This window comes from Osmerus mordax, chromosome 2 (genome assembly GCF_038355195.1).
Source record: "Osmerus mordax isolate fOsmMor3 chromosome 2, fOsmMor3.pri, whole genome shotgun sequence".
Classification (NCBI taxonomy): Eukaryota; Metazoa; Chordata; class Actinopteri; order Osmeriformes; family Osmeridae; genus Osmerus; species Osmerus mordax.
In genome coordinates this window covers 9,933,312-10,077,490 of record NC_090051.1, presented here as the reverse complement: position 1 = coordinate 10,077,490, position 144,179 = coordinate 9,933,312, and the positions used below count along the sequence as shown (strand labels likewise).

Here is a 144,179-nt window from a genome sequence, read left to right as displayed (position 1 = left end):
AAGAACAAAATAACTTTGATTAGAGCGAGTATTATTAATAGTGGGGTCGAAACTGACATCAGTAGATTCTGCAACATAACCATGAGCACATTTACCTGTATCACACTTAGTGAACTTTCCAAAATTGTCAGCGAATCTAACTCCACAACCTCAGATATTGATCCTATACCCACAACATTCTTTAAGCGAGTGTTTGATAGTGTCTCAGGTCCGGTGCTAGAGATTATAAACACATCCCTTAGAACTGGCGTCTTCCCAGATGCCTTCAAAACAGCTGTTGTAAAGCCCCTATTAAAGAAACCCAAATTGGATAACAGTCTACTTGCAAATTACAGACCAATATCAAACCTCCCATTTATTAGTAAAGTACTGGAAAAGATAGTTTTAGTCCAATTAAATTCTTTTCTTGAAGAAAATAACATCCTGGAAGTCTCGCAGTCAGGTTTCAGGAAATATCACAGTACTGAAACTGCTCTCACCAAAATAATTAGCGACCTCAGACTAAACTCTGATGCAAATAAAGTCTCTATCCTTATCCTGTTAGATCTCAGTGCAGCATTTGATACAATTGATCACGACATCCTAATCAATAGACTGGAAAAGCTTATTGGGTTCACGGATAGTGTATTGAACTGGCTGAAATCATATATCACAGGAAGGAAGTTTTATGTTAGTTTAGGTGACCATAGGTCCAAGAAACATCAGAACTGCTACGGGGTTGCTCAAGGAAGCTGCTTAGGTCCATTACTTTTTTCTCTTTATATGTTACCACTCGGCGACATAATCAGAGAACATAACATAGATTTCCATAGCTATGCGGATGACACACAACTATATATATCCACTGAACCCAACGATGCAACGGCCATCAATTCCATTACAAACTGCCTGTTGGCAATAAACAAATGGATGAATGATAACTTTCTTAAATTAAATGAAGACAAAACCGAAGTCCTACTATGTGGCCCCAAATCCAAAAGAGAGATGCTTATTAAGAATCTTGGAGGCTTAACCCCCTGTCTTAAACCAGAGGTGACGAGTCTCTGCGTAATCCTGGACTCAGATTTGAATTTCAACTCTCACATTAATAAAGTGACCAAAACAGCTTTCTTTCACCTGAGGAATATAGCAAAGGTACGACCATTCATAAACCAAAATGATGCAGAGAAGTTAATTCATGCTTTTATATCCAGCCGGCTGGACTACTGTAACGCACTTTTCACTGGTCTTCCCAAGAAAACCACTGAAAGACTACAGCTCATTCAAAATTCTGCAGCTAGATTATTAACCAAAACTAAAAGGAGAAAACACATTAGTCCTGTCCTAGCTACTTACACTGGCTCCCTGTTACCTTCAGAATTGACTTTAAGGTCCTTTTTCTCACATACAAAGCTCTACACGGACAAGGACCTAGCTACATTGCTAACTCCTTTATAAACTACACACCAGCTAGAACACTGCGATCATCAAATGCAGGCCTATTAGAGGTCACCAGAAGCAGTCATAAGAAGATTGGTGATTCGGCCTTTGTCAATTACGCCCCAAAACTATGGAACAAATTACCCATAAATATTAGGGAAGCTAACACTCTAGACATTTTTAAAAGACAGCTTAAAACCTACCTTTTTACCGAAGCATTTAAGTAATTTTATCTCAAAAGGGTTTTCCTACTTTTTAAAGTTGTTTTCTCTCTTGAACAGAGATCTTATTGGGATTTTTATTATTGTTTGAATTATTTATCACTTGTATTATTGTTTTTATTGATTTTATGTAAAGCACCTTGAGCTACAATTCTTGTATGAAATGTGCTATATAAATAAAGTCTTACTTACTTACTTACTATCAATGTTTCAGGATTTTGAGAACATTTTCTAAAATGCATTACCATCAAGATCCACAAGGGCCTTCACTTCAAGCCAAGGAATGAGTGGGGGCTTGGTCAGCCCACAATTGCCTGAAATGTTGTGTATGCGTCTCGCCAAGCCCGCGCGTGTGTAAAGGGAAAGGCTGAGTGTGTGAGAATGTGGAGCACGCGCGCGCTGAAGAGCAGGGGAGACATTTCATTGAAAATTTCGTTAGCAATTAGCCAAGCATGCATGTTTCAAATATTCACATAAAATCGACTTTTCATGTTACAGTCAACTTTTCCTCAGATTTGTGTACTAAACATTCTCAAGAGTCTTCATATGAACTTGTGATTGAATCAAAGTATCAGTTTTTGACCGGCGGATGTGTAAAGCATTATTTTAGCGTTAGCGATAAATTCGATTTGCTTTATATCAATCATTTTTTGAGATATGAAGTTGCCTTTGCACATGGTATCATGTTGTAGTGTCGTCCACCGATATACCAAGTTACGTGTTGATATCTCAAAGATTTGCTGAGATTTGACCCAAGTTCCTGTTTGGTTACTTTTTTGCTGATTTTGATTGGCTGTGCCGGACAAACGGTTTAGAAAATCAAAACGCCATGGGATAACTTTTGTGAGGCTTGGTCTGAAGATCATCTCTGGTCATTTTGAAGAAGATATAACAAAAATTGTAGGAGGAGTAGGCTTTCAAAGGTTTTTGATACAACCGGAAATAGCGGAAAATCTATATAACCGGAAATTGACGTCATAGGGTGCGTTGAACTCGTCTTGATCCAGGGAATCCAATGGTACCTCATTTTTGAAAATCAGTCATACGGTTCAAAAGTTGCGTGTGTAAACACAAGTCCAACTTTGACCCATTGGTGGCGCTAGAGTGGTCTGATGGGATACATGAAACTTGGTGTAGGTATAGAAGGAACTGTCCTTAATGAGTGTGCCAAATTTAACAAAAAGTTATCCAAGGGTTCTAGGGGCTGCCATTGACTCCCATGGAACTAGAATAATAATAATAATAATAAAACTAACAATAACAATAGGTTTCCTCCTTACGGAGGAATCCTAATAATAATAATAATAATAAAACTAACAATAACAATAGGTTTCCTCCTTACGGAGGAATCCTAATAATAATAAAACTAACAATAACAATAGGTTTCCTCCTTACGGAGGAATCCTAATAAATATAACTGCAAGCAGCAATGGCGGATTCCTCCAAACATTGCAAACCACTGAAAAATGTATATTCTTTACAAATTGTCACTGTAAAATTCCATGCTGCAGACTTACCAATGGGATACCAAATCTGAAATGCAATACCATCAAGATCCACAAGGGCTTTTATTTCAAGCCAAGGAGTGAAGGGAGGGGGCTTGGTGAGCCTACCCATTCCAGAAAGCCTTGTATCTTTGTGTATCAGGGCGTGGCCTGTAGCGTCACTTATGGGTGATATTGGGCCATTTGTGGTGTGGTAGTTACTCTTGGCCTATACTATCAATGTTTCAGGATTTGGAGAACTTTTTACCATTGCATCCAAAATCGGAAATGCAATACCATGAAGATCCACATGGGCCTTTGCTAAAGACCAAGGAATGAGTGGGGGCTTGGTCAGCCCACAATAGGCTCTGTGCACAATCGTACTGACGAACTTCCGCCGTAGCCCAAATTCGGCAAATCAGTTTCCGGTTTACTTCCTGTCCTCATCCGAATTAGTGAACGAACAACAAGATGAGTGGTGCAGTTGTACGGAAAAAAGAAAGTAAAAAGAAATATAATGTACGTGATACATTCAAGTTCCAAGGTACTGTGCGTGGGTCTAAGGAACACTGTTGTGTGCCACTTTGCTCGGTTTCAGGCCGTTATAACAACCATTTGAGCTTCCACTGCTTCCCGAAGGACACCTGCCTTCGTGCGCGGTGGCTGCACAAAATAAGGAGGGTGGAATATTCGGTGACCCAACACACCAAGGTTTGCAGTCGACTTTTCGAAGACCATGATATCGTCACTACTGCTAAGGGTAGACGGGTTTTGGCAGCAGGCTCTGTTCCTTCTTTATTTGAGTGGAACAAATACACCAGTAAGTCACGGGCTGGTGTTTGGGAGCGCCGATCTCGACCACCAAGTCCGGAACCTGACCCGGCGGAGCCAGAGGCAGACAGCGAGCAACCCGCCATGGTCCCGATGGTCGTGGACCACGACTATGGGGCCAGCGGTACCGTATGTGTGGACAGGGAGCAGTATGGAGATATGTTGAGGGAACTCGAGGCGCTGAGAGAGCAGGTCCAAACGTATCATCTTTCCAACTTTGGACTGAAACGGTTTGCTTCGTCTCCCGAAGACATCAGATTTTACACCAGGTAAGCTAGTTATTAGATCAACATCTTCTCTTAACTTGATTATTTCCTCTTTTTTTCTTAAAGGTCTCATGACATGAAATGTTCACTTTAGGAGGTTATTTAACATTAATGAGTTCCAAGGCTGAATTTCGGGAAAGAGACTTCAGATATTAGGGGACCATTAAGGCCTATATAAAAGCATACAAAAACAGCATGTCATGGGATATTTAATGTTATTCTTAAGCTTGTATGACAAGACAAGTGATTTCAATTGTAATACTGTATTTTAGATTCCCCTCATACGAGCATCTGATGGCGTTTTGGAACCTGATCGAACAGCCAAAATAATTAGGGTCACCAGAGCAAAGAAAACCTACGCCACTAGCACAACAACTGAAAGCCCTTTAACCAGACCAACTGTAAGTACCCATTCCCCCAAAAAACACACAGACACAGAACCCTAAGCATTAAAAGGGTGGTTTTGAACTAACACTCATTAAACACTTCTCCCCACAGAAACTGCTGCCAATAGATGAGCTCTTCCTGACATACCTGTCCACTGGCTGTACCCAGAGGGAGTTGGGTCATAGATTTAACATCCACCGAGCAACCGTCAGCCGAATCATCGTGACCTGGGCCAACTTCCTCTACAGCTTACTGGGCTCAGTCTGTATATGGATGTCTCCAGCAGCTGTGAAGGCCCATGTTCCACGCGACTTTGATGGCAGCTACAGTGACACACAGGTGGTCCTCGACTGTACAGAGCTACGGTGTCAAACACCGTCATCCATGCTCCTTCAGAGCGAAGTTTTCTCGACCTACAAGTCCCACTGCACCTTTAAGGCCATGGTGGGCATGTCCCCTCACGGAGCCCTGAGTTTTGTTTCAGCACTCTTTGAGGGTTCCATGAGTGACTGGAGGTGTTTCGTCAGTCAGGGATTGCACCACTCTTAACGCCTGACATGGCCATCATGGTTGACAAGGGATTCTTGGTGGATGACCTTGTACCTGGGACTGTTCATCGTCCTGCCTTCCTCTCCAAGAGGGCCCAAATGCCAGAGGTGGATGTTCTGAAGACGCAGTCCATCGCCCGTTTGAGGGTGCATGTCGAGAGGATGATCAGAAGAGTTAAAGAAAATAAACTCTTTGATACCACCATCCCTCTCTCCATTGCAGGGAGCATAAACCAACTCTTCACTGTCGCTTGTCTCCTCTCAAATTACCAAAATGGACCTCTTGTCAAGAAATGGAGATATGAAGTTTGATATTGTAGCTTAATCTTTTTCTGAGGAATTTGATAACTATTGTTCTGTTAAACATACAGAATTCATGAAATGAAATCATTTTAATTGCCTTTAATATCAAGATAATAAATATTTCTTGGCGTGCTCACAGCACACACACATTTTATTGTGTTTACTTTTTGGGAAGGCAAGGTTAATCATGGAAAACATCTGCCATTGAAAGTTAAAGATGCACAAACATTAACATAAAATAATCTCAATCATAAAACGTACCATTAAAAGTGAAAATTAAAGAACAGATCTTAGAATATTTTATCTCAATCCTGAAGCATTACACATTTCTGCAAGTAGACATAAAAATAAAACCTGTCTACTTTCTCTCTGATTATATCCAAAACATCATTGTCTCTGTAAATTCTTTGGATGAGTACATCTTCCTCAGCTGAGACTACAAAATCACACCAACTCATTCCCGTTATTAGCATCTGCCCCTGTACTTGCCAGTAGTAAGCATGCTTTTCTTTTAGCTCCAATTTGCCTGACTTCATTTTGAGATACGGGCAGTCCACATAGCTTTTAACATTTGGGCACTTCATCTCAATCAGCCCAAACTGACATGGCTCTGAAGGGTCAAAGATTAACCCGTCTGGAGACGCCCCCAGCCAAGGAGCGTCAGGGTGAATTACCAATCCACAGGGGTAGTGGTTGACCCTTTTCATTTGGCAATATTCCCAAATAGCATCTGCTTCTAATTCGAGCCCCCTCTTCATAGCTGCCGTCTGACGTGTCCCTTGCAGTATCCGGTTAGCCAGACCTTCTTCAGAGTTCTCTCCAACCTGGCAGATCTCCCTGAAACGTGACGCCGTCAATCTATGCCTCTTTAGCTGATGCCATTCAGTACATGAACTTTGTGCTCTGGTAGCACATTCAAATTTGTGCACCATGTCCCAGGTGACCTCCAGACTCCTATGGTGTAGCTGTTGTGGTTCAGTACAGACAAACATGCAACTTGATGGCTGTAGGCAGTAATTCTGAAGAGGCATAGATGGACGTGGTGGGGCAGCATGGAAGGACAGATCTCTCTTTGCTGTTGCTGGTTGTTGGTAGGACAATGGACTTCCGGCTTGAACCTTGCCACGGGCAGAGTCAACCAGGGGAATTTCACAGCTAATGCCCATGCTGCAGATCATCGGCGCCTCCGCTGTAGAAAAATCTTTATACGCCTCTGTCACCTAGGGATGTAATAATATAATGATTAGCAATATCAAACAAAATGATTATACCATACATTTTCATGGCCACAATATGTTGCGCATCATGCACAACGCCAGACACCATTACAAATAAGTTCATAATAAAGAACCATTGTGTAAACATTTATTTTGTTTCAGTTCAATCAATTCTTTCTTCAAAAGCAGAATACTTGTTTGTATAATTGATGGGTCATAGTACATTTAATCAAAAGGAGAGGAAAAAGAAAATCATGAAATACTAGTATATTGTTTGATATGAAATCCCTACTAACCCGAAGGACAGTAAGATCAGGCAATTCCCCACTGAGGCCTTTGTAGAGTGTGCTCCTGTGTGGAACATAACACTTTCATGAGTGGAAAGTGGCATATCCACACAGGTATTTTAATTCAAACAGGCAACATATTGGAATACATCGACAATATTCAGGTTTTACCTTACACCATCTTTGGTTGCTCTACACTTTGGTTTAGCAGAAAGCACAGCCATCTTATCCACAGGGCCTGGCTTTACACCCTATCAAGTTAAGCACAATACAGTTAGAAGTTAAATATAGTTAGAAAATATATCCAACAGCTCTGTAATTACAGTGCAAACTTACCAACGTTCTGGGCTTGTGCCACTGCTGTTCTCCTTCAGTACAGCTTAGCACAGGAGGGACCACTGGCACCTTCAGCTGAGAGTAATGTGCTGACTGGAACAGCAAAGCGACACAGTGGTTGCATAAAGCTGCTCCAGCAACACATGTGCAGCTGTGATGAAGCAGCTCCACAGGACTGGAATCTTTCAGTACCACCTGCATAAGTAAAATGTCATAGTAAATACTTATCTTAGCTTGGTCACTGTTTAACCATTCTTTTAGGACACAATCTTGTTTTTACAATATTTTCTATATCTAATATTCTAGAATCACAGATCAAATGTCATGTATTTCTATATATTGGATTAGAGTATGTTGTATAATATGCCAACTGCATTAAATCAACATCCATAATCGTTTTTCTTTGAAACATGATAGCCTAATACCTTAAACACAAGATTGCATCTTAAATGAATGACAGTTGGGGGAAACTTGAATAAGAACACATTTAACAGTCAACTTTTTCTGAGATTTGTGTACTAAACATTCTCAAGAGTCTTCATGATTTTGTGATTGAATTAGAGTATCAGTTTTTGACTGGCGGATGTGTAAAGCATTATTTTAGCATTAGAAATAAATGAGATTTCCTTTATTTCAATCATTTTTTAAGACATTAATTTGCCTTCTCACATGGGAACATGATGTAGTGTCTTTCACGTGACACACCAAGTTTGGTGGTGATATTTCAAAGATTTGCTGAGATTTGATCCAACTTCCTGTTTGGTTGCTTTGTTGCAGATTTTGATTGGCTCTACCGGACAAACGGTTTTTAAAATCAGAAATCCCTACGATAACTTTTGTGAGGCTCAGTCTGGAGATCATCTATGGAAATTTTGAAGAAAATTAGACCAAAAATGTGGGAGGAGTAGGGAAAAAACGTGTTTCCTTAATCTTTATTGTACAGAAAAATCCAATATGGCGGCTGTTATAGGTTATTGAGGCTTTTTTGTTCCTCATGAGAAATAAGGCATATCTAATGAATTTCAGAATTTTGGGACAAATGGGATGCGAATGGCATCACTTTGTAAATGGAAAATTGGGGCTTGGCCGTAGCGCCACCTATGGATAATGGTGCGTCATTTGTGGTGTGGTAGTTACTCCTGGCCTATACTATCAATGTTTCAGGATTTTGAGAACTTTTTCTAAAATGCATTACCATCAAGATCCACAAGGGCCTTCACTTCAAGCCAAGGAATGAGTGGGGGCTTGGTCAGCCCACAATTGCCTGAAATGTTGTGTATGCGTCTCGCCAAGCCCGCGCGTGTGTCAAGGGAAAGGCTGAGTGTGTGAGAATGTGGAGCACGCGCGCGCTGAAGAGCAGGGGATACATTTCATTGAAAATTTCGTTAGCAATTAGCCAAGCATGCATGTTTCAAATATTCACATAAAATCAGCTTTTCATGTTACAGTCAACTTTTCCTCAGATTTGTGTACTAAACATTCTCAAGAGTCTTCATATGAACTTGTGATTGAATCAAAGTATCAGTTTTTGACCGGCGGATGTGTAAAGCATTATTTTAGCGTTAGCGATAAATTCGATTTGCTTTATATCAAGAATTTTTTGAGATATGAAGTTGCCTTTGCACATGGTAACATGTTGTAGTGTCGTCCACCGATATACCAAGTTTAGTGTTGATATCTCAAAGATTTGCTGAGATTTGACCCAAGTTCCTGTTTGGTTACTTTTTTGCTGATTTTGATTGGCTGTGCCGGACAAACGGTTTAGAAAATCAAAACGCCATGGGATAACTTTTGTGAGGCTTGGTCTGAAGATCATCTCTGGTCATTTTGAAGAAGATATGACAAAAATTGTAGAAGGAGTAGGCTTTCAAAGGTTTTTGATACATCCGGAAATAGCGGAAAATCTATATAACCGGAAATTGACGTCATAGGTTGCGTTGAACTCGTCTTGATTCAGGGAATCCAATGGTACCTCATTTTTGAAAATCAGTCATACTGTTCAAAAGTTGCGTGTGTAAACACAAGTCCAACTTTGACCCATTGGTGGCGCTGGAGTGGTCTGATGGGATACATGAAACTTGGTGTAGGTATAGAAGGAACTGTCCTTAATGAGTGTGCCAAATTTAACAAAAAGTTATCCAAGGGTTCTAGGGGCTGCCATTGACTCCCATGGAACTAGAATAATAATAACTAGAGAGGATACAATTTCTGGGGAAATTGTAGGGTGTGCTTGTTTGCGTCGGTTGCACAGGGGTCTGTATATTTTATATAAAAATGCATCGGGCGTACTTATTATTTATAAAGATTACATAGATTTAAAAGCATCTTTTTTTTGCTGCTCATTTACAACTCAAAATACGAGTGAAGTGTAGAATGAAATATGATGTCTTCTCATTTCCCCTGCAAGAGGCAGCTGACGGGCTGAATCAAAACGAATACATTTGGCAGACCGGTGTAAAAATGGACTTAATCTCTATGACTTAAACGTCCTTTTAAGTTGTCCCTTCTCGTGATATTTTCAGGCATTTAGCCTACTCATATTGCATTCATTCATTAATAAAGAACCCCCTTTGAAGATTATTCTACGACTTTACCGGCAGAAGATAGAATCGCGATTCAAACAGTACCATCTGCTAACTGAAAATATGCCCCCAAAAACGTACATAAGCTTGACATTTATTTAGTGGAAAATCGCTCATTCATAAAAAGCTCACTGGTAGCGATCATTGTCAGTAACAACGCAAAATGCAATATAGCCCTGTGTGGAGAAGCTGCCCCGGTAAATTGTACTACTACGGTACAGTACTAGACTACTGCTGTGTTCGTCTTGGTAGCGATTGCGTTGGTTGAATTGGATTTAACGTTCCGTTGTACGGTTTAGGCTGAAATTAATTATTTTCATGAACAGATTGACAAAGTTTAGGCTGTGGCAATGAAGTTCAGGTTAGTAGTCAGATTGTTTAAACTATTGAAAGACTTTTGAGTAAGGGGAGTGCCGAACATGTTCTGTCGCCGTTTGACTTGAACAGCTGAGGAGTTTTTGTTAGCTACTCACACTAGTGTCTCGGGTAGGCTACAGCGTTGCAGTGAGCTACACTGGTTTGAAACCACAGGTAATGGTAATTTCACCAACAAATCGTTTACTAATGTCAGAATAAATCCTACAACGAAAATGTATATGTGAGGAATGTTTATTTTAACGATTGAAAACAGATACATCATAGACCACGTAGTACGTGTTGCCCGGGCAACACAGGCTAATGTCATGATGCTAATACTTCAGTGAAATAGTAGACTACTGTTTCCGAAAGTAGATGTACTTCCTTAATAATATCAGCTTATATTGTACATTACACATCACAATTGTGTGTCATATCACAAAGTAAAATGAGTAAATAGTTAACATCCTGGCCTCTTTTCTTGTGGCGTTTCTGCAGCTGCCTTGCAGTAAAGCTATAGTTAGCCTAGCTATCCCCCAAGTTAACAGATGCGAAACGAATGTTCTGCCAAAGGTAGTCACGCGTGTTTACGTGACGTTAGTGACGCAGTGACGTTAGTAACGTCAGTGACTGTGGCTAGCAAATTAGCCACCGTTAGCTTCACTTTTCGCCACAAAAACTTAACCTAATTCTAAACCATGCAACGGAACGTAAATTCCAATAGAAGCAACTCAATCACTACCAAGACGAAACTTTTGACACCTACGTTGTCTATGTAGGCCAAATATTGACTGAGTTTTAGGGGGGCAAAAAGAACTAGAGAGGATACAATTTCTGGGGAAATTGTAGGGTGTGCTTGCTTGCGTCGGTTGCACAGGGGTCTGTATATTTTATATAAAAATGCATCGGGCCTACTTATTATTTATAAAGATTACATAGATTTAAAAGCATCTTTTTTTTGCTGCTCATTTACAACTCAAAATACGAGTGAAGTGTAGAATGAAATATGATGTCTTCTCATTTCCCCTGCAAGAGGCAGCTGACAGGCTGAATCAAAACGAATACATTTGGCAGACCGGTGTAAAAATTGACCTAATCTCTATGACTTAAACGTCCTTTTAAGTTGTCCCTTCTCGTGATATTTTCAGGCATTTAGCCTACTCATATTGCATTCATTCATTAATAAAGAACCCCCTTTGAAGATTATTCTACGACTTTACCGACAGAAGATAGAATCGCGATTCAAACAGTACCATCTGCTAACTGAAAATATGCCCCCAAAAACGTAAATAAGCTTGACATTTATTTAGTGGAAAATCGCTCATTCATAAAAAGCTCACTGGTAGCAATCATTGTCAGTAACAACGCAAAATGCGATATAGCCCTGTGTGGAGAAGCTGCCCCGGTAAATTGTACTACTACAGTACAGTACTAGACTACTGCTATGTTCGTCTTGGTAGCGATTGCGTTGGTTGAATTCGATTTAACGTTCCGTTGTACGGTTTAGGCTGAAATTAATTATTTTCATGAACAGATTGACAAAGTTTAGGCTGTGGCAATGAAGTTCAGGTTAGTAGTCAGATTGTTTCAACTATTGAAAGACTTTTGAGTAAGGGGAGTGCCGAACATGTTCTGTCACCGTTTGACTTGAACAGCTGAGGAGTTTTTGTTAGCTACTCACACTAGTGTCTCGGGTAGGCTACAGCGTTGCAGTGAGCTACACTGGTTTGAAACCACAGGTAATGGTAATTTCACCAACAAATCGTTTACTAATGTCAGAATAAATCATATAACGAAAATGTATATGTGAGGAATGTTTATTTTAACGATTGAAAACAGATACATCATAGACCACTGTAGTATGTGTTGCCCGGGCAACACAGGCTAATGTCATGATGCTAATACTTCAGTGAAATAGTAGACTACCGTTTCCGAAAGTAGATGTACTTCCTTAATAATATCAGCTTATATTGTACATTACACATCACAATTGTGTGTCATATCACAAAGTAAAATGAGTAAATAGTTATCACCCTGGCCTCTTTTCTTGTGGCGTTTCTGCAGCTGCCTTGCAGTAAAGCTATAGTTAGCCTAGCTATCCCCCAAGTTAACAGATGCGAAACGAATGTTCTGCCAAAGGTAGTCACGCGTGTTTTCGTGACATTATTGCAGACCGGTGTAAAAATTGACCTAATCTCTATGATTTAAACGTCATTTTAAGTTTTTCTCTTTTCATGATATTTTCAGGCATTTAGCCTACTCATATTGCATTCATTCATGAATAAACAACCCCTTTGAAGATTATTCTACGACGTTACCCGGCAGTAGAAGATGGAATCGCGATTCAAACGGTACCATCTGCTAACTGAAAATATGCCCCCGAAAACGTAAATAAGCTTGACATTTATTTAGTGGAAAATTGCTCATTCATAAAAAGCTCACTGGTAGCGATCATGGTCAGTAACAACGCAAAATGCGATATAGCCCTGTGTGGAGAAGCTGCCCCGGTAAATTGTACTACTACGGTACAGTACTAGACTACTGCTGTGTTCGTCTTGGTAGCGATTGCGTTGGTTGAATTGGATTTAACATTCCGTTGTACGGTTTAGGCTGAAATTAATTATTTTCATGAACAGATTGACAACGTTTAGGCTGTGGCAATGAAGTTCAGGTTAGTAGTTAGATAGACTTTTGATTTAAGTAAGGGGAGTGCCGAACATTTTCTGTCGCCGTTTGACTTCCTAAACAGCTGTGTACTGTAGCTAGATGTTTTTGTAGTGTGTCTTGCGTAAGCTACAGCGTTGCAGTGAGCTACACTGGTTTGAAACCACAGGTAATGGTAATTTCACCAACAAATCGTTTTCTAATGTCATAATAAATCCTACAACGAAAATGTATATGTGAGGAATGTTTATTTTAACGATTGAAAACAGATAACGCTACATCATAGACCACTGTAGTATGTGTTGCCCGGGCAACACAGGCTAATGTCATGATGCTAATACTTCAGTGAAATAGTAGACTACTGTTTCCGAAAGTAGATGTACTTCCTTAATAATATCAGCTTATATTGTACATTACACATCACAATTGTGTGTCATATCACAAAGTAAAATGAGTAAATAGTTATCACCCTGGCCTCTTCTCTTGTGGCGTTTCTGCAGCTGCCTTGCAGTAAAGCTATAGTTAGCTTAGCTATCCCCCAAGTTAACAGATGCTAAACGAATGTTCTGGCAAAGGTAGTCACGCGTGTTTTTTGTGACGTTAGTGACGCAGTGACGTTAGTAACGTCAGTGACTGTGGCTAGCAAATTAGCCACCGTTAGCTTCACTTTTCGCCACAAAAACTTAACTTACGCTTAAACCATGCAACGGAACGTAAATTCCAATAGAAGCAACTCAATCGCTACCAAGACGAAACTTTTGACACCTACGTTGTCTATGTAGGCCAAATATTGACTGAGTTTTAGGGGGGCAAAAAGAAATAAAAATAATAATATATATGTGAGAGAACAAAGGTTGTGCTCTCGCCGAAGGCTTGAGCACACCCAATAATAATAATAATAATATATATATGAGAGAACAAAGGTTGTGCCCTTGCCGAAGGCAAAGCACACCCAATAATAATAATAATAATAATAAAACTAACAATAACAATAGGTTTCCTCCTTACGGAGGAATCCTAAATATAGCTGCAGGCAGCAATATGAGGGGGTTCCTCCTCAGCATTGCAAACCATTACAAAATTGACATGACACAGACATGTATTTCATACATGTACACAACATTTCAAGACAATTGGATCAATGGCTGATTTGAAGTCATTTTTTGAAATTCTTCACAAATTGTCACTGTAGAGAAATATCCATGCTGCCAACATTATGGTTTCTTGAGACTTCTTTGTTCCCCATTGGCAATATGGGAGTCAGGTGGCTGAGCGGTTAGGGAAGCAGGCTTGTAATCAGAAGGTTGCCAGTTCGATTCCCGGCCGTGCCAGATGACGTTGTGTCCTTGGGCAAGGCACTTCACCCTACTTGCCTCGGGGAGAATGTCCCTGTACTTACTGTAAGTCGCTCTGGATAAGAGCGTCTGCTAAATGTAAATATGGCATGCGTACCAACTTTTAGACATTTTGGACTGACAGGGTTAAAATGCCACCCTTTTGAAAGTGACAACTTTGAAGCGTGTTCTGTCAGGCCACCTGTGCTCTGGTCAGGCCCATCATGCTGAGATCCATTCTTTAAAAGCTTTGATTACAACAATAACTTTATGAAAGTCAGAATACACTTTAGTAAAGGATGTGTGTAGTTTATGTACTACTACTGCTTGCTCTGCCCACACACTTTCCCCATCCATGCCGTTTCCCTCTTTCCCAGTGCATGTGGTGCGGTGGCCGCATGAGGTTTAGGTGTAGTCCAAAAGTTGCCTCCCACAATCAAAACATATTAACCGCAACATTGTTTTCAAATTTTCTCAAAGATGGCTTGAAAACCACAGATATTGACTCTCTTCTTGAGTAGATCTCTTTCCAGAATCTCAGTCAATCCAGAATCAAGATTAGCCTCATAGGCAATTGGTCTGGTCTAGGGCACAGCCCACGTTCAGCTCCTTGCAAGTATAGCCTGTGATAGTAAAATGGCCGACTCTCTGTTCCCATTAAACTACACAGCATGCACACTCAAGGTGACCAACAAGATTATATTAACTAACAAACAATAACATTACAAACATCTAACTGAACGAACACAACAACTGAAATCCCTTGCGTAGCTGTTGTTTTTTTAAATGCCGCACTGCATGCTGGGTACCCAAGAGCGCTGACGCTGATTATCTAGCTGTGCTCCAACTGCGTGATATGACGAGATGCTAGTGGCGCGCTGAGGTCTCAGAGTCTCCTGCCCAAGTTCAAGTTCTGCCCGATTAGCAAGCTATTTTTACTAATGTTTTGTTAGCAATTGAATGGTAATGCAAGCTAGCTAAAATCAAAGTTAGATAGCTTGGCTAAACTGGTTTTCATAGCAACAGAAATCAACAAATCAGATTAGTCGAACTTCATTCAGAAATGGGGGGATGGCGGGAACATTAAAGGTGTAGGTACAGTAAAAGTGAAATGGAACGCGTCTTTCTGCCTTGAAGCTGCGTGCGCATCAACAAGACCCCATCTATAGACAAGTTTACGCGCCAAATCCCAGGGGGCCGCCATAACTCTACACAAATGCATTTCATTTCCGCCGGAAGTGGTTTGCAAAGCGTCTGCCGGTGTAAACACAGCGATGTTGATGCTAGCTTGGGATCACGGTTCTACTACTTTGACATACTTGTCGTTTGACATTTACTACGGGATAAGTTGCCAACGTCGTCGCCATACTTTGAAGTACATTTTAGAGTAGTTTTATAGTTATAAAGCTTTTGCCAGTCCATCATTTTGTAGCTTTTAACGTGGAGAAAGGGCAATGTCAGAAGATGACTTTAGTCGGTGATTCATTAGAACATTTTTGTGTAGCTCTTCAATCTCTCAGCAAAATGTAGGCTAATTATTTGGCTAAAGGATGCCACACGTATCAGACAGAAGTTGTTCTATAAATTCGTAGCCCGGCATTAAAAACATTTATAGTCGGTTGACTGATCGCGTTGTTGTACCCAGTCAAAGGAATAAACACACAGGAACATCATGAACATTCAATGGTCTTGCCAGTTATCCTGGCAAAACATGTAGCATATTGTTTCTTTATTTATTGCCAGGACACGGTCCAAGTAGCGTAGGTATACATAACATTGAAAGCTAATTTGTTTGGAATTTCTAGGCTATTGATGTTACATGTTGATGTTCAGCCTATTAACAACTTCAGAAGGACAAGACAGGCAGTACACTGTTATCCTTATTTAAGTGGCTTGTCACTGCCTGAAGTGCCTACTTATCTATCTATTCTTCCTATGAACCCGGTTATGACTGCTTTAAACAAGCACCGGTTGGCTACACACCTCATGCCGGGCTTTTACAGATGTGTGTATTGGCACTTTGAAAGGTTTGAATTATTATATCCACATATCAATGTATAATTATTAAATCCACTACAAAGGAACACCAACAAAATGTGAATAGCCTACAAACAATAACCATACTACTGTAGTATAACTGTAACAGGCTAGAGGCGATTCTAGGTTTTAAAACTGGTGGTCGTAGCACTCTATCTAACCACTCGTTCAGGTGCTTTCTCGAGTGTTTGCAACCAACTACCGCACACGTCGTTCCCGAACCACTTTTCTTCATGTTGTAAATTGTATATCCTCTTTGTCACTGCGATATCAGTGCTTTGTCGGCACAACGGAGCTAGCTAGCAAAACAAACCCAGCTCGCCAGAACGGAAGTGAATTGCATCGAAGGGAGGAGTTTAGGAAGTAGAGCGGAAACGGCTCATAAACTTGTCTATATGTAAAGATAACATCCAAGCTAACAATTTCGCCAAATCTGACTGCAGCTTTGTATACCATATGTACCGTGTTATGGTTGTTTGAGTTAAACAACTCGCTAAATGAATTAAATGTCTGTTAAATGTCAAATCCAACTATAAATGTATAAAAGAGAGAGTTCCAATCAAATCTGAATTTGTTTTAAACCTAGAGGTTTAAAAGGCTACCTTTGCCTAAACTGACATGCACCAACTCAGAGAACTGAGTTTCAACAGCCATTTACACATTTAGTCTCTATTTGTTACTCTACTCTTAAGGCATGTTTAACTTAATGTCTGCACCTCTCTGTCACCAACTGTCTCTGGAGTGGGGGGTGGGGGCTTCACAGGGTGTCTACAGGTATAAACAAGTTAAATGTAAGACCTTTTAATACCACTTCCAAATGAAATTAAAGACCAAACTTACGATGGAAATACAAATCAAAAGTGGAAATATACAGTCATCTTTCCAAGTAAACACTGATGTCTGTTCAATATGAACAGTATGGTAAAATGACAATAATCGGTTGAGTTTAAGAACATTGACTAAATGTGTGTAATGCGAAAGGATAACACAAAAATGTAATTGCTGTCCTAAATTATACTTATTATTACACTAGGGTGGAAATGGTGGAGCAGAAACGAACAATTCCATGAATCCCATGGAAACAAAGGCAAATGTGTGAGATGTACTGATGTGGAGCACAAATGATCCAAGAAGCAGTACTTCTCTTGAGTGGTTTTTATTCAGATGAATAATCATTGGATTCAGGTCAAAAGTCTATCACTTGAACTAGTTTCATCACTTAAGACACAAAGTCAGCAGCTTGGCATACTGGCACATGGAAAGGATTAAACATTTAGACTTTCATCAAAGTAATGCTGGCTTGTCCTTTTTCATCAATGTCCTCAAAAAAGCAGGCTGCAGAGCTACTGTGTCTGTGGGGTGACTGTCTCTGGAGGGTTGGCAGGCAGGGGCCTGCAGGCAGGCAGGCAGGCCAGCTGGATGAAGCTGTCCTGGGGTCAGGGCTGAAGAGAAGCTGTCCAGCTAGAGAGGGGTAGTCCAGCAAGGGGTCTGTGTGGATCTCACCATCCTCGAGTCTGTTTGCTTCCTCTGTTGAACTCTGTTGAGCAGGCCTCTGCATGACCCTCCAGACCTGTCAAAAGTGAAGAAAGGGTCCATGTCAGTTGTGAAAAATGAAGCTTTTCCCATCTACACTTGATACAGACTTCAGTTTTGACTGTGAAATGCAGTGTCATTACTTGAACTTGAATCCAAATGTGTTGACCTCATGGAGACCCATGCAGTCACTCAAAACACGGGTTCGATTCCAGGCTCTGGCAAGAGTATTTACCTCTAAACTGGTCAATATATACACATCTGACAAAAGACCAGCTCGACCTTTGCTTGTAAACAGTGATTCTGACTGTCAGAGACCTTTAAATAGCCTGACTTACCGAAATTGGCTAAACTAGCCTGGCTAACGTAGGTCGCTTTCTCAGGGCATATGACGAATGAAACAGGCTCGCCTTGAAAAATCAGATATACTGACTATCTTTAGCAGGCCCTTGTCTACAAAAAGCAGTCCTCCCTGACGTTTTTGGAGTAGAATTGAGTGAAATACAAAATTGTTTACACACTGCCAGTGGGCGAGCCGAGCCTGACTCTGAGGCTAACGTGGAAGCAGTATCACTCCAATTGCAAGTCCACAAAACACAAAAATAATCGGAGCATCTGGCTAAAAGCACAATTCCCACATCTCCTAAAGGCTTCCCTCCTCGACCTTTTTCGTGTAGACGTAACTGTAAAATGGTGAACTTATGAACATGACGCGACGAAAGCAAGGCTGCCGCCTAAGCGCCTATGCGGTCTCCCTGCCGCATAGGCTTATTACAAAGACTTTCACGCCCCAAATCACAATTATGAGCCGACAGGTCTGTGGGGAATTGCTTTTTCTCCTAAAGGCTGCTCTCCTTGACCTTTTTGATGAACAATTCGCCGAGATGCTAAATGACTCACTAATTAAAAACACAGAGGAAAAAACCTAGAGCTACAATAGCTACTTTTCGAGTTCGGTTTTCCGTCACTTCAGAATCACGATCTAAAAGGTATAACAGTGCTAAACCTTCACCATAATTCAAGAGTAGTGTACTTTCACAAACCCAATCATTAGTTCTAGCTTAAAATGTGTAAAAACAGGACTTACCGAAAGTGGCTGCCTCCAACACAGCTATCACGGGACTCCAGTTGAAAACAACAATGGCCGCCGAAAAAGAATTTATATTCGTTAAGGCGAGCTGTGATTGGAAGCGAAATGAAACAGGGGCTAAAAAACGAGGGTGGGGGCTTGGTCAGCACACAATTTCAAGAAAGCATGCGTGTGTCAAGGGAAGGCTGAGTGTGTGAGAATTTGGAGCAGGCGAGGGGAGCAATTAGCCAAGCATGCATGTTTCTTGGAAGTCGCTTTGGATAAAAGCGTCTGCTGAGTGTGTGAGAATTTGGAGCAGGCGAGGGGAGCAATTAGCCAAGCATGCATGTTTCTTGGAAGTCGCTTTGGATAAAAGCGTCTGCTAAATGAATAAATGTTTCAAATATTCACTAAAAATCGACTTTTCATCTTACAGTCAACTTTTTCTCAGATTTGTATACTAAACATTCTCAAGAGTCTTCATATGAACTTGTGATTGGATCAGAGTATAAGTTTTTGGCCGGCGGATGTGTAATGCATTATTTTAGCATTAGCGATAAATTCGATTTGCTTTATATCAATCATTTTTAGAGGTATGAAGTTGCCTTTGCACATGGTAACATGTTGTAGTGTCTTCCACGTGACATACCAAGTTTGGTGTTGATATCTCAAAGATTTGCTGAGATTTGACCAAACGTCCTGTTTGGTTGCTTTGTTGCAGATTTTGATTGGCTCTACCGGACAAACGGTTTTGAAAATCAGAAATCCCTACGATAAATTTTGTGAGGCTCAGTCTGGAGATCATCTATGGCAATTTTGAAGAAAATTCGACCAAAAATGTAGGAGGAGTAGCGAAAAAAGGTGTTTCCTTAATCTTTATTGTACAGAAAAATCCAATATGGCGGCCGTTATAGCTTCCAGAGGCTTTTTTGTTCCTCATGAGAAATAAGGCATATGTAATGAATTTCAGAATTTTGGGCCTTATGGCCTGCAAATGGCATCAATTTGAAAATTGACATATTGGGGCGTGGCCTGTAGCGCCACCTATTGTCTCACATGGCCCATGTTTGGTATGGTAGTTACTAATGGTCTGCAGTTTCAACATGCCAAATTTCACAACTTTTTACGGTACTGGTCTAGGGGCTGCCATTGACTCCCATGGGTAAAAAATAATAATAATAATAATAATACCACCAATAACAATAGGTTTCCTCCTACCGGAGGAACCCTAATAAAACTAACAATAACAATAGGTTTCCTCCTTACGGAGGAATCCTAATAATAATAAAACTAACAATAACAATAGGTTTCCTCCTTACGGAGGAATCCTAATAAAACTAACAATAACAATAGGTTTCCTCCTTACGGAGGAATCCTAATAACTAGAAAGGGTACAATTTCTGGTGAAATTTTAGGGTGTGCTTGCTTGCGTCGGTTGCACAGGGGTCCGTTTTTGAATGACATTTTTACAACTGATATTTCTGTATATTTTATATAAAAATGCATACTTATTATTTATAAAGATGACATAGATTTAAAAGCATTTTTTTTGCTGCTCATTTACAACTGAAAATAGTGAAGTGTAGAATGAAATAGATGTCTTCTCATTTCCCCTGCAAGAGGCAGCCTCATCGTTGAAACAAAACGAATAAATTTGGCAGACCGGTGTAAAAATTGACCTAATCTCTATGATTTAAACGTCATTTTAAGTTTTTCCCTTCTCATGATATTTTCAGGCATTTAGCCTACTCATTGCATTCATTCATTAATAAAGAACCCCCTTTGAAGATTATTCTACGACGTTACCCGGCAGTAGAAGATGGAATCGCAAACAGTACCATCTGCTAACTGAAAATATTCCCCCCAAAACGTAAATAAGCTTGACATTTATTTAGTGGAAAATCGCTCATTCATAAAAAGCTCACTGGTAGCGATCATTGTCAGTAACAACGCAAAATGCGATATAGCCCTGTGTGGAGAAGCTGCCCCAGTAAATTGTACTACTACGGTACAGTACTAGACTACTGCTGTGTTCGTCTTGGTAGCGATTGCGTTGGTTGAATTGGATCTAACGTTCCGTTGTACGGTTTAGGCTGAAATTAATTATTTTCATGAACAGATTGACAACATTTAGGCTGTGGCAATGAAGTTCAGGTTAGTAGTTAGATAGACTTTTGATTTAAGTAAGGGGAGTGTTTGACTTCCTAAACAGCTGTGTACTGTAGATGTTTTTGTAGTGTGTCTCGCGTAAGCTACAGCGTTGCAGTGAGCTACACTGGTTTGAAACCACAGGTAATGGTAATTTAACCAACAAATCGTTTACTAATGTCAGAATAAATCCTACAACGAAAATGTATATGTGAGGAATGTTTATTTTAACGATTGAAAACAGATACATCATAGACCACTGTAGTATGTGTTGCCCGGGCAACACAGGCTAATGTCATGATGCTAATACTTCAGTGAAATAGTAGACTACTGTTTCCGAAAGTAGATGTACTTCCTTAATAATATCAGCTTATACTGTACATTACACATCACAATTGTGTGTCATATCACAAAGTAAAATGAGTAAATAGTTATCACCCTAGCCTCTTTGCTTGTGGCGTTTCCGTTTCCTTACGGAGGAATCCTAATAAAACTAACAATAACAATAGGTTTCCTCCTTACGGAGGAATCCTAATAAAACTAACAATAACAATAGGTTTCCTCCTTACGGAGGAATCCTAATAATAAAACTAACAATAACAATAGGTTTCCTCCTTACGGAGGAATCCTAATAATAATAAAACTAACAATAACAATAGGTTTCCTCCTTACGGAAGAATCCTAATAAATATAACTGCAAGCAGCAATGGCGGATTCCTCCAAACATTGCAAACCACTGAAAAATGTATATTCTTTACAAATTGTCACTGTAAAATTCCATGCTGCAGACTTACCAATGGGATACCAAATCTGAAATGCAATACCATCAAGATCCACAAGGGCTTTTATTTCAAGCCAAGGAGTGAAGGGAGGGGGCTTGGTGAGCCTACCCATTCCAGAAAGCCTTGTATCTTTGTGTATCAGGGCGTGGCCTGTAGCGTCACTTATGGGTGATATTGGGCCATTTGTGGTGTGGTAGTTACTCTTGGCCTATACTATCAATGTTTCAAGATTTTGAGAACTTTTTACCATTGCATACAAAATCGGAAATGCAATAACATCAAGATCCACATGGGCCTTTGCTAAAGACCAAGCAATGAGTGGGGGCTTGGTCAGCCCACAATTGCCTGAAATGTTGTGTATGCGTCTCGTCAAGCTTGCGCGTGTGTCAAGGGAAAGGCTGAGTGTGTGAGAATGTGGAGCGCGCGCGCTGAGGAGCAGAGGGAGACATGACATTGGAAATTTCATTAGCAATTAGCCAAGCATGCATGTTTCAAATATTCACCAAAAATCTACTTTTCATCTACATTTAGTCATTTAGTCATTTACATCTCACAGTCAACCTTTTCTCAGATTTGTGTACTAAACATTCTCAAGAGATTCTCAACATTTTAAAGTTTAAATGGTGTCTCTAGCTGAAAGATTGAGGAAGAAGAAGGATTTGGAAGTTGAAGAAGGATTTGGAAGTTGAAGAAGTTTAAAGAAGTTTGAGAGGATTTGAAAGAAAACTCCATTGGAAACCCATGTTAAATATATTATTTCAAGCATGAGAGGTACAAAGCTGAAAAGTCATAGCACTCATGGCCTGAAACTGCTGAATTTTTTGATAGCTGAACGGTTTTAATAGCTGAAGATTTGAAGGAGCTGAAAGGTGCCACGGAAGAAATAGAAGATAAATAATAAAAATAATAAGTTGAAATGGCCTGTATCAGATTCAAGACCCTGGTACTGACCTTCCGAGCAGTGAACGGGACTGCACCCGTCTACATCAAGTCTCTCCTGCAGCCTTACACCCCCACCCGTCACCTACGGTCTTCTTCAGACAACCGCCTGGTGGTTCCACCGCTCAAGACCGCCCGGTCCCAACACAAGCTCTTCTCCTGTCTGGCCCCCCAGTGGTGGAATCAACTCCCCACCTCCATCAGAGACACTGACTGTCTCTCCACCTTCAAGAAAAGGCTCAAGACGCACTTGTTCCGGGAGTACAACGGTACTTAGGAATGGTTCGCTTGACCCGATGTTAGTTTCCTCAAGGATCACAATGACTCTTGCTTAGAGACTTGTTGCTCTTGTGGTTAGTGGTAACTGATTAAAAAAAAAATGTACTCGCTGTGATATGTTTTTATTATTGTTGCTTGTTTTTTTTTACACAGGTACACTTGCACTTATAGAGGTTCATGTTGTTCAATTGTAACTTGTTTAACTACATGCTCTTATGGTTATTCCCTTTGGCACTTACTTTGGTTGTTCACAATGTGTGCTTCATGTTTTGGCTACTCGCAATGTTTTTGTGGCTATCTTGTTGTTATGATCAGTGACCTATGCACTTTGTAAAGCTCTCTCTTGGAAGTCGCTTTGGATAAAAGCGTCTGCTAAATGAATAAATGTAAATGTAACATAAGGCCATAAAACACAAAACTTCACACTTTTCTTTAACTTCTCACTTCCCAAGTCTGTCTTACTTCATACAATATAGAATACCCCTTTTTTCTAGGCCTATATTATTCGCTAGCCAGAAAGAAACTCAAATTCTACATCTGCACAGGACACTCCCCATCAAAGATTTGCTTCTACGCATATCTCAGTTCTGGTTAGTCAGGTCGTAACCCGTCCTTTTGGTTATGATTTAATAACAAATGTTTTCATACACTTGTCTACCATCAAACTCAGATTCAACAAAACAAACACATCTCAGCAGCAATAAACTCACATATGCAGAACTCTAACCTTAATGGGACTCAATATGCACACAGCACGGTCTATAAACGTTCAACTTCTCAGCCAACATACTCATGATATTAGCTTACATAGTTAGCACATAAACATGTGAACCCTGACCCTTCAGACAAGACTTTAAATCCAAACAAAAACTTTAACCAACTTCTCAAATCTAAATTTAAGGACCAAAACCAAAACAATTCAAATAAAATATTTTAATATTTGTCATTTGTATATGGTTTTTAATGTAACACCATTCTCACTTTAAATAATTACTATTACTATATTCACTCAAAGAACAACTCAAATAAAACTAATAATCGCGCACGTTTAAACTCAAACCTTTGAACTGAAATTCCATCTTAATTACTCCGTGTCCCTCGGGGGCTCATGTGGGGGGTGCTCCGGGAGTACGGGGTACCGGACTCCCTGATCGGGGATGTTCGGTCCCTGTACGACCGGTGCCAGAGTTTGGTCCGCATTGCCGGTAGTAAGTCGAACTTGTTCCCGGTGAGGGTTGGACTCCGCCAGGGCTGCCCTTTGTCACCGATTCTGTTCATAACTTATATGGACAGAATTTCTAGGCGCAGCCAGGGCGTTGAGGGGGTCCGGTTTGGGGACCTCAGGATCGGGTCGCTGCTTTTTGCGGATGATGTGGTCCTGTTGGCTTCATCGGGCCGTGACCTCCAGCTCTCACTGGAGCGGTTCGCAACCGAATGCGAAGCGGCTGGGATGGGAATCAGCACCTCCAAATCTGAGGCCATGGTTATCGACCGGAAAAAGGTGGAGTGCAATCTCCGGGTCGGGGAGGAGATCTTGTCCCAAGCGGAGGAGTTCAAGTATCTCGGGGTCTTGTTCACGAGTGAGGGAAGGATGGAGCGCGAGATCGACAGGCGGATCGGTGCGGCGTCCGCAGTGATGCGGGCTCTGCATCGGTCCGTTGCGGTGAAGAAGGAGCTGAGTCGAAAGGCGAAGCTCTCTATTTACCAGTCGATCTACGTTCCTACCCTCACCTATGGTCACGAACTGTGGGTAGTGACCGAAAGAACGAGATCGCGAATACAAGCGGCCGAAATGAGTTTTCTCCGCAGGATGTCCGGGCTCTCCCTTAGAGATAGGGTGAGAAGCTTGGTCATCCGGGAGGGGCTCAGAGTAGAACCGCTGCTCCTCCGCGTCGAGAGGGGCCAGTTGAGGTGGCTCGGGCATCTGATAAGGATGCCTCCTGGACGCCTCCCTGGTGAGGTGTTCTGGGCACGTCCCACTGGGAAGAGGCCCCGGGGAAGACCCAGGACACGCTGGAGGGACTATGTCTCTCGGCTGGCCTGGGAACGCCTCGGGGTCCCCCAGGAAGAGCTGGTGGAAGTGGCCGGGGAGAGGAAAGTCTGGGCCTCCCTGCTTAGGTTGCTGCCCCCGCGACCCGACCCCCGGACAAGCGGAAGATGATGGATGGATGGATGGATTACTCCATTACTTTTTTTTTACAACGAAGCTGGTTTCCACAATCTATTCACTTATTTAATTCACTTCTTACTTAATTTAATCCACTTTTTCCCTTAATTTAATCCACTTCCACTTTTTATCTGTATTTGTCAATACTCCACTTCCTCTGATGCATCTTACTCCTCAAACTCCTTCGTACGACTTTAACGTAACAGGCCTTTAATCTCCTAATAAGTATTAATCAGTAATTATATATGACTTCGACCTAAATAGCCTATATAACACCCCCAAACTATCGGCAAACAATTCAAACACACAGTGACCGTCAAAGAAATTCTCACCGTTCGTTGCGATTCCTGCGTCAACCACAGACGTCAGACCAGTGCTTTCTGACACCGCGTTCTCACCCACAATTGTGAAGGGAGGGAAAGGCCGCCATGCTGGATGATCAGTTGCCAGGGAGACACACGGTTTTCTGTCGTAGTTGAACGAGGAATCCCACCGCTGCCACCAATCTGTTGTGGAAAATCTGAAGAAACTGTGTGCTCAAATAATCAGGATGCCGGATTAATACAAATGATTTATTCCATACCGTAAAGAACTAAACAGAGCGCTCTGTGATCGATCCACTGGAGGACACATAACGCAAATGTCGTTCAGCCGAGTGATGACGACTCCAAAACACATCAGGTCTTATATAGACTCACAAAATCTGGTAATTCTAAACAACTGTTAACCAATACAAACAATGAACACATTCTTCTCCATAATGGATTGTACATAACAAAAGGTGTCAACAGCAAAAGGTCAAACAGCTGCTTCATTAACACATACTGTAAGTCTCCAACTGACCCTTTCAAGAACTTCCCCCTTAGGTCAAACGAATCCCCATTGTATCAACAATCTTAGGTAGAAGGCCGTAAAAGATGCCCCACCCATCCCCCAGGGTCTACTGTCCCACAGGGTGGTGAGAAGCCTCAGGACAAACAAACATTCCCTTACATCCTGCACCTGTTGCCCAAACTCCTTTTCTGAAAACTGTAAACTAGTCTCAGGATGTTCCTAAAGGCCCCGTCACACCATAACGTTCTGGTCAACGTTCTATGACGTTAGAGGAAACGTTGGTAATCGTCCATGGTCGCTGGTATAGCGCTGGTATAGCGCCAGAAGAGCGTTTTGTGGACGCTGGTGACGCTGGTAATCGTCGGTAATTGTCGGTAATCGTCGGTGATCGTCGGAGAACGCTGGTCCAAAAAAAAAGTTTTGAACATGCACAAAAGTTCTCATGGAGACCAGCGTTCTTCAACGTTTAATTTTAAACGCTGGATAACGCTGAAGAACGTTTGTGGACGTTTGACTATCGTTGCACACGTTTGGCACAACACAGCATGTGTGTTTAACAATAAACATAAAAACCATTGTAAGTCAAATTACTCTCGAACCCACATAAATTATTTCACACTTGTCTCCTTTGTAAGCCATTTTTGAGAGCTTTATGGCAGGAATTCCATTGTGTGCAGCATACACCAAGTAATACACCTTGCAGATGAGTATAAGCTTTTTGACCTCTGGATAATGTGTGTGGTTTTTCTTTCGAGAAGTATTTAGCCACATTAACCATTGCAAAAAGTAGTGAAAAGAATATCTGAAATCCCATGTATGCAGATGCCAGTCCCATTCAAAGACTGCAGTTTACATAGCCTCCATTTTGATGGACCATTACCCCCTCAGTTTAGCTCAGCTGAAAACTATAGAAAGGTTACTACATATAAATATACATTATCCACAAAGGAAGGAGATAACTGCATACAGGTTGGAGATGCAATTGCTCTTGTTAAGAACAAATATTTGTACAATATCCAATCTTCAGACATCAGGAGTCCTGCTTTTCATATCCCTGCATGTCTTCATTCATAGCGTGTTCCAAGGTCTGGCAGATGCATGACAATTATGGTTCAAGCAGATTGGCAACATTCAAAATAAATGTGTCCTCTACCCTGATAAAAAGGGCTTCATTGCCATGCCTATGCATTATATGAAGGGAGGTAGAGGTTTATTGTTGCTGTCCTGTTAGTAATACATAATGGCCCAGTTTCCCAGACCTGGATTAAGCCTAGTCCCGGACTAAAATCCTTTTCAATGGAGATCTTCATTGAATTTATATCTTACTTTAGGACTAGGCTTAATCCATGTCTGGAAAACTGGGCCAATAAGTTTAGTCATTTGTGTTTATTGGCCTTGGAGGGATTCATGTGGGAAATTTACCATGGTGGACATTTTAAGATTAACAAGGTTTAACATGAACCATATTTTCCAAAAGTGCTATCCATGTACTGAGTAAAAACAATCGTGTTGTGATTAACATTTTCTTGGTAAAATGGTGAATGGGGTGGATGGGTTGGACAGTATCCGAATGGAAATTAAGAAAGAGCAATGGTGCATTGTTCATCTTAAAAATTGTGTAACTGAAATATTCCCCCACAACTGGCTTCAAAGTGACAAATTGTCATGCTTCTTTGGAATTCTTCATACGTATATGAAAGCATTCAAGATATAGTTGCGAAAAAAACAACAACATTCATATTTGCCCCCTGCTACTACTACTACTACTGAATTAAAGGTACTGTTGTTGAGAAGCACTTTTTGTAATACAGGGTATATGCACGAATCCTGAAGTTAATTTCAATACCTTTTTAAGACTTTGTTAAGACCTTCTCAAAATATTTTAAAACCTCAACGCCACTTCAAGTTCTAATCTGCAACAAACCTTTAACTTAATAAAAAGTTGTAGTTTGCAAATAAATCTAGAGTAAAACCATACAACATAACTCAGATAAGCTTGGAAGAAACAAAGCTCAAAATAATAAATTAAAGCAAAGGCAAGGTTTATTAAAATATACATTAATGAACAAAGATCAACACTCATTCACCAACTTGGTGAATAATATACCGAATCAAACTCCTGACACGTGCCTCAGTTCATTTGATGTTCAGCGTTCAATTCATTTGCCTCAGTTCAGCATTGATGCCCATCGAGGCTACGCTTATCTTCTTTTTACAATATGCCTCACGGTTGTTTTCAGCGACAGGCTTCAGCCATTGTATAAACTCATCCCTCTCCAACAAGGAGTCCACAAATGTACATTTCCCCATTTCGGAGTCTGTTTTGCAACATGTGGTGGGCGACACATCACCAACACATTTCGCAAAATAATGACGACACAGCTGTTTTCAGGCGTGGCCAGGCTCACACACGACAACTTGTCAACACGTGTTTTGCATTTATTCTGACACCTTCAGAATCCGGACCAAACAGTTTAATTTAATTTGTTTAAGAAAGGGTTTTAGTCCGCCTCTTCATTAACGGAAAGACTAAGTTTAATTATAAATAAAGTAAAGTAAGCAAACAGCGCTTGATCGGCCATGACTGACGTCAACGCAGCAAACCACGCGAAGCTGGAATGTCCGACTTCACAGAGTCGTTTTTAACTCCTCCCCGACTGCAAGCGGCTACTCTCGCCGTTCGTTTCATGCAGCCGCCGTCCATGTCGAACGCACCTAAAGAGTAGACGCCGCATTGGCTGCTGGCCGCGAGAAATGCGGCTGCCATCTTGGACAGGGCAAATTCCTAGTTGCGTAGCATCAGAATAAACAAGATGCCAGCACTGTGCAGAATATTCCTGCTCAAATCGGCGGACAATCACAAACAGGGGTCGGGGGATTACTTTTCACAAGTAAGATTTTACATTACCATACTATTGGTTGTATTTTGTGAAAAGAATAACCATGTCCTGTATCATAACTACATGTATGACCTTTGCAGCAAAGCAAACCGTGTGAAAATCACTTCGGTATTCAGTTTGGTATGATTAATTAAATGCGCTGACTGCTCATTGCCCCAGCCAAACAGACTACACCAGGGGTGCTCAATACGTCGATCGCGATCTACCAGTCGATCGCAAAGGTACTGTGGGTAGATCGCATGACATAAAAAAATAGACGTCAGCCTATCATCCATCCCATCACTTGACTGATATACAGGGCAGCCAGTCAGATAACATTTGACTTTCTGAGACTTACAGTGCCTTGCGAAAGTATTCGGCCCCCTTGAATTTTTCGACCTTTTGCCACATTTCAGGCTTCAAACAAAGATATAAAAATTAATTTTTTTGTGAAAAAACAACAACAAGTGGGACACAATCATGAAGTGGAACGAAATGTATTGGATATTTCAAACTTTTTTAACAAATCAAAAACTGAAAAATTGGGCGTGCAAAATTATTCGGCCCCCTTAACTTAATACTTTGTAGCGCCACCTTTTGCTGCGATTACAGCTGTAAGTTGCTTGGGGTATGTCTATCAGTTGTGTACATTGAGAGACTGAAACTTTTGCCCATTCCTCCTGTATTTGGCTCCATCCATCTTCCCATAAATTTTAACCATCTTCCCTGTCCCTGCTGAAGAAAAGCAGGCCCAAACCATGATGCTGCCACCACCATGTTTGACAGTGGGGATGGTGTGTTCAGGGTGATGAGCTGTGTTGCTTTTACGCCAAACATAAAGTTTTGCATTGTTGCCAAAAAGTTCGATTTCAGATTCATCTGACCAGAGCACCTTCTTCCACATGTTTGGTGTGTCTCCCAGGTGGCTTGTGGCAAACTTTAAACGACACTTTTTATGGATATCTTTAAGAAATGGCATTCTTCTTGCCACTCTTCCATAAAGGCCAGATTTGTGCAGTATATGACTGATTGTTGTCCTATGGACAGAGTCTCCCACCTCAGCTGTAGATCTCTGCAGTTCATCCAGAGTGATCATGGGCCTCTTGGCTGCATCTCTGATCAGTCTTCTCCTTGCTGACAGTTTAGAGGGACGGCCGGGTCTTGGTAGATTTGCAGTGGTCTGATACGCTTGCACAGTGCTCCTTGGGATGTTTAAAGCTTGGTAAATCTTTTTGTATCCAAATCCGGCTTTAAACTTCTCCACAACAGTATCTCATACCTGCCTGGTGTGTTCCTTGTTCTTCATGATGTTCTCTGCGCTTTAAACGGAAATCTGACACTATCACAGAGCAGGTGCATTTATACGGAGACTTAATTACACACAGGTGGATTCTATTTATCATCATTAGTCATTTAGGTCAACATTCAGAGATCCTCACTGAACTTCTGGAGAGTGTTTGCTGCACTGAAAGTAAAGGGGCTGAATACTTTTGCACGCCAAATTTTTCAGTTTTGGATTTGTTAAAATTGAAATATCTAATAAATTTCGTTCCACTTCATGATTGTGTCCCACTTGTTGTTGATTTTTCATAAAAAAATTAATTTTTATATCTTTATGTTTGAAGCCTGAAATGTGGCAAAAGGTCGAAAAATTCAAGGGTGCCGAATACTTTCGCAAGGCACTGTATGTCACTGCGCATGCACTTATGCAAACGGCGCTAAGTGCAGCAAAACTAACAAGCTAGCTAGCGAGTTACCTCCAACTTTTAGCCCTCGGTTTTTTCTCTTAATCTTAAGAAAGGGTATAAAAATGAGTGGGGAAGCTGGACCAAGTAAGACAACAAAAACTTCTCACTTTCATACGGAATGGGAGGAGGACTTTTTTTTCCCAATGACATTTTTGAAGTGCGTTTGCCTCATCTGCCAGTCTACCATCGCAATACCAAAGAAGGGAAATGTGGAGCAACATTTTCGGACTGTTCATAGAAAATACGACACCGACTTCCCGCCGAAAAGCGAGCTGAGAAAGAGAAAAGTGAAGGAACTTAAATGCCAGTTGTCCGGACAGCAGTCACTTTTCTCACAACATACTTCAAAAGCAAAAGCCGCTGTCAGGCCAAATAGTGTCCTAGGGCCAAATAGTGTCCTACCTGACGTCACAATGCCGTTCCGAAGCAAGGACGCGTCCGTCGCTATGCCGACCTTAAATTCCTGAGATATCTACGCGTGCTAGCAGGAAAGTCTGTTAAAATTGATGTTAAATAAGTAATTTTTTCTATGAAAACAACTAGCTAGCTAGCACTAGCTATCGAAGGAGTGAAAACTTTAAATCGTCCAGTAGAATAAACTGGTTTAAATAAGCCTAAATACAAAACTTCCTACCTAGTAACCAGTATAGCAACCATGACAATTTCCTGCTAGCACACGTAGATATCTCAGGAATTTAAGGTCGGCATAGCGACGGACGCGTCCTTGCTTCGGAACGGCATCGTGACGTCAGGTAGGACACTATTTGGCCCTAGGACACTATTTGGCCTGACACATACTTACATGGTAAAAGAGGCGTTTGTTGGAGCAGCTGACTCATTGTTCCGAGACTTTAAAAACAAGGCAGAAATATTATCTTCGATCAAAGCTCTCCAGCTGTCAAGATGTACAGTTACACGTCAAAGTGAAGCCATGGCCGAGGATTTCACCCAGCAACTTTGGAAGGACATCGCAGATTGCGAGTGTTTCTCACTGAGTGGAGCAGTTCCCCGTTCCAAGATGGCGGCCCCACGGCTCGTCAGCACCAGTAGGCAGTAGTGGTCAATGCGGCGTCTACTCTTTATTAAGTCTATGGTTCTCCCCTATTAAACATTCTCTGCCCCAGAGTTCAAGAGGCGTTGCCGTTGCCATTGTTGTCGACACCAGCCAAGCAGCCACGACTTGACTTTCAACAGCAGGTTACCAAAGCAGAGATAAACAGGCTTGTAGCAGCATACATAGTAGAGGAAATGTTGCCATTTAAAGTTTTAAGCATTATTTTATTTTGAGACATTTTGCTTACTGCCAGTCATGGACAGATTAAGAAACCACGGGCCCCTGGGCCAAAAAACAAACAAATCGCTCGCTCGATATTGATATTGTTGTTAAAAAACGCGAAAGTACTCGAGTAATCAACGAAATAAACAACGTTTATATTCAAAAAATATTCGATAGTTGTAACCCTAGAGTGTACATTTGTAGCCCACACAACCCTCTTTCTTGAAAAATGACCATCATAGGCTTAACAATATTATATCTTCAATAAATTGGGCATCACCTGATTTTTGATAAGCTGTTCAAAATAGTTTTTTTAGGTTCATGTAAGGAATCTCACTTGTCCCAGTTAAGGCAGTACAACATATTTAAAGGAGCATACAGTGAAATGTTAAAATGTCTTATGATTGAGGGGCTCCATTCAGACAGATCAGGGGTAGATAACATCATAATGGAGAACAACTTTACAGAAATGCCACATAAACAGCGCATTTGTGTGTGTTGGGGGTGGGGGTGCTTAGACAGAGCTCTAATGCTATTGTTTTGCACTTGCTTTTTGAATTTCTCCCTTCAGAGTTGAAGGGCCCATATTGCATGGAATACTCAGCCCCTATAAAGTCCTATAGATAAACTGAGGGGATAAACACTCACTTGAAAGGTATCATGATGGTTTCTTTCTTGTGACATCTTCAAAGTGAGTGTTTAGGCTATTCTTTAGTTTTTCAGTAGGACTTTTGGGGCCCTGTTAATGACATGAATGACTTAAGCCTAGCATATATGGCTACGGCGCATTGTGTCATATCATATCAATACAAAGTTAATAACAGAGACTTCACGCAAAGGCTCTGGTTTAGGGGCCCCTTGAGCTCATGGGCCCCTGGTGCCGGTAGGCCCGTTCGGTAATCCATCCCTGAGTAGGACTATTGGGGCTGTTTACTGACATGAATGACTTAAGCCTAGAACATACCAGCTATGGCGCATGGTGTCATATATCAATACAAAGTTAATAACAGCAATGTCACGCAGAGGCTCTGGCTTAGGGGCCCCCTGAGCTCATGGGCCCGTTCATTAATCCATCCATGCTGCCAGTACTGTAGCCTTGTTATGCTTGAAAACTTTTAGGTTGATGTTCACAACGTTTTTGTCAGCTTTGTGGTATTAAAAAGCATAAGAGAGATATTGTGTATATCCTCATTATAATAAGATTTTTTATTGATTTGGGCAAATATATGGTACATATATTGTTATTTGGCTAGTGCATCTCCGGTGATGTTACTGTGTAATCCAAAAGTAATGTAACTAGTAGTGTAACTAGTTACTTTCAGCAGTGAGTAATCTAGTAAAGTAAAGCATTACTAAAAAGTAACTAGTAATGTGTAATCTAATACTTTTTTTGAGTAACTACCCCAACACTGGCCGAAAGTAACTTCACGTCTTGATAGTAACCAATATATCTAAAATTTTGACGGTAATATGAAATCATTCCGACATCTGTGGGTGTTGCAATACTGTAATAAACACAACCAATCATTAAGGGGTACCCTGACTATTGATTGGACGGGCTACCTCTCTGTCTACCTACCTACCTACCTGGGCGCACTCTGCCCCTCCACTCAATGCTCGTCACTGTCGTTTTGTGGGAGTGGCTTTGAAGGGAGAAGGTGGGATATTTGGGTTTAAATCGTGTCAAAAAGAAGCTAAAATGGCTCACTTTGCGCAACTTGCCTTTAAGTACTTTAACCCCTTGTACTACTACTACTTCTAATACTACTTCAAACACTTCTTTAAGTAATACTTTGAGTACTACAATTACTAACATTGCTGGTAATACTAGTTCAACTCAAAAAGGTTTGCAAACCTAGCAATTTTGGCTTGAGTTTGAAAGGTTTCAAACCAAAATATCCCACCCCCTCCCTTCAAAGCCACTCCCCTAAAACATGAACTGTGCCTGACTACTGTTGGGAGGTAGACAGACAGACAGGCAAGTAGCCCGTCCAATCAGTGCATATGTCCGAATGCCGTCCAATCATTAAGTTTGTTCCGAACTAAATGGTTGATCATTTTTATTAGTCCTGCAACTCCTACAGATGTCGGATTTATTATAATTTACTGTCAAATCTTTTGATTTATTGGTTGCTAACCGGATGGGAAGTTTATTTCAGCAAATATGGGATAGGGTTAAGTGCGAATCAACAGCATTACCGACCCTGCCTTTAATGTTGCATACAAGTTTAATCCTGTCAATTTTGGTGAGCTTCCTTCTAGAGCCACTGACACACTGTGTGGGTGCCATACCAAGTGCCATATCTAAAGAACTGTGGTAGCTAGGGATGTTAATCAAAGTCCTATTAGGGGGTTGAGTTACAGTGTATGCTCAGTGAATTTAAAGTGCTCCAAAGTTTATGTGACCTAAGGAAGTACCTGGAGGGCTTGAGACCTTCTGTATCCGCCCAGTAGCTAGAGTTACAGAGAGTAGTTATTATAGAACAACTACAACAATAGTGGTAAAACTACCTGAAACAGTTGTAAATGACTAAATGTAATTGGGTAATAACAGATTGAGTGGTAATAACAGTACAGTAGAAATATATTGTCAGATCTAACAGGTGATCTATGATCTATTTGAATGTTGTCAATGAAAGGTATACTATTTTTTCAAAAGTATTTGTTTTTGATTGTTCATAAGAGGAAATTATTTATTTGCCAACTTAGAAATAAAGTAATTGTTAAGAGGTGATGCCATTTTAAATCATTTGACATTAAGTGATATTGCACAGTGGTGTACTTCTTCTGTATACTGTATTTACACAAAATTCAATGGTTATATGTATACAACCATGGAGTTACTAAAAATGTAGGCCAAAAACATTGTAAGTTGAGACTCAAGGCCACTACTTTACTTCATGGTAAAATTGAGGTTAATTGGCAACGTTACCAAATAGCTACTGAAATGACAGGTAGGAAACCGACGCTTAGGAGACTGACACTGAGGGAAAATATATATTTTATATTGACTGATCCCCCCCCCCCCCAAAAATAAAAATAAAATACATACACCAGAAAGGCACACAGTATTTCAAGTACAACCACTGGGGACATTCTTACAACATTGAAAATAAAAGACAAAATACAAAGTAAAGGCTACCACCATTAGAAAATATGTGTATTTTGTCCATTGTACTCCCACACAACAATGAGTATAAACAAACTCACACATCCCATGAGTTTTTAAGAGTTGGGAACAATTTGGTCTTGCTATTTTTCAACATTGCACATTCTTGGTTAGCTTAAAATGTCCCCCTTATCATTTGAGGTTGGTCAAGTAATTTAAAGTTAAGCATTACATTCATAGCCTTCAAGTTCCCAACAGTGACAGGTCAAAAACATTCCCCATTTTTTGTGTGGTATCAGTTACATTTAGTCATTTAGCAGATTGCAGTTGCTTTATATAGTTCATAACAGGACAAAATACCAACACGCAACAGACAATGTAATTTTTTTGATTTAGTATTAGTGACAATTATTACATTTACTTTCCCTAAATCTTTGGTGGGATAAGGCAAAGGAGAGAGTGAATATTCTTTAAAAAAAGTTCTGAGATATGCAGATCACGTCAGAAAGGTTGTGGTGTTGTGTACAGTGAGGATTGTATTGCTCCTCCCAAGCTCCATCATTCAACTAAGTATCTAAGCCCTGCATACGCCAAAGCCCTTTATTGAGGACGGGTGGGACCATTCTGGATGGTAGCATGCAGACTGGTCCAGTAGAGTTGCTGTCTGTGTACGATGAGGTCCACGGCCTATTTTAAAGGTTCAGGCCAGGTTTGCAAAAGTGGTTTCACAAGCACACAACTCCTTTACTTGGAGTTTATGCAAAATGCTCAGTGTTCCTTCAACCTGTAGAGGGAAAACAATTATCAAAGAGCAGTAATGAAAAATACAATGAATACAATGTGAAGTAATCAAGAGATGATCTGATTGACATATACATTAAATAATGCATGAATTAATACACATAATTTACAAAACCCTATTCCACTGACAAAACACTGCTGAGTCATTGGTCTAAAAGAGTTGACTTAAACCAATGCCAGACATTGCTTGGCTTCTGAACAAGAAATGAGACACTGTACTCGTCTTCTTTTGAGCCACGCTAGCACCAATTAATTCCATAATGGAATGGCTGATAATCATTTTTTTGGTCATGTTGACATTATGTGTCAACATCATCGTAATGCAAACAGCAGCCATTGTAAGTTGTGTTCCCATGAAGTACATGGGTTTGGGTTAATTTGTTTGTGTTGTAGTTGTGTTTGAAATCTAGTTAATGTGCAGCCTTCCTCCAGAAGGTAAAGGGTCACACTGCCCCTGAACCTGTGGCAAGGGAGATCAAACAGTTGTGATGGGCCCAAATTTGTAAAAGGGAGTGAGAAGGAGAATGGCAAGAGAAAATGGCAGACTCCAAGTAGAGCACTCCCTTTACTTTGTTCATGATTTTAAAAGTTGTAACCATTTGTTTTTCAAGTTGTGAACCTATTGTCCAATAAATGGTAGTAGCTGCCTGCAAGAACTTGCATTAAAATATATTTAAGAACCAGACCTGGTCTGTTTGAAGTTTATCAGTAATATTGACGCACACCTATTCAAACCTACAGAACATGGGTCGGGCCAGGACACAAACCCTGGTCGCCGTTGTATTCGTAATTTCAGTACAGCAATGTATGATGAAAAAGCGGAGATGATTGGACAAAACTCACTCCACAGCAGTGCTAGGGAGAGGTTTGCTATGGGTCATCTCCTTCATCACCAGCCGCAGCAACAGCTTCACAAAACACACATTTAAAAAAGTTAATGATGCCACATGTTACAACAAAATCTTGACTTTCAACAATTAAGCTTAAATTTGATTCTGAGCTTCACAGAACCTACCAGCAGAGCTATGAAGTCTGCTGTCATCAGCATGTAGAAGACCCTGTTCCAGCCTCCCTCAGACAGCAGTCCTGCCAACAGGGGCCCCAGTGCTGCACCTGGATAGAAAACAAACATACATACACACACACACACACACACACACACACACACACACACAGTTAAGGTCACTACAGTCAGCCACATCCAAATATTCGCTAAATGGCGGTACAGATACCAAACATTAGCATTGTAAATAAGGGGATAGACAATTCAAGTCATAGCACAGTACCCACATACATATACAACCTTGCCCTGTGGTATAAAAGATACCTATTAGCAAAACAATTGGTGGATAGGCACTGGTTGCTGACCTACGGATCCTGTTCCATCGATGATGGCTGTAACCGTGGACAGGGCCCTGGCATTGCCCTTCAGGCTCTTGTGTGTTCCCTTAGGGTGGGAGTACAGCAGAGTAGGACATGAGCTTAATACATACAAGAATTTCTGTAGCACTTCTTATGGACCATTTCAGAAACCATTGTAGGATTTTTGTTAAGTACTGCACACTTACATTTAGTCATTTAGCAGACGCTCTTATCCAGAGCGACTTACAGTAAGTACCGAGGCAAGTAGGGTGAAGTGCCTTGCCCAAGGACACAACGTCATTTGGCACAGCCGAGAATCGAACTGGCAACCTTCAGATTACTAGCCCGATTCCCTAACCGTTCACCCATCTGACACTTGTTAAACAACATAAACTTGTGTGGTGTGCTTACGTTGGTTGCAGATGGGTAAGTTTCCAGGCTGTGAATATCAACACCCTGTGTTTTTGTACGCCCTTCGACTGGTTAGCTCCTGCGATTCCCACACAGCAGAAGTCTAGTAGTTAACTAGCTGTACAATTTACCGGGGCTAGGTCTGAATCTAGGAGCAAAACGAGCACAGCTGCCAGCTATAGCTAGGTATATGCAGACAGCACAATGGTGTTCACTTCACTTATGTACTGAACCAGAGTATTTTACTTACTGTAATATAATATCTAAACCGTGCAACGATACAGCGACGCATCACACAAGCTTGAGTTCAAATACATTATTTAATGTGACATTACGTACTGTACATTCAAGTCTTCAATTGCTGAGCAACAGCACAAACACAGGTAGGGATACAGTAGCAATGCTAGTTCTAAATAACTATTTAGCTGGTCGGCTCTATGACGCTGGGTAAGTAGGGCTCGTGAGACTGCTCACCAAAAGAACAAAGGGGAACCCACTTGTCTAGCAGATTAAGACATGTTCGTAGGTACCTAGCGAAAAGTAGCCTCAACTTTCCTAGACTTTTATCTACGGTACTGAGGGCTCGCTGATATCGCTGTCTGTGTTATTAGAACGGCATATCTATGCGTCGTTGCTAACGTGTGCTGACGTTGTGACGTTAGGCTAGCACTGACAGTACGTGTCCACTACAGCGGAGCGGGCAGCGCGGGGCGTCGGCTTCCAATTCATTTTCAATGAACCCAGGCGTTGACGCTCGCGTAGGGCATTGTGGGAAGGCGAGCGGAGCAGAGTGTTGCAAGTTGGATTTTCTCAACTTTATCAGAGAATGTCTACAACAGAGAGAACTGCCACTCTCGGGAAACTTCCGGGTTCTGAACTGGTTGCAGTTCCACTCTAGTTCCATATGAGGGCGCTAACGGTCGAGTGCAGAATGAATGGAGGACTATGGAGCTATACCCCTCAAAATCCACTTTTCTCAGGATATAATTTTTTGTCTAGTAATTTGAATTCAGAATTCGAAAGGGGAGGCAAAAAAAAATACACACCGCTGGGTGATAGATTTTTTTAAAGTCGCCTTTCTGTTCTAAAAAGCCTTTTAAAATGTCATTGACGTCATACACATTGTACGGCCTGAGATACTGCTTGATGGGAAGCTCTGGTTACTTCCACTTTTCTCTCGAGGAATCGACAACACAGCTGACAGGTTAGGCTCTCCCTGTCAATACACATGCTAGAAAGAGTTTTGGTTTGCTAATGTTGTTGCTAATGCTCTGACATTCTGGTTCTGCTTCGAATGCCATCAAGTGGGATCTCTGGTCGTAGTCAGTCCTTCACTAACCAATCAGCATTCGTTAGCAGAATGCTAGCGTGTTATGAGCAACAACGACTTTCCCTGTAAGAAATCGAAAGGACATAAGTACTCGTTCATTCAACTTTCGACCTGTAATCCATGTTGAACATGCAAAAACTACAATTAAATCTGAGATTTCTCAACAACAATCAGGTGAAAGAGACAAATTTAGCCGTTTAGTTCCAGAGACTCCCATTCATTCTGCACTCGACCGCAATCACTCCCAGGGGAACTCTGGTGGAACTGCAACAAGATTCGGTACAATGGGGCTTAACAGGGAGTGGCCAGGCTCTCCTTAAACAGGCTCTGACTTTATGTAAATGAGGAGCGTGAAAATGCTAGCGTTGGCCAATCGGATTGCTTTCTTGTTTCTTGTAACGTAGCAACTGTTGATCATGGTAAACATTTCTAGGTTTTACAATTTCAAGATGGAGGAGAAACTTATCGTATGTGTCTGCACACCCAGTTCTGTTCAGAACAAAGTTACGTAATGTGACAAGCCTGAATTTAAAGATTACATTAAACTACTAATGCATGTTGCAGGGTTGCCGACGTTGTCAGTGTCCCTAGTGTGTTTTTATACTTTTAAATTCAGTCTCGTCACATTACGTGACTGTTCTGTGCCACTGCTAGCTTGCTAGCCCACAAACGACTGGTTGAGTGACCGGTGGCGTAACATGTATTCTACTGTAATCTTGCACAGAGTAAAAATTCTGTATTTTTACACAAATGTTGTGTAAAAGTGGTATTTTGATCGATATTGTGAGTACATGAACCCAAGTCTGCACGCTTGGCCATGACTACAACAGTGACCTTAGAGAACTACGACTCTGTATTAACTTTTCTAACACCCCCCCCGAGCGTGGTGTACTGTGGGAAGGCAAGCGGTGCAGAGCGTTAAAAAACGCTGTAGTGGACACGTACCGTGAGGCAAAGAACTTATATTGACAAGAAGTGAAAGCCAATAGAACGCTCCATTGTAACACCAGTGCCCAGTAGCAGCGCTACGTTTCCCCCATTTTGGAGTGAAAGCGACTCGGCAGTAGATTGCTGTCACTTTCGGCAATATCAGCTGCTTTGTTAAAAAAAAAACAGAATGATGACAACACAGAATAACGTAATCACTACACTAGTGATCATCAAATCCCTTTTAACAGTTTATTTCACAGACAAGTCTTCCACTTTTTTTCCACCAAAAAAGTTTTGTTTGAAATTCTTTGAAGCGCATTTTCTATTGCGCTGAATTGGCTGTGAGATTCACTGATTTTGGGTGTCCAAGATATGATGGATTCTGATCTGTATCAAGAGTCTAGCCATGTACAGGGCTCGACATTAGCCTGTCCGGGACAAGTGGATTTTTTTGTAGGGCAAGTCTGGAAGAGAAATGTACTTGCCCCACTTTATGTGCCACTCATTACGTCTATTTTATTTTTCTGAATTCTGCATTAACAAAATACAAAAAAGTGGCTTTGTCTCTACAAACTGTGCAGCTAATTTAATGCTCAACACTTCAACGGGGGCTTATTACTTGAAAGAGGAATTATTTACTGTGTTGTCTCAGTTACACTATCAGGAGATACTGTGACTTAGCCTGGTCCTAACCAGACCCTCGTACATTTCATTTGTACAGAGGGTCTGGGATCGCTCCATTGACAAGCATTAACTTCCTTGAAGGCGGATACTCTGATGAAGTTTAAAACTATTGGATCTGCCCAGAGCCACTCTGATCTGCCATAACCGATCGCTAGCGTTCGCCTTAGCCAACTCCTTCACCATTACTGTAACGGAGCTAGCTGCCGTAGCTGGAAAATCTGACTTTTCCCGAACCCCGTAGGGAGGAGGGCCACAACATCATGGCCACCAACAAAACTTAGCAAAGATTGTTCTTGCTCCAGCTTTAACTTTTGGATATTCGGCAGCATTGCCACAACGGACCGAATGAATGGCTTCGCTCGCATCTTTCTTCGCTGCCATTACTGAACTACAACTCAAACTAGTGCACAACATCAACGTCATCGTTCTCAGCCACTCCCTCTGTTCGCTGATTGGACCGGTAAAAAGTTTACCGGAGACATCTGACCAATATACAGTACTGTGCATAAGTCTTGGGCACCCAAGATTCTTTACACAAATAATGTCATACTATATTTCTTCAATTAAATGCTACAGCTTTTCTTGAATTACATGTTTCGATGAGGGCGGTGTGTACACGAGGGCAGCTTTTATTATTATTATTTAATTCGTAATTAAGAACAACACAGGAATTGCGCAAAGCAGTTTATTAATTAGTAGGCGACATCTCTGGTGTCTCGTCAGTGAGGAGGCAGATGAGGATACTAATAGTGATGCAGAAAGTTTTGTACCGTACCTATTTGTAGTAAAAATTAATTAAAATTATAGTAAATCTAAATTTAATGTTGCTGCATTTTTTCATTTAAGTGTATCAGATTTGGATGCAACGTTTAATCAAAGAAATATATGTAATATATTTTTTTTATTTGTGCAGCAGTATAAAACTGCAATTTTGCTAAACCTTTAGTTAAATTGTTTAATTTCATTATTTCTTAAAGCATTTTTCCTTAACCTTTTTTATTTTTATTGTGCCTAAGACTTTTGCACAGTACTGTACCTCAAGCCCAGACGCAGTACAGAAGTACAATGAAAATAGAGCGGAGGTACGTAAGAGGGCAGAGCCAGGCTAGGACAAATCAACCTCAAAAAATTAATTTAAAACACATTTTAGCCTATAAAAACCACAGTCTACGATTGAAGCATTTCGTCATAGAAATCCACGCATCTCCACAGTCAGATCCTGTCACATATCTCCACACTCAGATCCTGTCACCCCTCCCCCACAAGAGGTTGCACTGGGACAGGAGAGAGTGCAGTCTATAGCCAAACGGTGCGTGTCCACTACAGAGGAGCCATGACGGTACATAAAAGCTGAGGGAGCTTCAGCTTATCGTCGATGAAGGCCAGCACAGTTGGACGCTGCTAAGTGCAGATACCAAGTTAAAGAAAAAAGTAGGCTATGTACAAATATTCTATAAATTGTTTTTGAATTTTAAATGACCTATTTACAGTAGACAACCAAGCTTACGTTGTTTAGCTATTGTAGTTAGTCTAATTAGCTAGTGCTAAATAAATTAGGTATTTTGGGAGGGCAGACTGTCTTACCTTGCTAGCTAGTTTAGACAAACTGTAGTATATGGGGCGGCGTTATGTTCTGACAGCCAATCACGTTGGACTAGGAAGTTTGGGTCCACTGCTGTAGCTTTCATACATGTGGTAATCAGTTGCTACTGTACTCTATTAGTTAAGCTAATGATTTGCCTCTAAGCCATTATGTATTCATTTAATGTGGCACGGAACACGATATGGTGTCAGAAGTAAGTAAGTAAGTAAGTAAGACTATTTATATAGCACATTTCATACAAGAATTGTAGCTCAAGGTGCTTTACATAAAATCAATAAAAACAATAATACAAGTGATAAACAATTCAAACAAAAATAAAAAATCCCAATAAGATCTCTGTTCAAGAGAGAAAACAACTTTAAAAGTAGGAAAACCCTTTTGAGATAAAATTACTTAAATGATTCAGTAAAAAGGTAGGTTTTAAGCTGTCTTTTAAAAATGTCTAGAGTGTTTGCTTCCCTAATATTTATGGGTAATTTGTTCCATAGTTTTGGGGCGTAATTGACAAAGGCCGAATCACCAATCTTCTTATGACTGCTTCTGGTGACCTCTAATAGGCCTGCATTTGATGATCGCAGTGTTCTAGCTGGTGTGTAGTTTATAAAGGAGTTAGCAATGTAGCTAGGTCCTTGTCCGTGTAGAGCTTTGTATGTGAAGAAAAGGACCTTAAAGTCAATTCTGAAGGTAACAGGGAGCCAGTGTAAAGTAGCTAGGACAGGACTAATGTGTTCTCTCCTTTTAGTTTTGGTTAATAATCTAGCTGCAGAATTTTGAATGAGCTGTAGTCTTTCAGTGGTTTTCTTGGGAAGACCAGTGAAAAGTGCGTTACAGTAGTCCAGCCGGCTGGATATAAAAGCATGAATGAACTTCTCTGCATCATTTTGGTTTATGAATGGTCTTACCTTTGCTATATTCCTCAGGTGAAAGAAAGCTGTTTTGGTCACTTTATTAATGTGAGAGTTGAAATTCAAATCTGAGTCCAGGATTACACCGAGACTCGTCATCTCGGTGTAATGTTCTCTGATTATGTCGCCGAGTGGTAAAAAGTGAGAAAAAAGTAATGGACCTAAGCAGCTTCCTTGAGCAACCCCGTAGCAGTTCTCATGTTTCTTGGACCTACGGTCACCTAAACTAACATAAAACTTCCTTCCTGTGATATATGATTTCAGCCAGTTCAATACACTATCCGTGAACCCAATAAGCTTTTCCAGTCTATTGATTAGGATGTCGTGATCAATTGTATCAAATGCTGCACTGAGATCTAACAGGATAAGGATAGAGACTTTATTTGCATCAGAGTTTAGTCTGAGGTCGCTAATTATTTTGGTGAGAGCAGTTTCAGTACTGTGATATTTCCTGAAACCTGACTGCGAGACTTCCAGGATGTTATTTTCTTCAAGAAAATAATTTAATTGGACTAAAACTATCTTTTCTAGTACTTTACTAATAAATGGAAGGTTTGATATTGGTCTGTAATTTGCAAGTAGACTGTTATCCAATTTGGGTTTCTTTAATAGGGGCTTTACAACAGCTGTTTTGAAGGCATCTGGGAAGACGCCAGTTCTAAGGGATGTGTTTATAATCTCTAGCACCGGACCTGAGACACTATCAAACACTCGCTTAAAGAATGTTGTGGGTATAGGATCAATATCTGAGGTTGTGGAGTTAGATTCGCTGACAATTTTGGAAAGTTCACAAAGTGTGATACAGGTAAATGTGCTCATGGTTATGTTGCAGAATCTACTGATGTCAGTTTCGACCCCACTATTAATAATACTCGCTCTGATCAGAGTTATTTTGTTCTTGAAGAACAAAGCAAGCTCTTCACATTTAACTGCTGAGGATGGAGGTGGGGCAGGGACAGTGTTTAGCAGCTGGTCAATGGTGGAGAAAAGAACTCTGGAATTTCTGGCATTTTCTGTAATAATGTTGGAGAATCATTCTCTCCTTGCTAGACGGATGGTTTTGTAATAGGTGGTTAGTGTATCTTTGTAGATATTGTAGTGGATAGTGATCTTTGTTTTCCTCCATTTTCTCTCTGCTACACGGCATTTTTTTCTCGTTTCACTAAAAAATTTATTTCTCAGCCATGGGGAGGTTCTGCTTGTGCACTTCTTTTTGGTTTTCAGTGGTGCAACAGAGTCTAACACAGATAATAATGCATCATTGAGGTTCTCTACCATTTCATTCAGAGAGCAATCATGGTTAGTCGGCTCATATAGAGCAAATTGTTCAGAAAATGTCATCATAGCTGTATCGTCTAAATATCTTCTATGGACTACGAATTCTTTTTTGTTTTTTGTTAGGATAATTTCCACATTAAAAAGTATATAATGATGGTCTGAGAGGGGTAGATCAGTTATTGAAATATTATTGATATTTAGTCCAGTTGTTATCACTAGATCTAGTGTGTTTCCGTGCCGGTGTGTTGGGTCAGTTATGTGTTGAGTTAGGACACATCAGTTCCTCGACAGATGTGTTGCTAAGACAAATATTTTCTGTCTTTGCCAGTTTAACATGTGCTGTCATGGCATCTCCAATCAAGATAGTGGCCATATGTGGTGTTGTGTTTGCATTTCTAACGTTTGCCTTATCAGTAGCTGCGGGGGCCAAGTAGCGAACCGCTGAACATTTTCGCCTGGTGTGAGGGTGAATTGCCTCTGGATAGCCTGCTTGGACAGCTGGTCTACAGCCAATGTTGCTAGCACGCGCTAACGCTACAGTGAGTACGAGGACAGACTGTTTTAACGATGCAATCATTCACTCCGCCGTCACCGTTGCCCCTGACGGGAAACCTTGCAGAAAATTGATGAAAAAGGGAGCAAAGATTGCACCTCTATCTCTTGGCTAGTGGACTTAATGATAAAGCAGAAGGTCGGAAAATAGCCGTGCTGCTACACTGCATTGGTGAGGATGCGTTGGAGATCTACAACATGCTGGAAATTACCTATGAAGATGCCGACAACAAAACAATGGACGGGGTAATAAAAGCCTTACTTAATTACTGTGCACCACGTAAGAACACTGTTTTTGAAAGGCACCAATTCGGGGCACATCAGTGTTGTCATGATATTTAATAAATGAGTCACCTATTGCCACCCAGAAGCATAAATATAATGTTGGGGCTACGGGGGTGGGACCAGCAGGAGATAAAACGACCTGGCTGAAACTAAGATCATGTCTCGTGTCTTCTCCATACAACACATCAAAACAAGTGTCATGAACATACTGGTATTGACAAGTTTGTCACGGAATTGAGACAGAGAGCATGCACTTGTGAGTTCAAAGAGACTGAGGACTTAATGCTCAGGGACAAAATTGTGTTCAGTGTTTCGGATGCTTGCTCAGGGAGAAAACTGTTAACTTTCTCAGACTTATCTCTAACCAAATCTAGTCCCGCATTGACAATGCGGTAAGAGAAACCATTTTGCAGCCGTGTGACGATTAGCACCTGATGTTGCACCCATTGATACAGAAAGCATAGGTGTGGATGCACTGGATGCGGTCACACGAGCACAGACTTGCTCTAAAGACACTGGGTGGAGCACAGCGCTCCGAGTCGGTAGCCAAACGGTCAACTTCAAGCTTGACACAGGGGCTGAAGCCAACGTGCTGCCACAATCAATAGCAAATACAATGCCCTAGCAACATAAAACTGAAGAAGACAAACACTGTACTTGTAGCCTATGGCAGCACTCAAGCCCAACGGTATACTCATGTTGCATGTGAACTCCCAACACAAGCAGGCCCTCCTACACTTCTATGTGACTGACACATCTGACATGCCACTGCTTGGCAGAGATGCTTGTGTCAGATTTGATCTTGTCAGAAAAGTTGAGACATTAAGACAGCGAACTCCACCCCGGACCAAAGAGGAGCTGCTCCAGCGCTATCCCGACGTGTTCCAGGGACTGAGTGAATTTCCAGGCATACATCACATCCATGCCGATCCATGCCCCTGTTGTCCATGGGTGCAGGAATATCCCATTTGCAGTGCTGGATAGGCTAAAAGACACACTGGCCATTCAAGAACAGAGAGGTGTGTTTCGCAAGGTAACAAAGCCAACACCATGGGTGAGCAGCCTCGTTATAACTGAAAAGAAAAATGGTACCCTACGGGTGTGATTGGACCCGAGGGACCTCAACAAAGCAGTGCTTCGCCAACACTACTCCATACCCATACCCGAGGATGTATGCCAGTTAGCAGGAAAGACCGTGTTCAAAATTCTTGATGAAAAGGATGGGTATTGGCAAAGAAAGCTTGATGATGAGTCAGCTGACCGGTGCACGTTCAACACCCCCTGGGGGCGGTACCTGTTTACATTTATCAGACGCTCTTATCCAGAGCGACTTACAGTAAGTACAGGGACATTCCCCCCGAGGCAAGTAGGGTGAAGTGCCTTGCCCAAGGACACAACGTCAGTTGGCATGACCGGTAATCGAACTGGTAACCTTCGGATAACTAGCCCGATTCTCTAACCGCTCAGCCACCTGACTCCCTTTACGTGCCTGCCGTTTGGTATTAAAAGTCCAAGTGAGGTGTTTCAGCAAACTAATACAGAAAGTTTTGATGACATTGCTGGAGTCCACATTATTGCAGATGACATGATAATAGCAGCAGCCACAAAGGAAGAACATGATAACATCTTACAACAGGTGATGGACAGAGCCGTCAAGCTAGGGGTGGAACGGTACACTGAAGTCACAGTTCGGTTCATACCGCAGTTCAGACATCACGGTTCGGTACGACTTCGGTACAACGGAGGGAAAAGCAAAACAAACCAGGTTCCTCTACGAGTGAATACGGCGCATTGAAGATGACATGTAAATTCCGATTGCGTCAGTAATTTTTTTGGCCCTATTTGTATGTGTATCTAATGGCTGGTTAAGCACTGTAGGGAGGAGAAGTTGAACAGTTTTTTTGGTCTCGTTCCAGTGATTGGCACACCTGGGTGATGGCGTCGGATATTTTTAGTCATTTAGCTAGCACACCCCAGATGCGTTATATGCGTTAGCATGTTGTATTTCCACTCACATACCCCACAACCAGTGACGTGCAGTGATGTCAGTAAGAGGCTAGGCACTTGAATGGGAAAATGTGTCCAAACTTTTTACTGGTACTGTACATGTTGAAGAATACAGGAAGTAAGTGCGCAAGTGAGATTTTCGCTTGTCGTCCGCAGTGAACGGACAGTAAAAGCACTGCTTATTCTACAATTTTTTTTTTATTTGATTATGCGTAACTGGTACATTCATCATCGTAACGTCTAAACAATTGGAATAACACACATATTGCATGTATAAATCACAACAATAAACAGTAAAAATACAAATACAAGTTTATTAAATAAAATGATTTAATAAAAGAAATTACGTTTGAATTTTGGCAGGGTAAGCAGTGCCGAAGTTTTCCTAAACTTGCAATCTTAAAAATGCCGGCGGGTCCTCTATCTCTCGCGGGTCGCCACCACTCGCCATACTTGTCCTTAGTGCTGCTAGCTATCCTCACGGCGGCGCCAATCAGAGCTTCAGAGCTACAGATTAGATGTCCCTAAAGTACACGAGTATCTAACAGTAGTTCCGCATTACATTGATTAATTTGCACACAAGTTTTATTTATTTTTATACTGTGTATTCTCCGTGTAATTTCATGCACCGAACCGTGACGCCCGTACCGTACGGTTCGGTACGAATACATGTACCATTCCACCCCTACGTCAAGCTGAATGTGAAGTTCAATGCTGACAAAATCCAGTACATGGTGAATGAAGTGAAATACATGGGGCAAATCATCAGCGCAGAGGGAGTCAGACCAGATAACTCCAAATTGGCAGCAATCACAGCAATGCCTCCACCTGGAGACAAAAAGGGTCTACAGAGGTTGTTGGGCATGACACAATATCTTGCCCAGTATATCCTGCACGAAGCCACTCTGACTGCTCCGCTCAGAATGCTGCTCAGAAAAGATATGATGTGGCAATGGCACCCAGAACACCAAGCAGCACTTAACAGACTGAAAGCAGCCATCTCCAACACATCACTGCTAAAGTTTTTCAACCCACAAGAGGAAGTTGAATTACAAGCCGACTCGTCCAAAGACGACCTGTGAGGAGTACTAATGCAGGGTAAGCATCCTGTAGCTTTTGCATCCAGAGCTCTCTCTACAGCTGAGCAGAACTATGCTCAGATTGAGAAAGAACTCCTGGCTATAGTGTTTGCGCTGAAAAAAAATCACCAATATGTCAACGGCGTCACGGTCAAAGTCCAGTCTGATCACAAGCCCTTGGAAGCTATAGTCACCAAGCCCATCGGCAAAGCACCCGCCCGCCTCCAAAGAATGCTACTCCAGATACAAAAGTATGACATTCACATCACCTACACCCCTGGCAAATACATGGCGGTAGCTGACACGCTCTCCACAGCTGTCCCACCACATGCCAAGCAAGAAGACTGTGAGATGGGGGACGAAAGGGTTGTATATGACATCGGTGCAATGACTCCTGTAGATGGGTTTGTCATGGAGCAACTCAGAGCAGCGACAGAGACAGACCGCGAGATGCAGACGTTGGTGAGTCTTCACAAGCGAGGGTTGCCAGACAGGAAGAAGTGCCTTCCACTAGCAGCACAGCCATATTGGCATGCTAAGAATGACATCTACATTGCAGATGGCTTGCTAATGGTCAACCTCCGCATGATAATCCCCAGAGGCCTCAGGGCTGAGATGCTGAGGCGGCTGTAAACTGCACACCAGGGCATCCAGCGCTCCCTGGCGCACGCCAGAGCTGTGATGTATTGGCCTGGCCTCACAGAGGATATCAGAATGATGGTTGAATCATGCCCCTCATGCCAAGAGAAGCTGCTTTACTTTGGCAGGAGAGCCTACCTAGGCAGCCATTTTCGGCGCCAACTACAAAGTTACAGCATAACATGAGGAGAGAGGAGGAGAGAAAAAGGCAACACCCAGACAATGCTCCTAGAGGAGTACAGTGTGGGAACAGACAAAAACCTCAGCACATAAGCACAACAACATTTACAAAAACACGTGACTTGCAACGGGGAGTGGGGGGGGGGTAGACAAGCAGCATCTGGACCTGCAGCCATGGTAGGCGCTGGACACAGACCCGCCAGCCACCCTGGGGAAACAAGCAGACGAAGGCGTTGGATGGGGGTGGGGGGGTGGTGATATCTGTAGTAGGTGAAAGTTAATGTGTGAGTAGGTCTGGGTTGGCGCCCTCGACCTAGGCCACAATCAGTCCGATTCTCCCTATGCAGATTGTGTTGGCCAGGAGACATCCTTGGTCATGACCCGGGAAGAGACCAAACCACAGATGTCGGTGGGGGGGGGGGGAAGGGAGGAGCAAGATAGTCTCGCTTCAGCGCTCTCCAGGGGAGTTGTTTTCCAGCGACGACCTTGGCCAGGGCCTGTGCTGGTTACGGGGCCGAAAGTGGATAAGATTGGGGTAGTTGTTTTGACGAGTAGCCGCAACTCAATTTTCACGTCCACCCTTCAGGAAGGTCTCCATGTCCTCCATCTTCCTTTGCAGAGCCGCAAACTTATCCCTGTTGTAATCAATGCTGCGTTGTAAGTTCACAGTCTGAGCTCCAACAACTCTGCCCACCGCATCAATCATATCGGGCAGCCTAACGGGGCTTTTGATGGCTGCAGCCGTTTCCTTGATTTTCCGATATACAAAGCCAGCGCCTATTCCAAACAGCAGAAAGCCTGTAATCATGGTTCCGAATATGAAGATGTCTTCAACGTCCTCCACGGAAAGCGCCGCGAGACACACGACACGCCAATTCTCCCACGCGTCCATCGTGTAGCCAGCTGCGAACGTCCCGTCCGGACAGTTGGGTTCCCCCGCACCCGAGCTTCTCTTCGAGAAGATGGTGTCAACAGCATTGAGAGACCAGCTAATTAATTCCATGCTTCTAGTTTCGGAGAGTGATGATGAGAGAGTATGTTGAGACAAGACAAGACACAGCCAAGCAGGGAAGGTCAGGGAGGGGAGGAGACCCACAGTCAAATGGCTTGGCTGAAAGGACCATTCAGTCAGTGAAGAACATGTTGAAAGCCACAACACAGATGGGTATTGACCCTCACATGGCTCTCCTGCATTTCAGAAACACGCCGATCACGGGATTGAAATACTCACCTGCTGATGGGGCGTGTTCGTTCGTTCCAGTATCCCTGCCAGCAAGGCAGCCCTGGCACCTGCAATACCAGAGAATGTCCAGCAAAGTCTCAGACGACAACAGCTTTGCCAAAAGCACAGCTATGACAAGGCTGCATCACCGCTTCCTCCCTTTACGGAGGGTGAAAGAGTGTGCATGAAGACAACAAAAGGATGGCAGCCAGCGACAGTAGAGAGAATCAGGGATGACCCGAGATCCTATGACATCATCACACCAACAGGAGCACGATACAGGAGAAACCGCAGGCATCTCAGGCCTGACCGAGTTTCTGTGCATGGAGACAATTATGAAACCGCAGGCCCACACTCTGATTCCGACCATGAGAGTGAGCAAGGGCAGAATGGGACACGATGAGCCAGGACCAAGGCCTGACACAGAGATTGGCACAGGCCAGACAACCAGAGCAGGAAGCAACTTGAAACTGCCAACTCAACTGCAGGATTACATACTTTAGTACAGCTTGGCTGAGTAATATACGGCGATGTTGTCAGCTGTATGATTTCATGATGTATTTGCAGTCACTGTGTTAAATAATGTATTCAATGTTTACTTGAGGATAGGAATACTACATGAAATATGTTTTTGTACTTATGTTTAGCTAAGAGGGGGGATGTAGTATATGGGGCAGCGTTATGTTCTGACAGCCAATCACGTTGGACTAGGAAGTTTGGGTCCACTGTTGTAGCTTTCATAAATGTGGTAATCAGTTGCTACTGTACTCTATTAGTAAAGCTAATGATTTGCCTCTAAGCCATTGTGTATTCATTTCGTGCGGCACGGAACACGATACAAACGAAAGGTTACTTCAGTCTAGAGAGTAGCCTATTACTAACTTAGGCAATTCGGGCTGATCACACCGAGAGCGTATTTTTTAAACATTGCACTTAAAACCCCATTGTTTGCCATGATACGTCAGTACAGCTCTGTTAAATTCCATATGCGCTTTTTGTCTAGGCTTTTTTGAGGCAGACGCTTTTCTAAATTATTGTTATGCGTTTTTATTTAGGTGTGCCACCCCAAGATTTTCCATCTGGCCACCCCTTTGAAAAATTTGTGGAGCACGACTGGGTAAGACATCATCCCCAGGCTTCATGAATTTGCGCTCCATGCTTTTACCGACAACACTAACGTGACGTATGGATCTCATTCACACTGTGTTGCCAGGACCCGTCCTGCTCTGCTTCTGATAGGCTTGTAACGTTAGTTATAGCTGCATTCCTCTCATATAGGGGAAGGGGAAATCAATTGACTCTAAAATATTAAGCCGCATGCAAGTTCCCCCCCAAAAAATTCTCATGGCGACCCGCCGGATATCCGGCACGGTGCCGGAATACTTTAAGCCCTGCAGATGCAGTAGACTATCGCAGGACGCAGCCTATGAGGTTTATCCGAGTCACAATTATAAGTAGATGAAATCTCTCTCTCTTACAAATAATGGTTTGAGCATTTTCGGGTTCCATCATCTCTTTTCACGTAACTGACAGCTGCAATAGGTTAAAAACATAGACTGTATGTCTATGGTTAAAACTCGCTCAGACCCATGCGCCCAAATACTTTTCCATGCTCGCACACATATATTTTTACTTGCATATGCGAGTAAAATGGGCGCATTGTAGAGCCCTGATAAGAACATATCTCTACTTATGTTCAAGTTCTGTTAAGTAGCCAACTAGTGTAAAAAAACATGACGCAGTGGGTCGGTTTTCCTCCTGTCCTCCCCAATTTCATACCGCCACAGGGGCTGGTATAAATAGGCTAACAGGGCTAAGCCCTCCCTCTTTTACAATAAAGTAAAATAATTATTGTTAAAAAACCTTACTACAGATTGTAAAAAATGTTGGTGGCAACTAGAACAGCAACACCAAATAGTCACACAAAAAACTAAGATATTAGCTACCATTCATCTTCATACTGTGTGTGACAGGTTAAGGCACGCCCTCTTGATTTACTGCGAGTTTGGGCTGAATTAATTAATTAAGCACTGACGTTTGACCAATGACAGCCGGGGATGCTACTGTACAAGAGTGGGAACTTGTGAGTGACAGGTGTCCGGCACGCCCTCTTGATTTGTTGCCCATTTTGTCCAAATTCATTCATCCCACAAAGGCTGTAGACTTTTTGGATCAATGACAGCGGAAGTATGACAGTACAGTCAGGTGCTTGTGGCTACTGTGTTTAATAAAGTGGGAAATGTGATTGTTGACATGGCTGATGTTAGCAACATTTTTAATGAGGTAGATTATTGGGTGTGCTTTGCCTTCGGCAAGGGCGCAACCTTTGTTCTCTCACATATATATTTATTATTATTATTTATTTTCGCTCCCCTAAGGATCAGTCAATATTTGGACTACATACACAACGGCGGTGTCAAGAGGTTCGTCTTGGTAGCGATTGCGTTGGTTGTATTTTTATTTACGTACCGTTGCATGGTTTAAGTAGAAATTGCGTTTTTGTGGTGAAAAGTGAAGCTAACGGTGGCTAATTTGCTAGCCACAGTCACTGACGTTACTAACGTCACTACGTCACTAACGTCACGAAAACACGCGTGACTACCTGTAGCAGAACAATCTGTTAACTTGGGGGATAGCTAGGCTAACTATAGCTTTACTGCAAGGCAGCTGCAGGAACGCCACAAGCAAAGAGGCCAGGGTGATAACTATTTACTCATTTTACTTTGTGATGTGAAACACAATTATGAAATGTAATGTACAATATTAGCTGATATTATTAAGGAAGTAGGCCCACATCTACTTTCGGAAACGGTAGTCTACTATTTCACTGAAGCATTAGCATCATGACATTAGCCTCTGTTGCCCGGGCAACACATACTACAGTGGTCTATGATGCATCTGTTTTCAATCTTTAAAATAAACATTCCCCACAAATACATTTTCGTTGTAGGATTTATTATGACATTACATTACAAGTAAACGATTTGTGGGTGAAATTATCATTACCTGTGGTTTCAAACCAGTGTTGCTCACTGCAACGCTGTAGCCTACGCGAGACACTAGAAAAACATCTACACAGCTGTAGGAAGTCAAACGGCGACAGAAAATGTTCGGCACTCCCCTTACTTAAATCAAAAGTCTATCTAACTGCTAACCTTAACTTCATTGCCACAGCCTAAACTTTGTCAATCTGTTCATGAAAATAATTAATTTCAGCCTAAACCGTACAACGGAACGTTAAATCCAATTCAACCAACGCAATCGCTACCAAGACGAACACAGCAGTAGTCTAGTACTGTACCGTAGTAGTACAATTTACCGGGGCAGCTTCTCCACACAGGGATAGCGCACTTTGCGTGTTACTGTTGTTACTTAATGATCGCTACCAGTGAGCTTTTCATGAAAGCGATTTTCCACTAAATAAATGTCAAGCTTATTTACGTTTTTGGGGGCATATTTTCAGTTAGAAGATGGTACTGTTTGAATCGCGATTCAATCTTCTACTGCCGGTAACGTCGTAGAATAATCTTCAAAGGGGGTTCTTTATTCATGAATGAATGCAATGAGTAGGCTAAATGCATGAAAATATCACGAGAAGGGAAAAACTTAAAAGGACGTTTACCTCATAGAGATTAGGTCAATTTTTACACCGGTCTGCCAAATTTATTCGTTTTGATTCAACGATGAGGATGCCTTTTGCATGGGAAATGAGAAGATCCATTTCATTCTACACTTCACTCGTATTTTCAGTTGTAAATGAGCAGCAAAAAAAAATGCTTTTAAATCTATGTAATCTTTATAAATAATAAGTATGCATTTTTATATAAAATATACAGAAATATCAGTTTTAAAAATGTCATTCAAAAACGGACCCCTGTGCAACCGACGCAAGCAAGCACACACTACAATTTCCCCAGAAATTGTACCCTCTCTAGTTGGGTGTGCTTTGCCTTCGGCAAGGGCACAACCTTTGTTCTCTCACATATATATTATTATTATTTTTATTATTCTTTTTGCCCCCCTAAAACTCAGTCAATATTTGGCCTACATAGACAACCTAGGTGTCAAAAGTTTCGTCTTGGTAGCGATTGAGTTGCTTCTATTGGGATTTACGTTCCGTTGCATGGTTTAAGTGGAAATTAAGTTTTTGTGGCGAAAAGTGAAGCTAACGGTGGCTAACTTGCTAGCCACAGTCAATGACGCTACTTACGTCACTAACGTCATGAAAACTCGCGTGACTACCTCTAGCAAAACATTAGTTTAGCAGCTAGTTAACTTCTGGGAGATAGCTAAGCTAACTGCTTTACTGCAAGGCAGCTGCAGAAACGCCACAAGCAAAGGCTGCCTCTTGCAGGTGAAATAAGACATCTATTTTATTCTACACTTCACTCGTATTTTCAGTTGTAAATGAGCATCAAAAAAAAAATGCTTTTAAATCTATATAATCTTCATAAATAATAAGTATGCATTTTTATATAAAGTATACAGAAATATCAGTTGTAAAAATGTCATTCAAAAACGGACCCCTGTGCAACCGACGCAAGCAAGCACACCCTACAATTTCCCCAGAAATTGTACCCTCTCTAGTTATTATTATTTTTATTTTTTTATTTTTGCCCCCCTAAAACTCAGTCAATATTTGGCCTACATAGACAACGTAGGTGTCAAAAGTTTCGTCTTGGTAGCGATTGAGTTGCTTCTATTGGAATTTACGTTCCGTTGCATGGTTTAGGCTCAAGTTAAGTTTTTGTGGCGAAAAGTGAAGCTAACGGTGGCTAATTTGCTAGCCACAGTCACTAACGTTACTAACGTTACTAACGTCACTACGTCACTAACGTCACGAAAACACGCGTGACTACCTTTGGCAGAACATTCGTTTCGCATCTGTTAACTTGGGGGATAGCTAGGCTAACTATAGCTTTACTGCAAGGCAGCTGCAGAAACGCCACAAGCAAAGAGGCCAGGGTGATAACTATTTACTCATTTTACTTTGTGATATGACACACAATTGTGATGTGTAATGTACAGTATAAGCTGATATTATTAAGGAAGTACATCTACTTTTGGAAACAGTAGTCTACTATTTCACTGCAGTATTAGCATCATGACATTAGCCTGTGTTGCCCGGGCAACACATACTACAGTGGTCTATGATGCATCTGTTTTCAATCTTTAAAATAAACATTCCTCACATATACATTTTCGTTGTAGGATTTATTCTGACATTAGTAAACGATTTGTTGGTGAAATTACCATTACCTGTGGTTTCAAACCAGTGTAGCTCACTGCAACGCTGTAGCTTACGCGAGACACACTACAAAAACATCTACACTACACAGCTGTTTAGGAAGTCAAACGGCGACAGAACATGTTCGGTACTCCCCTTACTTAAATCAAAAGTCTATCTAACTACTAACCTGAACTTCATTGCCACAGCCTAAACGTTGTCAATCTGTTCATGAAAATAATTAATTTCAGTTTAAACCGTACAACGGAACGTTAAATCCAATTCAACCAACGCAATCGCTACCAAGACGAACAGTAGTCTAGTACTTTACCGTAGTAGTACAATTTACCGGGGCAGCTTCTCCACACAGGGCTATATCGCATTTTGCGTTGTCACTGACAATGATCGCTACCAGTGAGCTTTTTATGAATGAGTGATTTTCCACTAAATAAATGTCAAGCTTATTTACGTTTTGGGGGGAATATTTTCAGTTAGCAGATGGTACTGTCGCGATTCCATCTTCTACTGCCGGGTAACGTCGTAGAATAATCTCCAAAGGGGGTTCTTTATTAATGAATGAATGCAATGAGTAGGCTAAATGCCTGAAAATATCTTGAGAAGGGAAAAACTTAAAAGGACTTTTAAGTCATAGAGATTAGGTCAATTTTTACACCGGTCTGCCAAATGTATTCGTTTTGATTCAACGTTGAGGCTGCCTCTTGCAGGGGAAATGAGAAGACATCTATTTCATTCTACACTTAACTCGTATTTTCAGTTGTAAATGAGCAGCAAAAAAAAATGCTTTTAAATCTATGTAATCTTTATAAATAATAAGTATTCATTTTTATATAAAATATACAGAAATATCAGTTGTAAAAATGTCATTCAAAAACGGATCCCTGTGCAACCGACGCAAGCAAGCACACCCTACAATTTCCCCAGAAATTGTACCCTCTCTAGTTTACTTTATCCTCCGTTTTCTTAGTTTTCGTTGTAAGAACATTTTTAAGTAACGTGACTTGGGACACACCGTCCAAACGACTGAAAACACAAAAGGGAGGCAAGAGCTAATTTCTCATAGACTACATTATCGTGTTCAAGTAACATAGCTCAATAATTAGTATGAATTACACTGTGAAAGCTACATAACAAGCAAATTCACAAAAAATGACATTTGTATGCACAAACACTCACATACCAGGTCAGCAGAAACTGCAGTTGTGATAAGGGCATATGGTCCATTCACCAGTCCTCCACACACTACTAGCATACCTTGAAGAAGAAAATGTTATTATGTTGACATGATTTACTTACTGAGGCAGCTTTTCGATTAAGTAATTCAAAATATGTGGTATCCATACCATGAATAACTATATTAACTGAAGGAAGAAAAAAAACATTGAATTACCAATAGTGGGTCCCAGGCCAAACTCACTGATCATTGAGAAGCCGTAAAGCTGAAGTAAACACAAAGCGGCAGTATTCATTTAGACCAGAGGGTATACCATCCAGGAGGAATGGGAGGTGTGCAAGATGGAAAGAGACAGAGTCACTTACTGTGGGAGCAGCCAGGAATAACATTACTGCACAGGTGGTGGCTCTCTTACCCATCTTATCAGAGATAACCCCAGCCAAGATTCCACCTGTGAACACACATGTGGTACCCCAAAAAAGAAAGACACTACTTTAGCGGAGTTAAAGTGTTTATGTATTGTTATTATAGTATATAACTACACAAATCAAAGCAATATAGTATTCAACACTAGAAGCGCCAAGCTATTTTCCCCTACTTATAGCGCTGTTAGGGGTCAAATTGGCCCGTGAGTCTACAGACAAGGACGTTGTTACTGACACTTGCTTACATTTACATTTAGCAGATGCTCTTATCCAGAGCGACTTACAGTAAAGTACATGGACATTCCCCCGAGGCAAGTAGGGTGAAGTGCCTTGCCCAAGGACACAACGTCATTTGTCACGGCCAGGAATCGAACCGGCGACCTTCTGATTACTAGCCCGATTCCCTAACCGCTCAGCCACCTGACTCCCTGCTTCACGCTTGCTCTCCTGTTTATCCTGCCCTCAAATGTTTAGCATTTGTCTAGCATACTTTCTGCACCATTTCGTGTTGATGTAAACACACAAGCCACAGTCCAATTTATTGTTAAGGGAGCAAAAATTGGAGAGCAGGATAAACAGGAGAGCAAGCAGAGATTGTAGCTTCTTAGAAGTTCCAAACTAATACACTTCTCTCCTTTTTGAATACATGCTATACACACACACACACATATTAGGTATATTTATACATTAACTTTGTCTGAATAACAGAAGACTTGTATACGGGAGCCCTTGCGACATCTGCTGACAGAAAAGAGAATCGCAACCTTGGAATGCAGGAAAAAAAATAGCAGAACGCGCACCTGGGAGCAATTTAAAAGTAAACAGGAGTTAAATAGCCTTTAATTAGCTTCTCCGGTGTGATTAAAAATAAAATACAAATACTGGATGATAAGACACAAATATCTAGGAAAAGTGAAGAAAGCAGGGTCCTGGAGTGCAGAGATACACATTTTTTCTCTCTTCACTGGGCCCAAATGACGCTTCTTGGCACTTCTAGTGTTAAGTACAGTAAAAGCTTAAGGAGAATGAAAGGGGGAAACATACCAACAATTCCTCCCACGTCAAACAGAGTGGACAGATTCCCGGCCTTCTTGGCATCCAAGTGAGCTGACAGACAGATTAACTCGTTTTACTCTGTGGACACTTAGTGACTAATCTCTGGTTTAGCAAGTGTGACAACATACCACAATAAGGACATTCCAATATCGTCAACAAAGGCAAGCCAAAGCACATGGAAGGCATCCAACTGTGTCACATAAAACATTTGGTTGATGGTAGATAGTTTGCCTCAGTTAGTTACTTAGTGTGAACTGTCCATACCCGTTTTGGTGATATAAAGAGGCAGCCAAAAAAGGAAGGTGTAGCTGACTAGTTTGGCAAACAGCAAACAGAGGGAGAACTCAATCACTCCCTGGTGAGACAAAGGAGAGTTAATAAATTTTTCATATAGTAATTGCACCACATGACCCAATGGCTATTGAAGCATTAAGTAGTAAGAGCAATTAGCACATTTATAGCAATTGTTTTGTAGGAGGCGTGTGGGCACGTGACTAACCGGTATGCGTAGGGCTCCCATGAAACTGATTGCAGAGGGCTCTGACTCACTCTTCACTACCACCACTTGTTGAACAGGAACGTAAACCCTCCCATTGTCTGGGGGGAGAAGCAGTTCTGCGTTCTCCCAGCTCTGAACCAAAGAGGCAGAGAATGGTTACACACACACACACACACACACAGTGTTGCACGGTATACCGAAATGGTGGTACTTTCTTATACTTTTTTTGTAAAAAACAGTTCGATATTGGAATTTCCCAATGTTCGGTACTTAGGTCAAACGGGCTTCCAATGTCTACTGTGGGACTACTTTGCCTACAGAGCCGACGCTGACAAACCCACAAACATTACGAAGAATTAGAATTATTTAGACTTTTCTACTTTTTACATTTAAGATTCAGTGTTTCCTCTATGTTGATTTTGCCTTGGCGGCCCGTGCTAAATTGCACGTCTGTTGATTCGATAGCGATTGCTGCCCTTGCTCAGGTATTTTAGGTGCATTATTATGCTGAAGTAGTTTTAATTAATAAATAGTGGGTTTATTGTTATTATTTGCTACAGAATGCTTAGCCTATCAAGATCAAATGAAGCAGACAGTGTACATGCTTCTGAGTGGCCTACCTTAATCGATAGGCTACTGACCATTTACAATAAGTTGTTACGTCAATTATTAATTGGCAGCATTAATGCCATTTAGAACATACTTTATTGTGTAAGGTGTCTTTAAGTAGCCAACTTTATTGCTTTAGGGGAAATAAGACGAAAACGTGCAATATTACATTAGCTATTAGACTATTACATTAACCTGCTCCGAAATAGGATTAGAACTAGTGATGGGTCGTTCGCGAATGATCCGGCTCTAAGAGCCGGCTCTTGAAGGTGAACGTCGGGAGCTGGCTCGCATATCTGAAGAGCCGACTTTATTTTTAATAGATTAATACAGCCTATAAAAACTAAATGTATTATGAAATAATGAATTTTAATTGTATTTAAAATAATTGACTAATTCAAAGAACAACAAAAAAATACTTGTAGGCTTAAAGGCGCACACGATCATCCTCACATTCTGTTCCTGTCAATCCTGCATGAGGGAGGGCCGAGCCAATTCACACACAGTCAGAGTAGTCAAAACTCGGAGGAGAGCCATGACAAATCAATGCATTTTTAAAGATATGTGGTTACGGTCGAGTATGATTTCATTTCATAATTTAATTCAAATTGTTTTTACACCCATCATAGTCAAATTCATAGTTAAAACATGTATTTTTTAAAGAGCCGTTCGGGAGCCAAAAGAGCCGGCTCTTTTTGGTGAGCTGAGCCATACGAGCCGGCTCATGAAAAAGAGCCGGAATGCCCATCACTAATTAGAACTTTGATTCGTATGTGTTTATCGTATGAACCTTCTTGCTGGCGATAGGTGAATTGCTGACCTTTGCTAACAAGAAACACATATTTAGATATTTATTTAAAGGGCGCTGAAATAATCGCCACAAACAAAGAGTTAGAGTATACGTATACAAGTGATTTTGCAACTGTAGGGTCTACTTTACGCTATTGAAAATTAATGACTCCAGACCAGACTTCAGCCGTTCTCAAATTCTGTCAGATATCCTCTCCAAAATAATTTTGAGAGGAGAACTTCAGTGGAAAAAATAAAAATAAAAGAGTTTGGCTCAGATCAACCTGACATCAAAATTACACAACAGGCGAGCGAAAAGGGTAGAGCTACAACAGAAAGGCCTGGCTAGCTGAATGCAGTCATGTCAATGCCTTATTTTGCTTCCCGTGCTTGCTTTTTATAACATTTGGAACAGATAGAGCATGGACTGTTACAGGAGTTAAGGACATTAAACATTTTTTCTGAGAAAACAAAACAAGTGCACAAAGGTACACATGGAGAATACAATCAAGCTAGCCATGCTAGGCAGAGACAATATCGCTATGCAACTGGACGAAGGTCACCGGATTGGGGTGAGGAAACACAACGAAGAAGTGGATAAGAACAGGCATGTTCTATCAAAGATAATTGATTGTGTTAAATTCATCTATAAATCCTTAATATTTAGTTTTACAGTAATAGTTGTGTTGTGTTTCCTAATAATACCAGGGAGAGTGGCTCAAGTGCTCAGATGTCCGTTGTTTTCAATATTTCAGAACTGAGTGTAATGATATTTATAGTCCACAAATGTGGACATTTGCCTATAGCTGTGTGCATTAATTAAATAATTACTATTTCACAGAGAACTTGTATCATGCAGTTTGTGTTCAATTGTATTATGATGGTTACTGAATTGACTGAATATTTCACCAGCCGCCACTGGTTGCTGGAGTAACGTTGAAGTGGAAATGGCTTGTTGGTAGAATCATTGTCTTTTTGGCTGTCATTTGAAAATGTGATCAACCCTTGTGGACTTTCTGTTTGTGATATATTGGTAACAAGCATCGAATCAGTATAGTTTCAGTTTCAAGTATGGTTTCAGTATAGAGTATCATGATACTAAACTTGGTATTGGTATCGAAGTCAAAATGTTGGTATTGTGACAACACTACACACACCCCGTACACACCATGTACACCTTATGAGAGATACAGTACATAGCATCCCTAAATATCCTACGCACATGCACCAATGCAAACACACACACCTGATCTTTGCCTCCCTTGTAGTTGTACAGTTCCTTGTGTCCATTCATCCCTTTCCAGGTCTTTTTTGGCTTATGCTGAAAGGGAATCAATATATTACCATCGCATTACAGCCTATGGATATGTACATGAAAAACCAGCAAATTTGCCACAGGTACAGTTGGAGAAGTCAAAATAGCATTAATGCAAAAAAATATTTATGTTTCCTGGAGGAAGGGAACAAGGTACAACCACAGCAATGGGGGATTGAATCTTCACAAGATCCACCTGAAGAATCTTCAATAACGCCAGAATAGGCCAGAGGAAACAGGGATAAAAGGTGACCCAGCCCTCCTATAAATACTAAATCACCTGGTAAATGCAAAATTAAGTTTCATCCAGGTAACAAACACATAACAAACTAGAGAGGGTACAATTTCTGGGGAAATTGTGGGGTGTGCTTGCGTAGGTTGCAGATGGGTGGGTTTAAATTGGGTGCAGGGTTTTTCCTGCATAGAGAACATTTTGGCGCACGCCAAAGCCTTTTTCCCAAGCGCCAATGACAAATCCCGAGCGCCAAAGGCAAAAAAAGTCTGCGATAAAAAAACCTGTTCATCACGCGTGCAATGCATGTCAGCGAGTATGTTTCAAGTAGGCTACAGCCGAACCCTTGTTCTGTTTTGATCAATAGTAATCGAGTTGATAATCGTGTCTTCTTGTCTGATCAATACGCAACTGTGAGGTGTGCGACTAAATAGTGATGGGAAGTTCGGATCATTTTACTGATTTGGTTCTTTGAATCTCATTCAGTAAAATGAACGAATCTTTTTTCGAGTCATTCGTTCGGGGGGGGGGGGGGGGGGCTATCCGTCCACTGCAAACACGTATCATATTCTCATGTAGGTTAGTGCATGACATGTGCACCAGCAGATACTATTTTAAAAGAAATTCCTGCATTAAAATAATGTATCATGACAGTTTGTATGATTTGGTCATTTATTATCACACTAGCATTTAATTATCACGGCAAACAATTACACTGCACTATAAGTGTAAATAACAAAACCAGTCAGTATGATGACTTGAGCGAATATCATTCACGTCTTACTAAAACAGCGGCCACGCGAAAGGGAATGAGGGAACTGTTTCCTTTACTAAAAAATACAATGCGGGTTACGTGAAAAAAGGATCCAAAGACTCGTACAAAGACCGAGTCGGGAAATGAATGAATCGTTTGTTTCCTCTAGCTACCAGTACAGAGCCTATGCAGGTCACGTGAAAAATGATCCAAAGACTCGTACCCGAAGACCGAGTCGGGAAATGAACGAATCATTTCTGTTTACTTGGACGAGCCTATGCAACAGTCCCGATGCGCGGCCACGAGAAAATGAACGAATCACTCTTTGAGAGGACTCGTTACTCCTAACGGTGCGTGTCCACTACAGCGTTTTTTAACGCTCTGCACCGCTTGCCTTCCCACAGTACACCACGCTCGGGGGCGTGTTAGACAAGTTAATACAAAGTTGTAGTTCTCTAAGGTCACTGTTGTAGTCATGTCCAAGCGTGCAGACTTGGGTTCATGTACTCACAATATCGATCAAAATACCACTTATTGATTTGGCTCTCAACGAAGGCAGTCACATTTTCTTTCCCTCTCCTCCCCCTGACCTTCCCTGCTTGCTTCCCTGCTTGGCATCTATCGTATTGTCTAGTTATTCACGGAGAAATGCTCTGAAGTTTCAATCATTTGGATAGTTTTTGATGACATTACTCAAAATCAAATACTTCGGATAGGGGCAAAGTGGATCGACTACAACCACAAAAAGGAACAACCTGAGAGGACTGAAGCCCAAGGAGAACAGAAGTATTTTGGGCTGCTCTCCCAGACTGACCACAGGCAAGCAAGCTCAAGCTTGTTCCCTGTAGAACTATAGCTTGCAACGACTGCAAACAACTTACTCAGAGGATAATCGAACTGGAGCTAAGAGTCAGAACCCTCTTAGATATCAGAGAGACCGAAGACTTTATAGATTCCATGCTACCTAGCCCGGAGGCTAAGCTACCGGCCAATGAGCCACCCTTGGAACCAGCTTTCTCTCCACCGGCCAGTGGACCGGACGAGTCATGGCCTGCTCTCGGCGCTAAACCAAAGAGGCCTAGCGCCGCTTCTACCTTCATCGGATATGGGACTGTCACCAAGGATAAACAGCATAAAAAGCGAGGCATAAACTCTTCCCGTATCACCTCTCCTCCTGTCACACTCAGAAACAGATTCGAACCACTGGGAACTCTCTCTCCCTCGTGTGTGGAATCCAAGACAAAGAGGCACAGGACTGCTAGCCATGCAGCTAACAAACATGAAGGGCCCAGATCGCCGACACACCATGATGGTAGCTACTACACACATGCAAATCCAACACATCATCGTCTGCTGCGACCGGGAGTCCCCCATTTCACTCCAAGCCCCTCTCGGACCACTCGGGGCGCTGTTCGACCCCCTATCAAGCCTAATCAGACAACAATACCACAGGATTATCAAGATCCAAGGTATGGTAAGACTACCCACAGCCCATCAACACTTAAAGGAGCTAACGCTGCCTGCTAAGATGTATTCATCAGTGGACCGATTGCATGCTTTCGCAGAGGAAAAGAAGCCTTCAGTCGACTACCATCTTTCAACACATGGTTGGCATCTGTCTGTCTGACACACAAACTGAGATTTATCGATAATTTCAATGTGTTCTGGAACTGTGCAGACCGTTTTCAAGCTGACGGACTCCACCCAAACCGTAGAGGATCTCGACAACTAACAGCAAACATCAGTCACGTGCTCCTGACCACAAATCAAGTTTCTCTATCCCTGTTGTGTCGAAGCTGACTGACGCATCCCAAACAACCTCCCATGGAACAGAACATTCAAACAGCCTCCTGCAAGGACATGGGCCCTGCCCCCCCCCGGATGAATTCCCTTGTGATGGAACAGCTCAGTGACAGACTTTCCCAAAGAAAAGCTACGCTAGGACAGCCACCATGCTATTTCATTAGACATACCGATCATCATCACAAACAGAAAATGGCATGGTAAAATGCATGGTTACAAACCTGAAACTAGTGTTACAAGTCACAGAACTATCCATATTCTATCCATTCTATTCCTCACATACAAAGCTCGACACGGACAAGGACCTAGCTACATTGCTAACTCCCTTATAAACTACACACCAGCTAGAACACTGCGATCATCAAATGCAGGCCTATTAGAGGTCACCAGAAGCAGTCATAGGAAGATTGGTGATTCGGCCTTTGTCAATTACGCCCCAAAACTATGGAACAAATTACCCATAAATATTAGGGAAGCAAACACGCTAGACATTTTTTTTTTTAAACAGCTTAAAACCTACCTTTTTACCGAAGCATTTAAGTAATTTTATCTCAGAAGGGTTTTACTACTTTTATTGGGTGTGCTTTGCCTTCGGCAAGGGCACAACCTTTGTTCTCTCACATATATATTATCATTATTATTATTTTTATTCTTTTTGCCCCCCTAAAACTCATTCAATATTTGGACTACATACACAACGGCGGTGTCAAAAGTTTCGTCTTGGTAGCGATTGAGTTGCTTCTATTGGAATTTACGTTCCGTTGCATGGTTTAGGCTTCAGTTAAGTTTTTGTGGCGAAAAGTGAAGCTAACGGTGGCTAATATGCTAGCCACAGTCACTGACGTTACTAACGTCACTGCGTCACTAACGTCACGAAAACACGCGTGACTACCTTTGGCAGAACATTCGTTTCGCATCTGTTAACTTGGGGGATAGCTAGGCTAACTATAGCTTTACTGCAAGGCAGCTGCAGAAACGCCACAAGAAAAGAGGCCAGGGTGATAACTATTTACTCATTTTACTTTGTGATATGACACACAATTGTGATGTGTAATGTACAATATAAGCTGATATTATTAAGGAAGTACATCTACTTTCGGAAACAGTAGTCTACTATTTCACTGAAGTATTAGCATCATGACATTAGCCTGTGTTGCCCCGGGCAACACATACTACAGTGGTCTATGATGTATCCGTTTTCAATCGTTAAAATAAACATTCCTCACATATACATTTTCGTTGTATGATTTATTCTGACATTAGTAAACGATTTGTTGGTGAAATTACCATTACCTGTGGTTTCAAACCAGTGTAGCTCACTGCAACGCTGTAGCCTACCCGAGACACTAGTGTGAGTAGCTAACAAAAACTCCTCAGCTGTTCAAGTCAAACGGCGACAGAACATGTTCGGCACTCCCCTTACTCAAAAGTCTTTCAATAGTTGAAACAATCTGACTACTAACCTGAACTTCATTGCCACAGCCTAAACTTTGTCAATCTGTTCATGAAAATAATTAATTTCAGCCTAAACCGTACAACGGAACGTTAAATCGAATTCAACCAACGCAATCGCTACCAAGACGAACACAGCAGTAGTCTAGTACTGTACTGTAGTAGTAGAATTTACCGGGGCAGCTTCTCCACACAGGGCTATATCGCATTTTGCGTTGTTACTGACAATGATCGCTACCAGTGAGCTTTTTATGAATGAGCGATTTTCCACTAAATAAATATCAAGCTTATTTACGTTTTTGGGGGCATATTTTCAGTTAGCAGATGGTACTGTTTGAATCGCGATTCCATCTTCTGCCGGTAAAGTCGTAGAATAATCTTCAAAGGGGGTTCTTTATTAATGAATGAATGCTATATGAGTAGGCTAAATGCCTGAAAATATCACGAGAAGGGACAACTTAAAAGGACGTTTAAGTCATAGAGATTAGGTCCATTTTTACACCGGTCGGCCAAATGTATTCGTTTTGATTCAGCCTGTCAGCTGCCTCTTGCAGGGGAAATGAGAAGACATCATATTTCATTCTACACTTCACTTGTATTTTGAGTTGTAAATGAGCAGCAAAAAAAAGATGCGTTTTCATTCACGCTCCTCATTTACATAAAGTTGAGAAAATCCAACTTGCAACGCTCCGATCCGCTCGCCTTCCCACAATGCCATACGCGAGCGTCAACGCCCGATTTAATTGAAAATGAATTGGAAGCCGACGCTCCGCACCGCTCCGCTGTAGTGGACACGCACCGTAAGGAAAGGTCATTGTGGGACTAGCTGTAATTCTGCCCCAAGGCTGAATTTCGGGAAAGAGACTTCAGATACAGTATTAGGCCTATATAAAAGCATCCAAAAACAGCATGCCATGGGACCTTTAATTACTTGCCATCTTTTAAAACACATGCCTTCTTGTTTTCTTTAACATTGATTTGGATAGATTTACTGCACTAGAAAGTACAGTAGGCCTACATTATGAAGTTCAAAATGAATTTATTTTAGATTTCAACATGCTATGGTTGGGGCACAGATGGTCAGACTTCCTCAGAGGAAAAATGACGCCGAAATGCAGTCAGGAGTGCTGCTGCGTTACGGGATATGTAGGCCCTACCTGTCTCTACACTTCGCGGGCTTCATACTGTCATTGTGAAGCTTAAATTTTTCGTGTTTGAATTGTTTTGACGCTGTTACAAATTTGGACAGTCCTGCAATTGAAGGCCCACATAATTTACACTACACACAGTGCGCATTTCTCCGTCTTGGTACCTTAACCATTGCCGCCGCCGTCAGTATTGCCAAGGCAATACTAACTTTTGAAACAAGTATTGCTTCATTTACCTGGCAATACTACTTTTTCGCAGACCTTATGAGGTTTATTTAATTTAGAAATCTTAAGTAAACTGTAATGACAACCACAATTTATGTAGTGAGTTATCTGAAGCGATACTATATGACCACTGGTATTCTTCGAGCCACTGGTGTCGAAATTCATATATTCGTATCATTCTCACTCACATGCTCCGTTTGACATGGCGAATTGTCCGCTTCATTTTAACATATTGTTTTGTAATTGTAACAGATTTGAGTAGCCTATATATGTGATTGCTGCGTGCGTCTTGATGAGAGGTTGATTTCTTTATATTTTTATCAATGTTAGGCTACACCCTTCCGGGAGGGGGGATCGCGGGTCTAAAGCCAACTTGATCTGTTGAATGCTCAGAGCACGTTTTAAAACGTGTTCTTAACATACTAGGGCTGTCCCGACTAAGATTTTCTTTGGTCGACCAAGACTCGACTAAACACTTCTGAAAATCGACTAATCGAAATTTGAAAAGTTTTTTTTTCTATAAATGTCACAATGTTTTTCATCAAACCCTTTTCTGTGATGTTTTACCTCACTGTTTTAAGAGATACATACGTAAGAAGGGTGATTGACAACTAGACAAACATAAATGTACAAACATTTTCCCGATCTGACTCAATGTAGCTGCTGGACATTCCAGATTCAGCCGCTATAAAATAAGCTAATTACTAATAATAAGTCTTGTGTCACTAGTCCTGTTGTTACCAAATGCCGATATAATACAAAATACCTGATTGGTTATTATGTATTATCTCTTACAATGTACTACAAATAAAAAATATTGTTTGTTTAACATGCAAATCGTCAGAGCGCGCTGATCACTGCTTGAAAACGTGCAGCACGCGAACTTACGTAGCTAGAAGCCGAGTGGGGATCGGTGCAACAGAGAAAGATTTTGTTGTCTTGGCCGGAGAAGATGTCATTCGATTTGGATGTGATTCTTATAATAGGCATAATCATTTTTCAACCCAGCGCGTTAGCATGAGCGAAGTAGGCCTGGGCCAACTTACATTTTTCAGGTGGTAGGCTACATCATATTCGACGTCGAACTATGAAAAATAAACCGTTGTTGGCAGAGTTTGCATTCAATGTTTTTCGAGTCACCCGGTACTTTGTACATGTAAATGTACTTTAATGAACTGCTGCCATACCACAGATTTCTTTGCCATTTTGACTAATAACACCGACAAAGTAGGCTATGGCAGAGTTTGTAGTTCGGCAGCCAATTGTGCTCGTGCCGTGTGCAAAAAAACAAACCAAAACAAAGCACAGATTAACGAAAGGGAAAACAATAACACCTTTTCTTTTAAATTATATATTTTTAGAGTTGCTTTATTTGTCTTAAATAATATAATCTCCAATTTCTGTAGAACAATTCTTTAATTCAGCAATGGTGACACAAGTGGGATTCAGATCTCACACTGCCATACGGCAGCTCGACTAAAAAAAATCTTAGTCGACCAAGAGCATATCGACCAGAAAATCGACTGGTCGACTGATGATAAATGCTCATAATAAATCATAGCATATTGCCTAAAACCTAAGGTAAGCACAAAAATAATCAGTGATACATTTGCGACCCATTAAAAATTACGGTCGCAATGGCATGTCAAAAGGTCGCAAATGCAACCATTTCGGTCGCAGTATCGTGCCCTGTGGTACAGTGCATCGGGAAAGTATTCACAGCGCTTCACTTATTCCATGTTATGTTATAGCTGTATTCCAAAATGGATCAAATATATATTTTTCAAAAAAATTCGACACAATAACCCATAACGATAATGTTTTTTTTTTACATTTTTGCAAATCTATAATAACATTTAAAAAATATAGCTGCAAGCAGCAATGAAGGGGCCAAGCAGCATTCGATATGGAAATTCAGTAGCTAAAGAAGCAAAGCAAAACTTTTAATCAAATATTCGCTTTTTTAAAATCACATTATACTTTTTGGAAACGCGGTGGCGCTAACCCGAAACTTTTGATTACCTTCATGGTGTTGCGCAAAAGACGTATACCGAGTTTTGTAACGATAAGCCGATGCGTTCAGTAAATATGTCATTTTAAGACAAAATTCGAAATGGCCGACGTCCAAAATGACCGACGTGGGAAAGCGTAATATTTTACGACTTTGAGTGCCGCAAAGAATCAGGAGAGTCTGATCTTGGGATTTGGGGTCAAACCGTTCAGAATTTATGATGCAAGAAATCCGATGCGTCGGCTAGATGTAGCAGCGTTATATCTACAAAGCACAATAAATCTGACTCTTCTTGAGTATAAATCCCCTGAGAATGAAACGTTATCGTTACCATTATGATTATACTGCTAGACAGCTACTGTGGCGTACCTGGCTTCGCTAAACAGATAATCCGGAACCACGACATGCTTGATAACTGTGGCTGGATGCGATCCTACGCCCTTGCGTTTCAAAGGAGCCCGTATTATACCAGTGAGCTATTCTCACTGCTGGGAATTGCTGTGTTCGGTTACCGTATAAAAAAAGGAAGCCGTTTCTCCCGTGGCGAGCATTGTCAGATTTGACCCAAGTATAAACAGCTGTAATTCAGTCATATTTTAACATATCAAGGTGATTGTAGGAGGAAGATGATTAGATTACATGCTCGTGATGACATTTCCAAAGTTTCGTCTCCATACGGTAAACCGTTGCAGAGTCAAGGCCTCACGTCCGCTTTGGCGTGCTCTTTGTCAAAATCCACTCCTCAGTAAAATGCACATGACAGCCCACCTGGAGTTTGCCAAAAGGCACCTGAAGGACTCTCTGACCTTGTTTCTTTCTGAGAAACAAAATTCTCTGGTCTGATGAAACAAAGAACTCTTTGGCCTACCGTATTTTTCGGAAATAAAACGGCGGCTTGTACCCCGATTTTACAGTTTTCGTCTGGTTGTACGGCTTATATTTTGAAGCGGCGTATAGCCCGGTTTTAGAACAAAAAAGTGGCTTCGTCCCAAGATCTCTACAGACCGTGCAGCTAATTTAATGCTCAACACTGGAAAGGGGGCTTATTGAAAGAGGAATTATTTACTGTGTCGTCTCAGTTACACTATCAGGGCTTGAAAATACAGTGACTTGCTAAAGTAGGCAAATGGCTAATAGAACATAACATTTCATAATAATTTCAGTAAATCAAACAGCTGCAGTGAAATGCTATATACAGCTAGCAAACCAACATTAGCTAGCATCGCTAACGACATTGGCTTCGGTAGGCTATCCTCAGGATTTGCAAGCTAGCTAAACTTATACTATATCTAAAATAATTTTGTAGACATAACGATGGATTTTGCCACGCATGGACATACTATCCACAACCGAAGTGTGTTACAGCATGCTGTAAGATTGCCTATAGCCTACTCGTGTATTGCTTGGTAACATTGTTCCCGTATCAAGTGCGGCATATTTAAGTGCGGGTTAAAATCCGATTTCCAAAAACGAAGCTCCCATTCTGGTGGGGTGCGGGTTATAGAAAATGCGTCTTGTTTTCCGAAAAATACGGTAAATACCAAGCATCATCTCTGGAGGAAACCAAGTACCGCTCATCACCTGGCCAATACCATCCCATAAAGTGAAGCATGGTGGTGGCAGCATCATGCTGTGGAGAAGCTTTTCAGCGGCAGGAACTAGGAGACTAGTCAAGACCGAAAGAAAGATGAATGCAGCAATATACAGACATCTTTGATTAAAACCTGCTCCAGAGCGCTCTGGACCTCAGACTGGGGAGAAGGGTGTAGCAGAGAGTCAAACCGCCAACACAACCATTTCTGATCCACTCAGTAAGACACAGTACTGATCACCAGGACGACTGATTGCATTATATGACGTCTCATACAATGCCACTATCTTCTGGATAAGCCTCAAAGGGGCTGATGCCATACCTGGTGTCCCCCTCTCCAAGGGGGGGAAGAGCCAGCCAACGGCCCACCTTTCTCAACATCTCTTACTCCAGAAAATCTGAATTATAAAGGATTTATCCCAAAACAGACATTTCATGGATTTACAAACATCTCTCAAAGACAATACTGCTTGTGGACACTAGAAGAACTATTGGAATTTGTGTGACAATTTATGCTTTACCTTTAAATGCTGTGTTGATGTAATTTGATGTTTTAATGAAACTTCCTTTTCTGTTATGATAAGTCAGTCAATCTTGATATCAAAATGATTGTACCATACTAACAAAACTATTTCTGAACGTTGTATTGTTATATTTTGAAGTTTAAGCATTCCATGGACATTTGAAATATTGACTTCAATCTACCGACCACTTCACACCTATCTTATCTCAGGACAACGCCCAGTCAGGTAAACTGACCAATGAAAAGTTCACCCCAAAAACGGGATACACCGCATTTCTTGGATTATAAAATCCCAAAATGAACAATCACACCCTGCTTGTTCGTAGGAATTAAACTGAAGTGAACGCGTCATTTGTAAACTATTCCTCTCAACCTGCAAATTCACTGAGCGCCCGGAACTTTGGCAAAAGATTCCGTTGTTCTATTTTCGTTGGACGATAACGAAACCATTGACTCTACCCTTCTTCAAGCCGACCAAAGTAACTGCGATTTGCTATATTTCTTACTTGTGAACATTGGCATATTGTGGTTGAATTTGTTATGTTTGATTCTAGTTGCAAATGACTTAACCTAGCTCTCGTTAGGACTATCCTACCATCGCATAGACTGTCCAGTTATCTCTTGAGGCCTATCTCTCTCTCTCTCTCCCCCCCTTTCCCCTCTCCACGTGCTTTCCATCGTGTATCCCGCTTCCATAACGGTATAGAACCTACTGTACTGTTTAGCCAAACTAATCCATAACTTATCTGGTATTTGTTCATTATAGTACATTTCCTTAAATAAATCAATGTTTATAATACTCGCGTTATCCCTCACGTTATCTGATCTGCTCTACTTTCATAGAATTCACTACTTAAGATTAGACTGATTATTACGAAGGCTATTATTTCAATATTATTCAATAAGGTTTCCTCTATCCCTTTAACAATAAGAGGTGGTGCCCCCAAGAACTACATACTTTATCATAAATTAAGTATTGCTAATCTTAAACGAGCAAACCCCGCTACAAGGGTCATCTTCCAACAGGAAAACTACCTTGGCACACAGCCAAGATAACAACGGAGTAGCTTCGGGACAACTCTGTGAATGTCCTTGAGCGGCCCAGCCAGAGCCCAGACTTGAACCCGATTGAACATCTATGGAGAGATATGAAAATGGCTGTGCACCGACGCTCCCCATCCAACTTGATGGAGCTTGAGAGGTCCTGCAAAGAAGAATGGGAGAAACTGCCCAGGTGTGACAGGTGTGCCAAGCTTGTAGCATCATACTCAAAAATACTTGAGACTGTAATTGCTGCCAAAGGTGCTTCAACAAAGTATTGAGCAAAGGCTGTGAATACTTATGTAAATGTTATATTTTAGTGCTTAGTTTTTGCAAATCTCTAAACATTTAAACAAACGTTTTTCACTTTGTCATTATGGGGTATTGAGTGTAGAATTTTGAGCAAAGTAAATTAATTAATTAATTTCCATTTTGGAAAAAGGCTGTAACATAACAAAATGTGGAAAAATTGTACTGAAAATTCCCCCAGTATTTATTTTAAGCCCCCAAAATTACCCAAATTATTTGATCATGCATTTTTGGTGTAGGATTGATGTAAACGTTGGTAGGGACATCTAGTTAATGCGAGCGTGCGGGGGTGTGCAATGTTTTTGCATCCACTTGAATATAATCAAAAAGGTTATTTTAAAATGACTAAATGTAAAAGTATACCTGTCTCATAGTTTGTGTTACAGTAATATGATTTAGCCTACTAAATTCTATCCAACTAAAGAAAAGATCAATTTAATCCAGTAATTTACAGGCAGCCTCACATAAAAACGTATTGGTTATCAAACAAAGCTTTGATTGTGTCCGTCTATATTCAAATGAGTGGGTCAATATCTAGCTCAGCAGAAGCCTGGTAACAACCATTCATTTGAATCAGGTGTGTTGGAGCAGGGGAACATCTAAAACATCCAGGACAGGGGGTCCCTGAGGACCAGGGTTGAAGACCTCTGGTCTATAGAATAGTCTCTGAATAATCTCTTTTCTAATTTACATGAATTAATCTGACCTGTCAGACCCTTTTCCTGTCCGTTTACTGTTAGCTAGTCTAGCAGTCACACGCTACACAGGTAGCCTAAGTAACATTAAATACAAAGTTAGCTTGCTGCAAGTAGGCTGTCACTAGAGCGTGCAGCAGCCTCCCCCAGGTCCTGGAACAATTTCGCGGACCCCTTGGCTATGGCTCGCGGACCCCTAAGGGTCCGGGGACCCCACTTTGAGAACCACTGGCGTAGAAGATCCCTGTGCAGTTCGAACCTCGACACATTTGCACGAACCATTTCACCAAGGACGGTTTTGAAAACCTGGGACAATGTAAAAGCAGGATTTGCTATGAAGCTGTTGCTGAAAAGAGGTGCGTTCCGACCGTATGTTCATCACAACCGCAAGCTGTAGTATGATTTTGTCGGTAACAGTTATTAGCAATGCTAAAGTATCCTGTATCTAGCACCTGCCTTTCTCCAGTTCTTTCAAATACATAATCTAGAAAGCCGTTAGCAATAGACTAGACTGCTATTCGTTTTCTGGCTATTTTTTCGGAAGCTTCCCTTCTAATGCCGACTACAGCTAGTCTAGCTAGAGTCATTTGCTAAGTAAGGTATGTTGATGTGTTTAGAAACATATTTAGCATTCTACCTGTAGGCCGTAAGGTGAACCCTATTATCATTTCATCCCGCTCCACAGTCTGGCATCTACACAATCTTTAGACCAACGCAGCTGCACAAGATCGAAGGCAGATAGGGACACCTAGATTTGGTAGATGATGGAAGACATTAGTCGTGTCAGAGATCGCATGCTGGTCTTATAGATCAAATTGATCAGCATGGCTTGTCAGGATATATTATTTTGGCACACATTGTAGATTTTGTAGAGGTACTTGGGCGGATAAGTGCTCTACAGAACATAGACATTGACCACAAAGTCTTAAAGGGTTTGAGACTTATCGAGCACCATGTTTGTGTGCAAGACGGCAAGTGTAGAAAGCCACAACAAGAATCTTCCTTTAGGGTTTAGCGTATTTTGATTGTGACCTATTGTCTGGGTTCACAGTGACGATTTAAGTAACACAGTCCTAGCGAAAAACAGGAACATCTGCCTGTCCCACAGGCACTTTTGCAGCCACAGTGTATCACATGCAAAACACTGTCAGGGGCCGAATTTCTGGGCCCCGTTCGTCGTAAGGGTTGAAGCTAAGTTAATCAATTGTCCCTTTAGCCCGTTAACATTAGCGAGATGAGTGAGAACAGCAAATATCGGTTCGTCAACGGCTGATCCGCATCCAAATCATGTGGTTAATTTCAATCAGGCTAAACTTATCAGGGAAATTGCACGTGCACGTCCTACTTCAAAAGGCAGGAAAGGTCGATCACCAAAACCGTGATTTTCTAACGGTATGATGGCGGAAAAGACGAGAGAGCGGTGATAGGCTATTCTCGCCATCCGAGCAAACTATTATAATGAGTCTGTCTCTATGAAGACAATAAGCATATTATCATGGCTAAGTCAAACACCGCCGCTGCCAGCGCAAGACAAGCAGCTTGGCCAAAAATTGCGGATAAGCTATAAATGCGAAAGTTTGGGGGAAATGTATAGGCTCATCTTAAGTGCCTCATTACCCCAATCAGATCACATTTCTTTAAATGTGCCTGCTGGCAGTAGGCTTAATGGAAATTAATAATCGAATGAGATCTTGCAAGCGAAAATAATGATCTCAACTCTTTCAGAATAAGTAGGCTAGATAAAAACAAGGCCAAAGAGTATCTAATTGATACGAATTCATAGACACTTATGAGGATATATGTAGGCTACTGAGCTTATATCATGTACTATATATGTGTATATGCATGTAGGCCTATGTGTAAATCCCTCTTTGATTTCATTGACTGGGACATGGCCAGGGAATATGATGAATTGATTCATCAGCTGGTTAAGCGCCAAGTACACTTTTCTTACAGCAACGCATGCTGCGGCTTTGCCAATGTTTTCTGCATCGCCTATACTGTATAAAAATGTAGCCTATACCTGACGCAAAAAAACTCAAGGCTATGCAGAGTCTGAAGCACAGTTAAAGTTTGTCAATTTCTTCACGTCAAGACATAAAAAGGAATCGATATGACGTTTCCCACTCTCCCACAGTGAAACATATAAAAAGCACAGGCAAAACAGATAAGACAAGACATTTCCTAAAACATAGCGTTACATATTCACATACAGCAGCATAAGCTCATAATAAAGCATAAAGATTGCTGCGGCGTGTGATATTTGCAATGTACGGCCCGAGAAGGTCTTGCAAATAAATGAGTCCTTGTCCGCTGAATCGATATCGCTCAAACAAGAACTCATCCGTGTGAAATAAAGGATCTTGGCAATCGCGAAGAACTCTATTGGTATGTAAAGCTAATCGAACTAAAATATAGCTCCTTGGTCAACTGGGTCTCTCAAAAAGGGAGCTGCCTTGTTATTTTCCGGGGGTGTGGCAAGCTTATCCAGCTACACTTACGTTAGTGCTAATTGATATGTTACTATGGTGATTTATCGAAAGTTGCTTCCACGAACCAAAAAGAGGGGCGTTTTTTATCTTAGCCTGAAAATTAGCTCGCTAAACCGCTTAGCAAGCTACGACGTATACCCCCCAGGTCATCCAGGTGACGTGCAAGGTCTCATCCTCTATTTGCCAACCATATCCATCCATGTTGACAAAAAGCAGATACCTTATTGGTGTAGAATGATCAAATGTCGAACCGTGCCACCAAAATCCTATTACGCTCTGAAGAAACTAGTTCTGCATGACGCATCGACAATCGACTGGAATTTTAGCGACAAACTTTTTTTTGGTACCTTATCACGACTCGTTCTTTTTTATCAGCTAAAGATTGTGTAGATACCAGACTGTGGAGCGGGAATCATTTTCTAAAAGACTTTGTGGTTCACCTTGCGGCCTACTGTGCTAGATACAGGAGACGTTAGCATTGCTAATAGGCTAACCGTTAGCGACAAAATCATACTTACAGCCAGGGCCGTCGTTTATGGGTGAAAGGTGATGACAATTCTAGAGGCTCACAGCCCAGGGTGGGACTACAAAAATCCCAGAAGCCTATTATGTAGGCTTCCCTTTCTATGACTAAATTATTATGCATAGGCCTAACTAATAGGCTACTCATACTAATGCATCAGAGTTAAAACAAAGCCACAAAATCAAGCTAAATTGCTAAAAATAAATGTTTGCGATTTAGCTTGATTTTGTGAGCAATAACACCCATAACCATGGACCAAACCCATGGTTATGGGTGTTATTGCTTCTCTTTTGAAAATGTGCTCACGAAATGCAGCAGCAGTCTGCTAGTTATCAGGAGAAATGCCTAAACAGAAACATAAATCTGGACGACAGAAGAGAGAGGAAAGGAAAAAAATAGAGGCCAAGAGCAAATCAGGAGCCCAAAATATCAACTATTTTTTGAAACAACCTCCTCGAAGGTGAGTGTTAAGCTAGCTGCACAAGCGCCCTGTGGTTCACGAGAAATAGCATAGCTCGCCTCGTCCAGCGTCACGATGTTGGAGTGACTAATGTTAGGAGCTAGCGTTTATAAGCCAGCTACTAACATTACTGCAATAACCGAATGACACTAACGTAACGTTTAACGTTACGTGTGGTCAGCACAGCAGTGTAAAATAATCGCCTGACAAGGCTGACATTACAAAACTAGAGAGGGTACAATTTCTGGGGAAATTGTAGGGTGTGCTTGCTTGCGTCGGTTGCACAGGGGGGGTCCGTTTTTTTATGAAATGTTTACAACTGATATTTCTGTATATTTTATATAAAAATGCATACTTATTATTTATAAAGATTACATAGATTTAAAAGCATATTTTTTTTGCTGCTCATTTACAACTCAAAATACGAGTGAAGTGTAGAATGAAATAGATGTCTTCTCATTTCCCCTGCAAGAGGCAGCCTCATAGCTGAATCAAAACGAATAAATTTGGCAGACCGGTGTAAAAATTGACCTAATCTCTATGACTTAAACGTCCTTTTAAGTTTTCCCTTCTCGTGATATTTTCAGGCATTTAGCCTACTCATATTGCATTCATTCATTAATAAAGAACCCCCTTTGAAGATTATTCTACGACGTTACCGGCAGTAGAAGATGGAATCGCGATTCAAACAGTACCATCTACTAACTGAAAATATGCCCCCAAAAACGTAAATAAGCTTGACATTTATTTAGTGGAAAATCGCTCATTCATAAAAAGCTCACTGGTAGCGATCATTGTCAGCAACAACGCAAAATGCGATATAGCCTGTGTGGAGAAGCTGCCCCGGTAAATTGTACTACTACGATAAAGTACTAGACTACTGCTGTGTTCGTCTTGGTAGCGATTGCGTTGGTTGAATTGGATTTAACGTTCCGTTGTACGGTTTAAGCTGAAATTAATAATTTTCATGAACAGATTGACAACGTTTAGGCTGTGGCAATGAAGTTAAGGTTAGTAGTTAGATAGACTTTTGATTTAAGTAAGGGGAGTGCCGAACATGTTCTGTCGCCGTTTGACTTCCTACAGCTGAGCAACACTGGTTTGAAACCACAGGTAATGATCATTTCACCCACAAATTGTTTACTTGTAATGTAATGTCATAATAAATCCTACAACGAAAATGTATTTGTGAGGAATGTTTATTTTAACGATTGAAAACAGATGCATCATAGACCACTGTAGTATGTGTTGCCCGGGCAACAGAGGCTAATGTCATGATGCTAATGCTTCAGTGAAATAGTAGACTACCTTTTCCAAAAGTAGATGTGGGCCTACTTCCTTAATAATATCAGCTAATATTGTACATTACATTTCACATTTGTGTTTCACATCACAAAGTAAATAGTTATCACCCTGGCCTCTTTGCTTGTGGCGTTTCTGCAGCTGCCTTGCAGTAAAGCTATAGTTAGCCTAGCTATCCCCCAAGTTAACAGATGCAAAACGAATGTTCTGCTACAGGTAGTCACGCGTGTTTTCGTGACGTGACCAGGGCCGGAATAACAATTTTCTGTGCCCTGGGCAACAGAAAATTGTTGTTGTAAATTTTGTTGTTACAACAAAACCAAAGACTTATAAGTTGTGTCATTCTGTTAACATGTTTAACCATTTATTAAACACATCCTGGATATTAAAAAAACAAAAATGAAATCACATTTCTAGTGATAAAAAATAAAAAGGTAATAGTCAGCAAAACAATTGACTTTTAACCTCAAACATGACGTGCTCTCTTCCCGGCTGACAGCCATTTCTGCACAACTCTGTCTGGCTGAAACTGAAACCTCTAGTCCCTCAATGCTAATATATAAAAGCTTCCATAGCATTTCATCAGTATGATACTAAGTACCCAAGTTGACACCATTCTTCTGCTGCAGTTCAATAGCCGGGGGGAACGAGGCGAACGGCTGGCCCGTCTTAATTACGTGATATGCCGTTGTTATAAGTCGTGCAATAACACGATGGGCATCTACATTTAAATTCCTGACCAGCATGGTCAACGGCCTGGAAGATGGATTGTCAACCATCCACTTAGCTGTCACGCAAACCAGGTGCTTGTCTTCTAGCATGGCTGGTCAGGTATTGTTTTCAAAAATTGTCGGTGCCTCTGTAAAAATATCCACTTTTGTCTGCTTTAGACGGGAACATACGACAGACGACACAGTGCATCTTAGTTCCATAAAAAAATTAATTCCGTTTGAGCTCGTAGCTCTACTTTGCTGCCATCTTCACTTTATTGTCTCGCGCCAGTTGTTAAAAAATGTATCGAGATTAGAGAATTACAATTTGACAACCACTCGTCACTCACTACTCAACTCTTGATTTGCCAACTGTGCGCCCCACGAGCTGCAAAGTTTAGTATGCATTTAGCATATAGTAAAACATATGAAGGATGTTAACTTTTACAATGCAAATTATTTTTTCAATCAATAATTTGCAGTGGCCCGATCGGGCCAGTGAGTTGCTAGTTTAACTGTCCCGACGTTACTTTTTACTGGCCCCGGGCCATCGGGCCATTGTTATTGTCGAGCCCAGGATAGAATATAGGTTGTTGCCAAAGTGTGTGGCCTACACTGATCCTTTTCGAGAGACAGGCAAAGAGGCAGGCAGGCAGACTCACATTACTGCAAAGTACCGGGTTCTGGGCATGGATGGTCTTCAAATCATTTGGATCTGGGTGAAGAAAAACAACTAAGTGAGAACAAACATTCCATCCAAGAGAAGAAAACAAAATTCATGTGGCCAGATTTAACCCTTGTGCTGCCTTCAGGTCACATGACCCAAAGGTTCATAACGAACCACCGTTGTGTTTACCCAATTTTACCCAATACAAAAACAAATAAAAATAATTTTCTTTTAACCATTGCAATGTGGGGGGTCTGAGACAGCCCGACAGTTAAAAGAAAATGCTTCACTTTGTTTTTGTAGGAGGTAAATTTGTCGCAATACGACGGTGGGTCACAATGACTGATGGGTAAGAATGACCCGAAGATAACACAAGGGTTAAGTCATAAGACTTATAATTTAGACCAATTTCGCAACAAAACCTTACCTGAAAAAAATGAAAAATGTCAATCAATATAATCTCTTTATTAATACCTCAAGCTATCAATGGACAATAAAAAAAAGTTACAGGACATGAGTTACTGTTAAACGTCTCGATAAATTGACACGTCTCATGTTAAAACTATATAATTACTTCAAACACCATACAATTACTTTAAACAATAAGTAGCTAGCTAGTGAATAAACTGAACGGGTTGATGGGAAAGCAGAATCCAATGTGATGTATGAGGTGCTGAAATATGTAAAGTTGCTCAGAGATAGAACAATTGGAAGCATATTTTGGTGCCTCATACATTACATTTGAGGTGCATTCAATGTAGCCTTCCATCACAGTCTTTGCTCACCTCAGCCATACAAGCACAATGAAAACACAACATACTAAAAATACAATGTAGCAAGTAAATAAGAGACATTTAAGACATTATAAGAACTTATATTTAGGACACCCTGTCTACCCTATAGGATAGGGTACCCTGTCTACCCTATCTCCAATCAATGTAAGCTCTTCCTTGCCTGTCTCTACCTAGCCAATGACAGGGCACTACTCACGTTCGATGAGGAAGAGGAAGCAGACCAGGCCCATGAGGGCTATTATGAGACCAGGAACGATAAAAGACAATCCCCAGTTAGAAGAGACCCAGTATCCAGCTATCAGGGAGCCTAGGATGTTCCCTACGGAGGTGTGGGAGTTCCATAGGCCCATGATCAGGCCTCGTCTGACATAAACCAGACCAGAGTTAGTTGTGTCATAATAGGTTATGGAAGGCTTATGACATGCACTACTCACACAGACAAAATAAATTCATGTCAAATTAGCATATTAGTTACTTTATATATACACTGCTCAAAACATTTAAGGGAACACCTAATCATGACAGTATAACACCAAGTCAATTAAAATTCAGGGATATCAGTCTATCCAGGTTAGGATAGGAAGCATAAATTATTGTAAATCAATGTCACCTGTTTTGGTGCAAATGAAACAGGAACACTGGAGAGGCAACAGCAAGACTATTACCAAAAAGGGAATGGTTTTGCAGATAGTGGTCAGTAAGACAATTGCTCTCTCCTTACCCTTCCTAACTGATTCTCCTCTCGTTTCTCATCCTGCTATTGTCCTTGTCACTACTTATAGCATGAGGCGATACCTGCAGCACATTCAGGCTGCACAGGTAGTCCAGGATGGCACACCCATACATGCCGTAGCAAGAAGGTTTGCTGTGTGAGTCTCAAGAGCATGGAAGAGATACCAGGAGATGGGCCGTTACATAAGGAAAGCTGGACAGGACCGTAGAAGGGCATCAACCCAGCAGCTTGACTGGTGTCTGCTCCTTTGTGCAAGGAGGAAGCACAAAGGAGCACCGCCAGGGCCCTACCAAATGACCTCCAGCAGGCTACTGGTGTGCATGTTTCTGACCAAACTGTCAGAAACAGACTCCATGAGGGTGGCATGAGGGCCCTACATCCTCTAGTGGGACCTGTGCTCACAGCCCAGCACTGTGCAGCTCAATTTGGAATTTGCCAGAGAACACCAGATTTGGCAGATCTGCTATTAGCGCCCTGTTCTTGTCATAGATGAGAGCAGATTCACACTGAGCACATGTGACAGACATGAAAGAGTCTGGAAACGCAGCAGTGAATGTTATGCTGCCTGCAACATCATCCAGCATGACCGGTTTGGAGGTGAGTCAGTGATGGTCTAGGGAGGCATATCCTTGGAGGATCAGACAGACCTCCACGTGTTAGCCAACGGTATCCTGACTACTGTTTGGTTACCATGGATTTCCTCCCGATGTAGGAAAATGCCTGGCTGAATGTTTGTAGGCAGTTCCTGGATGACAAAGGCATTGATGCAATTGTCTGGCCCTTACTTTCCCCAGACATGACTCCAATTGAAAACCTCTGGGATGTTACTTATCGGTGTATCCAACGCCTGGAAGTATCGTCACAGACTGTCCAGGAGCTCACTGATGCCCTGATCCAGGTCTGGGAGGAGATCCCCCAGGACACCATACACCGTCCCATCAGGAGCATGCCCAGACGTTGTCATGAGTGCATACAGGCATGTGGGGGCCATATACACTACTGACTCACATTATGAGTTGCTGTGATGAAATTCATGCAAGTTGGAATAGCCTGTGATTTAAATAGTTTACTTTGGTTTTCGGTGTGAGTTTGACTCCAGCTCTCAATCGGTTGGTGATTTCGGTTTCCATTGATCGTTGTTACTTAATTTTGTCAATAAATTACACAATGTACAGTAAGGTTTTGATCTTTAATATATTTTGTTTATCGAGATCCAATGTGTAACTTAGGCGTTCACTTTATTTTTCTGAGCAGTGTATTTAAACTCAATACTAAACATGCATACATTAAATATTAAAAATACATTTAAGATTGATTCAGGATGCCATCCTCACCTTCCCTTGCCAAACCAGTTTCCAATACAGGTGACCACACTTGGCCATCCAGTGGTCTGAACCAAGCCATTGGCAATCTAAAACGCAGAGGAGTAAAACAAAAGGATTAGCCTTATTAACAGTGTATTTGTGTACGTCTTTCCCTCCAGGTGCAGCACTAGGCCTTCTGCTGTTGCTCACCTGGACAAATATATAGAAGCCGAGACTGTGTATGTTATAGATGTAGCCCAGGCCAAACAGACAAGTGAAGAGGCCGCTAGTCAACATGCCCACTGTCAGGTACCAACGGATGGGCAGGCGTTCACCAATGATACCACTGTAAGGTGCATAAAAATGACAGCACAATAATGTTCTTCAATGAAGAGGCACAGAGGAAATAGATATCCCAGAGGACTCCCAAACATTTTAGAACATCAGTATTCCCCAAATTTCAGATACTTTATTAAAAAAATATTTTGCTGACATCTGACATCAGACTGGTCATTTAGTGGACCATCTTAACTTTATCAGTTAACTTCTAGAAGCTTTCAAAGAGGCTTATTACACCGTGTCCTAACTGGATGCGACACGAGAGACGGGATGCGAGCAACGTGACTAAAAGCAGTTTGATTGCCTTGTTTTCAGTTGGAATGTCCTAACTGGACGTGAGCGGCGCAAATTTTTGTTGGACGCCCTGTTTCTATTTATTTTTCGTCGCTTGCGTTGAAAGCTCTGTAGCACATGAAGTCATAGTAACGTGGTTAGTGTACATGACGTAACAGAAGTGAATTTGACGGATACAGTGTGGACAGAGCGTCCGATGCTACGCGACAGTCGTACGCTCGCATCCAGTTAGGACACGGTGTCACACAACAAACCGTATTAATGCACAGAAATCTAATTAATTAACAACCAATAATTCAGCAGAATAAAAAGGTGTTTATTTAAAAAAGGACAAACACTACAATTCTGCCTGTCATATCTTTTTGTACAGTAAAAACGGCAACACTCCATGTCAACACAGCATGAAGTGTCCACCATGGAAACTTGTCTTGGATTGAGGGTGTATGTAGAAAAACTAAGAGAGGGAAGAAGGCATATGTCTGGAGAACAACAATTGACAAGTGTGAGATACAACTGTCACTAAGTGCTGAAATGTGCTGGATAAAGCCTGAGTGTATTTCCATATGCTTTGTGGGTTTGTTTGGTAGAAGCTGTAGCTGTTTATGTATCGGGGATAAAATAGTGCTGCACTTTACTGTACGGCTGCTACAGTTTTCATCATCGTTTTCATCCATGATTCGCTAGCAGTTGCATGAACATGAACCTTACCTGAGGTACATGCCAATAGCATAGGCACACAGGAATGAGTAATCCATGGCTCCCAACAGCTGCTTGTAGTTGCTTTTATCTAAATATGGAGACAAAATTGCTTTGACTCGAATCTGTTGAAACCAGTACCAGTCATCTAAAGGATAATGTATTTATTGGTGAATGGAAGAGACATAGAAATTAATATACAAGAGAGAACAAACAATTTAAAAAAGGGTGACTGTGGCTTAAATAGGGAGTTAGATTAAGAGTGACAAAAGAGAAAGACCGGAAAGAAAGACAGAAAAACAGAGAGGAAGAGAGAGGGGGGGGAGCATCAGAGAGATAAGCGGAAAGTAAGAGAGAAAAAGAACAATAGACAGAGACAGATTTGAGTTCAGATAGACAGAGAGAGTTAAGATGGCTGAAGTGGGCCTCACCAAAGGGCTTCCAGCTACAGTCTACATCAGAGTGTAGCGTTGGCTGGCCGCTAGGGGCTTGGACCTCACTGAGAGACGAGCAGTTCCTATGTAGCTCACTCTAAAATATAAATGTATTTATATTTAAATAAAAAACATTTGCAACATGATGGGCAAAGCAGCTGCAATATCCGATAACTTGTTATTATGTTGATTAACTAGAGAGGGTAAAATTTCTGGGGACATTGTGAGGTGTGCTTGCAGATGGGTCTGTTTTATTACTTATATCAGTGTTTTTCAACCTTTTTTGAGCCACGGCACATTTTTTACATTGGAAAAATCTTGGCAAACACCACCGAACAAAAATTGAACAAAATTACACTCTGTAGCCTAATATAGTATATATAATTGGGTGTGTGCAAGCCTTTGGCGAGCACAACCAATTCTTCTCTCTCATATATATATTTATTATTATTTATTATTTTCCCACCCCCAAAAAAACTTGGTCCCGATTGAGTTGCTTGTATTGGCGCGAACGTTGCTACCTGCATATACCTACATAGACAGCAGCTGTGTTTTGCTCCGAGATTCAGACCTAGCCCCGGTAAATTGTAGAGCTAGCTAACTACTACACTTCTGCTGTGTGCTCTTTTTACTAGGGGCTTCATCTAGGTCAGAATCTTGTCCAGGGCCCAGTTCGGAGTTTGCATTCTTTCTTTTTAAAAACTTCTCCATCACTGTAACCATGACCTGTCACATGCGTCACTAATTCTCGTCTCTAAGAAGGAACGAGGCAATTAGCTACCTGCTGCCACCCGGACGAATATTACATTACTCTGCCAGTCACTATATTACAGACACTTGACAATGGCATATTATTTGCAGATAATAATTAATCAATTAAAAAAAATAAGAATAATTTGTCTAATTGTCTAGTTTAGTGAAATTGGATAATTTCTCACGGCACACCTGACAATGTCTCACAACACACTAGTGTGCCGCGGCACAGTGGTTGAAAATCACTGACTTATAGAAATATATATATATATATATTATATATATATATATATATATATATATATTTCTATATGTTTTAAATAATTATGCATAGGCATAATTATTCTTAGCCTTTATTATTATTATTAGCCTATTTATGAAGATTGCATAGATTAAAAAGCATACATTTGTTGCTGCTCATTTGTCCATATTTGTTTTGTACAGCCTGGAGAGAAATTATTATGGCAAGCTAACTAGCTAGATAGAGCGAAGCAGGGCAGTTTGTCAACGCACAAAAGAGCTCCGGGAGTACAACGGCAATTAGGAATGCTTGGCTGGACCTGATGTTAGTTTCCTCCAGGATCACAATGACTCTTATTGAGAGACTTGTTGCTTTTGTTGGTTAGTTGTAACGGATTTAAATTATTGTACTCGCTGTGAAATATTTTTTATGTTGATTGTTTTTCTACAGGTACACTCTTGCACTTTTTGAGTTTCATGTTGTTTAATTGTGACTTGTTTAACTGCATGCTCTTATGGTTCTTCCCTTTGGCAGTTATTTGGTTTTTCACAATGTATGCTTCATGTTTTGGTTGCTCGCAATGTCGTTGTTATGATCAGTGACCTATGCACTTTTGTAAAGCTCTCTTGTGGAAGTCGCTTTGGATAAAAGCGTCTGCTAAATGCATAAATGTAAAATGTAGCTTTGAAATAGGGGCACTCGTCAGACATAAGTCCCAACTGGAAAATGTCAGCTGTTTTCACAGGACGAGTTGGAAAGGGTTGGAAAATAAATAATAATAAATAAAATATATATGAGAGAGAATATAGGTCGTGCCCTGCCGTTCGGCAAGCACACCCAATAAATATATACGAGAGAGAATATAGGTTGTGCCTAACAATAATATTTCTATAATGAGTCGCCTGTGGAATGTACCAAGTGTTGTGTCCCTTGTAGGAAAAGCAGAAATGGACAGGCCAGTGTGTCTGTGTGTGTTTATAACTTAAATATATATTTATAATTGTATAAAGATATTTATATACCTTGACAATGCTGATGGGCTTCCTAGAAAGGTGGAAGCTAGTGTACAGGAGGAAGGTGAGGATGAAGGTGAAGGCTCTGTACCTGCAGGACAAAAAGATAACACAGGGGGCAGCAGTCATTTCGTAGTAGATGTAGTTTGGGGGAAAGACGGACAAAAGAAGTAAGAGAGAGGTTGTGAGAGCTTGAGAAAGAGAAGTAAACACTGGACTATGGACCAAAAACAACTAACTTCTTTCACAGGCCTGAAACAGATACTATCTCTACGATACAGCTACATAAAAGGCCCAAGAAATGATACTAGAGGCTAGACCAAGCTTAACAGGTATTTGCAGATCATTGTGAAATATGCAAATGTACAATGGAGCAATACTTTCACTAAATGTCACCTACCCCTCTGGACTTGGCAAACAAATCATCGTTTGACCAGTCTGACACACCCCAACCACTGATTGTTGTGTCAACAATAGGCTTACACACATTAGGAAAGCTAGGTTGACCAAGTACAAAGTAGTTGAGTACTGACTTCTGCAGAGGTGACTAACAGTTAAAAAAAGTACAGTATAAAAGCAAAAAAATATGAAAAACTCAACTGTCAGATTTCCTTGATTTAAGATTATATTTTCATTACATTTTAGGACCCAGGGGCCAGTTGCATAAACTTAGTTTAAGACTAGTCTTGGCCTTAGACGGTCTTAAATTGTCAGGTTAGATTAGTCTAATTAAGTCTGTTGCATAAATAGTAAGACTGACTTAATTTGCGGAGGGAAAGTTGGCCACCTATCCATTTGGCCAATCCTGCGGTAAGCGCTTTGTTGCTATGTTAACAATCTGTTAGTACATCATTATATTCACATAGTTTGTTACAAAATGAATGTAATTTGTTCATTTAACTGCAGAATATGAACTGGGGTCTGCTTTTCTGCAAAAAAGAAATTGTATTAAATGAGTACATGAAAACATAAGTCACTGCATTGACGCTAGCCATCTGCGTCGAGTTGTTGATAAATGGTTATAACATTAACTTTGGGTTTGAATTAAGATGCTTAAAAACGCATATTAAATTACTTTTTCTGTATTGTATTCTTCCAATAGATAAAAGTTTTCAGCAGGTTTAAATATGTCGATCTTCCGCCGTTAACCCTGTAAGACCCAAACATAAAAATAATGTCAACATTTTTTTTCTCAGATGATGTTGTAAGAGTTTTCTGATGAAGATAAAGAAGGATTAATTAAAAAAATATGTTTTTGTAAGTTTTTAGGGAAACGTAATAATGCAACATTGGGCCTAGTTGTGAGCAGAATTTCAGCATTTGCTCTCAAACTGTCAGAACAAATACACAAACCAACTAATGGTAAATTTGGAGTGTGGATTGCTTACATAGCACTACAACAGTACATTTCATTAATAATAATCAACCAACAGTCATATTTTGATGAATCAGAATTTATGAAAAAAAAAAGAAAAACGGGATAAATATTATAAAACCAGAATGAAAACTTAAAAGACCCCAGGGTCCATTGTTCACGTGCAATGGTAGTCCCAAAAGCAGTTCCTTTCCTCTGAAAAGCAGAGACGGAGATTGCACTTTCTGCAGAGCGTATTAGAATATCCTTTTATGCAGTGTCTGCAGCGTCCTCTCGTTGTCTTCACCGGAAATGTGCGACCATGTCCCTGCGCACATCCGTTGGTGGTTCACATGCCCTCTTGGCTGGGACCCCATTAGGTGGACCCCCATTACCTGAGGATGGTCTCTTCTGAGCAGTCACAGGTCTCTGAGGTGTCACAGTTTTCAATGTCAAAGGGCTCCCACTGGCTGAAGATGGCCACCCTCTCCTTGGTGTGCTGACAGCGGTGTTTGTCAGAATGAGAGAGGAAGCTAGTTGCACCTGAAACAGTCTCCTGTTCAACATCTTTTTCTTGGAAATATTGAGAGCCTTGCAGTCCCGTTTGTAGAGGAGACAGGCATTGATCACAGCAATGATAATAGTGTGCCAGAAGATGTAACTATCAGCGGCGCAATTTCATGAGGAACTTGTATTTGGCTCCAAATTAGTCCAGCAAATCCACACCGCCCATGTATTTGTTGTATGCACCCACAATATGAGGTCTCTGAACTTCAATGTAAGATTTGGTGGCTTTGTTCCAGCGTTGAATCTTTTGCACAGGGTCAATGCCAGCAAAGGGTGACAAGTGTGACTGCCCTGTTGTCATATCACTTGACAGCGCATATGTTGTGGTTTGGTTGGCTTGTGTTGGTTTGCTCGATGTCCTTACCATCATCATCATTAGTTGGACAAGCAGTGGGTCTCTGATTCTCTTTTTCCACATCCTCAACATTTTCAACCACCTGCTCACAGGGTTTTTCCCTGGGTCAAAATGGGTCTTTGGTTCTCCAAAAAAATAAAAATAAAATGTATATATATATATATTCTTTTTTTCTTCTGTTTTCTAATCAATGTATTTATTCCTCCCCCCCCCCTGAAACTATACCTATATTTCAGAACAGGTTACTGTAATGTAATAGTCTAATGTAATATAAAATAATAATTTTTTCGCCAAGTGTCTTATTTACATTTAGTCATTTAGCAGACGCTCTTATCCAGAGCAACTTACAGTAATTACAGGGACATTCCCCAGAGGCAAGTAGGGTGAAGTGCCTTGCCCAAGGACACAAAGTCATTTGGCACGGCCGGGACCTTCTGATTACTAGCCCGATTCTTTTAACCGCTCAGCCACCTGACTCCCACCTTATTTCACCCATAAGGCAATCTTTAAGTCAATCTTACGTTAGTCACTCATAGGGAAGCTTTATGCAACAGGTAAATTCAAGTGTCTATGGGAAGTCAGACTTTAAGTTATATTTAAGTCTAAGACTAGGTCTATTTTTATGCAACTGGCCCCAGTCCTTGTATATAGTGTATACTCTCCTGTAAAGTAAATTTACGCAAGTCACTTAAATGGATGTAGCTACACACAAGCTCCCTTCTGGACTAGGAATGCAACAATGACTTTGATAATCGACTAATCTAACGATTATTAGAATGATTAATCGACTAATCATCAAGACAGTCATTCACAATTTAATTAACTGTATTAAAAAGTAACATATTGACTGATGCAGCATTCTGTAATCCTTTTTTATGTCATAAATATGGAACAAAAAAGTGAAAATGTTTTATTTTGGGATAAACTATAAAAACAAATATTACTGACAACTTTCCTCTCTCATACTTTCTAGTGTGATGACAATCAAAACTGTCCCGACTCCTTATGCTAGATTGCTTTCATTTATGCAAACCAAACTTTACTTCACTGCAATAATGTGTTTGTTTTGTGTTTCTCTGATTTGCATTCACTAATAAAAAGATTTAACCTAAGTGCGTTCAAGTTGTAGCTACTCGTAAGTCGGAATTTTCGAGTGTTAATAAAATGGTCCTACACACTGTACTGTCTACCGCTGTCTGTATGGCGTGAAATTGGTGCCAGGAGAGGAAGCTCTGTAAAAACGATTAGTATACTTCTTCATCATTGGACATTTTCGTCTGTCTATCACACAAAGAACGAACGTCGGCCATAACCTAATCTACATTTCAACAGTTAAGTTGATTCAAAAGCAGACGTGGTGGAAATTCAGACATAGTTAACATGATCATTGAGGGACTGATTAACTAATTCAGGAGATAGTATGGGTGGAACGGTACACTGAAGTCACGGTTCGGTTCATACCACGGTTCAGACATCATGGTTCGGTACGAGTTCGGTACAACGGAGGGAAAAGCAAAACAAATCAGGTTCCTCTACGAGTGAATACTATGGAAGCCCATTTCCGCCAGTAAAAAAAAAAAAAAAAAGACAAATTAAGTCATAATTATGAGATACTAAGTCATAATTATGAGATACAGTGCATGTCCACTACAGCGTGGAGCCCAGCAGACACACGACTGGTTGAGTGACCGGTGGCATAACATGTAATCTACTGTAATCCTGCACTAGTAAAATATTGTGTATTTTTACACAAATGTGGTATTTTGATCAATACTGTGAGTACATGAACCCAAGTCTGCACGCTTGGCCATGACTACTACAACAGTGACCTTACAGAACTAGTACAACTCTGTATTAACCTGTCGGACACGCCTCCGAGCGTGAACTGTGGGAATGCAAGCGGTGCAGGGCATTAAAAAACGCTGTAGTTAGTTTCTCATAATTATGACTTAGTAACTTATAATTATGACTTACGTATCTCATAATTTCAACTAAGTATCTCATAATTATGACTTACGTATCTCATAATTATGACTTACGTATCTCATAATTATGACTCAGTATCTCATAATTATGACTTAGTATCTCATAATTATGACTTACGTATCTCATCATTTCAACTTAGTATCTCATAATTATGACTTAATTTGTCATCTTTTTTTTACTGGCGGAAATGGGCTTCCATAGAATAAGGTGCATTGAAGATGACACGTGAATTCCGATTGCGTCAGTAATTTTTTGGGCCATATTTGCAGTCTATGTGTATCTAATGGCTGGTTAAGCACTGTAGGGAGAATTTTTTTTTTGTCTCGTTCCAGTGATTGGCACACCTGGGTGATGGCGTCGGATATTTTTGGTCATTTAGCACACGCCAGATGCGTTATATGCGTTAGCATGTTAGATGTAGCTATTTCCACTCACATACCCCACAATCAGTGACGTGCGGTGATGTCAGTAAGAGGCTAGGCACTTGAATGGGAAAATGTGTCCAAACTTTTGACTGGTACTGTACATGTTGAAGAATACAGGATCGAAGTAGGCAAGTGAGTTTTTCGCTTGTCGTCCGCAGTGAACGCACAGTAGGCCTAAAAGCACTGCTTATTCTACAATTCTTTTTGTATTTGATTATGCGTAACTGATTCGTCATCGTAACATCTAAACAATTGGAATAACACACATATTGCATATATAAATCACAAGAATAAACAGTAAAAATACAAATGTATTAAATGAAATGATTTCCTGAAATTGTTTACGTTTGAATTTTGGCAGGGTAGGCAGTGCCTACCTTACCAGACTGCACGTCACTGCCCACAACTGCTGAACAATGCTGACACACAGTGCTTGTCTTATCCACCACTATTTCGCCTGTACTACTGCAACTGAATGGGAAACCGAAGTTTTCCCAAACTTGCAATCTTAAAAAGGCCGGCGGGTCCTCTATCTTTCGTGAGTCGCCACCACTCGCCATAGCTATCCTATCTCTGACTCACAGCTGCGCCAATCAGAGCTTCAGATTAGATGTCCCTAAAGAACACGAGTATCTAACAGTAGTTCCGCATTACATTAATTAATTTGCATGCAAGTTTTATTTATTTTTATACAGTGTATTCTCCGTGTAATTTCATGCACCGAACCGTGACGCCCTTACCGTACGGTTCGAATACATGTACCGTTCCACCCCTAGGAGACAGCAATAAATGAAATACCTTAGTCATATTAGATGTAGCCTAAAGGCTAGTCTACTACCAGAATTCTTAAATGAGCCTACCATGGAGTAGTTCTTTTAGTGACTGTTGCTGTTAGACTTACAGTACGTTAGGCTATGGTAGATGACGGTCCATTTCCCTGTTATCTAACTAAAAAAGCTATGAACGTTTTCTGTTGCTCGGATCGGATGGCACAGGCGTGAGCTTTTGACGGTGAAATGGATAGCGCGCTGTAGCCTAGTGCTACTCAGCTAGGCAGTCACTCAAGTAAACTCGCAGTGATGATGAAACCAAGGTGGTACATACATCAATCATCCATCAGCAATAGCCTACAATTATCTTTTGCTTTTCCTATTTCTTTCTGAAGCAGAGTTGAAGAGCAAGCAGGGTTGGTAGCAGAAAGGTAAACATTGGATGAATCATAATTTAGGGGACATTAAGATTTCCTCTTAGCAGTTTTAATATTGGTTGCTTGCTTGTACATTCTTCCAGTCACTCTGTAATTTAACAGAACCACTTTTTTTGACATTGAACACTAGGGACCTGACAGAGCAAAGCAGAGTAGAGACGTGACTGCAAGGAGAGGGAGCCCAAAGACAGGCAGGAGCATCCAGTCCAGGCAGTTGCTTTCAGAGACAGACTGAGGGAGAGACAAAAGGTTTTCACATGAAATATGTCTAATCTTTCTGCATATGTTCTTCAGTCGGACAAATCTGATTCTAATAGGTACATGAGTAAACTGAAGATCTCGTTTGAAGATCAGATTTGTGCTGAAAAGAAAGAGACAACACACTTACCTAATAAATGTTTATTGAATGTTACATTTAGTAATTTAGCAGATGCTCTCATCCAGAGCGACTTACAGTAAGAACAGGGACATTCCCCCGAGGCAAGTAGGTTGAAGCCTTGCCAAGGACACAATGTCATTCCTCACGACCGAGAATTGAACCGGCAACCTTGTGATTAATAGCCCGATTCCCTAACCGCCCAGCCATCTGACCCCCGAATGTTGCAAAAATCTTTGTGTACCTCTATGCTCCAAGAATGAATAGTACCTTACTAGTTATGTTAGGAGAGGTGCTGTTTATCCAGTTGTGGTTTAGGCAAGTTCTAGGTACGGCATTAAGGGGGGAAGAACATGACAAAGAAACCAAGTATACTTGTATACAAAGATTTATTAAAGATGTACATACATATTTCTCTTATAAGAGAAAACAATAAGATGAATACAATAATAAATAAAAATATAGCTGCAAGAAGCAATGGCGGATTCCTCCTTCAAAATGGCAAAATGTTGTAAAATTGACATAATAGTTACACTGGGATTAACGAGAAGAAACTTTTTTTCAATTTAAACAAATGTATTCTACTCTACGATTTGAAGTTTTCAATCGTTCGACATTCCTGAGACGGCAACGCGCGCAGGTAGAATACTATACGTGTTGCCTTCCTGGTCTTAAAATTTATGCTAAATAAGTTATTTTTTCAAAGCTAGCTAGCTAGCACTAGCTATCGAACGAGTGAACACTTTAAATCGTAGAGTAGAATAAATTGGTTTAAATAGGCCTAAATACAAAACTTCCTACCTAGTAACCAGTATAGCAACCAGGAAAGTTTCCTGCTAGCCATGTAGCTATCTCAGGAATTTAAGGTCGGCATAGCGACAGACGCTTCCTTGCATCGGAACGGCATTGTGATGTCAGATAGGACAATTTTTGGCACTAGGACAGTTTTTGGCCTGACAGCACCAAGCCTTGCCAGGTTGTCACCTATCAGAAAACCTCTATCTTCCATCACCTGATTGCCTGGATTAATATTAATGTAAAAGCCAGACTTACCACTGATCTCATTATCTGATATCCTCCCTCCTCACATTTTGGAAATAAATGATGTGGAGCCATAGGGCATGATACCTATTAGATCCGTATTATGGTGATTATAATTCGACCAGGTCTGGGCTCTAACCCTGAGATTGAATGGCCTGTCAATGAAAAACTCTGTGCAGTCAATGATAACTACGTATTTCTTAAACCTCTTCTTGAACTTCTGTGGCATGTTTTTCAGAAGAACCTCTGCAGATGGCCAGGGGATTAAATTGGACACACTTTGCAAGGACAGGTATGACTTTGTTGATAACATTTGAAACACATGCAGAGGACACACCAAACCGGAAACAAAGGTCTAAATGGGCAAGTCTGTGTCGGAGCTTCATCAAAGTTAAAAGAAGTTGATTCTCCTTGGAGATAACCCTTCTTTCTGAAATAAGCGGTGTAACTAAGTTCAAAATCCAAATAAACGCAGCAAAAGATGGCAGTCCAAAATAAAATGCAAATACTTTCTGTTTCCGCTTAATTTGACTAGCTGCATCCTTCTCTGTGACAATGACATGTTCTGAAGAGATGGACAGCTTGTCTTTGTAAGAGTCTCTCTCTAAATGCAACTTATGTACCTCTTGCTGTAGCATTTCACACAGACCCCATTGTCTTGTTTGTCATTCCTCCTGGTTGTCTTCTATGTCAGGATCAATCTCTGGTTCTGGTCCAGCTGCAGATGGTACTGACCCTGTTTATCTGCTGCTCTCTTAGCAGATGCGGTTGGATCGACTAACTCAGGTCCCAGGTGTTGTGAAGGAGCAAAGTCAGGGAGGTCGGGGTCAGGGTTCGTACAACCTGCATAATAAACATAAAGACATAGACCATTTAAGCATGTGCTCTAAAGTGACTATTTTACCAAATGTTTTTAACTTCAATTTTGGACACTGGATAGTTAAAGTTACGCCTAACAAAGCAAGCTTTACAATGAACACTGCTGTTTGTTAGCCTGGGCCTAGACCTTAATTGTATAAAATGTCCCCTCTGTAATGTAGGCTACAACATTTCATTCGAGTAGGGCAGTTAACGTTTCATCCTTTAAAAACTGCACAGAACACAGTAGCTTCAGTAGAACAGCAGACTTAAAACAAAAGGTGTTCAGTAAAAGCTTGCACTTTTTTTTAAAAGTGTAAACAAACACTTGATGAAAGTTAGTCAAAATTTAGTTTGCTTCCACGTTTGCAGTTTGTTACAGCTCCTACTTTTGCCTTTACATTTACACATTTAACTTTACCTTCGACTGTGTCAATTGGAAAGCATATCGATGGAGCCAAGTTAAGACGGTGACAGCTAGGCTAGTTCTAAGCCATCAGCTATGTAGCTGTGGGTGTTTCTTTACAGCTGGGAAAACGCTAGCTAGCATTAGCACTGCCAAACTAGAGCTGACGTCAGCTATAGCAGGCTAGCCATTATGTTTTGCCAAATTGATACTTAATAGTATAAATTAATGGATAAGGATCATAGTAAGTTTAATAATTTTTTATGTAAATATGTATACCGATATTTAATTAGACAACCAGTCATTGAGTCAGGTGGCTGAGCGGTGAGGGAGTCGGACTAGTAATCCGAAGGTTGCCAGTTCGATTCCTGGTCATGCCAACTGACGTTGTGTCCTTGGGCAAGGCACTTCACCCTACTTGCCTCGGGGGGAATGTCCCTGTACTTACTGTAAGTCGCTCTGGATAAGAGCGTCTGCTAAATGACTAAATGTAAATGTAATTAAACCTAGCATTAGCTGGACAATGTGAGTGTTGTCAAATCGTTTAAATTAGTTGATTCTCATTTATATAGGAATAAGGTGGTGTTCATGTAGTGCTCAATTGTACTACGATCCTTATCTATTAATTTATACTATTAAGAATAATGTTTAAATGTTGCATAAAAGATAAAAGAACTACTTACCAAATGACTTGCAATTGAAATCATCAGCATTGTAGTTTTCTGCTGATGTTCTTTGTGTGATAGACAGACAAAAATGTCCAATGATACTGGACACAGAAATTGCTATATTTGATTGGCTTAGATGGTTTTGGGAGCAGTGTTCCCACCTCCTTCTACAGAGACACAAATCATTTTCTACAGAGACACACATTTTTTTTGCAAGTTACGATTCTTTTTTGGAAGTACACAAATCGTTTTTGCAAGTATACATTTACATTTAGTCATTTAGCAGACGCTCTTATCCAGAGCGACTTACAGTAAAGTACATGGACATTCCCCCGAGGCAAGTAGGGTGAAGTGCCTTGCCCAAGGACACAACCTTCAGTTGGCACGACCAGGAATCGAACTGGGGCTGTGTTCTTCCTGAAGTCCACAACCATCTCCACTGTCTTAAGAGCATTGAGCTCTAAGTTGTTCTGGCTGCACCAGGTCACCAGGTTGGCCGCTTCCCACCTATAATCAGACTCGTCTCCACCAGAGATGAGCCCAATAAGGGTGGTGTCCTCCGCAAACTTCAGGAGTTTGATGGACGGATGACTGGAGGTGCAACTGTTGGTGCACAGGGAAAAGAGCAGAGGAGAAAGGACGCAGCCCTGAGGTGATCCGGTGCTGATGGACCGGGAGTCAGAGACTTGTGTTCCCAGCTTAACGCACTGCTTCCTGTCAGACAGGAAGTCTGTGATCCACCTGCAGGTGGAATCAGGCACGTTCAGCTGGGAGAGCTTGTCCTGAAGCAGGGCGGGGATGATGGTATTGAAGGCAGAGCTGAAGTCCACAAACAGGATCCTGGCATAGGATGCTGGGGAGTCCAGGTGCTGTAGGGTGAAGTGGAGGGCCATGTTAACTGCATCTTCCACAGGCCTGTTGGCTCTGTAGGCAAACTGCAGGGGTCCAGTAGAGGGTCAGTGATGGATTTAAGGTGTGCCAGCACCAGGCGCTCGAAAGACTTCATTACCACAGAGGTCAGGGCGACGGGTCTGTAGTCATTATGTCCTGTTGGCCTTGGCTTTTTGGGCACAGGGATGATGGTGGAGGACTTATCGCTCTGGATAAGAGCGTCTGATAAATGACTAAATGAGACAGGCTGGCACATGGCATGTCTCAATGGAGGTGTTAAAGATGTAGGTAAACACCGGAGACAGCTGGTCAGCGCAGTGCTTGAGGGTGGCTGGAGAGACAGAGTCCGGCCCAGCTGCTTTGCGGGGATTCTGCCTCTTGAAAAGTCTGTTAACTTCACCCTCCTGAATGGAGAGAGACGTCACTGTAGAGGGGGGGGAGGTGGGAGGCCTCCTGGGTGGGAAGGGGTAGTTCAGGACTGTCCAATTGTCTTTCAAATCTGCAGTAGAACTCATTCAGGTCGTTGGCCAGGCGGGAGTCGTTAGTGGAGTGGGGGGCTCTGGGCTTGTAGTTGGTAATCTGCCTGAGCCCTCTCCAGACAGAAGCAGAGTCGTTTGCAGAGAATTGGTGTTTTAGTCTCTCTGAGTACAGTCGTTTAGCCTCCCTCACCACCTTGCTAAACCTGTTCTTCGACTCCTTGAAACTGTCTTTGTCCCCACTCCTAAACGCGGCCTCTTTCTCTGACCTCAACCTTCTGAGTTTAGCTGTAAACCAGGGTTTGTCGTTGTTGTAGCTTACCCTGGTGCGTGTTGGTATAGAGCAGTCCTCACAGAAGCTGATGTATGATGTCACAGCCTCTGTGAGCTCATCCAGACTATTGGTAGCAGTCGTGAACATGTCCCAGTCAGTGCAGTCCAAGCACGCCCGCAGATCCTCCATAGCTTCACTGGTCCACTGTTTTGATGTCCTCACAGCAGGCTTACAGCGCTTTAGCTTCTGCCTGTATGCAGGAATCAGGTGGACCATGGCGTGGTCAGAGTGACCCAGTGCTGCTCGGGGGAACGCATGGTATGCTTTGCTGATTGTAGAGTAGCAGTGATCCAAGGTGTTTCCTTCTCTGGTAGGGCATTTGATGAATTGTCTATATTTTGGGAGTTCTTGAGTGAGATTGCCTTTGTTAAAGTCGCCTAGCACAATAACCAAGGAATCCGGATTTTCATGCTCCACACTCAGTATCTGGCTGGCGAGCACACGTTGAGCCTCGTTGACGCTAGCCTGCGGAGGCATGTAGACGCCAACCAGAATGAATGATGCAAACTCTCGTGGCGAGTAAAAAGATCTACAGTTAATAAAAAATGATTCCAGATCAGGAGAACAGTGCTGCAGAATCACTGTCACATCTTCACACCAGCCACTGTTAATGTAAAAACAAATACCACCGCCTTTCGTTTTGCCAGAGAGCACAGGGTCACGATCCGCTCTCCGCAGTTTGAAACCTGCTAGCTGTAGCGCAGAGTCTGGGATCAGTTCACTCAGCCATGTCTCCGTAAAGCACAAAACGGAAGATGAATGAAAGTCTCAGTTTTTCCACACCAGTAGCTGAAGTTCATCCAGTTTGTTGCTCAGTGAACGCACGTTGGAGAGAAATATCCCCGGTAACGCTGTGCGTGCCCCACGCCGACGGAGTCGCACCAGAGCACCGGCTCGTTTGCCTCTCCTACGACGCTTCGCTGCTAGGACAAAGCCGAGGGTGGCTTTTAATTCCTACTACTAATTCTGCCGCTGGAAGCAGAAAAGTGGGAAATAAATCCACATGAGTTGTAGTCCTGATTTTTATAAGTACTTCTCTTGTTAGAGAACCCCGGAAATCTTGGCAGAACACTGAATTAACAGACAAAACAAGACAAAAAAGAGCCCACCTAACGACCGAGGCAGCCATCATCGGCGCCATCTTGGACGAGCTGTCATTACACGATTCACTCATTATGAGAGGTCCTGATCGCTTGGTTGTTCCCATTTTACTGCGAGCCACAGTAGTTTATTTGGCACATGAGGGACACCTAGGTATAGTCTGTACCAACAGAGGCTGCGTGAGCTTTACTGGTGGCCACAACTAGACAAACTAGTACACTCTGTCATTGCCTCCTGTGTTAACTGCCAGTTCAGTGATAAAGTTGCTGTTACTGCTCCTGCACCGGTTATACCAGTTGATCTGCCAAGTAGGCCATGGGAAAAAGTTGCTATAGACATTACAGGACCATTTGAAAACGCTACTTGGGACTGTCGTTTTGCCATTGTACTCACAGACTACTATAGTAAATGGCTTGAGGTTGCATTTTCCTCCAGTGTCACTACTTATGTTGTAATTCACTTCAATTTTAGCCACAGTGTTCAGTAGGGAGGGTAATCCAAAGTTCCTAGCCTCAGATAATGGATGTCAGTTTACTTCCCATGCCTTTGCAAACTTTCTAAGTGAGAGAGAGATACAGCACCTGAGATATAGGGTGTACTACCCAAAAGCAAATGGTGCTGTTGAGAGACTGAGTACTGAAAGAGTGCATACAACTGAAAGAAGCCGCAGACCATGGAAAGAGGCTGTTACCGAGTGTTTGCACAACTACAGAGCCACTCCGCATGCAACTACTGGTGCAGCCCCATTTGAGCTACTCCGAAATAGGAAAAATGCGCACCAAACTGAACATTCTTCCTGTAGCAAACAAAAACAAAATGCATGCACAAATCAAAGAGACTGTAAAGAGAAAACAGAACCGAATGAAGGCATACAGACAAGAGAATGCGAGCAAAACCACCTACATTCAAAGTGAGTGACACTGTTCGTGTTCACCGACCTGAACATGTTCCCAAAGGATCATCCAAGTTCACAGAACCACTGACTGTGATGAGAAAAGTCGGACAAAATACTTACCTTCTGAGTGATGGACGCAAGTGGAATGCTTCAAAACTTGCGTACTTTCCAAAACAAGCCTTAACTGGTACTGAACAAAACCATTACACTGTAATTGATACTCTTGCACTACCTGAAAACCCGAATATACCTGGGCCCCGTTCGTCGTAAGGGTTGAAGCTAAGTTAATCAATTGTCCCTTTATCCCGTTAACATTAGCGAGATGAGTGAGAACAGCAAATATCGGTTTGTCAACGGCTGATCCGCATCCAAATCATGTGGTTAATTTCAATCAGGCTAAACTTATCAGGGAAATTGCACGTGCACGTCCTACTTCAAAAGGCAGGAAAGGTCGATCACCAAAACCGTGATTTTCTAACGGTATGATGGCGGAAAAGACGAAAGAGAGAGCGGTGATAGGCTATTCTCGCCATCCGAGGAAACTATTATAATGAGTCTGTCTCTACGAAGACAATAAGCATATTATCATGGCTAAATTAAGCTGGTTAAGCGCCAAGTACACTTTTCTTACAGTAACGCATGCTGCGGCTTTGCCAATGTTTTCTGCATCGCCTATACTGTATAAAAATGTAGCCTATAGCCTACCTGACGCAAAAAACCTCAAGGCTATGCAGTCTGAAGCACAGTTAAAGTTTCAAGTAGCTTTATTGTCAATTTCTTCACATGTCAAGACATAAAAAGGAATCGATATGACGTTTCCCACTCTCCCACAGTGAAACATATAAAAAGCACAGGCACAACAGATAAGACAAGACATTTCGTAAAACATAGCGTTACATATTCACATACAGCAGCATAAGCTCATAATAAAGCTTGCTGCGGCGTGTGATATTTGCAATGTACGGCCCGAGAAGGTCTTGCAAATAAATGAGTCCATGTCGGCTGAATCGATATCGCTCAAACAAGAACTCATCCGTGTGAAATAAAGGATCTTGGCAATCGCGAAGAACTCTATTGGTATGGAAAGCTAATCGAACTAAAATATAGCTCCTTGGTCAACTGGGTCTCTCAAAAAGGGAGCTGCCATGTTATTTTCCGGAGGTGTGGCAAGCTTATCCAGCTACACTTACGTTAGCCTGCGCTGGAGCAGGTTAGTGCTAATTGATATGTTACTATGGTGATTTATCGAAAGTTGCTTCCACGAACCAAAAAGAGGGGCGTTTTTCATCTTAGCCTGAAAATTAGCTCGCTAAACCACTTAGCGAGCTACGACGAATACCCCCCTGATCCAGTTCCTATATGTAGCCAGAGATCTAGAAACGCAACAAGATGGTTGACCGGTTTTGTAAGATTAAGTGAAAGCTAAACGTAACCCATTACTGTTCTTAGTGGGTACAAATGTTATAAACACTACTGTCTTGTTATGAAAGTGTTGTAATATGAGGTTACGAGTCTGATGTCCTATCACAAATTATTGCATCCGTTGTAATAGCTAAGATGGTTCATAAATATTCTCATATTACTGTTGGTAATACAAATTGTAAGTCTGTTAACCTAACTTGTGTTACATAAGAGTTACACAGTACAAATGTTCACATACTAATAAGTAATTGCTTCAGAAAAGGGGAAAATGTTGTGTTGTGCTATGACTTGGAGTAACCACCAGAGGGAGTACTACAATGCTGATATGTTTGGTAAAACGCAGAGTAACCGTGCGTGTCCACTACAGCGGAGCACGCGGCACGTCAGCTTCCAATTAATTTTAAATGAAACCGGGCAATGACGCTTGTGTAGGGCATTGTGGGAGCGTCAACGCCCGGTACTCTTTAATGACCGACATCGCCTCATAACACAAAGTACAAACCATTTTTTCTCCTTGAAGCACAAACATGTATTCGCTTTCCCGTCTTTCTTGAAATTGCCTTCCATCCAGGACCAGATGCAGCCTGCTTTGACTGGGGTGCAGTGAACATTTCTGGGGGGTATCATGATTACGGAAAGGGATCGTATTATTTTTTATATTTGTACATTTTTTGAGAATGCTTATCGATCCGAGTGTTAATCAGGCGCGGAGCCAGACATTGTAAACATTTGGGGATTAGCCTAAACCTAGGACATATTCTGGGTTTGATGTGATGCTAGACAGGGACTTCCACAGTTAATGAGTTTGACACGTGCTTTAGGAAAGGGGAAGGGGAAGAAAGGGGAAGTTGTATAAGTGTAACTTCAGGCTGCAGTAAAGCAGGTTCTCACTGTAACGTCAGACTGACATAGCCTCCCCCTCTCCTACCACTAGGAGAATTGACGTAGACCTGTCATGTGGAGGTTAATGACTTTGATCTCAGCCAGGAGGTCTGTAACTCAACTGCAATAACAAGACAATAAAACACCTGCCAGGTTTGAAGCTGAAGGACAAAAGAGAGTCCTAAAAATGTAATATTTCAATTTGGGACAAAGATGTAGGTTATGGCTATATGCAAATGTATTTCACAGTTTTTTCCCAGACGACTACCTTTTTTTTCTGTCTTAGATATATTTTTGGCCTTTTCCTGCTTTATTGGATAGGGACAGTTAGAAGCAGACAGGAAAGGGAGGGAGGAAGTCATGCAGGAAATGGCCCAGGCAGGAATCAAACTCGGGCAGCTGCGATAAGGCCTCAGCCCGTATGGAATATGCTTCACCTGGTGAGCCACTGCCTTGTTTTCTACTGTAAGCAGTGTATTTTGAGGTCTAGCCAATTAACTCTCTCACAGAAGAATACACAATTAGATTGAACTTTGTAGAAAATAGCTACAGGAACCAATCCCTTACAGGGTTATGCATAGACAAACCCCTATTATGAGTAGTTTACACAGAAAGACTCCTCTCTCTTGTCCCTCAAATACGGTTGAGCTTCAACAGAACAGAAGGAAGGCAGGATTGTCAAAATACATAAACGCACATTATTACACACTGAAAATTAACATTTGGTCAGAGTCTGGATATATTTGTTGCATATTCAATTAATCTGTCTGACAAAAATCGCTTCAAATGTAATCCTCATCGTTATTACATTTAGTATTGCAATCAATGGACTGACAATCGCCTCTGGAGACAGTGTGTCAATGCAATCATTCCCTTACTCCACATTGTACTCAAGAATGACAATTTAAACAAACATCGGGATAAAGATGGAGAACAACCAACAGACATGTAGGTACACAGAGAGACAGACAGCCAGACTCACCACTGGACCTTGTTAAATGAAACCAGGAAGCGGATGCCAGGGGGTACTGGTGCCATGTTTGGAGGAGGAAGGGGGTGTGGCTGATGAAGACTGGGTTGAGAGGGCAGGTGGACTTCACAGAAGGAGTGTCCAGAAGGAGGAAAGGGACTGAGGCCAAAACATCAGGCTCCTCTCAGGAGGTGCTTGGAGTCCAATCCTTGTAGACATGGCCACACAAATGCATGTGTATGAACCAAATCATGTTGCCTCCATATTCTGTAATGTACATGCGTGGAAATGTGTGTTACTGTGTTCAAGGCAGAGTACATCAGTTCCCTAACCCCACATAAGCATCTTTGAGAAAGATTTCCATTTGTCTAATGTACATACAGAAATCCTAGCTTAAGGAGATCACAAGTCTAGCTTGTGGCAAGTCAGAGCCATGGATGAAAACTGTAGCTGTATTATGCAGGAATAAAGATCATGGTTGAGGAAGCTACTGAAAATGTTACGTTATCAACCATTTTATATTTAATTTAAAACCTTGTCTGGACTGGACTCTGGCACATCAATGAAAGTTTCTGACAATTTAGACATTTTAAAGTTCAAGAGATGTTATTTGAACTTTATTGAGGTAAACTTCTAAGAAGTCTACAGATATTTTACTTCAACTAGAATGTAAGCCGAATTAATGCGTTTGTCATTCGAGAACACGACACATCATCCTGCTCACTCCGTGTCTTTCCCAACATAAAGTAAACATACATAAAACAATCCCAGCAGCAAAATAACACCGCCTACGTGGAATGGTTGAACACAAGGAGAGTGACAAGGAGATGGGCTCACCCAAGAAGTTAACACTTTTACCACTGCAAGTATCAAGCAATTAGGTTCCTATCACAATGTGATTGACTGCCTTTAAAAAAAATAAAAAAAAAAATAGATTATCTACGTCACGATGTAGCTGATTAGCTTACCGGTGATCTATAAATTATGACTTTTTAGGACAATGATTTACTGACATTTGTAGTTTATTGACAAGCGCTTATATGATCCTAGCATTAATGGATATATAGGTTACTATTTGTTAGGCGGAACCATTGTCTTCAATATCTTAGAGCTAACTGGCTGAGTACTCTAGTTACACTACATCGTTAGCCTCATTAGCTCGATCATCCTTGTTCAAACAAAACTATCTTACACATGGTAACGTTTCAATTGGAAATTGCCACGCCCATTCCCTCATAGTTATATAGATCCATACTCTGCCACACTTACTTGTTCTTAGAACTGTAGAATCGTGAAAACAGCTGTCCAGAATATTTCTGAAACTTGAGCAGCTATCACTTCCTTGTTCTGAGAACGCTCCTCTGAAATGTCATCCAATTCAGTCACACAGCCACAGCAGTCGCGCAACATTCATTCGTCTCGTTGCTTTCGTGACGTCAGAGCAGGACAAGTACAAAATCGACATCTTGATGATCCTAGATGAAAATGTATTTCGAAAGATGCTCTAAATTACACTCTGGAGAACTAACCTGCTACCTCACGAACAAGGAACAAATATTTATGTTGCCTGTAGTCAATAAACTGCAGACGAGACATGTTGTAAATGTAGACAGTGTACTGACAATGTAGCATTTAACGAGACATGTAAGCCACGTTTTATTAGATCTTAGTAGTTAGATGGTAGTTAAAAAATATATTTTGTAGGCTACGCAACAACTAATTTCCAAACGTTGTAAAATACATCTTCATTATTTTCGCGGGTGATTGAGTGTAGAGTTGTAACTACGTTACTCTATTGTCATGACAACCGTAAACGAATTTCAGTTGTGACTGATCCTTGACTGGCTCAGTTTCAGAGTAAACATTTCCTTTAGAGGCTACTAATCTATCCATATAAACTACCATGTCAGATGTTGGTTCTGAGGATTTTGAGGATGATCAAGGTTACCTTGGGGTGAGTGAAAATATGATATAACGTTAGTCATCTTCTCTCGGCTAGGATAGAAAAACAGTGACTGCATAGATAGCTAGTACAGCACTTGAGCTACAGTTCAGTTCCGTCGTTGATGGTAGACTAGTACAACTGTACAGTACAATAGCTACGCAACAACAGACTCGCTAGTTTACAGTAGCTGCATTAACGTCAAGACGATGATAGACCCCTTTACACTAGTAGGACTAGAATAAGTATTGCTAATAAATAACTAGACTAAGTAGCTAACAAAGCTGATGGCACTGTTGTAAGAACGTATTCCATTTATTGATACAGGAGTATGAAGGTGACCGGAATGAAGCTGGAGAGAGGCATGGGGTCGGGAAAGCAGTGTTGCCAAACGGAGACACTTACCAGGGAATGTATGAAAATGGAAAAAGATGTGGACAGGTATGCCATTCTCATCTGGCTGTTCCTCTCAAGAAGGCAGCGTTCCACCCTCTCTAATTTACAGTGAGACGTCGGACACGATGACGGAACGTTTTCTTAGAGCAATGCTAGCCTAATAAGCAGAAATGCCTTACACTGGATGTAATTGATATACATGTTTTTGTTTACATCTTAGCTTATAGAAACAACAATAAAACGTTAAGTGTCCTTACATTTATAATACGGACTTTTTATGGGATTGGTGTGTGGCGAAAAAACATGACTAAAATTTAAAATGTAGGTCTATCCATAAACCGTAGCTATTTTGAGATCAAAATAAATTACCTTGCTAATTTGCATATGAGTGTTGGTTGACTGGTTTCTATCTGTTCTAAATGACGGTTTCAGTTATCTTGGTGTCAGTGCAGTAGCGGTTAGAACCGAAACTGTACTGTTGTTAGTGGTACGTGCCAGCGCCTCTTGTGGCACGTGACAGTGGCTAGTAGTACCACCGCTGCCAGTGGTACGTGGCAGTGCCTCCACTGGCACATGCCAGTTAGCCTACAGTACAGTTGATAGTGGTAGTACCACCGATGCCAGTGGTAGGTGACAGTGCCTCCACTGGCACATGACAGTTACTGTTCTGTTGATAGTGGTAAGTGTCACGTGGCAGTGGCATTGGGTGTAGGGTTGCCACCCGTCCCTTAAAATACAGAATCGTCCCGTATTTGAGATTAAAATAGCGCGTCCCGTTTTGAATCAATACGGAACAGGGTTTGTCACGTATTTTTAGAGTTGTCTTCAACGCAGCATCCCATGCAAATCATCCCACCCGCATTCTGTGAAGACTCGTCCTATTCTACCCCTGATTGGGTAATTCTCGCTGCCATCGTTGGTTTGATCCAGAGCCATAGAAAAAGAGTTGCGACATGCTTTGATCTCGCTGATACGTGGTTCATGTAGCTCGCTGTAGTTCCAAAAAAAACCACTGCTGTCAACCGGTTTGAATGGTTTTCAATGAAGCTGGCCAACGGAAGTCGTTTTCTCAGGCAAATGATGAATGAAACAGGCTCGGTTAAAGAAATCCGATATTCTGGCTATCTTCAGCAGACTCGTATCTACGAAAGGCAGTCCTCCCTGACATGTTTGGTGTAGAATGGAGTGAAATACAACATTGTGAACACCCACTGCCAGTGAAACACAGGAAAAAAGCTAGAGCTTCTTTGTCACGTGGTTCCGGTAGCTCGCTGTAGTTAAACAAAACCCCCACTGCTGTCAACCTGTTTGAATGGTTTTCGGCGGGACAGACACTCTCGGCGGGACAGACACTCTCGGGAAACTTCCGGGTTCCGTTATTGTTTTCTAGTAATTTGAATTTAGAATTCGAAAGGGGAGGAAAAACAAATACACACTGCTGGGTGTTAGATTTTTTTGAAGTCGCCTTTCTGGTCTAAAAGCCTTTTAAAATGTCATTGAAGTCATACACATTGTACGACCAGAGATATTGTTTTACGGCAAGCTCTGGTCACTTCCTTTTTTCTCTCGAGCTATCGACAACACAGCTGACAGGTTAGGCTCTCCTTGAGTAGAGTTTTGGGTTGCTGATGTTGTTGCTAATGTTGCTAATGCTCTGACATTCTGATTCTGCTTCGGATGCCATCAAGCGGGATCTCTGGTCGTAGTCAGTCCTTCACTAACCAATCAGCATTCATTAGCAGAATGCTAGCGTGTTATGGGCAACAACGACTCACCCTGTAAGAAATAGAAAGGACATAAGTGCTCGTTCATTCAATTTTCGACCTATAATCCATGTTGAACATATAAAAACTACAATCAAATCTGAGATTTCTCAACGACAATCAGGTGAGAGACACATTTAGCGGTTTAGCTCCATAGACTCCCATTCATTCTGCACTCGACCACGATCACTCCCAGTGGAACTCTGGTGGAACTGCAACAAAATTCGGTACAATGGGGCCAGAGCCTGTTTAAGGAGAACCTGGCCACTCCCTATTAAGCCCCAATGTACCGAATTTTGTTGCAGTTCCACCAGAGTTCCGTCTGACGTCAATTACATTTACATTTAGTCATTTAGCAGACGCTCTTATCCAGAGCGACTTACAGTAAGTACAGGGACATTCCCCCCGAGGCAAGTAGGGTGAAGTGCCTTGCCCAAGGACACAACATCAGTTGACACAGCCGGAATCGAACTGGCAACCTTCAGATTACTAGCCCGATTCCCTAACCGCTCAGCCACCTGACTGATTTTAAAAGGATTTTTAGAACAGAAAGGCGACAAAAATCTAACACCCAGCAGTGTGTATTTGTTTTGCCTCCCCTTTCGAATTCAAAATTCTAATTACTAGAAAAAAATATATATCCTGAGAAAAGTGGATTTTGAGGGGTATAGCTCCATAGACCTCCATTCATTCTGCACTCGACCGTTAGCACCCTCATATGGAACTAGAGTGGAACTGCAACCAGTTCAGAACCCGGACGTTTCCCGAGAGTGGCAGTTCTCTCTATATTAGACATTCTCTGATGGGGCTTAATAGGGAGTGGCCAGGCACTCCTTAAACAGGCTCTGGCAGCACCATCTCGATTCACGGACATTTTCGGTATATTAACACATAATGTCAATTGGTTACTGGTGTGTTGTATCGTGTATGTCTGATACTTTATTAACATGTATGTATTACATGAACTTACTTCATGTAATACATACATGTGTATAATAATAATACTTATGTATTACATGAATATTGTGAAGCAGAGCTAGAAATAGCTATGCTAGCTACCATACTGTACCAACTAGGGGTGTCACAATACCAAACATTCAGTAGTCGGTGCCGATACCAGTAAAATATCACGATTCTCAATGCTGATTTCGATACCACGTTAAAAAAGGGGTTTCTAAGATTCCATGTACTTGAATTTCTTTATTAACCCGTAAAGGAGTAGCGTCGCACATATGTGATCGTTCGAATGCGGGTCTCACATATGCGATTTCGAACATTCCAACGGAATATTTTCCGATAGACAAAAACTATGCAACAAACGCTTTAGTATGGCTTCAAAATGTACTAATGAGAAGGCTAATTCAACCAATCCGTCCGACTCCGTCCATCTGTCTGTCCGTAACGGAGTCGGAGAAGTATAATTCGGCCTTAACAAGTAACACTAGCATAGTAGTAGAATTGCTACGAGTATTATGCTAGCTAATTTAGCCAGGAAGCTAACGAAAGCTAGCTAGCTACTGTACCGTTTCGGATAAATAACTTGCGCTGTGTGGACCGTCGGAAATGTTTAGAACTCACACGTCTAAAATACTTGAAAAATATCAAAATGTCATAACAATACATAAAAACATGTGCAAGTCAGGTGGCTGAGCGGTTAGGGAAGCGGGCTAGTAATCTGAAGGTTGCCAGTTCGATTCCCGTCCGTGCCAAATGACGTTGTGTCCTTGGGCAAGGCATTCACCCTACTTGCCTCGGGGGAACGTCCCTGTACTTACTGTAAGTCGCTCTGGATAAGAGCGTCTGCTAAATGACTAAATGTAAATGTAAATAGTGCAACAAATACTGGAACACTGAAGCGTATGCTGCCCACAGCATCGGTTCCGGAACCGATGCTGCTAACACTGGCATCGTCGCTAACGGTGCCTACGGTGCTTCAAAAAAATGGGCATCGTCGGTGTTTTGACATTTTAGAACCGGAAGGTATCGGTAGTATCGGTTCTCGTGACATCCCTAGTACCAACTGTACTGTACCATACTGTACATACCAAACAGTAGCCTAATGAGGACTATATTGTTCCACTTAACGTTTAACCTTCGACTGTTGAAGTAAATGGGACTTGTTAAACGTTTTTTCATTCATCAGCCCACTTACAATTTACCACATTAACAACACTTATATTTGTAGTACTTGATGCAAGTTGAATCTAACCATTATCACCAGCAACTGCTCAATTTAAGACAAGAAAGGAGTTTGGTTAATAGAACAGAATAAACAAGGCAACCAGCTGCATTCAATAAAACATTTTATTGTACAATATGTCCAGTGTTCTTCCACTCCTTTTGTTTGTAGTGATCCGGTGATCTTCTGGCTATGATACATGTACAGCTAGCTAAAGTAAAAGTGTTGCTTACGTAGACCTACAGTCTAGCTCCAACTGCATTTAGAATCTAACAAGCTTACGATAAACTTTAACTAAAGCTGGCTGTATAAAATACTACTAATAACAATTGATATGTGGTGGTCGAAATATTAAAAAATGCTGGATTTTCGTGAATTTACCAGCTAACTTGCTTCGGACCCCTTAATCTGCAATTCATTGTTGCTAGCTCTACTAACTAGGCTAATAAGAGCTCTATAGAAGACTTAAATTGTATGCCAACGAACACCAATAACTAGAACTAATTTGACAGACGATAAGCCAACTGATTTCTGGTTATGATACACGTGCTCTCTAGCTAGCTTCAGTAAAAGTGTTGCTTATGTTAGATACTAGACCTACAGTCTAGCTCTAACTGCTTTTCGAATCAAACAAGCTATAATCTTATGATAAACTTTATCTAAAGCTAGCTATATGAAATACTACTAATAACAATTGATATGTGGTGGTAAAAATATGAAAAAATGAAGGATTTTCATCAATTTACCAGCTAACTTGCTTAGGAGACATTGAAAATGAATGAGGTTGAACGGTGGAAAATGCAATGTTTGGAACTACAGGTCGCATGTGACACGCTTTACTTCCGCATTCCTCGATAACAATGGGATTCTATGGAAGTGTCGCAACTCTCTTTTTCTATGGCTCTGGTTTGATCGGTTTGTTTCAGGGTCATGGCCAATCAGGGTCAGAGGAAGGTGGGTCTCTTATCGGAGAGTGGATTTGAAAGAATGGCGCAGGCAGCTCCAGATTAGCCTGCTCCAAACCAGACTCTCGTACATTGCATTTGTACAGAGAGTCTGGCCTCGCTCCATTGACAAGCGTTGACTTCCTTGTAGGCGGTAGTGATGTGTCGTTCGTGAACGATTCGTTCATTTTGAACGAATCATTAGTATGACTCGGGAGTAACGAGTCGTCTCAGAGAGCGATTCGTTCATTTTCTCGTGGCCGAGAACAAAAAAAAAAAGTGAAAATAACTAAACCTATAATTATCACTTGTAAACGAATATCATTCACGTGTTACTAAACCTAGTCACGCAAAAGTGAACGAGGTAAACAAATCCTTTCTGTTTGCTCTTCTGAGCCTATGCAGGTCACGTGAAAAATGATCCAAAGACTCATACCCGGCAGATGAACGAATCATTGATCCGAAGACCCGGTTGTCAAAAGAACGAAACATTGATCCGAAGACACGGTTGGGAGGAACGATTCGTTCATCTGACGTGAATGATATTCAATTAAATGCTAGTGTGATAATAAATGACCATTTCAAATCATACAAACTGTCATGATACATTATTTTAATGCAGGAATTTCTTTTTAAATAGTATCTGCTGGTTTACATGTACTAACATGAAACATGATACGTGTTTGCATTGGACGTATTTAGGCCAGGGAATTGGTTATAAAATGTTGAGCAACCCCCCCCCCCCCCCCCCCCCTCCAGTTGAAATGAACGAATGACTCGAAAAAAGATTTGTTCATTTTGCTGAACTGATGAAACAAAAGTTCTGTACATCTTCAGTCAATTCTCAAAATGTAAAAACGGCACTGGAACTCAGCAGGGTTGATGCAAAGTGTTTTATTGGTTCTCAGGTAACAAAGATTCCCAATAGAACGTGAGCCTGATCCCGGGATCAGACTGAAGTTTTCTCCGGACAATTTAACTTATATAGTCTTCTCCCCCATTGTATGTTAATATGGTACGATATGTGTTGGTTTCGTAGACATTAGGTAATCTTACAAAGCGGATCCCTTGACTCAGGGGATTCAAAACAGGTACTTTCCTACATAGACAATTCTTCCAATTAGGCTCTTTCTGACCTTGAACAGCCAGCTGCATTAGGCTTCTGGGCAAAAGGCCACAAATATGTCTCATAAGTCATAGCTGTGCGTCCTGGTCCTTTATGAAAGCATACACATGCTCCTCTCCCCCACTCTTCCTTTAATTATTTAAACCTTATTTTTGGGCTTCATGTCTCCTACTATTGTTTAGGAATAACAATAATCAGCAAACAGCTTTGCATCTGGTTTCCTATAATATAACTTGTAATAATATGGTTTCCAATAATATAGCATATACCAAAGAGTGATTACAAATATATTTAAGTCCATAATCATTAACCATCTTCATAATTACAACAGTATTGATGTTTTTTTCCACAACAGAACGAGATTCAAAGAACCGAATCAGTAAAATGATCCGAACTTCCCATCACTAGCCCTGATAGCGTAACTGAGACGACACAGGAATTAATTCCTCTTTCAAATAATAATCCCCCGTTCAAGTGTTGAGCATTAAATTAGCTGCAAGGTCTGTAGAGATCCTGGGACGAAGCCACTTTCTTTGTGTTTTGCTAATGCAGAATTTGGTCAAATAAAATAGGTAAAATAGACGTAATGAGTGGAACATAACGTGAAGTAACATGGCATTTTATTTTGTTTGAGTTTTAACTTGTCCAGTGGGTCAAGTTAATTTCTCTTCCACTTGCCCTACAAAAAAGTTAATTTCTCTTCCACTTGCCCTACAAAAAAAATCCACCAGTTTGCCACAACAAAGAAACTTGAATGATTACAAAAATTGTAAGTAACTAAAGTAACTAAAATAAGTTGTCAATTTTGAAAAAAATTCTCAGATGTCAAATACAGGGGGCATGTCCACTGAGATCGCTGAAACCACACCCACTCGCAGGAAAGCTGCTCCTCTCTCAACTGTCAAATACCGCTACAACAAAAGGGTTAGACTAAAATGGATGCTCCTAGCAGGATTGGCTTTATACAGCCGTAAAAGTGTGAGCCTCTAGAGCAGGGGTCTCCAAAGTTTTTTCTGCGAGGGCCAGATAATTTTTCCTTTCTTTAATGTGGGGCCGGGTCGGTCTGTAACAGAAAATTACATGGGCCGGAGTGACTACCAGTATTATTGTGGAGATTTTATTATGATTTTAAATGTATTTATTATGGTAGATTAGTTTATTATTTTGTTATGCACCATACATCCGTACATATCAAGGGATATATAGCCTATTAAAAGAACAGTATTACTATCGTAATTACCTTTTTTCATATTCATTGCTATTGAAATCAAAACATTTACTTATGTATGCATATTAATCAGTGTGAACTTTTATTTTTTATTTTTATATATATATAAAATTGTAAAAAAAAAAATGTCTCTGGCATTGTTCAGAAGGCCGGTCCAAATGCGTGGGTGGGCCGTATTCGGCCCCCAGGCCATAGTTTGGGGACCCCTGCTCTAGAGTCAGAATAAAATTCAGAGGACATTGACCGGCTATCCGGGATTCAGTCTCCTTATTGGTCTGCAACCGAATGTTAATTTTTTTTCTCACTTTCATGCAAGCTAGAGTAGCATTTTATTGATATGTAACTAGCATGACTTAGCCACATAACGTTAGTATCAATAAATAACAGTTTATTCATTTTAATAACAGCTTATGCGCTCTCGTTACAAGATGTTTAGGGGAAGGGCTATGCTCAGTGCCTCCATTGCGTCATCGAGCCATAATTTCAGCCCCGGCCAAAAAATTCTCAACACAAATTTTTTGAAAAACTGTTTCAAAAAACGGTCTAACTCCACAATTCCGTACCACATAGTTCACAGCCTTTGTAATGTGTCTAAAAGCAATACATTTCACACATAAAACTTGAGGTTCACTTTACAGGGATTCACTAGTTGGTGATTAGGAGGGGGGATGGGATATCGTGCTTTGGACAGACAAACACATCCTACATACGAAACATTACAGCTATTATAGGCTGATCGTTTTTTATGGAAACTGCGCTAGAAAGATATCCTACTGAATGGAGTTGGGAAATAGGGGTAGAGTTTCCTTCTGTTATGACATAATGTTCACTGTCCATTATCTTTCCTTCTAGTTGTTGTAGATAGGCCGCCAACTTGATTTATCAAATGCTAATTTTGTTACACATAATGCACTACTGCTCATGCGTAACCCGAGATCCACACTGGGAACTGGAGTCCCAATGTTACAGTAATACAGACCCTCCAGGAATTCGCGATGTTGCGATCGCACCTTATTCACGCGAATTCAACGATTCCCCGTGAATTCAGCGCGACGTTGCAATTTTAACCAATCACCGCAATTTTCCCGCAACTTTGACCAATCATCGTCGTCTCCCACAACTCTCTCCAGTAGGGGTTAAATCCAGTGTTGCTTTTTAATTTCGTTGAATAAGGTGCCAGATTTCTAGAGACTTCCAGGCGAAAAACACACCGTTAACAGTCCTGCAATTGACTGTAGTCCAGTCAATTGCTGCATGTGTTTTCTTATACTGTCTATGCCTGGCAAGCGTGAGAGCGCCGAGAGCGGACAGATACAGATTTCAATATTTTTTGTTAAAAAAAGGGAGATTCCTCCCTTCAATGCATGCGAATGTAAATCCTGGTTGGATAAGGATTAAAAATGGGATATGATGAAAATTGGCACGTTGATAAGGTTATTTAGCGGACCATTTCTCAATGGTTTTATTCTTTGATAAATGTTTGTTAATTACTTAATTTTCAACCAATAACTCAATTAAAATTACAAAGAGGGAAATTCGCAACTTTTTATCGCAACTTTCACTTGCTCCCGCAATTTCATCGCAACAAACACCTAAAAAACACTGCAACTTTCATTGCAACTTTTTGGAAAAGCTCCCACAAAATCAGGAATTTTAGCCCGCAACTATCACAAAAAAGGCCTGCGAAATCCTGGGGGGACTGATTAAAAGGACAAATTGCTGAAGAAAGGTGAGAATTTCCAAACAATTTAAACTTTTCTCTCATATTTGCAATAGGACTACTTATACCATGCCTGACAATAAGCCTACAAGTCAACTGGATTATCAGAATTGACCTATCGCGAAAGCCACGCCGCTATACTCCCAACTGTATCTAGCCCACATTGCTGCAGTCTCCTGGTCGTGTAGATTCACCCTCTACAACACCCGGAAGATCAGGAGATGCCTGTCTGAGTATTCCACCCAGATGCTAGTCCAAGCACTTGTCCTCTCCAAGTTAGACTACTGCAACTCACTGCTCACCGGTCTCCCAGCATGCGCAACCCGCCCTCTCCAGAGGATTCAGAACGCAGCAGCCCGCCTGGTCTTCAACCTACCCAGACGCTCCCATGTTACCCCGCTCCTCATCTCCCTTCACTGGCTACCCATCACGGCCCGTATCAGATTTAAGACCCTGGTACTGACCTTCTGAGCGGTGAACGGGACTGCACCCGACTACATCAAGTCTCTCCTCCAGCCTTACACCCCCACCCGCCACCTACGGTCTTCTGACAACCGTCTGGTGGTCCCACCGCTCAAGAGCGCCCGGTCCCAACACAAGCTCTTCTCCTGTCTGGCCCCCCAATGGTGGAATCAACTCCCCACGTCCATCAGAGACACTGACTGTCTCCCCACCTTCAAGAAAAGGCTTAAGACGCAGTTGTTCCAGGAGTACAACGGTACTTAGGAATGATTTGCTGGACCTGATGTTAGTTTCCACCAGGATCACAATGACTAGTTGTAACTGATTTAAATTGTTGTGAAATATTTTACTGTTGCTTGCTTTTATACAGGTATACTCTTGCACTTTTTGAGGTTCATGTTATTTAATTGTAACTTGTTTAACTACATGCTCTTAGGGTTCTTCCCTTTGGCACTTATTTGTTTTTTCACAGTGTATGCTTCATGTTTTGGCTACCCGCAATGTTTGGGGCTATCTCTTTGTTATGATCAGTGACCTATGCACTTTTGTAAATCTCTCTCTTGGAAGTCGCTTTGGATAAAAGCGTCTGCTAAATGAATAAATGTAAATGTATGTATCTAGCTCTCGTAATAGGGTCTGTGCTGGAAACTTCACATTGCCTACTTTAATTCGGAAACCGTAGATTATAAACTTAAACATGACGCCATAACAACCAATTACGAATTTGTGACTGGCAAGGCGACGATGAAGTCCACTCTGAGTTTTGATCAGATCTTCCCTAGAACATGCCTGCTATACCCGCTGGACCAGTTGGTGACAATTAACTTCTCTCTTCGAATGTTAACTTTCCACTATCCCCTAAGCTTGTCTTCTGGCAGGCGATACCGAAGCATTCGGTCTCGCACACGCAGACGGGACAACAGTTTCTTTCCAAGGGCCATCAGGCATGGACATTGATATGGACACTGATACACTTCTCACTAGTCACTTTACACACTGTCACTTTCAGATACTGGTTGCACCATCAGCAATATTTCACTATTGTACTTCACTCGTCTTAGGTTAGCATAGGTTTATAAGGTTAGTATAGGTTATTTCAGCTACTGGTTTCACTATCAGCAATATTGAACGATTGTACTTCACTTGTCTTAGGTTTATAAGGTTAGTATAGGTTATTATGTGTATTATGTGTATTTAGAGGTTTAGTATACTGTATTGAATATTGTATATTATTTGTATATTAGGAGGTTTACAATAGTTTAGCTTATCATAGATGTAATCTATGTTCTGTGTACTTATATATTATGTTATGCCAGGTTGCTTTGCGTTTTCTTGTCCTAAGAATTTCAGTGCCCAGTCTGACCCTGTGTTGTTCTGTGCATCTGACAATAAAAGACTTTAACTTGAACGAGCTGAGCATCAACTGAAAAGGAGTGAAAGTGTACGGAGAGAAATGTAGCTGATGAAGAGAAAAAAGTGACTGAGCTAAACTCGGTGGAGCTTACCGCCCTCCTCCACTCAAACTCAATGCTTTCTTTTATAAATAATATAAAATATGTAGTCATTTAGCAGACGCTCTTATCCAGAGCGATATAAGAGAAAGTAAACTTCATCCACAGACACGTGTTTGGCGTTTGGATAAACGCTTCATTTACATTTAGTCATTTAGCAGACGCTCTTATCCAGAGCGACTTACAGTAAGTACAGGGACATTCCCCCCGAGGCAAGTAGGGTGAAGTGCCTTGCCCAAGGACACAACGTCATTTGGCACGGCTGGGAATCGAACTGGCAACCTTCAGATTACTAGCCCGACACCTCACCGCTCAGCCACCTGACTCCCGATCCTTCACAATCCTTAAATGATAATTTGCTGCTAGTTTTGCTCTCTTCACTTTCAACTCAGTCGAGTTGACTGAACTGCACTAAAATAGCTCTCGTAAACCAAAATGATATGGATATAGCGGGCCTAAAACCGGCTTAAGACAGGAACAATATTATATATGTCAGTGTGATACAGAAAATCCAAGACTATTTTACTGCACTGCTGTAACAAGAACAGTCTCTAAGAGGGAGCGCAGAGGGGTTGTTTAATCACAGGGCAGTCAAGGTACAAGCAGCTTGGTAACAGGATCCGTACAAGTGGGACTCCAAAAGATTACGATAGCAGAGTTTGGAAAAAAGATGAAATACTGGCTAGCTAGCTAAGAAAAATATTATATTTAAAGTGGATGGTTTATTTCAGTAGGTATAGCTGGAAGGTTATTAGCAACAAAATGTTTGCTGTGCAGACTACACAAAGTCACAACGGTTTAGCCAAAAAGAAAACAGGGATTTGATTTTCATTGCTTTAGGCATCATCACTTTATCACTTGCTGGACAACCTTTCAATTGACAATTTACAAATACACTTTTGGGTACCCTATAGCATACTGTTATTGAGAAGCACATTTCCTTTTACATCCAATATGGCCAGGTTAGCAGTGCTGACTTCTGGAATAACTGCTACTTTAAAAGGGTTTTCTTTATAGACGAAATGCTAGCTAGCTAACAGAACAATGATATGAGTGACTTTTGTTAACCCTCGAAGGTTCACAACGACCTATCGTTGTGCTGCGACAACTTTACCCAATACAAAAACAAATAAAAAGCATTTTCTTTTAACCTTCGCGCTGTGGGGGGTGTGAGACAGCCCGACGGTTAAAAGAAAATGCTACACTTTATTTTTGTATGAGGTAAAGTTGTTGCAACACGTGGGGGGGTCACAATGACCCAAAAATAACACAAGGGTTAAATACATGTATGGGTTTACTGATGTCAGTCCTGCCTGCACTTTGCAAATCTGCACAGACTTTTAACACCAAATCAACTACAAAACTTCATCACCAGCCGCATCACAAACATGGGCACTATAACTACAACTTCAGCCTCCTTGGTCGGCAGAACTCTACATGCAAGCAGTGGCGGTTCTACATTGAATTACACCCAGGGCGAGACGCCCTTCGCGCCCCCCCCCATTGAAATCAAAAGGCTGTTATGGTAATACCGATTATGTTCTATACAGCTAAAACAGCCTGGGGTCAAATTGACACCAAACATAATAGGAGGGTTACATAAACATGCCCTTAAACGCTAAATGTCTGTTATTACATGCTATATTAATATAACTTTTAGGGAGGAACACTTTTAGTTATGACGTTAAACTATACTTTGTATATGTCACGAAATATAGTTGTAGCAAATAGCAAATGTTCGTCTTTGAAACTACCTACAGATTTGAAAATTCCGTTGGCTAATTACAGGGCCTAACCTAAATAATGAAAATAAATAATAACTGAACTTGTAACAGTTTTGTTGCAAAGCACACTATTATGGTGAAATGTTATCTCGTGTTTGTTGAGTTAAAACCGAAATATTGTTGTTGCATAGCAAGCATCATAGCAAAAAGGCTAACAAACGTAAGAGATAGCCTATACCCACCAATTAACATTAGCCCTTCATTTATGACATGGATACCGTAATAATCATACAGAGACATATTTGCATACCTTTATCTTTTTCTCGTTTCTCCTCTTCTTTTCTTTTTTTTCGAAATTGGGCACCTGATGGCTTACTTGACCTTTTCCTGTCCATCTTCTTTGGCACTCAACAGTCAACAGATTTCCCATCCCCCCAACACTGTCACTCACGACCAGAAGTCAAGACTAAACCAATTCACCTTGGTGACCACAATCGTTTTGTGTTACATATTTTTAGTAGCCATTTCACACAATTAAAAAAAAACAAAATGTGCAGGAACTTTAGGCCTATATTTATAATATTATGAATGAAATGTGCGTTATTTGGAAGAAAGTCGAGGTGCAACTGATTTTAGCCCACTAATAGAGACTAGAGTATTGCACTATACAGTGGACCCTAACCCTACCCCCCACCCCCCTTGTCCGTTCCATTTGGGAGACCTAGTCAGGTGAGCTATCTGTCCCCCTCCCCTTTTTTCACACAGCTTCTGTGCACGGCACCTTCTCAGCAAGCCAGGGGTGCCTGCAGCTGCCTGAAGGGGGCGCCAATTTGCCAATTCCCCACACAGTGAAATGATAGAAAAGAGAAAACCGCTTCGCGGCACAGAGATTTTTATTTATTTATTTTATGCTCATGCGCCCCCCACGTGACATGAAAAAATGCCGCCCCGGGCGGCTGCCCGGTCCGCCCGTGCCTAAAACCGCCCCTGCATGCAAGCGCTGTATTATGGACTCAACCATTGTGTATGTAATGACTTCTGTTATGAACTAAATGTCTAGATGTTTGTGGTGTTAAGTCAATTCCTAGGCACTATTCCTATCATGTTAGCCTCCTTGGTCAGTTTCTCGAGGCGTGGATATAGCGATCCACAAACAGGCATACGACAGGAATAATCTTCGTACAAATTTAGTCTCCTTGGTCAATTGTCATGTCTTATTTATGCGAATGCGATACAGAAAATACAAGACTATTTACAGGATTGCATAGCACAAAGGGAAAAAAAATCAAATAATTCCTTACATTGCCCAGTTAAATAGATGACACCTTCAAGAACCTCTGATTGGAGGTGTGCTTTCATTAGCGCACGTTCACGTTTTTTGTTTTTTTAATGCCAGAAACGGATGCAAGCTCAAATTTTGACATATTCTATTTTGTGTGCCAGGGGACATACCGTTTCAAGAATGGGGCCAGATACATTGGAGAATATTACATGAATCTGAAACATGGCCAGGGTATCTTCTACTACCCAGATGGATCAAAATACGAAGGTTGCTATAAGGCTGAGAGCTTAGGCTTGGATTTGTGACAGATTGAACAAATTGATGTGTCACACCTTCATAAACATTCATACAGTGTATCAGCCTATGTGTGTCTGACACCCCCTCCTTTTTTTCTTTTTTTTTTAGGAACCTGGGTTGAAGATCAGCGCCAGGGTCACGGAATATACACCTACCCCAATGAGGACACATACGATGGAGAGTGGTTGTGCCATCAAAGGTAATTAAGTTGATACTACTGCCTTACTATGATTTTAATCTGTAAGCCTGACTCTTAAAGTTACTGCTGCCACTGCTGCTGCCTCCAGGTGTAGGACACTCTTTAAGGGACCTCTAAACAACATTAACCACTGGGGAAAATTGTAAGGGGGCCCGCTGTTACACATCCCTCTCTCCTTTCTCTCGTTATGGTAGGCATGGGCAGGGTACGTACAGCTACCACGTCACCGGCTCCAGGTACATAGGGACGTGGGTGAATGGTAAGATGGAGTTGGCGGGAGAGTTCATTCATCTGAACCACAGATACCAGGGAAACTTCCTTAACAACAATGTAAGTCAGCCTTGCAGGTTGAAAACTCTTTCAATGTTAACTGGCCAAAACAATTATTGGCTGTTCTTATTAATACTAGAAGCGCCAAGCCAGTTTTCTTTACTACATGACCTCTGGGTAATCAGACAGGGACGTTGTTACTGACAGATAATGGTCGCTAGATGGCGCTTCTTGCATGGAGAAAGGTCGGAAAATGAACATGCCTTTGTCAATCTGTCATTTATTTCCGTATTGTTAGTCGTTGATTATGTCATTAGAGCGTTTGTTGTCTAGCCCTTCAATCATTCAACAAAATGAAATGTATTGGCGAAAGGATGTCAAACATGTTGCAGGTTAGACTGCGGTTGGTCTATAGTTGCCCGATATTATCAACATTTTATTGTCAGCTATAAAACAAGATTACGTTGTTTACATTTAGTCATTTAGCAGACGCTCTTATCCAGAGCGACTTACAGTAAGTACAGGGACATTCTCCCGAGGCAAGTAGGGTGAAGTGCCTTGCCCAAGGACACAACATTAATTGACACGACCGGGAATCGAACTGGCAACCTTCAGATTACCAGCCCGATTCCCTAACCGACCTCACCAACCGCTCACCCACCCGCTCACCCACCTCCCTAACCGCTCACCCACCTGACTGTTGTCCCCAGTCAAAAGTGTAAACACACAGGGACATCATAAACATTCAATTGTCCAATTAGATCCAGTTATCCTGGCAAAACAAGTATCCTAATGTTCTTCATTTATTGTCAGGACACAATCCAAATATTGCAAAAATGAGAGCCATGTGTAATTTGTTTGTAATGATGTTTTGCCTAATTCAACGACTTTCGGAATGACAAGACAGGCAGTGTAGACTTTTACAGGCAGCGGATAATATCATACTGGTTGAGAATGTGTATTTTGGTTTTATGTAGGCTATTACTGTAAGATTGGGACTCCAGTTTCAAGTGTGGATGGCGGGTTACGCAAGGGCAGTAGCGCATGTAAAACGAAAGTTGCATTTGCAAGTAGGCGGCCTATCTACTACAACTAGCCTGACAGATCATTTAGATTAGCTTATGTTTTGTTCCCTTTACATCTACGGACTAAATAGAATAAGGCGAATTGTGCACAGGCTTTCAGATTTTTTTTTAGCTGGTAAACCATGAATGAATCTTTCAAGCTGTTTGAAAGGCGCGTTATCCCATCCCCCCTTCTAATGATCAATTGCGTAGTGAATCAATGGATTGGTCTCAACAGTTCCTTTAAACGTTGTCTAGCTTAAATCCAGTTACCCAACATTCCAAGCATTCCAATCTGATAAGCCTACTTACAGCTCTAGTATACATTTCATTTAGCCTAGCTAAATTGGTATGTTCACCCACTCTGTACAAAATATGGGCATTCATTGCAGCCAGATGTAGGAGGTTGTAAAATGCTCATTTACTCATTTATACCTCTCAATATTTCAGAAATGTTATTGTAAGCTATTTTATTGAGTGGGCTGTTATAATGTTAGGCAGGAATTCGAAAAGGGGGACTTTGTGAAGTAGGAAGTTGGGTGCAAAGAGAGTGGAAACGGCCGAATCGAGGAGTTATGGAGCCCTGTCTGTCTGTGTCTCTAATTAATAAATTATAAGCCTTCAAGAACAATCGGTTACACTATTAAGAATCCAATGATCATAACAGCCCCTGAATTGCTGTCATATCCTTTTATTAGGCCTACTTTATTGGGGTGTGCACAAAGCATTGTTCTCTCTCATATATATATATTGGGTGTGCTCAAGCCTTTGGCGAGCACACACATTGACCTCTCACATATATATTTTTATTATTTATTTATTTTCCCACCCATAAGGATCCCTCAATATTTGGAGTACATAGACAACGCTGTCAAAATGTTCGTCTTGTTAGCGATTGCATTGCTTGTATTTTTATTTATGTTCTGTAGCACGGTTTAGGAGCTTACAACGTTTTTGTGGCAAAAAGTGCATTGTGTGGCAAAAGGGAACTCAGTGCTAACCAAACATCACAACGTCAGCACACGTGAGCAACGATGTATAGATACGACGTGCTAATAAGACTGTTGCTCAGCAAGTACTACTTGAAGTAGGCTATCGTGCCGTGGTGTACTAGCAGTATCATACATTTAAGCAATTCAAGACTTGCATGTACAGTAAGTAATGTCACATTAAATAATGTATTTAAACTCAAGCTTGTGTGGTGTGTCGCTGTCTTCAATGCCACAGCCTAAACTTTATGTCAAAAGAAACGTTTTTCATTTCCGGCGCATTCAAACAATCCCCTCAGTGAAGTTTGGCGAGCAACAGCAGCCAGGCTAGCTTGCTCGTAGCACAATTTACCGGGGTCAGCTTCTCCACGCAGGGCTCTAGACTGAGACCAAATGGTTGCAAACTTCTTTTGATTTAACCATTTCCCCCTAAGTAAATGTCAAGCTTATTTACGTTTTTGGGGGCATATTTTCAGTTAGATGATACCGTTTGAATCGTGATTCCATCTGAAATACTGCCGGTGACAACGTTGTTAGAATAGCTTGTTGGGGTTCAGCTCGTTTCAAAGGGGGTTCTTAATGAATGAATGCAATATGAGTAGGCTAAATGCTTGAAAATATCACTAGAAGGGAAAAACTTAAAGTGACGTTTAAAGGCTGAATTATACTACTCCGTTACGGACAGACATACGGACGGAGTCGGACGGATTCGTTGAATTTATAGTACTCCGAAGGCTGTGGGTGCTGAAAACAACTCACCGCCAGAAGAGTAGGTGGCGCTGCACTGCGATGCTAGCTAGGTTATCGAAAAGTCAGAGCAAATTTACAAATTAGCCGTTTCATCAATAAAATAAACACATTTTCAGCAACTACACTGCCCATTTCTCATCACATTTTAATTCAGATGCTGATTTACATGTACTGTTTTTAGCTGAAATATGAATTGTAAAAACTTACAGCAATGGCGGTCAAAGGATTCTGTTCGTCTTGTTGGTCACGGCAACCCCGCCCCCGACGCAAGTGGTTCTTAATACGGTCCAATCACAGCCAAGGGGTATCCGTAAAATGAGGAAGACGGACAGATGGATAGCAGAGAATGTCTAATATAGGGAGAACTGCCACTCTCGGGAAACTTCCGGGTTCTGAACTGGTTGCAGTTCCATGTGAGGGCGCTAACGAGCGAGTGCAGAATGAATGGAGGTCTATGGAGCTATACCCCACTTTTCTCGGGATAAAATTTTTTGTTTAGTAATTTGAATTCTGAATTCGAAAGGGGAGGCAAAAAAAATACACACTGCTGGCTGCTTTACGGCAAGCTCTGGTCACTTCCTTTTTTCTCTCAAGGCATCGACAACACAGCTGACAGGTTAGGCTCTCCCTGTCAATACACATGCTAGAAAGAGTTTTGGCTTGCTAATGTTGTTGCTAATGTTGCTAATGCTCTGACATTCTGATTCCGCTTCGGATGCCATCAAGCGGGAGCTCTGGTCGTAGTCAGTCCTTCACTATCCAATCAGCATTCATTAGCAGAATGCTAGCGTGTTATGGGCAACAACGATTCACCCTGTAAGAAATCAAAAGGACGTAAGTACTCGTTCATTCAACTTTCGACCTATAATCCATGTTGAACATGCAAAAACTACAATCAAATCGGAGATTTCTCAACAACAATCAGGCGAAAGAGACAAATTTAGCCGTTTAGCGCCATAGACTCCCATTCAACATGCACCCGCTCGCGATCACCCCCAGTGGAACTCTGGTGGAACTGCAACCAAATTTGGTACAATGGGGCTTAATAGGGAGTGGCAAGGCTCTCCTTAAACAGGCTCTGCGGATAGTCAGGAAAATCAGGAGGTGCACATAGAGCTCTCCGATGGGCTCGGAGAGGGCAGAGCCATAGAAAAAGAGAGTTGCGACACACTTTGATCTCGCCGACACGTGATCATGTGGTTCAAGTAGCTCGCTGTAGTTCCAAAAAAACCCACTGCTGTCAACCTGTTTGAATGGTTTTCAATGAAGCTGGCCAACGGAAGTCGCTTTCACAGGCAAATGACGAATGAAACAGGCTTGGTTAAAGAAATCCGATATTCTGGCTATTCAGCAGACTCGTATCTACAAAAGGCAGTACTCCCTGACGTTTTTGGTGTAGAATGGAGTGAAGTACAACATTGTGAACACTCACTGCCAGTGAAACACAGGAAAAAAGCTAGAGCTTTTTTGTCACGTGGTTCCGGTAGCTTGCTGTAGTTAAAAAAACCTACTGCTGTCAACCTGTTTGAATGGTTTTCGGCGGGACAGACAGCACCACCATCTCGATTCACAGACATTTTCGGTATATTAACACAATGTCAATTGGTTACTGGTGTATTGTATCATGTATGTCTGATACTTTCTTAACATTTATGTATTACATTAATTTATACATAACACAATATTGTGAAGCAGAGCTAGAAATGGCTATGCTAGCTACCGATACTGTACCAACTGTACCATACTGTACATACCAAACAGTAGCCTAATGAGGACTATATTGTTCCACTTAACGTTTAACCTTCGACTGTTGAAGTAAATGGGACTTGTTAAAGTTTTTTTATTCATCAGCCCACTTACAATTTACCACATTAACAACATTTATATTTGTAGTCCATCCATCCATCATCTTCCGCTTGTCCGGGGGTCGGGTCGCGGGGGCAGCAACCTAAGCAGGGAGGCCCAGACTTTCCTCTCCCCGGCCACTTCCACCAGCTCTTCCTGGGGGACCCCGAGGCGTTCCCAGGCCAGCCGAGAGACATAGTCCCTCCAGCGTGTCCTGGGTCTTCCCCGGGGCCTCTTCCCAGTGGGACGTGCCCAGAACACCTCACCAGGGAGGCATCCAGGAGGCATCCTTATCAGATGCCCGAGCCACCTCAACTGGCCCCTCTCGACGCGGAGGAGCAGCGGTTCTACTCTGAGCCCCTCCCGGATGACCGAGCTTCTCACTCTATCTCTAAGGGAGAGCCCGGACACCCTGCGGAGAAAACTCATTTCGGCCGCTTGTATTCGCGATCTCGTTCTTTCGGTCACTACCCACAGTTCGTGACCATAGGTGAGGGTAGGAACGTAGATCGTCTGGTAAATAGAGAGCTTCGCCTTTCGACTCAGCTCCTTCTTCACCACAACGGACCGATGCAGAGCCCGCATCACTGCGGACGCCGCACCGATCCGCCTGTCGATCTCGCGCTCCATCCTTCCCTCACTCGTGAACAAGACCCCGAGATACTTGAACTCCTCCGCTTGGGACAAGATCTCCTCCCCGACCCGGAGATTGCACTCCACCTTTTTCCGGTCGATAACCATGGCCTCAGATTTGGAGGTGCTGATTCCCATCCCAGCCGCTTCGCATTCGGTTGCGAACCGCTCCAGTGAGAGCTGGAGGTCACGGCCCGATGAAGCCAACAGGATGACATCATCCGCAAAAAGCAGCGACCCGATCCTGAGGTCCCCAAACCGGACCCCCTCAACGCCCTGGCTGCGCCTAGAAATTCTGTCCATATAAGTTATGAACAGAATCGGTGACAAAGGGCAGCCCTGGCGGAGTCCAACCCTCACCGGGAACAAGTTCGACTTACTACCGGCAATGCGGACCAAACTCTGGCACCGGTCGTACAGGGACCGAACAGCCCCGATCAGGGAGTCCGGTACCCCGTACTCCCGGAGCACCCCCCACATGAGCCCCCAAGGGACACGGTCGAACGCCTTTTCCAAATCCACAAAACATGTGTAGACTGGTTGGGCGAATTATATTTGTAGTACTTGATGCAAGTTGAATCTAACCTTTATCACCAGCAACTGCTCAATTTGAGACAAGAAAGGAGTTTGGTAAATAGAACAGAATATAGAATATAGAAATTCGGACACACTGAAAATGAATGGGGTTCAACGGTGGAAAATACAATGTTTGGAACTATAGGTCGCATGAGACACGTTTTATTTCCGCATTCCTCGATAATAATGGGAGTCTATGGAAGTGTCGCAACAATCTTTTTCTATGGCTCTGGGAGAGGGCATTCCACATCGGAGAGGGCGTTCCCTGTCTCCGTGAAAACAGAGTAGTATATTTCGGCCTTCAGTCATAGAGGTTAGGACCATTTTTACACCAGATTGCCCAATATCTTCCTTTTCAACTGAGGCTGCTATAGCTTGTCACTATTTCCTCTTGCAGCGGAAATGAGAACACAACCGTTTCATTCTACACTTCACTTTTTGTATTTTGAATTGTAAATGAGCAGCAACAAATGTATGCTTTTAAATCTATGCAATCTTCATAAATAATAAGTAGGATTTTTTATATAAAATATACAGAAATATCAGTTAAATTAGAGTTAATAAACGGACCCATCTGCAACCGACGCAAGCAAGCACACCCTACAATTTCCCCAGAAATTGTACCCTGTCTAGTTAATAAATGGTTTAGCCTACCATTTGCAAAATAGTTGCAAACTATCAAAGTCATATAATATTATTAGTTTCACTCATTTGTGAATATGCAAACTGCATTCATTAGTTCCATTTATCTGCTTTCCAAAAAATATTTGCATTTTACAAATACAATTCAGGGCTCAACATTTTTTGGCACTGTTCCCTCCGGGCCAGTGGGTTTGAAACTTACTGGCCCCAAGACAATTTTTACTGGCCCCCCCTCCAAAAGTTGTAATGTATCATTGTTACAACAAAACCAAAGACTTATAAGTTGTGTTATTCTGTTAACATGTTTAACCATTTATTAAACACATCCTGGATATAAAAAGAACAACAATGAAATCACATTTCTAGTGATAAAAAATAAAAAGGTAATAGTCAGCAAAACAATTGACTTTTAACCTCAAACATGACGTGCTCTCTTCCCTGCTGACAGCCATCTCTGCACAACTCTGTCTGGCTGAAACCTCTGGTCCCTCAATGCTAATATATAAAAGCTTCCATAGCATTTCATCAGTATGGTACTAAGTACCCGAGACGACACCATTCTTCTGCTGCAGTTCATAGCCTGGGGGAACGAGGCGAACGGCTGGCCCGTCTTAATTACGTGATATGCCGTTGTTATAAGTCGTGCAATAACACGATGGGAATCTACATTTAAATTCCTGACCAGCATGGTCAACGGCTTGGAAGATGGATTGTCAAATCGTTAAACAGTGGCTCGCTTTTTTCCTAGCTCCAAAACTCGTGCACGCTTGCAACTAGCTGTACACGTCATACTTTGCAACAACCAGTCGCGAGCTTGTGAGCTGGAGCTAAGGCATTGCAGAAAACTGTCAGAATGTGGTACAAGTCGAATCAAGAAGCACATGTGAACTTAACAAAAATCAATACTATTGGTATTGTAGTATTATACGTGCAGGGTCTATACGTTGTTCTTTTTGCTTTGTGTTTTTAGTTTGATTGCGTAAAATAACATAAATAAATAAAAAGCCAGGCAACTGTACATTATCAAGTCCTTTCTCCTTGTTCTCATTCAGCTCAGGTAAATCAGCGATATGCTGATGTTCCCTTTTGTGCTCGTCCCCTGTTCGTATCCGTGAGCACGTTTCCAGGCAACTTTTCTTGACGTAAGTGTAACGGATGTGTGTTCAGGGCATGAACAGGCACAACTCAATGGGTTTTGTCATTTATTCGCTCCTGCAAAAGACAATGGAACAACAAATGGCCTTTTTCTTCTCTTTCTTTTTGCACCACAGCTTCCTAAACACGCAAATAAAATATATGTATGCTAAAGTCTGTGGAGAACTAACGTTAGCCACAAGGGCGCCGTATAGGGGGGAAAAGTTAGGACGATTCTAAGGGCCCCTGACTGACAGGGGCCTAAAAAAAATAGGCAAAAAGTCATATAAAATGATATTATATTATATAAACCATCATCGAGTATATAATACATTTAAAATATAATAATACAATGAATGATCTCTTTGTTTTTACTTGTGTTTGGCAATAAAGGTTAAATATCCCTATTGACCAAAAAGTAAACATCCATATTGACCGACCATCCCCCTGTATCTGCATGAAATGGTTTGATCCTGCCTTAGCGCACTAATCGGTGACGGTGTTTAGTTGCAGTCAGTAGATGCTCTAGTCGCTAGAATGTCAGGCCGTAAACACAAATCAGGGTTTCGGAAAAGATCAGAGAAAAAAGAGAGGATAGACAAAAGAGAGGGTTTCAATCAGTAACCCAGTTTTTTACCAAGAAAGGTGGGTAGCCAATCTGTGAGTGGTATTAACCTGTTGATTTAATGTCCATATAAGCTATCTAGCTACCCAGCTAACAAGGGACGTCCTGGGGACGTCATTTTGTTATAAGGTTACCTCCCCTCTCTCTGCTTTGCCCGCCCAGAGAATCTGGCCCGCCCATAAGAAACTGAGCTACGACCGTGCAAGGTTTTTATCCTCGAGAGACATCATGGCTTGCAAACGAACGAAGCATTATATTTGCTCAGTTTGGATGTACAAAGGAAAAAAATAATATTTTTACAGTTCCTTCATCCGAGCCTCTGAAGACCCAGTGTCTTAATTTTATTTTCTCTGGAAATGCGCCTACACAACTTCTGTTGTAGGCGCATTTGTTTTTTATGTCTGCGCCAAACACTTCAGCCACAAATTTTTCCTCAACTTGAGCTAATACAAAACTGGCCTTGCTGAAATTAAATTCTGGATCGGTACTAACTCTCCTTCGTCCAGCTACTAACCTCGGACAAGTTAGTTAACTAACGCTATATCATTTTGTAGCTTTACTGTATATGGTTACCTAGCTTGCTACCCTTAGAATGTGGCTGTAACATTAGCTCTGCAGCTAACAGCTGAGTTACTGTCGCTAATGGAAAGGTAGATAGCATCAAGTATGTGGGTGAATACATGCTGTAACGTGAGTGTTGTACACTTCTTTGTTATTTGGATAACCGTTCTGCTGTTGGTGTTATAGCGCACGTGATATCCGCCTTTCCCCTCATTGAAATGACTGTGTGTACCTCTGCAAACAAGGGTTATCAGATGAGAATGGGCAAATTCGAGGCATCTTACAGCAACGGGGCTACAGCCATTGCGATACATCCATTGTAAACATTAGCGCATGGTGCTGCCCCTCCGCTCCTCATTAGCATTTAAAGCTACAGACACCAAAACAGCGCGTTCTGAGGAAAGCTCCTTGTGGGACTGCTAGTAGTGGCTATAATTCTGCACCAAGGCTGAATTTCGGGAAAGAGACTTCTGATACAGTATTAGGGGACCACTAAGGCCTATATAAAAGCATCCAAAAACAGCATGTCATGTCACCTTTAACAACAGATGAGTCAGCAGCACCCCAGTCTCCCCATTACTATCGAACTCCAAGAAGCAATCCATTAATTAACCCTCCCACACTACCAGCAGAGGGCGCCAACCGCAACACGTCATATGTCCGATTTGCGCCGCGGGGGTGGGGCCCACTTTGAATTTTTGCCATGGGGCCCGAAATTCCTGGCGGCGCCCCTGGTTAGCCATGTGGCACAGCTCGCTAGCATAATACATTTGGCGACTAACAAGTTACAAATATTCATGGTCAGAACAAAGCAACTAGATAACAAATAATCAGAAAGTGATATGCATTAAAAATGATAACAAAACAGATCAGTTTCAGACTAAATTAGGACATTTGTGCAGCAACACTTTTTCACACAGCTTACCCTCAGCATTACAAAATGAGGTGTGAGGGATACGGAGTCCTACGGCTACGGCTTAAAAGGCACAGAAGAGACTGAGTGCAGTTCGGAACACTTGCGCGTTAAAGAAATGATTAAAAATAATAGTAAATACAATAATTCCATGAAATAAAATTCACAAATACAAATTGGAATGAAAAATTAACAAAGTGCATTTTAAACTCTGTTACATAAGCAAATAAATGGGGTGCTAGTTTACCCATTTCGGATTGGTTTCAAACTTAGCAAAAATCAGGAAAAAGTCTTCTATGAAAAAGCTAGTAGTATGAGCCAGGTTCACAAATTACACAAATTATTGTGTAATTAAGATGGGGCCGTTGCTTCAAGCCGAGGGGTGGGGGTTTGCTATGTCATGACTAGGGCTGCCGCGATTGGTCGACGTCATCGATGATGTCAATGCTGAAAATGCGTCATTAATATTTTTAATCGCTGCATATTTTTTTTAATTTTTTTTTATAAAAAAATATATATATTTTTAAAAAAAGCTTTCATTATAAGATTTCATTATAACAAATGTTCTTCTTCAATATCACTACGTAATTGCTGCGTGCATGATGTTAGTCGTTGTTGGCTCGAGTCATTGGTCAGCTCCAGTCAACGCTCCAGTAAAAAAAAAATCATGGCAGCTGCAGCAGAGTCCGACTTGGTTCCGAAACGTCCCCAAAGACCCAAGGCTTCAAAAGTATGGGAATACTTTGACTTATTACCAAACAATAAGGTGGCATACCACAGCAGCACTAGCGCTATGCCCCTGAAAACATACAGGCGCTATTCTGGATAATGGACCGCCAGAAAAGGCAAAACCACCGTAAGTTTTGTCTATTCATGTTTATTAGATAGGGTTAGTAAGTATAAGTATGGAGAGCCTTTTTAATATATTTTGTCATTGTAGCTGCTAAATACACACATTATTAAAGCCATAAAGCCGTCTGTCTGCTACCTTAGAATTTCCATTAAAATTTTTTTTAGGTAGGCTAAAATCTGGGTTTATTCTACGTTGGCTGATAAGATAGCTCTCTATAGGATAGCTCTTGCTATTTAGCTAACTTTCCGTAACCATGACGCGTTGCTAGGACAACGGAGGCTTATGAAGTGATTTAAAGACGTAGCCCTACTCCAGCTCTAGTCTGTGGTAAATGTACCTGGTTCTTAGATAATTGGCGAGTATCGCTAGAATCATTACCGAACTGGCATAAGCACTAGCCCAGAACCAGCACCTTGGAATTTTCGGTTTAAGTCGAGGAGACAAAGGTCGAGGTTTAAGTCGAGGAGACAAAGATGGCGCCGATGATGGTGGCCTCGGTCGTTAGGTGCGCTCTTTTTTGTCTTGTTTTGTCTGTTAATTCAGTGTTCTGCCAATATTTCAGGGGTTCTCTAACTAGAGAAGTACTTCTAAACATCAGGACTACAACTCCTGTGGATTTATTTCCCACTTTTCTGCTTCCAGCGGCAGAATTAGTGGGAATTATAGTCAAAGCCACCCTCGGCTTTGTCCTAGCAGCGAAGCGCCGTAGGAGAGGAAAACGAGCCGGTGCTCTGGTGCGACTCCGTCGGCGTGGGGCACGCACAGCGTTACCGGGGATATTTCTCTCCAACGTGTGTTCACTGAGCAACAAACTGGATGAACTTCAGCTACTGGTGTGGAAAAACAGAGACTTTCATTCATCTTCCGTTTTGTGCTTTACGGAGACATGGCTGGGTGAACTGATCCCAGACTCTGCGCTACAGCAAGCAGGTTTCAAACTGCTGAGAGCGGATCGTGATCCTGTGCTCTCTGGCAAAACGAAAGGCGGTGGTATTTGTTTTTACATTAACAGTGGCTGGTGTGAAGATGTGACAGTGATTCTGCAGCACTGTTCTCCTGATCTGGAATCATTTTTTATTAACTGTAGATCTTTTTACTCGCCACGAGAGTTTGCATCATTCATTCTGGTTGGCGTCTACATGCCTCCGCAGGCTAGCGTCAACGAGGCTCAACGTGTGCTCGCCAGCCAGATACTGAGTGTGGAGTTGTTCTTTGGCTCTCGACATTCTTCTTTGGCTCTCGACATTCTTCTTTGGCTCTCGACGAAGGCGGTCGCATTTTTCTCTCCTCCCCTCCCTGACCTTCCCTGCTTGGCTATGTCTTGTTTGTCTCAAGATACTCTCTCATCATCACTCTCTGAAACTAGAAGCATGGAATTAATTAGCTGGTCTCTCAATGCTATTGACACCATCTTCTCGTAGAGAAGCTCGGGTGCGGGGGAACCCAACTGTCCGGACGGGACGTTCGCAGCTGGCTACACGATGGACGCGTGGGAGGATTGGCGTGTCGTGTGTCTAGCGGCGCTTTCCGTGGAGGACGTTGAAGACATCTTCATATTCAGAACCATGATTACAGGCTTTCTGCTGTTTGGAATAGGCGCTGGCTTTGTATATCGGAAAATCAAGGAAACGGCTGCAGCCATCAAAAGCCCCGTTAGGCTGCCCGATATGATTGATGCGGTGGGCAGAGTTGTTGGAGCTCAGACTGTGAACTTACAACGCAGCATTGATTACAACAGGGATACGTTTGCTGCTCTGCAAAGGAAGGTCGAGGATATGGAGACCTTCCTGAAGGGTGGACGTGAAAATTGAGTTGCGGCTACTCGTCAAAACAACTACCCCAATCTTATCCACTTTCGGCCCCGTAACCAGCACAGGCCCTGGCCAAGGTCGTTGCTGGAAAACAACTCCCCTGGAGAGCGCTGAAGCGAGACTATCTTGCTCCTCTCTTCCCCTTCCCCCCCCCCCCTTCCCCCCCCCCACCCCCCACCGACATCTGTGGTTTGGTCTCTTCCCGGGTCATGACCAAGGATGTCTCTGTTTTTGGCTATCTTGTTGTGATGATCAGTGACCTATGCACTTTGTAAAGCTCTCTCTTGGAAGTCGCTTTGGATAAAAGCGTCTGCTAAATGAATAAATGTAAATGTCTCCTGGCCAACACAATCTGCATAGGGAGAATCGGACTGATTGTGGCCTAGGTCGAGGGCGTCAACCCAGACCTACTCACACATTAACTTTCACCTACTACAGATATCACCACCCCCCCACCCCCATCCAACGCCTTCGCCTGCTTGTTTCCCCAGGGTGGCTGGCGGGTCTGTGTCCAGCGCCTACCATGGCTGCAGGTCCAGATGCTGCTTGTCTACCACTCCCCGTTGCAAGTCACGTGTTTTTGTAAATGTTGTTGTGCTTATGTGCTGAGGTTTTTGTCTGTTCCCACACTGTACTCCTCTAGGAGCATTGTCTGGGTGTTTCCTTTTTCTCTCCTCCCCTCTCCTCATGTTATGCTGTAACTTTCTAGTTGGCGCCAAAAATGGCTGCCTAGGTAGGCTCTCCTGCCAAAGTAAATTCCTTGTCTGTGCAAACTTTCATGGCGAATAAAAACCCATTCTGATTCTGATTCTGAGCATGAAAATCCGGATTCCTTGGTTATTGTGCTAGGCGACTTTAACAAAGGCAATCTCACTCAAGAACTCCCAAAATATAGACAATTCATCAAATGCCCTACCAGAGAAGGAAACACCTTGGATCACTGCTACTCTACAATCAGCAAAGCATACTATGCGGTCCCCCGAGCAGCACTGGGTCACTCTGACCACGCCATGGTCCACCTGATTCCTGCATACAGGCAGAAGCTAAAGCGCTGTAAGCCTGCTGTGAGGACATCAAAACAGTGGACCAGTGAAGCTATGGAGGATCTGCGGGCGTGCTTGGACTGCACTGACTGGGACATGTTCACGACTGCTACCAATAGTCTGGATGAGCTAACAGAGGCTGTGACATCATACATCAGCTTCTGTGAGGACTCCTGTATACCAACACGCACCAGGGTAAGCTACAACAACGACAAACCCTGGTTTACAGCTAAACTCAGAAGGTTGAGGTCAGAGAAAGAGGCCGCGTTTAGGAGTGGGGACAAAGACAGTTTCAAGGAGTCGAAGAACAGGTTTAGCAAGGTGGTGAGGGAGGCTAAACGACTGTACTCAGAGAGACTAAAACACCAATTCTCTGCAAACGACTCTGCTTCTGTCTGGAGAGGGCTCAGGCAGATTACCAACTACAAGCCCAGAGCCCCCCACTCCACTAACGACTCCCGCCTGGCCAACAACCTGAATGAGTTCTACTGCAGATTTGAAAGACAATTGGACAGTCCTGAACTACCCCTTCCCACCCAGAAGGCCTCCCACCTCCCCCCCTCTACAGTGACGACTCTCCATTCAGGAGGGTGAAGTTAACAGACTTTTCAAGAGGCAGAATCCCCGCAAAGCAGCTGGGCCGGACTCTGTCTCTCCAGCCACCCTCAAGCACTGCGCTGACCAGCTGTCTCCGGTGTTTACCTACATCTTTAACACCTCCCTTGAGACATGCCATGTGCCAGCTTGTCTCAAGTCCTCCACCATCATCCCTGTGCCCAAAAAGCCAAGGCCAACAGGACATAATGACTACAGACCCGTCGCCCTGACCTCTGTGGTAATGAAGTCTTTCGAGCGCCTGGTGCTGGCACACCTTAAATCCATCACTGACCCTCTACTGGACCCCCTGCAGTTTCCCTACAGAGCCAACAGGTCTGTGGACGATGCAGTTAACATGGCCCTCCACTTCACCCTACAGCACCTGGACTCCCCAGCATCCTATGCCAGGATCCTGTTTGTGGACTTCAGCTCTGCCTTCAATACCATCATCCCCGCCCTGCTTCAGGACAAGCTCTCCCAGCTGAACGTGCCTGATTCCACCTGCAGGTGGATCACAGACTTCCTGTCTGACAGGAAGCAGTGCGTTAAGCTGGGAACACAAGTCTCTGACTCCCGGTCCATCAGCACCGGATCACCTCAGGGCTGCGTCCTTTCTCCTCTGCTCTTCTCCCTGTACACCAACAGTTGCACCTCCAGTCATCCGTCCGTAAACTCCTAAAGTTTGCGGACGACACCACCCTTATTGGGCTCATCTCTGGTGGAGACGAGTCTGATTATAGGTGGGAAGCGGCCAACCTGGTGACCTGGTGCAGCCAGAACAACTTAGAGCTCAATGCTCTTAAGACAGTGGAGATGGTTGTGGACTTCAGGAGGAACACAGCCCCACTCACCCCCATCACCCTGTGTGACTCCCCAGTCAACACTGTGGAGTCCTTCTGCTTCCTGGGCACTATCCTCTCCCAGGACCTCAAGTGGGAACTGAACATCAGCTCCCTCATCAAGAAAGCACAACAGAGGATGTACTTCCTTCGGCAGCTGAAGAAGTTCAACCTGCCAAAGACAATGATGGTGCACTTCTACTCAGCCATCATTGAGTCCATCCTCACCTCCTCCATCACCGTCTGGTACGCTGCTGCCACTGCCAAGGACAAGAGCAGACTGCAGCGTATCATCCGCACTGCTGAGAAGGTGATTGGCTGCAATCTGCCTACCCTCGAGGACCTCCACACCTCGAGGACCCTGAAGCGAGCGAGGAAGATTGTGGCCGACTCCTCCCACCCTGGACACTCCCTGTTTCAGTCACTCCCCTCCGGCAGAAGGCTGCGGTCCATCAGGACCAATACCTCACGCCACAAAAACAGTTTCTTCCCTTCCGCTGTTGGCCTCTTCAACAAGGCTCTTCAAAGGAACCACACTGACTCTTAATGACTTCTTGCTTAAAACACACTTTTTGCACTGCATTACAATAATGGTATCTTGTACATTTGTATTTTTTGTAATATTTGTATTTTTATATTGTAATTTACGGCAATTTATATTTTATTTTATTGTATATTTAATTCTATTCTAATCCCACTTAGTAGTGCTAGTTTATGTACCCTTAGTATAGATGAACGTAGACAACACATGAACGAATTCCTGAAAAAGGATTGCTCACCACAATTTGCAGCAGCTCTTGCTGATAGTGTCCTTAACATGATCAACAAAGACATGAGACCCCTGTCAATGGTAGAAGATGAGGGTTTCCGTGCTATGGTTAAAACATTCCAACCAGGCTACGTTCTCCCTAAGAAGAGAACATGCTTCACCAACACGATGAAGAAGAAATATGAGGACAAATTCCAGAAAGTCAAACTTGCCCTCTCCTCTTCCAGTTCCATGGTCAGTTTAACTACAGATGCATGGACAAGTATTGCCGCAGAAGCATACTTGGGCATAACCTGCCATTTTATTAACAATGACTGGGAGCTCGTAAGCTATAGTTTGACTACTATGCCACTTGAAGAGAGACACACTGCAATGAATATTGCATCCTGGATTGAAAAAGCAATTGAGAAGTTCGGAATTCTTGCAAGTAGAATCAAGGCTGTGATGCATGCAGGGGCGGTTTTAGGCACGGGCCGACCGGGCAGCCGCCTGGGGCGCCACGAAGTTAGGGGCGGCATTTTCAGCCAGAGGGGCGTTTTTTTCCGCAATTTGTGTGTTTGGCGCTCTGCTGGCCAAAACAGGTATTGCGATTGTGTTCGTGCCACTCGTTCTGTGTACTCTGTTTGGGCGGGTGGCGTGGTAGGGGGCGGCACAAGATTTCTCCGTCCCGGGGGGGGGTCTAAGTGAAAAACTCGCCCAGGGCGCCAAATGTGCTAGGACCGCCACTGGGTGCATGACAATGCTGCTAATGTAGTAGCAGCCCTCAAGTTGTTGGAAGAAGGGCATGGGATATCTTCAATCTGCTGTGCTGGCCATATTACAACTAGTGGTAAATCAAGGACTGAAGAATCCACAAATTAACAAAGCAATTGGAGCTGCAAGGTGCTTGGTGGAACATTTTAAAAAGAGTGAAATGGCCACCTCAAAGCTGAAAACAAAACAAAAACAAATGGGCAAACCTGAACACAAACTGATTTAAGATGTTAGTGCAGGGCTCTAGAGTGCGACCAATTTGGTCGCACTATGCGACCAAAATGTGTACGGGTGCGACTAAATTTTTTCCTAGGTCGCACTGGTGCACCTAACCTCCTCGCATCCGCTGTCTCTCCACAAACGAAGCGTTTGTTATCCTAAGACGGAACTGACACTCATGGTTGGATCATATCGTGGTCTAAACCAATCAGAGACAGAGATGGGGCGGGTCTTTGCCTCTGAGGCTGTGGTCCAGATATTCCTGTAGCTCCGTGCTGTGTGATTGAAATTACGACCTGAGCACCAGAGAGTCAGTTTAGCAGACCTGGGCATTGTATGGCCCGCGGGCCATAACCGGCCACAGGCTGTCTCAATCTGGCCCGCGTGAGGTAAATCAAAAATGTAAAATAAATAAATGTGTTGAGCGGTAGTGAATATGTAGTCCTGAAAGACTACAGTGATCAGGCGATTTACATATGTGCGCTTGCGCAACCTCACCGACAGGAGAGTTAGCTGTTGGTTAGCCCTCGAAAATGAAAAACTTTGCCACTGATTAACTTTTAACAAGACATGGACTTCTAGGTATCTGTTTACTGAGGTCAAAGTGAAAGCTGTGAAGAAAAAAAACTAACGCGGACATAATAAGAACTTGACTGATTCAGTGGGCGCGGGCTGATGGTTTGCTAGTTGAACTGCAGACCCTGATCATTACCTCTCAGCTGTCCTTCGCATTCAGACAGATTTCGATGCACTTGTTCAAGCCCACTGGATTTCTCTCACAGAACAAAATGAACTGAAAAAACATATTGTTTTTTGTATAAAGTTTACATTACATTTAGATTTAGTCATTTAGCAGACGCTCTTATCCAGAGGGACTTACAGTAAGTACAGGGACATTTCCCCCCGAAGCAAGTAGGGTGAAGTGCCTTGCCCAAGGACACAACGTCATTTTGCACGGCCAGGAATCGAACTGGCAACCTTCAGATTACTGGCCCGACTCCCTCACCGCTCAGCCGTCTGACTCCCTCCCCAAAGTTGATCAATTCCACATCTTTAACATACTGCAAAACAACTTTTCAGTGTTTGTGAAGATTAACTGGTTACAAATAAAATGAAACACTGTTGATGCTTGTAACACTTATAAAAGTACCTGATGGAACTTCTTAAATATAGATCTAAAGTCTCAACTATTCATCCTAGGTTCTACCACAGAGCCTTAAAATGTGAATAATGATGACTCAACAAGGTTCGACTTTAGTTTATGAAAGCATGTATTGTTCCTTGTTTCCCCTCTAAAGAAAATAAAATAACCGTAATTAAACCAAGGATGTTGAGTAATGTATCACTCAATTACAATTTACATGTACAGTTACTGTGAACAAGGATACTGGCCACATATCCTGTCCGCAGACAAATACATTAGCTGTTCTTACCAAATTGAAATAGACAAAATAAATCTAGATGTCACAAAAACACAATACTTCAATTCACAAAGAACACAACAATGACTAGACTATGACAATCATTGTCATTTAACTTCACATGAGTGATGTGGAGTATCATAATGAAAATACTCTTGGTTTGTTGCACTATGTGGTGCAATTGTGGTTGGTATAGATTCCTACCACACCGGAGTACAATAGTTTTTTAAGGCAGTCCCTTCCGAGGAAAGATGAATCTTCGCATGCAATCCTTGTATTTTCTCTATCCTAATGTCGGGCGGCTCGCCATCCTTGGAACGGAATCCTACACTCCTTACACTCACAAAAGACCCAACCTGTTTTACAACAGGATCAGAAGACATATATTCAAAAAGCATATTCTTGAAAACTACTGTCGAACTAATAAGACAGTAAACTGGTCTAGGCATGACAGAAAATGTAACATTAAAACGACTAAACGCACGTGGAATAAAATTGCACGTGGCGTGAACAATGGCTAGCCTGGCTAACACACCGAGCGGGCTAACTTAGACATAGCAACGAAATAGCTAGCAAAAGCTATGATGAACTAGCTAGCAACACATTAATTCCCACTCACCAAATCCCTGAATCAACTACGCAGTTCTTTTCTTTATACTTATTCTTATCTTTTGTCAAGATAGTATAATGTACACTACTTATTATTAAATGAAAATAAAATATATGTATATCACTTCTCTTGGTTCACGTTTCAGATTTTAGCTTTCACTCTTCGTTTCAACTGCTTTTTTCTGCGTGCTCACGTTCGTTCACCTCAAGCGTGGGGAGTGAGCCTACATCACACCGTGAGCTGATTGGCATAAGGTCAAGTGCTCATCATTACATTTCTAAAACGTGATTGGCTTATTCTAAATACTTGTTTAGTTACAAATGAAATATTTTGCTATAATCAACCTTTAGATTTAACCTTTCAAAATAACAAATAATTTGTAACCTGGTCCTTTTTTACTGGGTTACATCCTGTTTATACAGTTTATTACTTCTATAATCTTTCCTATTTGACCTACATCAAAATCTAAAATATTTATATAAATATTTACAGAATATCCTTATTCTTCTGATAACCAGTAGCAGCTAATCAAAATATATACTTTACTGCTTTTTACAATGGGAGAAAATGAATAGTGAGCAAATTGATGAGGCCCACATTTCAGCTTTCTCATGTGGCCCCTTGTAAAAATGAATTGCGGACCCCTGAGTTACGAAGCTGGGCCATGGAGCTAACCCATGGAGCTAGGATTTTGATGCTAGGGATAGTGTGGCAAGATGATTTAGCCAAGGCCATAGGGCAAGAAGGCCAAATTACAGGTGTTGGCCATCTGAAGGGCATGCGACAGCAAGGTGGGACCTGCTATAAGACTTTGAGCCATGAAATGTTAGGTCTCAGTTCAAGGAAGCACTTTTAAACAGTAGCACTTTCTATTTTGAAATGTTTTATTTTGCTTAAAACGTTTTAGTTTGGTAGCTCAGTGAAGCACTTAAAATATTTATATATATATATATAGGCTACAGTATGATTGTGCGTCAAATAAAAAATAGGCCTATATTTACCTACACCTTATTCTTGTTTAAGATCATTTACATAATATATATGAATGTATATGGAGCGTGATAAAAAGGTGACCTTGAAATTGTGACGACGCAAGGAAAAATTTGGGTGCACCTAAATTTTGTGCTGGTGCACCTAAATAAAAAAGTTAGGCGCACCAGTGCAACCAAGGCAACAAGTTAGTCTGGAGCCCTGTAGTGTAAGATGGAACAGCTCTTACTACATGATCAGCCGCCTGCTACAGCAGAGGTGGCCTGTTACAGCAACTCTGTCAGACCCAGAAGTAACAAAGAGAGCAAAGCATTTCCTTGACCTTAAAGCTGAACAGTGGAGCCTACTGGAGGAGCTAGAACAAGCTCTCAAGCCATTTGAGTGTGCTACTGTTTATCTTAGTGGGGGGTCATACAGTTAGGTCCATAAATATTTGGACATTGACACAACTTATCATTTTGGCTCTGTATACCACCACAATGGATGAAATGAAACAATTAAGATGTGCTTTAAGTGCAGACTTTCAGCTTTAATTTCAGGGTATTTACATCCAAATCAGGTGAACGGTGTAGGAATTACAACACATTTTATATGTGGCCCCCCCCTTTTTAAGGGACCAAAAATAATTTGACAAACTAACATAATCATAAATCTAATTGTCACTTTTAATACTTGGTTGCAAATCCTTTGCAGTCAATGACAGCCTGAAGTCTGGAACCCATAGACATCACCAGACGCTGGGTTTCGTCCCTGGTGATGCTCTGCCAGGCCTCTACTGCAACTGTCTTCAGATCCTGCTTGTTCTTGGGGCATTTTCCCTTCAGTGTTGTCTTTAGCAAGTGAAATGCATGCTCAATTGGATTTAGGTCAGGTGATTGACTTGGCCATTGCAGAACATTCCACTTCTTTGCCTTAAAAAACTCTTTGGTTGCTTTCGCAGTATGCTTCGGGTCATTGTCCATCTGCACTGTGAAGCGCCGTCCTATGAGTTCTGAAGCATTTGGCTGAATCTGAGCAGATAATATTGCCCAAAACACTTCAGAATTCATCCTACTGCTTTTGTCAGCAGTCACATCATCAATAAATACAAGGGAACCAGTTCCATTGGCAGCCATACATGCCCACGCCATAACACTACCTCCACCATGCTTCACTGATGAGGTGGTATGCTTTGGATCATGAGCAGTTCCTTCCCTTCTCCATACTCTTCCCATCATTCTGGTACAAGTTGATCTTGGTCTCATCTGTCCATAGGATGTTGTTCCAGAACTGTACAGGCTCTTTTAGATGTTTTTTGGCAAACTCTAATCTGGTCTTCCTGTTTTTGAGACTCACCAATGGTTTACATCTTGTGGTGAACCCTCTGTATTTACTCTGGTGAAGTCTTCTCTTAATTGTTGACTTTGACACAGATACGCCTACCTCCTGGAGAGTGTTCTTGATCTGGCCAACTGTTGTGAAGGGGTTTTTCTTCACCAGGGAAAGAATTCTTCTGTCATCCACCACAGTTGTTTTCCGTGGTCTTCCGGGTCTTTTGGTGTTGCTGAGCTCACCAGTGCGTTCTTTCTTTTTAAGAATTTACCAAACATTTGATTTGGCCACACCTAATGTTTTTGCTATCTCTCTGATAGGTTTGTTTTGATTTTTCAGCCTAACGATGGCTTGCTTCACTGATGGTGACAACTCTTTGGACTTCATATTGAGAGTTGACAGCAACAGATTCCAAACACAAATACCATACTTGAAATGAACTCTAGACCTTTTATCTGCTCCCTGTCAATGAAATAACAAACTCCCTTTATGAGGGAATAACATACACCTGGCCATGGAACAGCTGAGCAGCCAATTGTCCAATTACTTTTGGTCCCTTAAAAAGGGGGGGGGCACATATCAAATGTGTTGTAATTCCTACACCGTTCACCTGATTTGGATGTAAATACCCTGAAATTAAAGTCCAGAACATGTGGACATTTTTACACTACAACACACGTCTAACTGACGTTTGATTGAGCTGGACACCATTGTTCATTGTTTCTTACACTTTAAACATGTTGCACTTTGTTTATTATGCAAACCTAACTTTTTAGGGTTTAATAGAAACTTGTTGCACTGCTGACTTAAATAATTAACCCTCTTTTTTATTTATTTTGGTAGTTTAAACCTACAGTTTTGCACTTTAATATGTAAGCCTTTGTTTGTTTGTCAATGACATATACAGTTTGTTGTTTTCAAAATAAAATGAACTGAAATGGTCAATTAGATTTTTTTGAAGGAAAATTAATCGTTTAGATTAATCGACTAATCGGTAAAATAGTTGACAGATTAATCGAAAGAAAAAAAGTTGTTAGTGGCAGCCCTAGTCAGGACATAAGAATTACACTTACCAGTCAACACACAAACGCCCATGTGAAGCTAATGCACGTCATAGAACTAACATTTTTGTCATCATTTTGCACACAATTATAGACTATATATAAACTTTAAATATGTTGCTAGACATATATTATTTAGACTATATAACCTTTGTCTGAATGATACACTTGTGCAAGGGAACCCTTGCGACATCTGCTGATAGAAAGCCAAATTGCAGCCTTGAAAGGCATAGGAAAAAATGGCAGAATGTGCAATTAAATCTAAACATGACCAAAATAGCCTTAAATTAGCTTTCCCTGGTGTGATTTAGAAAATTGAAAAATGTTGGGTGATAAAACACACATCTCCCTAATAATGCCAGGAATCTCTGTTTGTTTATTTGTGTGTGTGTCCGTGTTAGTTTCCCACGATTATCTGGAGAGCCAGGCAGTTCATAATTTCGCAGATGGCCTTTATATAATCCAATGGATTGACGTTGTTCGGATCACCATTTCGACATTTCCAAAACCAATCCCCATCTTTCATGTGCCTCCACGGCATCATGGGAACTCATCCCAGCCCCATCACTCTGATTGGTCCTCTGGTCATCCCTCGCACCATACGCTTCACTAGCACGGAAAGAAAAATAGGGAAATTCAGTTATTTAGAAGCAAATTCACTTTTTAAACCGATATGGCCAGGTTAGTGCAGACTGCTGGCCTAACATTGAATCTCTGCTTTCAAAGGGGTGCCCTCTTTTTGGACAGGCCTTCATTACTAAACAAAAAAGTTCTGAACTTAACTGTCTTGTGTACTTAAAAAGTTAGTTAAACAAATATTTGTACAAATATTAGTAAATATATTGTATGTGTTATCAAATGGACATGGGGTGTGTATGTGATCTATCTTGTTTCAGCCTTATGGACCAGGAAAGTATGTATTTGACATTGGATGTGAGCAGCATGGAGAATACCTACATGTTGATCAGGTAACATTACACTTTGCACCCATTACCTAGAGTAATGTACCTTCTTTGCCTGAAAGAACCTACAGTAGCCCAGGTTACATTTTAAGTGTAGCCTCTGTACAATTTTGCCAGGTACTTTTTGTTTTATACACTGTTGTGCTGTTTTGAAGTGTATGAAATGATGAAGAAAAAGGGAATACTGAATTACATTCTCAACCATATCCATTATCAACAGGACAAAGGAGATGGAGAGGAGGATGAGATTGTCAGCACCTTGGTTCTGAAGTGGAAACCCAAAGCTGTCACTGCCCTATCGCTATGGGCACCAGCCAAGGATTACTCACCTTCAGGTGAGTAGGGACTTCAGCCAATGTGTCAGATGCTACCAAGGTTTTATAGAGATTGGTTTACAACTGAACCCCACCTGCAGGTCTGTGGAAGACGGAGGAAGGGAGACTGGTATCAGAAGACAAAGGGGGAGCCAAGTTTCTCACTACAGACAAACTCACCTGAACCCTCTTGTTGGATGCAAATTGCATATAATTGATTTATATGTTACCTATAAATAATGCTATTATACTCATTGATAGTTTTTTTATAGTGAAGTGAGTGACACAACTAAATACATTAAGTGGTGAGATTACTCGTCTTGGTGTTTTTCTTTGTCTTTGTGGTAAACGAGTATATACCTATTTGTTCTGCCCCCGCTTCTGTGTGTGTGAGGCGCAGCCTAGACTGCTACATTAGCTCGGCAGATAGCTAACAGTTTCCCCAAGATAAAGAATGAAGCATGAATGATCCTTTCCAAGCTCTTTACTGAGGAAGCACGGTAAAACTACAAAGAACAAAGAATACATCTCAGTATTTCATTCGATTACAGATATATTGTCTGTTAAAGACGTATGTTGTGACTTGTTTAACTACATGCTCTTATGGTTCTTCCCTTTGGCACTTACTTTGGTTGTTCACAATGTGTGCTTCATGTTTTGGCTACTCGCGATGTTTTTTGGCTATCTTGTTGTTATGATCAGTGACCTATGCACTTTGTAAAGCTCTCTCTTGGAAGTCGCTTTGGATAAAAGCGTCTGCTAAATGAATAAATGTAAATGTAAATGTAAATGTATGTAGCAAATGTGTTAGCCTATGCAATCAAAGACACATTAGAACGATCAGAAGGATCAACAAAGGATTTTACTAGTGTCAAGATACTTACAGGCAAACGTTTTTCAAGCCAACTTAAATCGAGAGAGAAAATATGTGTGACCGTTTACTTCACCATGTATAATTGAACTTTAGCAAGACCGTTAGAACAACATAAACATTACATTACGTTACCACTAGGGGTCTCCCTTTTCCCAAATAAACAACAGAACATCACACTCCCCGCTTGTTATAATGTATTATAAAACACTATTCGCCTATTACAAGTATAACAACTTCTGAGACTGGTCTACAATACACCCGCTGAGTACCCTAACTTCCCACCCTCACGTCCACTTTGCAAACTTTAGAGTCTTTGCTGGGAATGGCGTTCACCACCACTCCGACAGGCCATTCATTCCACTTGACCTGTGCATCCTTGAACAGCACAACATCTCCTTCGCTCAGGTTTGGCTTGTCCACGTGCCACTTCCTCCTTGGTTGGAGTGACACCAGGTATTCTTGATGCCAGCGTTTCCAGAATGTGTCGGCCAACACCTGTACTTGCTTCCACTTGTTGTACATGTCTTTAAGGTCATACTCTCCCACGGGTGGCAGCACTGGGTCGACTTTCTGTGTTAGCAGCATGGCAGGTGTAAGGACTGTGGGCATGTCTGGATCGGATGACACGGGAACAAGGGGTCTAGCGTTCATAATGGCCATGACTTCAGACATGAGTGTGACCAGTACTTCATGAGACAGGTGAGCAGTGTTTGTCTGTAACAGCAGTGCATCCAGTATTCTACGGGCAATACCTATCATTCGCTCCCACACTCCACCCCTAAGGGAAGAGTGGGGAGGATTCAAGGTC

At 41.7% G+C, this 144,179-nt stretch overlaps 2 protein-coding genes and 1 long non-coding RNA gene across 5 annotated transcripts; 1 reads left to right on the top strand and 2 right to left on the bottom strand.

Moving 5' to 3' along the window:
* Nucleotides 1-34,910: 34,910 nt before the first annotated feature.
* On the bottom strand, nt 34,911-103,544 carry slc37a1 (solute carrier family 37 member 1). Of its 3 annotated transcripts, XM_067251405.1 has the most exons (21): nt 103,439-103,544; nt 102,182-102,436; nt 93,890-94,109; nt 85,965-86,046; nt 83,946-84,045; nt 83,527-83,605; nt 82,396-82,531; nt 82,216-82,292; nt 80,345-80,511; nt 79,350-79,402; nt 61,348-61,422; nt 58,704-58,835; nt 58,469-58,559; nt 58,193-58,255; nt 57,089-57,174; nt 56,940-56,988; nt 56,730-56,803; nt 37,206-37,284; nt 36,853-36,950; nt 36,681-36,745; nt 34,911-35,820 (listed from the first exon to the last, which is right to left on the bottom strand). In XM_067251405.1, exons 6-21 carry the CDS (start codon nt 83,571-83,573, stop codon nt 35,805-35,807), a joined length of 1,308 nt encoding a protein of 435 aa, XP_067107506.1. In that variant the 5' UTR covers nt 83,574-83,605; nt 83,946-84,045; nt 85,965-86,046; nt 93,890-94,109; nt 102,182-102,436; nt 103,439-103,544; the 3' UTR covers nt 34,911-35,804. The 3 variants fall into 3 exon arrangements, with proteins under 3 accessions (XP_067107506.1, XP_067107489.1, XP_067107497.1); XM_067251388.1 differs by lacking the exon at nt 93,890-94,109; XM_067251396.1 differs by lacking the exons at nt 61,348-61,422; nt 93,890-94,109.
* Nucleotides 103,545-104,004: 460 nt separating this feature from the next.
* On the top strand, nt 104,005-142,774 carry rsph1 (radial spoke head component 1). Its single transcript, XM_067258709.1, has 8 exons — nt 104,005-104,123; nt 104,439-104,552; nt 118,608-118,713; nt 118,852-118,942; nt 119,137-119,272; nt 142,118-142,189; nt 142,404-142,518; nt 142,599-142,774. Exons 1-8 carry the CDS (start codon nt 104,073-104,075, stop codon nt 142,679-142,681), a joined length of 768 nt encoding a protein of 255 aa, XP_067114810.1. The 5' UTR covers nt 104,005-104,072; the 3' UTR covers nt 142,682-142,774.
* LOC136964557 (uncharacterized) lies at nt 141,578-143,439 on the bottom strand. The gene is made up of 3 exons (XR_010879083.1): nt 143,382-143,439; nt 142,513-142,600; nt 141,578-141,830 (listed from the first exon to the last, which is right to left on the bottom strand). It is a non-coding gene; the product is annotated as an uncharacterized lncRNA (long non-coding RNA).
* Between the last annotated feature and the right edge of the window lie 740 nt (nt 143,440-144,179).

What these genes read in the sequence shown, in the direction of transcription:
- slc37a1 (XM_067251388.1), bottom strand. Translation starts at nt 102,237, where the DNA reads ATGGCACCAGTACCCCCTGGCATCCGCTTCCTGGTTTCATTTAACAAG. An exon ending in AGCCCATCAGCATTGTCAAG is followed by an intron (nt 84,046 to 85,964) that starts GTATATAAATAT and finishes TTTATATTTTAG; the next exon opens with AGTGAGCTACATAGGAACTG. An exon ending in TATTCCTGGCTGCTCCCACA is followed by an intron (nt 56,989 to 57,088) that starts GTAAGTGACTCT and finishes TGTTTACTTCAG; the next exon opens with CTTTACGGCTTCTCAATGAT.
- rsph1 (XM_067258709.1), top strand. Translation starts at nt 104,073, where the DNA reads ATGTCAGATGTTGGTTCTGAGGATTTTGAGGATGATCAAGGTTACCTT. An exon ending in ATGATCAAGGTTACCTTGGG is followed by an intron (nt 104,124 to 104,438) that starts GTGAGTGAAAAT and finishes TTATTGATACAG; the next exon opens with GAGTATGAAGGTGACCGGAA. An exon ending in GAGTGGTTGTGCCATCAAAG is followed by an intron (nt 118,943 to 119,136) that starts GTAATTAAGTTG and finishes TCGTTATGGTAG; the next exon opens with GCATGGGCAGGGTACGTACA.